Source organism: Paramisgurnus dabryanus, chromosome 22 (assembly GCF_030506205.2).
Source record: "Paramisgurnus dabryanus chromosome 22, PD_genome_1.1, whole genome shotgun sequence".
In the NCBI taxonomy this organism is placed as follows: domain Eukaryota; kingdom Metazoa; phylum Chordata; class Actinopteri; order Cypriniformes; family Cobitidae; genus Paramisgurnus; species Paramisgurnus dabryanus.
The window spans coordinates 23066524-23210702 of NC_133358.1; the positions used below are offsets into that span (position 1 = coordinate 23066524).

Sequence of the window (144179 nt, forward strand, 5' to 3'; positions counted from 1 at the left end):
TTGGTTGTTCTTTAGGCGCTATGCAGCACTTAAAATTGATTCCCCTAAATGAATACGAGCCAGTGAACCACTTTTAGTGTTGTTTAGCCAAATAGTTTTAAAGTGTAGCTTTTCAGATTCTCCCAGCACTGGGTCAAAAAGAGACAAGCCCAGCCATTGGGTTAAATTAACATAGAACATGATTACATTTGACCCAACAATGGGTTAAAACAACCCAGCATAGGTTAAATTACAGTTCGCCGCTTTTTGACCCAATGCTGGGTTGAAAATAACGTGTGTGCAAGTATCTATTTGTAATGCAGTATCTGCCATTGCATAACAGGGGTATTGTCTCAACGAAAGCCTTGTACTTACTAGATAATAGCAAAATAGTTCACCATGACCACCAAGGCTAACAAAAACCCAAACAGAAAGAACAAACACTGTTATATTTAGAAAGCCTCTTAGGCCTGACAACATTCTGGATCCAATGGTCAAAATGGACAACGGACAATGGCCTGAGCCCATTAATCACCTGTACAACCATTTAAATAAATGAATAAATACACATCATAACAAAAATGGTGAAACACAGACATCATCTGGTATATTTAGATGATATAGCGGTGGGGAAAGGGCATGATCTTGTGAAAGATCTCCAAGCACGCAAGGAAGTGGAGTCTGGTTTTGTTGATGAAATATAAAAGAGAGTTGTGCACTAAAATGGATTTCTCCGAAGAGAAAATATGGAGAGGTTGAGTGCCCCAAAGGGTCAATGACTAGTTTTTAAAGCAAGAACTTAAGCTTTGTTCATACTGCCAAATTCTGCACTCATTACAATAATTTGACACAGGCAGCACACAAAAATGCCCCACGTTAATCACAATGGCTTCCTTCCAATTCATGCAACGACACTAAGTGTTAGTAAATTTACAAGTGGCTCCAGTTTCCAATTAGCTCCTAGATGCGTTGTATTGCAAATGTTGTGGAGAGTAAAGAAACCACTCGAATGGGATCATGAGCAGAGTGTGAAACTGTAACCACCCCTTGCTTCTACAGTATACTTAATACCCCTGTGCAACACAGCCTGGAGCTGCTTCGTCCCATATCTTTGCCAGCAGCTATTCAGGGAAGATGATGGTAGAATGTTCACGAGGTTGGGATGTGTCCTTTTTTATGTGGGGCAAGCTTAGACACAACACAAGCCCAGCATTTTAAATAAGCTACACTGATCCAACATAAACAAGTCTCCTGTGACCTGTTACTACTTTAGGTCACACTTGAACACTTTTGTTGGTATATAAACAAACTTTCTTTGTCTTGTTCATCTGTGCCTTTCTGACTGTTCCCTATGGTGGTCATCTTCTTTGGTTTAGTGCGTTATCAATTCTCTTGCTTTCTTCGCTTGACTCTGATCAACTGCAGTTTCTATTTTCGTAACACTAGTGATGTCGAAAGATACATGGATTTTGATGGTGACATATCTTCAGTGATGATTAACTGATGATGACTTGAGATCTACTGGTCATAATGAATCCCTGGCATGATGTCCCTACATGCTCTCTGTGTTTATAACTAAAGGCAACGGGCATCAAGCTCAAAGGGGGCAGGTTGTTTACTCTCATGACCCCAAAATGTCTGGCTGTCCTTTCTCCCCTCCCTTCGAGAGATCTGGTCGAATGCACATGCCCATTTTGTTGAAAACAGATGGGTGGGTTGTAACATGGAGCAGTTTGTGGGGTTTCTAATGGGTAGTGGAGTGATGGTCGACCATCCCCTTTGCATTTTCAGATTTCCATATTAGATCCCTGCAGATGCAATGAACTACATCCTATCAGACGGGGCTGGCGTGCTGATCTTTTCTGTCTTTCACGTCGTTTTATTCTTTATGACTTTAAAGTAGCAAGAGGACCATGCATTTTCTCTACTGACCTCTCCTTTCTTCTCCGTCTTTAATTCTTTTCCTAATCAGTTTTTTGTCTTTCATTCCTAAGTTACGTATTCCTAAACCCTGTCTACTCTTCTCTTCTTCTTTCTTAGCAATGAATTACTACCTAATGCTCAGCAACAGTCACGGAGATGGAGTTCTGTCTCGGTACCAGAACTTGCGTACGGAAGGCCGAATGTGCGATGTTGTTTTGGAGGCGGAGGGTGTGGAGTTCCCTGCTCACCGGACTTTGCTAGCCTGCTCCAGCGATTACTTCTGGTCCTTGTTCCAAGACTACACTCTGGAATCTAAAGCCTACATGATCAGTTTGCCAGCCCTGTCCTCACTAGGCCTGGAGCAGATACTTGACTTCATCTATACCTCATGTATCTCACTATCACCTTCCACCCTGGAGGTCACACTGCAAGCTGCCACTTATCTGCAGGTGAACCATGCTATGCACCTCTGCACTGACTATATCTCTGAAAGCATTGCTCTTGACAACTGCTGCTTTTTTGCTAACGTAGCAGCTCGCTATGGCCTTTCTGAAGCATTTACCGTCAGCAACTCTTTTATTGCCAGTAAAATGCACCGAATACTTGGAACTGAGCAAAACAAAGCTGAGCTATTGGTGTTAAACCATGAATCTCTGCAAGAGGTGCTGGAAGTTGAGGAGATGCCAGGTGTTAAGGAGATAGACCTTTTACAACTAACTTTGGATTGGCTGGATTGCAACCCATTGTCTGCTTTGCAAAGTAACTCATTGCTCAGTCGCATCCGATTTGGATTGGTGCCACCTGAGGAGCTGACTCAACTTAGTGCGTTCAAGCCTGCCCTACGCACACCCTTCATTCGCAGCGTAGTGCAGAAAGCACTTCATTACCATCTTCAGGGTCCTCTTCAACCTCTACTACAAAGTGTCCACTCCAGCCTAAGAGTCAAACGCAGCAAAATTGTGCTGGTGGGGGGAGGACCAGAAGCAGACAGACCCCAGAATCACATCTTGACCTATGAACCACGCAGCAAGAAGTTTGGCACACTCTCCACTTCTCTGCCAAATAAGCTCCAACATCAGGGTGTATGCGTTGTTGGTAACTTCTTGTTCGTGATAGGTGGTGAAGTGGTGCAAGTGGATGAGGAAAATGAGAAGACTGCTGTGATGACTGTCACTGACCAGGTATGGCGATTTGACCCACGGTTTGAGCGATGGGAGGAGATGGAACCACTCTTACAGAAAAGGGCACAATTTGCTTGTTGTGTAGTGGAAGGTGTTATTTTTGCTATAGGTGGGCGGGGTCAGAAAGGCGAGCCAGCTTTATCATCTGTGGAGAGATATAATATGCATGCAGGATGGTGGCGCAGTGGAGTGTCACTACTGCATCCGGTCCACGGGCAAGCCTGTGCCACTATTGGAGCGGGAATCTACATCTCTGGAGGCATCCATGGCAACACCCCACAGAGCAGTAAAGAGATGCTGTTTCTAAATTCTTTTGATGGCAATGCCTGGGAAACACGTTCTGAGATGTCCGTTGCCAGATTTGGCCACCAAATGGCAACAGTGAGGGGTAAAATATATGCCTTTTTGGGAATGTTTGAACCATTTTGTGAGATTGAATGCTACAGTCCTGAGCAAGACCTTTGGATCATTCTACAGCCCCTACATAATGACCGCTTCTGCTATGGCTTGGCAGCCACAGGAGGAAGACGAGTGCTCATGTTTGGAGGAAGAAAATGGCAGGATGGACAGGAGGTGTGCACCACAAATGTGCTGGAATATGACACTGACTATGACAGCTGGAGAGAATTGTGTAAACTACCAAGGCCCTTGTGTGGGACTCAATGTGCCCGAATGGCTATACAAGACCCTCCAGAAACATAAAAGACCTTTTGCAAACATCATCCCACATACACGCAGATAAAAAGAAGGCTGTCAGTCCTTGCTGGACCAGAGCAGTTCAAGGGCAAGGGATATATTTGCATCACAGCACTCTGAATTGTAAAGCGAAGAAGCATGAACGACCATGAATATTCATTTACCCAAATACAGAAGACTTTGGTGAGGGTAAAGTATGTTTTACTGCAAGTATTTAATTCTGAAAATGGGTCACCATGAAAAGAAAAAGAAAGCTATTATATTGACAGATGACCTTGTCAAAAAACGTAGGTGTGTAGCAATGAACACTAAAGCTGAAGACTTTTTTACTGTGTTAAAAGAGGAAACAAAATGGAAAGAGATGACATAATTGCAATATTTGGCACCATGTGAAGATCAAAGGTGACAGTCAAAATGTTATATGACAAGGGACTGTTGCCATGAATGTTGAAGACAGACTGTGGATAGAAGAAATAAAGATGTGAAAAGGAAGGAGGGTACTATCTCAGATTCTGAGAGAAGCCAAATTCCCTAAGGGTAGAAGGGAACGTATTAAATGTATTATAGGGATAGTCTACCCCAAAGCTAAAAAAGCTTTGGGCACCCATATGTAGTTGACTTTCTGTCTTCTGGAACACAAAAGGAGATACTAATCAGAAGCAGTTCAATGCTGGCATACAATGAAAGTAGATGGGGATCAGGGTCTGTCATGGAGCTTTGAAAAGGCCAAAAAACAACTATGAAAGCACGTACATTGATTCATTTTATAGACGCTTCTTATAACCTTACAAATAAGGAATATTTCAATACATTTATTGTAAATTGCCTCATAAAATTATAAAATGCATAATAAAAGAAGTTGTCCATAAGACTTGTGTAAGCAACATACTGCAATTTAAGTCAACACCAAGTCAAAAATATATCCCTTTTTGTGTTCCACTAAAGAAAAGAAAGTCATAAAGATTTTGAAAGACACACACTCTTAAAACAAATGTGTTAAAATAACACATCTCTGTGTTATTTTTTTAGACAACTTTGTGTTGTTTTAACACATCTCTGTGTTGTCCCTTTAATTTATTTGAACACTGAATCAACACGAAATGATACATAATTTGTTAAATAGGATAACACAAAACAATGTGTTAAAATTAACACATCCTTTCATAGTGAGTAAATAATGACATTTTGTGCTAAAGTAATTCTTAAAAAACTACAAAGTGTGTTTGGGATGGAGGGCAAGGGGTTGTTTTTGTGAACAATACTCACAAATGAATTAGAAAGCTCAGAAATAGGCCATGCATAGAAAAATAAGACAAATATTATTAAAGATATATTTTGGTTGCAAAACTATTTATTTAACCATTTATTTAAGGCAAAAATAAATTGTGCAAATGTACCTAAGCAGAAAGCAACAAGCGGTATCATTCACATTCAAAGAATATTATGATCTAAATCCTAAAATCAATCAATCAAGTGCAATTTACCAGCAAAATACATGAGTACAAATATGACTGTGATCGTATATGCATGCAAGACTTTTTTAAAAAGCTAATTCAGACTATTTTCTGTTGAAATTAAATGATGCATTAAAAATATGTTGTTTAGCAATACGTAAAAAAATAAGAAATGGTAAAAAATACTCTTACCAACTCCAAGAGTGATCACATGGGTGTGAAAAAAGGCAAATGAGAAAGATTTGAGTATGAGTTGTTAAAGTAGAGCTCAGCAGCTTCAGTAAACCAGCCTCAGGTGTTGGTGTATATAAGTACACAGTAAAAAAAATGCTGCAGTGCTGCATGCAAGTTTAATCAAATTGGTTATGCAAGTCAAATGAACCTACCATTTTAAGTTTTTGACTAGTATATATGACATACCTTAAAAACAGGTTAAAATGATATAGAGTAAAACAAAAACTTTTACTGTATAGTTGGTCTTACAGCCTGACCAAATAGTATTTAGCTGGTTGGGCAGCAGGTTCTTCAGGGCTAAAGCAAACCAGTAGACCAGTCTGGAAACCATTTAAAACTGGCAAACAAGCTTAGGTTGGTTTAAACCATTTTTCAGCAGTGTGCGTTAATAGAAGGAAAGAGGGAGAGAAAATGACTGAGAATGTGAGAGAGAAAGAGATGTGAAGACACTAAATGAGAATGGACAGAGATAGAGCCCCATTAGAACTCTTGTGCTGAGGGAAAACATCTTGACATGCTCTTTACCCAAAAAAGCAAACATTTATTCTCCATTAATTCTGTAAGATAGGTTCATTACCTTTGCTAAGGAGCCTGAAAGCCTATAAGCTTAAAGGAGTAGTCCACTTTAAAGATGGGGTCCATTGACTTTTTATAGTAGGAAAAAAAATACTATGGTAAGTCAATGGGCCCCATCTATAAAGTGTACTACTCCTTTAAGGAAGAAAAATTTGCTTTCTGGAAAATTAAAAGAAAGTTTCCTTCTGAACTGTTTGTTGGAGAAAGGCCCCCTAAATATTGTCTTACACAAAGTTTTAACTGGTTAACCAGTTAGCATTAGCAGCTAACTCTATATGGAAGTTAACATTACACTAGACCAGGGGTAGTCCTGCAGAGTTTTGCTCCAGCTCTAATCAAGCACACCTGAACATCTAATCAAGGTCTAAAGAAACACTTAAAACTACAGGTGGGTGAGGTTTTATCAGGGTTGGAGCAAAAATCTTGCAGGACATCAGCACTTCAGGACCGACATTGCCTACCCCTGCACTAGACTGAACCCCGAAAGCTTATGATATATTAAGGAAGTATATGACAATACAAAATTCTTTGTAAGCAATTTTAGATGTTTCTACAGATATATTTTCGAAAAACTCTTAAAGGGACATTCCACTTTTTTTTTTAAATATGTTCATTTTCCAGCTCCCCTAGAGTTAAACATTTGATTCTTACCGTTTTGGAATACATTGAGCAGATCTCCGGGTCTGGCGCTACCACTTTTAGCATAGCTTAGCACATTCCATTGAATCTGATTAGACCATTAGCATCGCGCTAAAAAATAACCAAAGAGTTTCAATATTTTTCCTATTTAAAACTTGACTCTTCTGTAGTTACATCAGGTAGTAAGATCGACAGAAAATTAAAAGTTGTGATTTTCTAGGCAGATATGGCTATGAACTATACTCTCATTCTGGCATAATAATTTGTAACTTTGCTAATGTAATATGGCTGCAGTAGGTATAGTGATATTACGCACTGCCCGAAAATAGTCCCCTGCTATTGAGTAGCTGTGTCCGAAACCGCTCCCTATCCACCATATAGTGCACTATATCGGGTGTCAGCCATTTTGTAGTTGTGTCCGAAACCTGAGTGAACAACTTCATTCCCTACATTCGTTCACTACTTTTTACCCACAAAGCACTCTAATTTTGAGGGTACATTCGATGTACACTCGCTCACTCATATTTCCCATGATGCAACAGGAGACGAACGCATAAGTGGAATCAGCTAAAGGTACTGAGAGTAAACACCAAATATTAACGTTTATAAAAAAAATTACTTTTTGTTGTCAAAAATTTAATAAACAAATTTAAAATAATTGCGATATCTTTTTTATATAAAATAAATATTTTTATAAATTCACACATAAGCAACAGTAAATAAATATGACAAGCATTTGTTTTGTTTTCTTTATTCATAACTAATATAATAAACATGACCAATGATGTGACAAACAAAGTAAACTTAATCGTTTCACAGTACAAATCAATAAAGCCACACAGGTGTAAGGGTTTATCTCCGCGACAGCTCTCCGACGCATGGTATTTACATCAGTGTCCGAAAATGCTCATTCATTTTAGTTCCCTTCCTCCCCATATAGTAGACTCAATTGTCATTTGCTATATAGGGAATAGTGAATGAGTGAACAAGGGAGCGGTTTCGGACGCAGCTCAAGTAACCAAGGGAACTATTTTCAGGCAGTGTGCAATATCACTACGCCTGCTGCAGCCATGTTACATCAGCAAAGTCACTAGTTATTACACCAGTTTGAGAGTATAGTTCCTAGCGATATCAACATAGAAAATAACAACTTTTAATTTTCCGTCTGTCTTAGTACACGATGTAACTACAGAAGAGTCAAGTTTTAAATAGAAAAATTATCGAAACTATTTGGTTATTTTTTAGCGCAATGCTAATGGTCTAATCAGATTCAATGGATTGTGCTAAGCTATGCTAAAAGTGGTAGCGCCAGACCCGGAGATCAGCTTGAATGGATTCCAAAACAGTAAAAATCCAACGTTTTACTCTAGGGAAGCTGGAAAATGAGCATATTTTCAAAAAAAGTGGAATGTCCCTTTAAAAGCATAAAATTATCTGCAGGTTAAAAAACAGAGTAAATATGATGCATACAGTATTATGCACATCAATACAAGGCAATATGTGCTAGCCAAGATACTGCCATTAAGATGAATAGGAATGCTAAAAGATACCACTCTCCAAGTATATTAAAGGTAGGGTAACACATTTTGAAAAATGCTAACGGCAGCCGCCTAGCAATGAAATCCCGATCCCACCCTCAAGTCAAATCGCCATCCAAAGTCACGCCTCTTTCCAAACACATGAACACGCACAGATCAGACGGTCACGTCTCATGTCTCATTCACCAGTGAGAAAACTTTGCAGTACAAAGTGAATAACATTTCCAAAATAACCAACATAAACAACTGGTTAACATCAGAATTAGTTTAAGCACACGTTCGATTGTGTAGACGTAGTAACTATATCGTTATGCTAATCCGGAAAACGAACACAAATTTCATAAGCAACACAACGTTTCATCAACGTAGAATATCTGAATCCATCTCAATACAAACATATCGCGTACCTACCTTACCAAAATAAACAGTGCAACGACCCTTTCAGACCCTTTGCCTCCTGTAGCTGTTTGCATCTCGTGGTAAAGCAGTAAAGTTACAGATGTTAATTTGGGTTTTTGCTCTTGCTGATCCAGGCAGTTTTTGCTGTTGTTCTTATAAAAGATGCATTTAGTTTTGTTGCTCCTGTGTAGGTTGTCAATTCAGCAGAAAAGTTTGCTGTTCTCGCTGTTTACAGACAGAGCGCACGTGAACGCGCCGATGACGTATGGTATCTGCGTGGACTCGCTGCGCGGTGGGAATTCAAATTACGCTTACGTATGAGGGACATAAAAGGAAACGTCCGTTCGGACCGAAATCTATGATTTGTTGAACATTTTTTGGTCCTACGCCTTTCACAGATGACATAAATTTCTACAAATACATTTAAACAACACAGTGAATGCTATCAGAATGTGAGGAGACTTTTAACCAGCATAACTAAAAATGTTTCAGGATCAAATCTGTTACCCTACCTTTAAACCTTACTATGAACCCTACCCAGAAAGCAGACGACTCCGGGCCGGATCTGCACCGGACTGGGTACCACATAAAGCTTGCGTACAATCTTAAAAATGAAGTTGCTTAAAAGGTTTCACAGCAATGTCATCGAAGAACCATCTTTGGTTCCTCAAAGAAAAAAAACCATTCAGTCAAAGATGAATAAAAAAGTTGAAAAAGGTCCAACATTTTTCTTCAATGGCATCATAAAGCACTTTTATTTTGAAGAGTGTACCCTGTCTGACAATGTAAAGAGGACCTTTCTCCAATGTGAATTCCTATTCATCTCAATTAAGTACAAATATTTGGCACATTTAATATAGAGACATGCAATAAATATAGTGCGATTTCAAAGTTACATCCATAAAAGTTTTATTGACTCTAGATATAACCACATTTAAATCTGGAGAAAGCAATAACTTTTTGTTTGAACAATGTAATAAATAAAGTCAATTTTATCAAGTTGTATGCTAAACACAACACATAGGAACTGCACTGCCCAAATGACATGCCTTATTCATAATAAAGACAGGCAGCAGCACAGATATAGATCAACTAGATTGTCTACGACAATGTTAAAAATGGGTTACTAAAGGACAACATGATTCAAACAAAATTAGGAATAACTTTGATATTTTAGTTAAGTAAAATACTAATACACATTCAATCTAGTAGCTCTATATCTACCGGAAATCATTTCCATGCGCTCGCTCTCTCTTCTGAAAGCTAATGGAAATGATACATTAGCACCAGAATCACTCAGTCATTATCAAGCAAATATTGTCTTAGATTACATACAGAATAAAATGTGCTCTAATACAGTATGTCACCAGAGTCATACCTGAAATATCAATATACATTATATAATACACATCATACAATTTAACATTCAGTGTGTTCTGAATCTCACATAAAAAGCCTGAGAGCTCGGTCTACACAGCCTTTCTGATTCAATTGAACAATTTAAACTTCGGTTTAAAAACAAAACCAAAAACACAGCAGATATACGACCGTGTTATATCTACAAGCCATGCAGCAAGAGAAGTTTGTGCTCTGCTAGTTTGAAGAAATGAACATTGACGTACATTTCATAACAGGAGTTGCTGCTTCAAACATTTTTAGGGGTGATATCAGGGCAATAGCTTTGCTCGGATGAGCCGTGTGTCGAGTCCCTTGGCCGTTGATGCTTCTTTATGACCTCGGTTGTCATTAAAACTCACTGTTAACTTGACACTGATGTTCACAGATGTGTTGAGCAGAGCGATGCTGCATGGCAGCTTGTAGGAACAACTATGCTGTGCAAAGTTGTGCAATATACTAAAACAAACTGTCCATTTTATTCTCCTACAACTGTGGAAATAAACATGATACGATCCAATAAAAGAGGTCTCTCAGATTGACGGTGCAAAATGTCTATGCAACAAACACGAGCACGATTTGTCAGAGCTGGCCCAACTGGATGCAATTTTTGCTGGGAGTACCACGTTTACTTCTTGTTTATGATCTCTCATGTGCGATAATTTCAATATCAGGAGCCGTGGTGGAGAAAAAAAACTTTCCAATCTGCCTCAAGTAAGATACTGTAATGCTTTACCAGATAATCAGGGCTGTGCAATTTCTTTCTTATCAAAACCCACACACTTTACCGAATGCTCATCTGTTATCAGAGAGGATAGGCGCTATGTATAGCATTGCTTGAACTGATTTTGCCAAGTGGTTGATGTCCTCAGGGCAACATATTGTGTTGACCCAAGAACAACATTTTTCTAAATAAAACCTAAACCCACCCCAAACCCCAACCCTAACCATAACCAAACCCTAAAATCAGAGGGACATGATAAGTGAAAAACAATGGTCTAGAAACAGCTAATCCTAGTTGTAAGCTTAAACTTAAAACAAACTGTAAACTTATTTCTGAAATCTAATTGGTTGATTGAAATGTTGTGTCAGGGTCAACATAATGTTGCCCTGAGGACATCATCCACTTGGCAAAATCAGGAGAGCCGTATAGCATTTGTGGCATGTTGTCAATTATCACATAAAATGATTTTGGCTCGTTACTAATTTTGTAAAAACAAGCAAAAATTGTGTTTACGGTAATGCACCTAAAATAAAAGTCATTGCGTAAACTTAAAATATACAGAGAACTGACACAAAATGTTATATGTACTGTAAATATGTAATAAATAACAGATAGGACTGAGGAATTAAAGCTCAAATCCGTAAATATTTCCGTTAAAAATATACATTCGTTTCAAAGTAAGCTCACCGACTTCCAGTGACACGAGCGAAAGTGACCCTTTGGTGACAGGAAGGGGGCGTGTTCAGCAATGCAACAAAGTTAAAAAAGTTTAACTTTATGCAAATCATGAGCGACTTTCAGTAGCGACTACCAATGAAAGTGAACCAGTGGAGCTCACATTGTCCATCTCTTGTCAGTTAGTTAGGTGGACGATACTTGTTTGTTTATGACAACCAAAATTAGCAACGGCAAGTAACAACCTTAGTGAAAGAGACATACGACACGCACTGAGAAAGTCGCTAGTAGTCTGAATGGGGCATAAGAAATCAGTAGCTGCATTTCAATTAAAGATTTGCGCAAAACTTTAGCGTTATTATTTAAATGTTTCAAAATGAAAATGTTCCTATTAATCGATGTTATGAGACTTAAACTTAATTTTGTTTTCTCTCAATCAGTCATTCCAAAAACCATAGCGTCGGATGACTTCATACGGCTCCACGCAGACCGACATGCAAAATACATCAAAATATGCGACTCAAAAGCATACAAAGCAGTCGACTCCCGAATAGCGCATGAAGTCAACCAAACTTCGTCTGTCTTGTCATCCAATCAAACATACCGTGCCATATTTAAAGAATGATCATGTGACTTTTACGGCACGTCAGGTGGCCTGTAAAACGCGAATAATTTTTTTCCATTGCGGTTTTGCAATATATTCCTTTTTCAAAGAAACTGAGAAACCACATAACCGGAGCATAAAAACTTTTTTTTGCAATACCGTAAAACTTCAAATAATAGCCAAGTCCCAAATAGACGCCTGTCTCTTTTAGACGCCTGGTGTGACGACAGGTTTGGGTAAATAAACGCCTGTCTCAAATAAAGGCCTGGTCTGTTTTTAATAGGGATGCACCGAATCCAGATTTTTTAGGTTCGGCGGAATCCCGAATCCACCGTTTAAGATTCGGCCGAATTCGAAACCGAATACCGAATCCTACTCGCATCCTTATTCCATTAACACAGTAAAACACATTAATGAAGTAAACAACGTCCACAGCAGTGTATTTTTCATTTTATTTAATTTTAACTGTACATTATGCCAGGATGACAAGTTGGAAAAACTATTTTGACAATTACCATAAGCCTATGCATAATGAAAGCGATGCGTTGCGACACGCTCGTTTTTACAATAAGCAAGCAGCTCCGCGCTGAAAACTATATTTAACTTTGAGTGAGAAGCTCCGCTCGTCAATGTCAGGTTTCACACGGCCGTCCAATTACAGTGGAGGAGGGGCGGGAGATTACCACAGCAACCAACTGGCTCACAGCTGAAGCATCACAGCTACCAAGCGCTCGGCTGAAAAACAGCTGGAATTTGGTGTCCTCAAGGCGTTTTCAGCTTTGTTTAAAAGTTTTGGTGTGTCCAGCCCCTAAGGCTCACCGAAAGAAAAAGCTAATCTCCACGTCAGCACCCGATGTGTGTAATCAACGGCCGCGTAGCGCAAGCCTAGGGTTCGGTTCGGTGGAAAAAAAATCTAGGATTCGGCCGAATCCGAACCCCGTCAAAAAGCCCAGTATTCGGCCGAATCCGAATACTGGATTCGGTGCATCCCTAGTTTTTAAGTTTTGGGTTGTATTTAATCTTCTAAAACCCGTCAGATAGTCTGTTTAAGACAGTTCTATGGTGCAGATTGAACACGCTAAAGTTTTTTTTGCTTACCGTAGATGTCATCACTATGACAACTACACTGTAAAAAATTTGCTGTAATTATGAAGCTGGTTGCCAGTAACTTACTGTAGAAGATAAAGACAGTAAATAACATACATGTAAAATCTACAGTAAGTTACTGGCAGCTAGTTGCCAGTAATACCCGTAATACTGTAATTTCTACAGATTTTTTTTACAGTGTACTCATCACTATGACAACACAACAAGCTACGTCGCCAGGATTGAGGTGATGATGACAGTAGCGAAGTGGCAATCGGGAGAGTCGGGACTTATCCCGGTGGGCAGGTAGTGTTTTGAGGCCGCTGATAATAGCCGGGCTTTCAGTCTTTTGTCATGCATGCACTCCCGCCACACATTGTATTTCTCGCGCGGAAACACTATTTATCATATTTAATATGCTGCAGCGCCCAAAATGTATCTGGCTTTACTTCCTGCTCACTACTGCGCAGGACTGGTCCCGAAATCGATACTGCGCAGACTTAAGACCCAAGATGTCAGAGCCGTATCGGGATCGGATGTGCCTCATATGTCTTGAAAAGTAAAACCTCTGGCTCTTTATTCGTCCCCTGGTGGCTGGCTGCAGTACAAGTCATAAACTCCACCCTCTCCATTCAAATGAATGGGACTCTGCTATAGTAAAAAGGTAGTCCTTTAAGGTACTTGTTATCACGCTGATCTGTTCAAAGTTTCATTTTAGCTAGTAATTTGATGCTATAGGAAAGGGGGGTGTCTTTATGATTGGCATGGTTGAATTGGGCGCGCAAGCGTTTGGGCGGGAGTTTGTTACCACGACTCCGCCTCTGGCTCCACGGGTGATTCCTTCTGCTCATGCCTTGGCTCCAAATTGACGCTTTTATGTAGCATACACATGGCGGCGACCATGGTCGGACATTTTAGGCTTCAATTAATTACAATGGACGGTGCGTCGTCCATCTGAAACGACTGAAAATGTCATTTTAATGCCATCTGACTTTAACACACGTAAAGATAAGTAAGTTACGTTACCTGCAGTTTTAACTATAAATACAAAAATTACAAATTGCAGCTTTAAAACAAAAAAGAGCTTTGCATTTCTGTTACGTGATTCTCTGTAATATTTTGGCCATATGGATTTCCATTGCATTATTATACTGTAAGGGCATTACTTTTCTGAGGGATGAGGCAAAATGATCTTCTGTGGTGCCCGACAACATTACACAGATGCTTTTGATAAAGCTAACAGAACATCATTTAAATTGCTTGTATGACAAAACACTCTGCAAAGATTCTGGTGAGATGAGGTAAACACATTTGTGTTTCATGATCATGCACACTCGCACACCTTCCACACAAATGTACAAGTGCTATAAGTCGGGGCCAGCCGATGTGTAACCGCAATTCATAAATATATAGTATTATAATACAATAGAGTATAACGTACGCTAAAGAGGCATATAAACATGATTATTTACGTCTGAGTGTATGTGCGTTTGTTATGATATATGCTTTTTAAAGTCAGGCAAACAAAACCACAAGTACAGCAGAACAACAAAGTGAGAGTACTATAAGTGTTTATGGGGTTCAGACGCGTTTGCTCTCCGTGCATCTTTGTGTTTCGTCGAAAGGTTTTTTTCCAAGTGCTCAGTTTGCTGGTTCTACATTGGTTTCCTGTTTAGAGGTGGGCCAGGTTTATTCTTGCTGTAAGCGCATTTTCTCTTCTCGTCTGAGCCGTCGGAGGGCTGGTAACCATGGTAACCCCGTGTGCAGGTATGGTGTACTCCGAAGCTTGCGGGTAGGGATTCGGGGCACCTAGAGGGCTTTGTTTGTACAGCTATTTGTACCCATGTAAACAATGTGTTAAACAAAGTGTTTAAAGCATATGTAGATGACGACCCGGTGTTTCCAGTCAGGATGGGTGAGTTCAAGCAAAAGTTAAAATTATACAAAAACGGATGAATAATTTTAATGCGCATATTGTAATACACTGCAATAGACCACTTATGTCCTGCGTGTCACATACGATCTAGTCGCTTGAGTATATTATAATTTTAACGCATCCAAAGCTCGTATCGGATTCGAAAAGATGATGACAATCCCATGCAGCTCTTTATAGGATGAATGTCTGTTTTTTCTCATGTGCAGTAGAAAGGCAGCGTAAGACATGGACTTAATGCCAAAACAAGACGTGTTACTGTATCTATTTAAATATGAACTTTCACCCTGACTAAGGTCAATGGGAACAAAATTAACTGAAACGTTCTTCAAACTATGTGGCGATGTTGTGAACTGATCAACAAGTAAAGTCTAATTATGCCTTTGTGTTTGTCAAACGTGAGTCTCAATGTAAGAGTGTGTATGTGAAAGGGAGGGCGTGCGAGGGGCGAGCTCAGGTGTGGCCGCAGGGCTGGGCTCGGAGGCAGGGCTCGGCTGACGGTCCCGCTGCGGCTCTTCTGCAAACAGCTCCATGTAAACTTTCTTCCATTCCTGGAACTCTGAGGATGTGAGCTTTGGATTGGCCAGCAGCTTGTCAATCATTGCTACCTCGCCCTCCCTGTCCTATGGGAGTGAAGAAAGAGAGCAGGGGAGGGTGGGGATTACAGATAGTCTCTTTCACACAGATGTTAGGATGTCATAGTCAAAGCACGCCACAGGCTGTTAGCTCAGACGTGAAGCGATGCGGACTCGACTGGATGAGAAGAGCGGCACGCACACACAGACACAGCATGCTCAGATTTGACTGGAGTCCTCTGGCAATGTGGGCCTTCATGCCCCCAATTAACCTTCTTTCGTCCAAGTCTGTGTGCTAAGGGATATTTACAATACCCACAATGCAACAGGAGTCTATGCCCCGACAGAACAAGCACAGAGTAGCAACATGAAAAGCGACCCGAGGTCACAGCATTGGCGAGGACCAACGACCCCAAACAACTGATTCAATGGCACCAGGCAAAGCCTAAACAATTCTAACCCAGCAGGGTTTTAGCGACAGAGACAGACAGCTTAGCCACACCCTCTGCCCACACCAGGCAGAGAACTCCGTCTAACATGAATGGGATTCTGGGATAGCAGCGAGGGTTGTAAACTTTGAAAAATTGTTATTTTTACGAAAAGTGTTTACGAAAACAAACAATTCTGCTTTCTCCAGAATCCCACAGACATCAGACAGATGGAGTTTGGAGGGGGTAGACAGACGAACAGACGAGACAAATGGGAGAAACAGGCACACATGGTGCAGTGGGACCCATGCGCAGCAGAGGTCAGATACCTTTAGCGTGCTCTGCAGGATGCGAAGATGATGCACTTTTTCATTTAGCTGCGGATCGTTGCAACGCCGGATGAAAAGGTGTTTGTACTCCAGACGGGTAGAAAGGCGATGCTCACCAATGGGCGACAGACTGGCACGCTCCAGCGCCCGATACAAATCACCAAGCGAATCCGGCTGCCCGTGGCACTCCTGCTCCCCGCCTGTTGGGGGCGCCACAGAAAGCCAGAGTTAAAGAGGGATTGCTCCATAAACAGACCACGTTATTCATAAACATAATATATGTAGACGCCTCATGACGTGCTGAAACGTAATCCAGCATCGCCGCCATATTGGTTGGGTCTCTTTACGCTAGCAACAGAGTCAGTCAGAGTCAACAGACAGCGAGCAACTATGCTCGTATTTTGTGCAGCTTACAGTCGCAATAACCGGCACATTATTGATACCAGCTCGCATGGGATTAGCTTTCACAAGTAAGATTAAACAATAATCTTGGTTATATAATATTATGTCATCGCGATCGTAACTAACGTTACTTACGTGTAACCAAACGCTTGAACTGATTTTGCCAAATGAGAGATGTCCTCAGGGCAACATATTGTGTTGACCCAAGGACAAAATTTTTGTAAATAAAACCTAGACCCACCCCAAACCCCAACCCTAACCATAACCAAACCCTAAAAACAGAGGGACATGATAAGTGAATAACAAAAGTCTAGAAACAGCAAATCCTGGTTGTAAGCTTAAACTTTAAAACAAACTGTAAACTTATTCCTGAAATCTGATTGGTTGATTGAAATGTTGTCCAATGTTAACCTGAGGACATCAACGACTTGGCAAAATCAGGAGAGCCAATACGCAACCATGTAAGTTATGATTATTGGAGTTGGGGATACATCTTCCTACGTAGAAATAAATGCAGGGGGCGCATTGGAGACCCATCCAAGATGGCGGCCGTTCTGATACATCAGCTCCAATAGGCAGCGTCAGTCTATAAGGCGTCTACGTATATAATGCTTGTATATAACGTTATTGGGTTTACACAAACAATCAGACATGTCGAAATATTTAACGTGTCTATTACCCGAATTATTAATTCTGTTATATAGTCTGGCATTATGAAGAGGAATGAGGATAGAAATTACGAGACCTGAATAAAAAGTGTCTTTTCTTAGCCTGGCACAGATTCATGTATAATTACGGCTCAAATTTATGTAAATATGGGAAAATTGTCTCTCTGCGTCTGTGACACTGTCTACAGCAAGTGCTATTTTCCTTTTTCTCTATCTGCAATGAGTATACACATAGGCTATTCCCCACAAGCAAAAATTCAGCATTTTGTCATTACGTTCCAAACCTTTACGACTTTGTCACGAAATACAAGGGAGGATAAAACTTAATGTGGTCATCGACAGCACAGTCCCATTTAACTTTCATTGCATGGAAATAAAATAAATTCTGGTATAGGTAATGGGTTTTTAAAACGTGGTGGTTGGTCAGTCAGCTAATGTGTTTTTTAATGCAAAGACTATCATTGTGGCATATGCATGGCCACTGTTATTAACAACCACGAGAGGGCAGCAGTCCCACACAGCGCTCCGCAGTATAAGTTGCAGATGCAGGGTAGTGTAGACCGTATGTTGCATTTACTGTAGCAAGGGAATGAAGTCTTCATAAATATTGAATAATGAGGTCAAAACAGAGTCTTGATGGAAATCATTTTAGTACAAAAAGTCATTAAATCATTATCCATTTTCAGACACTATCCATTTATTCACTAAAGGCTCCAAGGACAGGCAATCTGGAACAGGTGATTTATTATGCATATGTCTTTATATTCTTTTTTTGGGCTGTTTTGACAGTTTTTATTGATAGGGATATTCTGATATGTGACAGGAAATTTCTGGAAGAGGAATGGGCCGGGGGAAATAATCCAATCTAAACGCTGGTGTAAAAAAACTGTTTACTTCACCAGGCTTAAGACCACCAAGACAAGACTGTATGGTCACCATAGGCAAGACATTCAGATCATCTATAAACGATGCATGCAAGCAATACATCTATTCTTTCCTATTCTCCATTTTTTGCTTTTACTTGTTTGTACCTAAGTGTGGGTGTCTCATCCTTGGAAACCATTGCTGCCAGCTGAGTTTTTGTTGCATGTGTGCAATATTTCAAAACACATTAGCTATAGAAAGAATTACTATACAATACAACTGCACAACTGGAGTAAATGAGAAAAGTTCAAAAGCTTTTGTAACTCATTAAATGTCACGGTGTTTCCTAGAATGCTGCAAAACTCAGTAACCATCTTTTCTACGGTTGCTGGGAAACATGCGATCAAGAGTCACGATCAATAGGCCAACCTCCATTTCTCTTCAGTATGTGTTACAGCTCGCATGACTAACAGATGCCCCCGACTCCTCCAGAGAGAGATAGAGACAGCGCCATAAAGAAGACATGGATAAGAGAGATACTCATTAAAAGCCACCGGATTATATATAGACCGCTCGGTCTGAGATGACGAAAGGACATAAAGGGGAATATCAGAAAAGAAGGGGCTGATGGAAAACAAGACAGGCAGATCGGTGGTCTGCTAGTGGACAGGGGCAGTGCGAAGGGGAATATAGACATGAGATAAGGGAAGAGATGGTGGTGAGCCGTGAGGTGATAACATTGGGCCGTGATGAGCTGTAATATGATAAACAGGCTAGTAAGCCAGCAGCAAATGGACGACTTCCTGTGGGGTTATAGTGTCTAACTGGACACCAGGCCAAACAGCAAAAGTGTTGGAATGAATAGCCTATTTAGATAAGTGACTGTACAGCATTACGGCGCATTCACACGGGGCGTCAGCGTAAACGCTTCCCATTCACTTTTAATGGGTGATGTCATGCGTTGCCGAACTGAATTGTGGATCCGTCGGCGCCGCGTCAGTGCCATGCGCACGGCAGAAGATGAACATTTCTCAACTTTTCAAGCGGCAACGCGTGCGTCAGCCAATCAGATCGCCTTATGCAAATAACCTAGGCAGAGCCAGCCAAATACGTTTATGGAAGAACGGAGCATGTGATTGGCTGTCGGCCACGCTTCAGACAAGCCTTCCGTTAAACGTTAAAGCTGACGCCCCGTGTGAATGCGCTGTTACTGGTTATTAGCCAAAAGAGGTTGTGCAGTCCAATAGTTTCACCATGGGAAGAGGTAAAGCAACAAAAACAGTATATTAAAGTCGCCCTGTAGGCAATAATATTAACTTATCTTTGATCGTCAAAATGACATGCATAACATTAAAAGTTTTTTCCTGTAAAAATTATTAAACAGGCTTTTACAGGGCATGTACACCAAAGCTTTTAAAGAGCACCAATTATCCGATTCACGATTTTAAATTTTCTTTGGTGTGTAAGTGTGTATTAGTACATGTTAACAATATATGCAAAAAGTACCAACGCCAAAGTAAACGATGACGAGTGTTATTGTCTCCAACGTAAATCTCTTTTCTTGGACTACAACAAACACACGGATTGTAGGCAACAGTTTACTTCTGTGATTGGTGACGTAGACAAGACCGACTTTATCATAATTCCTCTCGCTTCGGACTCACAACCTGTAAGTTAACTCCTGTTAGCATTGCATTGCGACCGAATCCTTTAAACATGGTAGGGAGGGTCACATTTCCTGCTGACGTCAGAGGTATTCAGGCCAATCACAACATACAGATTAGCTGGCCAATCAGGGACACAGCGCTTTTCAAATGGATGAGTTTTGTACAAAATTTGTGTTTCGATGCGCCAGTTAGATTGTTGTGATATAGGTCCCACCCCTCCTCTACTGTGATTGGACAGCCGTGCAAGAAGTGACATTAATGTGCCAGCTGCTAGATTTTTTTTAAAACATGGCGTGTCCATTGGAAACCATTAAAAACATACACAAGTCACCTCTTAACTCAACACAGTGATGATTGGTTATAATCTGCTTGTGACTTAGAAAACCGAGGAAGTTTAAACTGCGTTTTTAAGACTGACTTTGGTACACGGGAAGTTCAATGAGAAAATTTATAGCAATGGTGATGATTCATTTGAACATGTTTTTGCTTAACGCATATTAAAAACATCACAAAGGCATATAAACAACATTTAAAACTTGATTTTCAACACAAGTCACGTGCCTGAAACCTCTTTGCCCATGACTTTTTTAAGATACAGTGCTATCCTTGACTACCTTGTTGCTTTAAAATGGTTTAAAGTGGTGTATAAAGACCTTACATAATGAACGGTATAGTTTTTATTAATTTAAAATGAGACGTTTTTAATCTTCATACTAGGGTTGTCAATTTATGCAATTTCCCATATTCGTTGATTTTTTAAATTAACGAACAATCAATCGAATAATCGTTAACAGTAATAGTGCAATAAGCCTTTACTGCAGTGGCATATAGCCAATGACATTAAAGTGGCCGTAAAAACGCCAGCTTTCTCACGCAAATCAAATTATCATAACATGATAGTGGGATTGTAAAATGAGTCAATGTAGTTGGTGATTTGATAAAATCATCAATTTATCTCATAATGAAAGATAATGACTAACAGTGTATAACTCCACCTCACATGGGCACTCTGCACAGTCGCATGAAAGTGTGCATCCATGACATGTCAAAATAAAAGTTTCATCATCAATAAGTGTTATTTTTTTAGTTGTTCACCTCGTTTTCTGAGTCATTGATACACCATTTGTTGTAATTATTTCCAAGCAGCACACATAGGGCACTTTCCCTTCGTCACCTCAGCTTAGACCTGCGGCGTACTTTCAGCGAAGATGCTTATATTATGGACATGGCAACCTTCCATTAGAAAACACGCAACAATCAATTTGGCTAGCGTGCAGCATCTCAGCGAGTCAATAATGATCAGTGATATACGTTCAGAGTGTAAAGACAGTCAGTTACAGTTTCTTGCGAGAAAATTACATTTTAATCTGTTCATTAAAAACGACTTCTGCTCTCCTTCCTGGTGTATAGCATTAGCAGCGTTGCTATGCTAATCTTGCAGGCTTCCCTGAAGAGGGTCTTTGCTTTCAGTATCCTAACCGTATTTGTATTTTCTGTATCGGACCCTATCAGATCCACTGCGGATGCCATTTTGTTGCGTTGGCAGCCAGCCTCTCACGACATTAAAAATCCCAAATGTGTGTGTGGCGTCAAGCATTGTTGTCATCATGGCTAGTTTAACTTGCTCCCTTCATTTTTTTTCTCAGACTGTATGTGTTTTGCGCAGGTGCCACACACACATGCATGATCTTGCATATTAATCAAAGATTGATTAATTGTTAACATCCCTACCCCATACACCGCGTGCCCACTTACATGAAAGTCGCCGGCATGTTTCTACAGTAGCCCTAAATGGACAAACTGCTCTACAAGATGAGTTTCATCTCTACATTGTCTCAGACAGCGATGTTTCTGTGGGGTGGCAACCATATGCGTTTTGAAATTGATGGGTGAGCTGTTGGTTGCAAATTCGCAATCTCACCACTAGGGATGCTTAACGATTAATTCACGATTAATCGTTAGCAGAATAAAAGTTTTTGTTTACATCATATATGTGTGTGAACTGTGTATAATGACTTTGTATAAATAAATGTACAAACATGCATGTATATGTTTTAGAAATGTTTACATGTGTATATACATTTATATATTTATGTATAATTTATATTATATATAAATATAAATACTTAATATATAAAAAAATCTTAAAATTATACATGAATGTGTTCATATTTATGTATATACATATTTATTTTACACAGTTCACACACATATGTGATGTAAACAAAAACTTTTATTCTGCTAACGATTAATCGCGATTAATTGTTTAGCATCCCTACTCACCACTAGATGGCACTAAAAAACTCATACTGAAACTTTAGTGTCAAAAGGGACAAGCCTAGCCCAATGGGTTGTAATTTAATCTATGTTGGGATGTTTCAAACCAAAATGCTGGGTTGTTTTAACCCATTGTTGTGTCAAAAATAAAAATAATGGGATTAATTTAACATCGCTGCATAGAACCCTTTAACAGCTTTGTTTTTAAGAGTGTATGCTTTATGATTTCATAATATCAGGTTGTAACAAACATAATTTGTCTTGCGTGCCATAAAAATTTTACTTTAATAGTATCGCCTTTCATAGAAACCTAAACTAAAAATTACCTATATACTCGTTTAAAAATAGCCATTGTCCTTGTACATCAAAACCAAGGTAAAGTGGGTCATAAGCTTGTGACAAAACCCGACCACTGCTGCAGGTTTACAGCATGCAGCTATTTCTGGAAAAAGATGCCTGCATGTGTCCGTGTGTGTTTGTGTGTGTGTTTGTGTGTGAATGTAAAAAAGACGAGTGGACAGCCCTCAGCAGGGAACTTCACAGCATAGCTAAAAAATACTGCAACAGTCTCTGTTTATGCTTTCTGCTGCATGACCACACATTCAAGCTGGGAATAACATAAGAAAAAGACTCATATGGTAGGAAAACACAGGAAGAGATACGGACAGAGAAAAAGACTAGCGTTTCTGCACAGCTCAAATCCCTGCACACGGCCTTCTGTAAGCGCATCGCTCTTAACAATGTAATATTGAGACATTCAAATTCACACAGGCATTAAAATAACTCTGCTGTGCCTACACTTTTATAATGAGGTATGTTATTAAAATCTAATGGAACGCAGCAGACTGATCTAAGATCATCTAGTCCAAAGAACTGTTTATAGTCAGGTAAGGCTGCACACATTGAAAATTAATGGTTAGATTCAGCATTTTCCCAAAAGCCTGGTCATATTTCATCTCCTGTTTGTACTTTCATTATTCAATACAGTTTTATACCAAAATATATGGGCCAAAACACAATACTGATCTAGGCCTGTTAGTAACATGGACTATGAATCAGTATCACAGACTGCAAGCTAAATCTATGTGATTTTGCATCAGTATTGAGCTTTGACCCATGAAAAAAAGTTTTTGATGTGGACCCACCATTGTTGATGCAGTGACTACGACTGAGCTCCCTTCGATTGGGGTCCCGCTGGTCCGCCATGCTGACGGATGGTGTGAGGAGGGCATGCAGGCCGCTATCTCGCGGCAGGGTGAAGCTCCGGGGTTTCCCAACCACTGCGTGGGGGTCTCTGAGCCTCTCCCCCTCAACCATGGGGAAGGGGCCATAATGATCCTGCATCAACGTGCGCTGTGCAGGCAGGGTGGACTGCCGACGATATTCTGGAGACAGACCCGCCCCCGGTTCACAAAAGACAGCGTCCTCTAGAGGAAGGGTCTGTAGGTAGTGAAGGCCAGAACTGGTCAAAGGGGTCTCAATCAGGTCCTGCCACGAACGCCGCTGGCTTGTGGACTTTCGAGCGGGCGAACCCCCTCCGCTGCTGCTGCCCCCTTGTGGTTCAGAGCGGTATTCTTCGTGAGAAGATCGGGATTGGGAGGTTTCAGTGGATGAGAGGCGACCGTGCTTCGGTTCCAGGTAAGGACTGGCACAGCTGACCTGATTCTTGGTGAGACGGAAACAAGGGAGACAGCAACATTAGGATCTGTCTAAGTGTATCTAAAATTCTGCTTTTACACAGATTAAAAATTCACCTTCAGGCAAAGGCAAAAAAGTGTGTTAATGAACTCGTAGAGTAGACCGTGTGCCTGAATACGCTTTATCTTCTAAGACAAGCAGATGAATAATGAACAAGAGAGAGATCTGGTTACAGCGAAAAGTGCCGAATATAGAAAAATAAAAGGATGGGGACAGAAGAGTGGAGGGAGAACCTGGAGCTGTGTGGGATAGTTAGCGTGAAACTAGACTTTGAATATGGGCCACCTGCTGTTTCTACTTTTATCAAACTGCAATGTTTCGCTTTTAATATTGCATTGTGTATTGTAGTTTTATTGTAATGGTGGTGCACAGCCAAAAGGCAGATAGAGAGCGAGAGATTTAGAGAGAGACAAAGAGAGAGAAAGTCTTTTTTTTGGGATTCTTATAAGTAATCTTGTGGAAAACAAGCATACAACTCTGGAGGTCTTACGGTTAACAATGCCAAAGTCACCTAATTCGTTTTTCTCTACACAATGTGTTTATGTGTGCATGTGTGGAGGAGGAGGGACCAACAGAAGGGAAAAAAACGAAGAGTTTAATTAATGCGTCTGTGTTTGCTCTTAAATAAAAGCTTTGCTGCTGTGTGTGGCCTCTGGCTGACCGGCCACTAAAGAACACAACATGGTCACACTCTTATACAAACATTTAGGAACACACATCTTCTAGATCCCACAGTTAGATATGAATTAGCTCACAGGCTTAAAAATTGCTCAGAATCCACGCCTGCTGTTTGCATTTTCCTCACTATTAAACTTTAAAAGTGAGAAATTTTTACTAAAAAGTGCATCAGAATGCAATTTGATATCCGACTCCCACCTCAGGGTTTGTGAAGAAAACTATAAATTCCATGACTACAGTTGAAGTTGAACTTACGTAATACATGAAAATCAGCATGAAGGGAGTGTAAAAGTTTTTCAGCATTTATTAATCTTTGTTAAAGGAACACGTCCACATTTTAGGAATTAAGCTTATTCACCGTATCCCCCAGAGTTACATACCTTTCTCATCTCCGTGCGTGGTGTCTGACGCAGCCCCCGCTAGCTTAGCTTAGCACAAAGACTGGAAGTGAATGGCTTCAGCTAGCATACTGCTTCCAATAAGTGACAAAATAACGCAAACATTTTCCTATTTATTTGTTGTGATTTGTATAGTAACACCGTGTACAAATAACAAGGTCATATGAGACATAGCCATCTTTTAATAGTATACATACTGGGAACATTATTCTCAAGAGGCGAAGCACTGCTACTTGGGCGGAGTGATTTGCTCGCAGCACCCGAGAAGCCCCTTTGTGAGGAGCAGAGAGTTCGCTCAGAGTTGTGCAAATCACTCCGTCCAAGTAGCAGTGATTCCTCTTCTGAGAATATAGTTCCCAGTATGTATAGTGTTAAAAGATCGCTGTGTCTCATATCACCTTGTTATTTGTACACGGTGCTACTATACAAATCACGCATTATTGTTATAAATGCGTTATTTTGTCACTTATGCGCAGCAGTATGCTAGCTGGAGCCATTCACTTCCAGCCTTTGTGCTAAGCTAAGCTAGCGGGGGCTGCGTCAGACAGAGTTACAGCACGCACGGAGATGAGAAAGGTATGTATGGACTTATCTTACTCTGGGGATGCGGTGAATAAGCTAAATTCCTAAAATGTGGGCGTGTTCCTTTAATGTTGGTAAAAGGGACATTCCACTTTTTTTAAAAATATGCTAATTTTCCTTGAGCTAAACATTTGAGTTTTACTGTTTGGAATCCATTCAGCTGATCTCCGGGTTTGGCGGTACCACTTTTAGCACATCTTAGCATAATCCATTGAATCTGATTAGACCGTTAGCATCGCGCAAAAAAATAACCAAAGAGTTTCTAAATTTTTCCTTTTCAAAACTTGACTTTTCTGTAGTTAGATTTTGTGCTAAGACCGAGGGAAAATTAAAAGTTGTGATTTTCTAAGGCAGATATGGCTAGGAACTATACTCTCATTCTGGCGTAAAAATCAAGGACGCAATAATATAACGCAGCCCCGAATATAGTCACCTTGATAACTTTCAATACCAGGGGACTATTTTCGGATGCTGCGTAATATCATTGCGCCTGCTGCAGCTATGTTACAGCAACAAAGTCCTTGATTATTACGCCAGTATGAGAGCATAGGTCCTAGCCATTTCGCAACTTTTAATTTTCTGTCGGTCTTAGTACACGATGTAACTACAGAAGAGTCAAGTTATAAATAAGAAAAATATCGAAACTCTTTGGTCATTTTTGAGTGTGATGCTAATGCTCTAATCAGATTCAATGGATTGTGCTAAGCTATGCTAAATGTGCTAGGGCCAGACCCGGAAATCAGCTGAATGGATTTCAAACCGGTAAAACTCAAATGTTTAACTCTAGTGGAGTTAGAAAATAAGCATTTAAAAAAAAGTGTTTAGTAACTTTTGATTTTTAAACTGTGTTAGTAAATGCTGAAACTAACATGAACTAAGATTAATAATTGCTTTAGAAGTATTGTTCATTGATAGTTCACGTAAACTAATGCATTAAGTAAGAGATAATGTATAGGCAGCCGGTTGTTATCGCAAAAATAAGTCCAGATTCAAAGCGGAGGGTCACACTTTATTTCGCGATAACAACTGGCTGTCTATACATTATAACACTTAATACCAGGCTATTTACCTCTTAAGAAAGGTACGGAACATTAAATATTGATTTAAATATTTTATTTGCTAATTTTTTGACAAATGCAAACCCGTTTACGTTCAGTTTTAAGAAAAGGCAAGTTATTTAAATGTCATGAGCACGTTATTTGGTTTAATCATTTGTAAATATAATGTCACACTTTTACGGTTTGTACACAATGATGACGTAGCAGCATACGCGCGCGTATTTTGGCAATGGAAGTATGGCGAGAATCGGCAGCATGTCAAGCTACGCGAGCGGATAAAGCAACACAGACAAATAAAGTTATTTTAAAAAGTTGACTTTATTAAATGGTATCCGGTTCTTCTCCGATAAACTTTCTGAGTTGCTAACACGTTAGAACCACTGGGGAACAACACCACTGCTGTTGCCAAAATGCACGCGCAATTGATCACGTGGGTCTATATGTTATTAAAAGACATTTATATTACATTTTTGTGTAATATTAAACTGTATGATTTGCAGCATCCAGGTTACCCTGTGATATATAAGTTTTAAGTGGTTGTTATCTAGGAATAACAAACCTGCAAATGTCGCAACTGGCCAATCAGAATGAAGCATTCCAACGAACCGTGTACTGTAATAACTAATGTTACAAATAACACCTTGCCACAATATTATTATTATTCATGCATAATTACTTTCCAGTTAAAATATTATTTCATGTTACAGTTGCATTGTTTTGCATTACTATAGTAGAACCGTCATGAAAATACTGTCACAATAAGGGCTGTCACTAGATTAGGATTAAAATTCAATTAATCACATATCAACATTTGCTAAAAAGATCCAAGATTTTTTACATTATGCATTAGTATTTGTGGGTGAACAAACAAATATTTCAAAAGGAAAGAGAGATGAGGTGGCGGATTCAACCTCACACACATCTACAGTGGGCTTCACTCAACACGAAAAAGTGGTCTGACTCATTTGGGCACGTACACACTTGTGACGTGTTAAGGGCAGGTCTAAAGGACGGCACTGTAAAACAGCTCTTTTACCAATGCTAAATGTCAAGTATTATAAAGTCGTGCTATTGTGTGGGATTACACAATGAGAGGGAGCTGTGTGTGTTTGTGTGTGCTGGAGAAGTAGTTAGCATGATGATGACTCACTGAGGGTGGTCGTGGGTATGTGTCATAAGGGGGCGGCGGGCTGTCTTGCTTGGGCGTTGAGGGCGTTTCATTGTCTTCGTGTTCACTTTCACTCCAGTAGTCTGCTGGAAGAGAGAGAGAGATATAGAAGAGAGTAAGATGAAGAGAGAGAGAGAGAGAGAGAGAGAGAGAGATGCATTCAGGGAGTCATTAGCTTGTTGTGAAACATGTCTATGAGGTAAACAATAATTACATTAAAGCCTCAGAGATCACATGGGGCAGAAAGAAACAGGTTTTCCCATGAGGGGATGGTTGGATCCCGGCCAATGAACACACACACACACACAAACTCTGGTATCAAGTATTTGAAGGAACCGTGTAACAACTGGAATTAGTGAAATAAAATGAAATTAAGATGGGCCTGGAGCACTTTGCAGTCACAAAGCACATCGTAAGATAAATGCACTGGTGCTCTGGACGAAATGAGACACTTGGAAATATGCACACGCAAGCCAAAACTCTTGAGAGGAGCACTGAATCTATTTAAGTGTCGCCCAGAGGCTGACCCGAACTATAATGCATGACTGTCTATTGCATCATTCATAAAGCAACCATCTTGAATTTTTGTAAGCTACCGCATCTCACCTCCATCATCTCAGTTGCATGATGCTGCAATTGTCATTTATCTTGAGCATGGTGAAACGCAATACTACACAAGACAAATCAGGACACACACTTAACTCTATAAAATTGGATCTTAAATAGACAAAAAAGGTGAAAAAAGCTATGAAATAAACTGAGACCTAAAATGCTCTCTATTGGCACAGCATTGGACTTGCCAGAGATGGCAAAGACACAACATAGTGAGTCATTTATTTAAAACAAACAATGACTAGTCATCTGCTTTTCTGCGCAACCAATACAAACAGGTAGACGAGCGAGTATGAACACAAGCAGGCAGACAGTGTAAATGGAAGTGACAGAAGGGGTCCAGACAGCGAAAGATAAAGCGATTATCTCAGCGTGGTTGGGGAGGAGCAAGCAAGCATGTGCCGCCAAGGTTCACACTCATCATCTGAGTGAATCTGCAGCTACTGAATCAGACACAATCTCTGTTCCCATCTCTCCCCAGGGCTTTTAATTTGTCTCTGTGGGTATTATGAGCGGTAATGATGCCTGTCTATGAAAGTCAGTGTTTGCTGATGTTTCTGTATTATCATTCTTTGGTCGGTAGAGTCACTACAGACCGCCTGATAATTTGTGAAGGTCAAAGAAATAAAGATGAGGTCGAGTCAAAGGAAATCAGGGAAACGAGAGAAAGAGGGCTTCGGAAAGGTGGGCCGGAGATCTAGGACTAATCTAGGATTGCGAGCAGAAACTCATCTGTCAAAATAACTGTCTCTCAAAATATCACTTTGTTCGCTCTGCTTTTGTCCCTCTGTATTTGTCCTACATTCATGTGCTGATGTAGGACATATACCTCCCCAAAAAGATTTGGGAAAATATTTTGAACTTTGAGAGAATCTCTTAATCCTTATGGGTTTTTGGGAATGTTTTCATCCACTATGGGTTGTATTAATTTGGCCATAACTTTCTCTGCGTTTCAGAAAATGGGATGGTTTTGGTGACAAAACTTATATTGATATATATTTTGGCAAAATGCTTTGAAATTTTTCAAATTTACAACCCTTTGGAGTTGTTCGTGGATGAAAACATCCACCAAATTACACTGCTGTAAAAATGTATCAGAAATTTCAGGTTTATAACTCTTTAATTGCCAAGTTCATAAGTGATGTCACTGAGTTTGGAAAAAACACACAAAATTACAAATTTTTAATATAAAAAGTGATTTTTTAAATCTGATGCTGCACAAAAACAATAACAATGCATCAAAGCCAATGTTTTAACTAATCTCTGACATGCCCAAGACTATTAAAAGGAAAAAAACAGACAGTCCTCAATCAATTTTTATATTGAAAATTGGTCATTTTGTGTGTGTTTTTCCCAAATCAGTGACATAATTTATGAACTTGGCAATTAAAGAGTCAGTGATGCACAGGTCAATGTATAAACAACCAGCACCCGACTGATGTTTTCAACTAACCCCCCTGTAACTCGGACCGCAAAAAAATAAAAAAAAATTGTACCTGACCCGCTCCCTGGCTCACTTTTTTTTTTTTAAAGTAGTAATTGTTTAAAATAGTTAATTGACATTTTTATTTCAAACGACCCGATCAACCGTGACTGGAATTATCATAAAAAATTTTTTTGATGACTTGATGACTTTGATGACTCGTAAGCAGCCACGACCCGCAGGCACCCGCTCATTTCGGATCAACCCGCGCATAACTGTAAAGAGTTAAAATCCTGTAATTTTTGTAAACATTTGGTTGTTTTGGTCAGTACTGAGGTTGATTAACAGATTTATGAAAAAAAAAGGAAAAAAATATTCATATGATAGATTTTTACAGCCATTAAATTTTTCATCCACAAACAACTCAAAAGGGTAGGGAATTTTAACAATTCAAAAGGGTTAAAAACGAAAGGAATAAAAAAATCACAATAAAAATCTCTAATATTTTTGTTTCTTTTAAAGGGATAGTTCACCAAAAAATTATCATTTACTTACCCTCATGTTGTTACAAAACTGTATACATTTCTTTGTTCTGATGAACACAAAGGAAAATATTTTGAGAAATGTTTGTAACCAAACCGATCAGAAGCCCCATTGACATCCACAGTAAAAATACTATTGACAGGGTTTCCTACCCTAATTAAAATGTCAAATTCCCTGACTTTTCCCCCACTAAAAATCTGAATTTCCATGACTTATGTCCGGGATGCAGTGAGCTTGGATAATGTAGTGTACACTGTGAGTTTATAAAAATGTAGCTTAAATTTGTAAAATGAATAAACAGTGCCAATAAGTGGCTGTTTAAATTGTAGTCAGCGAAAACTTTGACCTAGCAATGGTATTCCTTACAACACAAGTAAACAAGCGGATTACATTTTGAAAAATAAAAAATAAAATTTAAAGCAACAAACAAAAATCCCTGATATTCCATGACTTGGACAAAAAATATAAAATTCCCTGATTTTCAATGTCTGAAAAAGATCTTTCAAAATTCCATAATATTTCAAAAATTCCATGACCCGTGGGAACCCTGTATTGAAGTCAATGGGGCTTCTGATTAGTTTGGTAACAAATATTCCTCAAAATATCTTCATTGTGTTCATCAGAACAACGAAATTTATACAGGGTTGAAACAACATAAGAGTGAGTAAATGATGACAGAATTATCATTTTTGGGTGAACTATCCCTTTAAAAACCAACGCAATTTAATTATCTTAAATTTTAAGAAAAGGACCTCAAAAGATCTCAATAATATCATGACATGTCAGAACTTTTGTTTGCCATTTCCACAATATGTTGCAACGCCCTTCTTACCTTGTTCCTGACGGATCCTCTCTCTCTCCGCATAGCCGGCAGCTGCCATATTGAGACGACTCAACCATCTGTTCATATCGTCCACGCCGTCGGCGGCAAAGTAGAAGCTCTTGATTTTAGGATGGCAAGCTTTAAATGCGCTAGGGAGGAAGCACAGATACTGTAAGAAATCCTCGGGCATCGCAAACTGAACACATCCACAAACAATGTTTTCGTAAAGATACTCACTATTTCTTGCGACATTCGCTAGCTCTGTCGATCTTAAACTCTGGCAGGCTAACAAACCCTTCGGCCTTCTCATCCTTAAAGGACCGAGAGAAAAAATGAGAATGTCAGAACGAGTTACCGCACTATAGACACAACTATAATGTCATTATGCCCTCATTAGGAGCTACACCTCCTTATTCCCTTCTTCTTTTATTCCCTTTCTCCATTTTCATTATTCTTCATGGTATTAAATTGAAGCGGGACAGCTAAAGCCCATTGAAGAAAAGTTCGCATAATTAAATGAAAAGCATAAATTGGTGTGGCTCTCTGTAAGCCTGCCTGTGTTTACAAAACCCACACAGTAGAAGATCATCAATTACACTACAGCCAGACTTTGTTGCAGGAGTCTCACTGGACCAAAACCGGGCCAAGAGGAACCCCTCCCTCTCCTTCCTATGATCCCCCAGAACAGCAGTCGTTTCCAGGGCCCGGGCCATGATAAAAAGGAGAGGACACGGAGGGTAATTAATCAAAAGCGAGGGAGAGCGAGAATAAACGAGAGCAGGGGAAGAGAGGAACGTTTGTTCGGCAAACTTTCTTATCTTCATTACAGGCACACTGTGTTTTTTTTTTGGGGGGGGGGTAGATGGGCATTAATCTTGTTCCACACAAGAGGGTAAAGCCTGCACCAATTAAAGTCTCATTCCCGGATCAATACAATTTCTGCTGTGCTGTTAGATACAAGAAACAAAGAGATAACTGTATTGGCCAATCACACACACACATACTCACCTCCTCATTCATGTACCAGTATAAGCAGGTGTCCTTCAAAACAAACCAGTATTTCTTCCATTTTTGAGAGAAATAGCTCTTTGCATCCTTCTTCTTCCACAGCCAGCCCTCACAATCTCCGCGGCCCAGGTCTTTACAGGAGATTCGTCTTTTACTGATGGAAGACAGTGGACCCGCTGGGACAAAATAAGAGGACATAATGTATTACTAACTGAGGAGATCAAATGTAAAAACCTCTAAGGGGCCAATCACACCAAACACGTGCGGCGCAGCTTTTTATATTGCTAGGCAACCACCAAGGCAGCTGATTTGTCAATCAAATATTAAAGCATGAACGCCCTTTTGCTGTTAGCTGTCATATTATCAGAAATTTTAAAAAGAGGACGCTTGCTATCGAGGGGGAAAGGTGCACAAACTCGCAGGAGAGAGTGAGTGACTGCAGTCCGTTTATTCCAAGCAACTGTAAACTTCTGTCACCACAACGGAAGGCCCGCCTCTCCCCTCATTCGATTGGATAATGGAAAGATGCTAATGACATCGGGAGCTTTTCCTCTCTAAGCGCTCCTCCAAAAAAGCATGCTGCGGCAGGCGGCAAAAAAAAAACCCACATGCATTCGGGGCGCATAAACAGCGCGTAACGCTCACTGCCTATAGAAAATCATTCAATAAAGGTGCGTTCAACTGCCATAAACGTGTTCGGTGTGATCTAAGTATGTCTGACATGTTTTCTTGTCAATTCGAATTTTTAATGGGCTCTTATGTTTAGGTTATTTCATGACAATGATAAGGTTAAATGAAATGCCTTATTTTCACCAATTTTACTTTAGTTATTTCATTGGTATTTAACACAATTGACTCTCTTTTGCTGCAAAACCCTCTAAGTATATACAAAAATCCCCACTTCTAAAAAAGCCTCTTCACTGTGCTTTCTGAATAAAAGTAAAAGGCTCAAAATTCTGTCAATATCCTAATATCAGCACTTTGCAGTTCGGGCAGCCCGCCTAAGCTGGGAAACCCCACCGCCTTAACTAGGTCTTCAAAAAAAAAGATTGCTGCACAAAAGGCCGTCAAGTGCATCTCTGAGAATAGAGCGGACGCGCTTCACACCGCAAGCGGGCACGTGCGCTACATGGCCGAAAAAGAGAAAGACGTGGTCCATCACTGTCTGGAGGATACTAGCCAGGTAATAGCGTGGTAAACCTTCTTTTAAGGTCACATTCTTTCTGATCCCATTTTTTAAACCCTAGTTACTGTGTAATGTGTCTGTAATAGCATAAATAATACCTGCAAAACGATAAAGCTCAAAGTTCACTGCCAGGCGATATATTTTCTTTAAAAGAATCTCCTTTCAAAGCCTACAGCGAACGGCCGGTTTGGACTACAGCCCTCTACTTCCCGGTTGAATGACGTCAAAGCAAGAGTGTTTGACTCCACCCACATGAATATGTCAGTCGCCAGCTAAGCTAACAGCAAGCTAAGCTGCTGTCAAATCACACCACACTAAACAAACTACACAATCAGAACTCGATACATATTTCTGAAGGAGGGACTTCATAGAACAAGGAAGACATTAGCCTGTTTTAAGGACAGTGAAAACAGCGCTATAAGTAAAATGTATGAAAAATAATGTGTTTTTTACAAGTAAAACATGAACATATGTTATATTGCGCACTGTAAACACAATCAAAGCTTTAAAAACACAGTAACAACAGGACCTTTAACGTGCCGTTCTTCCATGCACTTGGGGACTTTTGCTGTTAAGCAGCTTTTGCAACTGAACTTTTCAATTATTTTTGAGATCTGCACAAATTACATATATCTGTAAGCACAACCCAAAAAGAAAAAGCATTTTAGCACTTTAGGGTCTCAAGTCCCAATGGGTTTTTGAATGAAGTTCTTTATATTATTTTCATATTTTCACAGTCATGTTCTTTGGTAAAACAGGTCAATATCAATCAATGTGTGATTCTTTCAGAAAATAATATTAGCGTAATATACAGTGTTTGGAAAGGATATGCAATAATATAATAAAGAATATATTAGTTGCCTGCCAAAAAGTGCCAAAAAGAATTAAAAGCATGACAGAAATATATTTTTCTGTTGTTGTTTTAACTTCTTTTAGTCTTGAAGGAGGTTTTACTTTTATATTTTCTGTGTTTTGCTCCTTATACAGCCATGCAGCCAGCGAACAGAATGATGGCAATACTATAAAACATAAGACTAAGACAGAAGTAATCACCTTTATTCTTTTTCTTGGTCTTTGATAACAGAGAGGATCCCTGGAATGTCTACAAAGAAAACAAAACACATCATCAGAGTTGACATGAATAACAAAATAGATATTTGCTTTCACAGCTTCTACTGAGATATAATAGAACGTATGCCCCAATGTTAGCTTGTCCGGAACCGAGCACACTTTCATCCATTATACTGTATGACACTTGCATTATATGTGAGCGGCCCCTACGCTAATAGGATTTTGTTTTTCTCTTCCTGTCTTGTCCTCAAACCTGAGGACCCTGAGACACACAGAACCAGTTTCTGCTGTCGTGAAGCTTTTCAAACCATCCCATCATTGTGATACCCAACCTATGTCTGACCAGCGACTATGATCGCTTGCCTTTATTGTGATGCCCAGCCGATGTATGACCAGCGACTACGATCGCTTGCCTTTATTGTGATGCCCAACCGATGTATGACCAGCGGCCAACGATCGCTTGCCTTTATTGTGATGCCCAACTGATGTCTAACCAGTGACTACCGATCCCTCGCCTTTATTGTGATGCCCAACCAATGTCTTACCAGCGACCACCGATCACTTGCCTTTATTGTGATGCCCAACCGATGTCTAACCAGCGACCACTGATCGCTTGCCTTTACTGTGATGCCCAACCGATGTATGACCAGCGACCACCAATCACTTGTCTTTATTGTGATGCCCAACTGATGCCTGACCAGCGACCACCGATTGCTTGCCTTTATTGTGATGCCCCACTGATGCCTGACCAGCGACCACCAATCGCTTGCCTTTATTGTGATGCCCAACCGATGTCTGACCAGCGACCACTGACCGATTCCTTTAAATTTTTATTTAAATTATTAAAACTTTTTATTTACATACATTTTTGTATAACAAAGTACTCAATATAAGCCTATAGTATATCTTCTATAGGATCAGCTAGGTCTGGCTTTTTTCAAGAGCTTTTTTTTCTCCCAAGGACTTTTTTCTGCACAGGGTTTTTCTCCTAGGAGTTTTTTTCAACCACTTGGGAGTCAGCTGACATTAGCTTAACTTATAACTACATTACATTATGTTACGTTACATATTACATTGCTTCTTTGTTGTCCTGTGATTTTTCTGTTTTCTTTTGCTTTTATTAATGTAAAGCTGCTTTGGAAAATTAAACAATTGTGAAAAGCGCTATATAAATAAAATAAATAAAAAATGCATTAAATGCAACAATCCTTCTCTTCCCAAAGCAATCTAGGTTAAGTGTTTCGCTCAAGGACACATTGGTAAATGGTTCATGACTTGCTCTTTGTAAAGATTGAACAAGCAATCTTTTTATCATCAGCTTAGGGCTAAACCACTACCCCATCACACTGTAACATCCCTTGCAATGTCATACCTGTTGAAATCAGCCAAAGGGATTTCTCCAGTAACAAGATGCTTAAACTAATGCTTACTGACTGGAATATTAGAGCTTGGTTTGATTAACCAATCAAAGTAACCAAATTTTAAGCTAATAGCCTGCTGTTGGGCAAGCCACAGAGCCGGTGTAGTCCCTGTGAAAGCTTGTGTGGAGTTGTTGATACAGTCTCAAATAAGTCTAGATGTCTGAACAAACTGAAGACCTCACCTTGGTTACAGATGCATAGAGATGACAATAAAGACCACCAATGCCCATTCCTACACTGTCCTGGTGAACAATATGGTCCCTAGTAGTACCCTTTCAAAAAGTACACCTTGTTCAAATCCCAGGGAACACACATACTGATAAAAATTACAGCGTGCATTGTAGGTCACACTGGAAAGACTGTCTGTCAAACAGAATGCGTGAAATCGAGGGCAGTTAATCCGAGAATGTCATCCGTCAACCCTTCTGACCCTCAGAGAGGAATCACATGGAGAAAATGTGTAAGCATAACAATCTCTAAGCATCAATCCATCACACAGCAAATTAAAATCGGAGGTGACATCTGAGCAGATGCAGGAGTGAAAGTACAAAAACAGCCCCGAGAGCAGGAAGGGACACAGTGAGCAAATAAATTTGATTTTGTAGCATCCTCTGCCCGTGTGTTTGTTGAGCAGTATTTCCTGGATCAGCATGCCCAGACCAAGCACATATTTATGATCCGAGCCCTGTGGCAATTCACTTCAGTGCACAAACTTCCAGCGAGTTTGGGCGTTAAATTAGAGGTAAATCTAAGTGTTATGCATGCATTAGCAACGAGTATCACTGACATGAACTACTGTAACACCACCTTAACTGATTTATTGACCTGCTCATGAGGATGCAAACTACTCCACAGCCCAAGGGGATGACTCATATTGATTAATGAAAGATGTCCAAAAAGATTCCCTGTAATTCAGTTTGTGGAGCATTATTTAGTTATTCAGAAGAATCTGGGAATAATTTTCTCACTTACAGATGCCTTGCTATTTGTTCAAGTGGCTTCATTGATTGGAAGAATAGCATTTCACCTAACCCTTGAATGTCAATAAGACTTAGTCCCAAAGCATTGTGGGAATTGCCTTCCTCAGGGTGTGAATCGCAATTGCCGTGTGAATTGAAGTGTAAAACAATTAGATGCAGTGACACTTAGAAAATTCCCAAAAGATTCGACATCTCCAAATAAATAAGGCACCATGAATAGAATTATAGAACATAGGTCAGATTGATTTCACGGTTTTACTCCTGTAAATATTTCTCAGGGTGGGTTTATTTTTGACTATGTTTACATTAGTGCATTTTGGTTTTCTAGCACATTACTTTTGCTACATTTTCCCCTGACACTACTCGTGTATTCATCAAGTCCCTATCATTTTTTCAAACACAAGTATAGAGGAGGATCATTTTCATTTTAAAATGCAGTTTTAAAGGGCATTTATTATGCAAAATCTACTTTGGACATAAAAGTGTGTTGGCAGTGGTTGAAAACAACAATGAAATAATTTCACCCACTCCTTAATAACCATTAAACCAAAGCAGTCTCATTAGACATACTATTATGATTCTCTTGTTAATGTGATGTCACATAAACAAAGCACCATTCATGGCCACTGACTAACTGGTTAATTTTACCCAAAAGCTTTTATAAAAAGTGTCTGCCGGTGACTTCTCTTCCGAGGATCACAAATTTAAAGGGGTGGTTCAATGGTATTTCAAGCATTCTGACTTATTAACACAGTTATAGAGTTGTTTCCTCATGCTAAACGTAGGCAAAGTGTCAAAAAAGCAGTTGGGCCTGTTACAGAGTATTTCTGTGCCGAATGCCCTTCGCCAGGGTTCTTACAAGTTTTGGAAAGTTTTTTTCGATTACAGGTCAGGCTGACGTTTCAGGGGTTTCTATATGTATCACTTCTTTTTATACTTCCCCTGGAAAACCCCGCCCACCCGTCCATCAGTGGGAGACGCTAGAACTTTCAAACATCTTATCACGCTTATTCAAAACTCAACAATGGCACGAATGAAGAAGTGTGTTTTTGGATGTAAGGAGAAGAAAGTCAGCCTTATGGAAACAATGGATATAGTTTATTATCCGGAGTAGCAGCGGAGTTTTGCGTGTGTTTGATGCGCTGGATTTTCCCAACCGGGTCATGACGAGTTGCACGCGGTAAGTACGACTTCTGTCTTATGTTGGAAATAGGCGCCTGCATATTATATAAATGACACGAACATGTAGTGAATCATAAGTTAAAACAGTGATGTTGCATGACTCGTACTCGCTCCTCCCGCGGTAGTAACTCCTCCTTCTTAATTTTTTCGTACGTTATAGGAAAGATTCGGTAAAGCTAATCTTACTTTTATAAATCTGATTAAACTAAAGACTCTTCGGAGATAAAAAGGATGTAATACTACTCTATAGGTACTATAGGTAGAAATGCAGAAACAGCGTGTGTTACGTGAGCTTTTAAATATGTGTTTCGGAGCGAGGAGCAACCTTCCGAAATTGCCACTTTGTGGATGGGAGCAAAAATGTGCCATTTTGGGAGTGTCCTTTTAAATGCAAATAAGTTGATATCTGCACTAAATGGTAGTACTGTGGTTGGATAGTGCAGATTAAGGGACGGTATCATCCCCTACTGACATCACAAGGGGAGCCTAATTTCAATGATGTTAGGCAAAATCGCATAGATTATCGGAGTCGATTTTCCTCGACTATGAACGTGATTTTGACTAGCTTCACTGTGAAATACAGCTCTTTGTAGTAAATGCCGCTCCATCTGAAAGCAGCTGATGGCAATTTACTACTAATCAAGGAACCGGCTAACACGCGTGAGAATCGCAGGTGATTTTTTGCACAGGCCTACTTTAAAATTAAGCAGCCTGGTATGGACATCAGCATCCTGTGTATTTAAAATGTTTACATTTATGCATTTGGCAGATGCTTTTTTCCACTGCATTCAAGATATGCATTATAATTATGCATGTTCCCAGAAAACCGGAGCCATAATCTTGCTAGCATTATGCCCTACCAGCTGAGCTTCATGAACACATGCGAACACATTTTCTGATGGTTTTCTACGAAAATGTCTACAGCCTACCTCCTTTTAAATTCTCTCTCTCATTTTTCTCTCCCTGTCTACGATGTGGAATATGGGAACGATGTGGGTCTCACTCAAGGTCAAGAGTCATAAAAATGAATTGCTTTTCTCCATTATTGTTCGCAAATTAATGCCTCATGAAGGGAAACGCGCTGGGACTTGCCACCAGGCTACAGCTTAATGCCAGTTTACATGACATATGGTGCAAACATTTTCTGCCATGACATCGGCACCAATAATGACTGACATATGCCGGCATATGTTCTGTGCAGTGACCACAAAGCTCATGCATTCATCATCCACACGCTCCAAACCAGACACTGCAAATCAGGGCCGTGCACAGACCTTTTGAGGGGCATGTGCTGAAACTGAAAAAGGGCACCCCCCCCAAATAAATAGCACATAATAATCGTCTTAAAAACGTTATATTTATTTACTATTAATGATTGAAAAATTCCCTATTAATGAATGAAAAATGACATTTTATGGCATTATAAGGATATCTGGCCTTCTAAGTTGGCTTTAACAATTTGCCTCCTGGGTGTTTGTCTGTATTAGGCCTATTTGTAGTCATGTGTTTGTGAACTGCTCTTGTGTACTCCCTCTTATTTAATTGTGTAATATATTAATTTTCATTTTTTTCCTCTGCTTTGCATACATAAAGTTAAATAAAAATATGTTTGAGGAAAAAAGCTATTATTTTTGGTTTTATGATCTAATTTTTATTATTTGGTTAACATGTTTATGTATGTCATTGATAAGAGGGGAAATATGAGATTTAAGATCAAAAAAATATAGTAAAATACTATTCTATTAGCCATACCATTAGCATATCCAACATGTATCTGCCTACCTGGCAAAAACTGTGCTGAGGACCAGGAACGTTGGTCTCTTGAAGGTGCACTTAGGTTGGTTGTTCTCTCTCGTGAACTACACTTTCCTTAAAATAAGCCAGCAATGAAAATGTATAAAAAATTTAGTCTAGTCATTCAGGGCTAACTTTTTGGTGATTTGGAGCACTGTAGCCCCTGACAGAAAATGTTTAAAGCGCAAGCAGAAAATTTTGAGCACACCTTAAATCAGCCTGCAATTATTCACATTTTCCCAAAAGAACTGCATTACTGAAAAATACTAAACAGACTAAACTTTGTGCAGTTGATTTCAGAATAAAAAGTTATGAACTAAAGAATCATACAGCCCACTTGGCTATATCTAGGCATAAGATACATAAATATCCAGATAGCATTTTGTAATGAGATGAGTGGCAGGGCAATACACATACTTGTATCCTTTACAAGTTTCTCATCTTCTATGATATCCACAGTTTTCCTTAACTGTGTGTTTCTATCTGTAATGTTTTTGGTGTTAATGTAGGCTAGAAGTTTTCTCTATCTCTCATCTCTGCAATGTTTAATTTTAAACCCGCGCGGGCGCATCTTCTCGCGGTTCACCCGGGCTGCGTAGACCCATCGGTAAACGATTGAGACGCGTCATTCAAATAAGCGGTAAAACCCGATCCTGCATTCCGTATTGTTGTCACGGGTGCCCTGCACATGCGTGAACAGCAGTGAAAACTGCTCGCGTGGTGTCAAAAACTCATTTTGGTCACAGTTTGGAGCCCTTGGTGCCTCCCTGATTGCCCTCTCGCCCAATCTCGTCTAAACCGGCCCTGCTCAAATTTATAAAACATGCGCCGTTATAGACATACTAGTGTTTCTTTCGTAATGAGACGGCATTGTACTCAAACAACAAGATATTTATTTACCGTTGCAAGACGTTCAGCTGCTCTGCTGTGGAACTTCAGCTCGTCGCAATCAGGGGGCGGAGTTAAGAGGTTTGACTGACAGTTTGAGCGGATACAAAAAGATTTTGTTTTTTAATAACTTTTATTTGATAAATATATTTGTAAAACAGACAGACATACGTAAAGGGTTACCAATAGCATTGATTTATTAAAGAAAATAAAAAATCTAATCAAATTCTTTAGAAAAAAAGGGCACTTCGGAGTGTAAGGACAAAAAGGGCATGTGTTCTGCACAGGTTGAGCCCTATCTGTGCACGTGCCTGCTGCAAATACTGTAGGCAGCACCTTTGACATTTTTCAATCTGTGGGGCATTGCTTTCCAAAGGTGCGATCTGATGTCAGGGGGTTACAAAAGTAACGGCATTGTCTAAAGTGTGGTGAAATTCACACTGCGTGTATCCAGTGGACAGAGTGTGAGGTCAAGGTCCTGGCACTGATCAAACTGCAGCTATCATTACAGACTGCAACGTAGGCAATAATGGTCCACTGTAAACAATAGCAACTAATGCAGCCCCTGAACACATACTAACAGAAGCAGACTGCTAATAAACCTCTCATTTAGTACTTTATCTTTATCATCTTATTGTCCTGCATTTTTGGTTCAGTACTTTTTCTTTTCTCATCTCATCTTAGCCCTTTTCACACACAGATTCCAGAAAAAACATGGATAATGTGCCTTGAATGTGTCTTTTAATTTTTAGTCCATATACACTGTGACATTTAATGTAATTGCAATCATGCACTTTTTTCCGCAGCGTCTTAAGTTTGCTTAAAGAGACACTCCACTTTTTTTGAAAAAATGCTCCCCTAGAGTTGAACATTTGATTTTTACAGTTTTGGAATCCATTCAGCTGATCTCTGGGTATGGCTCTAGCACTTTTAGCATAGCTTAGCATAATCCATTGAATCTGATTAGACCATTAACATTGCAGTAAAACAAAACAAAGAGTTTCGATATTTTTCCAATTTAAAACTTGACTCTTCTGTAGTAACATCCTGTAGTAACATCCTGTACTAAGACCGACGGAAAATTAAAAGTTGGAATTTTCTAGGCAGATATGGCTATGAACTATACTCTCATTCTGGCATAATTATCAAGGACTTTGCTGCTGTAACATGGCTGCAGGAGGTGCAATGATATTACACACGGCCTGAAAATAGTCCCCTGCTATTGAAAGCAACCAATGAGACCATGTTACAGCAGCAAAGTCCTTGATTATTAAGCCAGAATGAGAGTATAGTTCCTAGACATACCGGCCTAGAAAATCGCAACTTTTAAATTTTCCGTAACTACAGAAGAGTCAAGTTTTAAATAGGAAAAATATTGAAACACTTTGGTAATTTTTGAGCGCAATGCTAACGGTCTAATCAGATTCAATGGATTATGCTAAGCTATGCTAAAAATAGTACCGCCAGACCCGGAGATCAGCTGAATGGATTCCAAAACTGTAAAAATCAAATGTTTAACTCTAGGGGAGCTGGAAAATGAGCATATTTTCAAAAAAAAGTGGCGTGTCCCTTTAATAAATGTGATTTCTCTTTTGCGCATTTTTACTTATGCTAGTGCATAACATATTGCTCCATTAAGCTGGCGAATGTTCTCAGCTTTAGCGTGGATAGTGAGGAGCGCCCTGATCTCTGCTTTATTTCCGTATTCAGACATTTTTTTATCTGCATTTAAAACCCAAGGTTAAATGCGTGAACAATAACTGCATTGCTGAAATGACACACATGTCCTCATTACAAAACACCCTTTTCAGCATTGCTCCTGCCTTTTGTTCACATAGAGTGAGTTTCAAGAATTGTTACAGCAATGTTACCAGGTCCCCATCCCAGGAGCAATCCTGGGATCAATTCTGGGAGGCATTTGAGTTCACACAGAAGACACAATTTTCTACAACCCCAAAACAGAAAAAGTTGGGACACAGTAGAAATTGTGAGTAAAAAAGGAATGGAATAATTTACAAATCTCATAAACTTATATTTTATTCACAGTAGTATAGAGATAACATATCAAATGTTGAAAGTGAGATATTTTGAAATGTCATGCCAAATATTGGCTCATTTATGATTTGATGAGAGCTACACATTCCAAAAAAAGTTGGGACAGGTAGCAATAAGAAGCCATAAAAGTTAAATGTACATACAAGGAACAGCTGGAGGAGGACCAATGTTTAGGAATAGGAACATTGTCCCATTCTTGTCTAAAACAGGCTTCTAGTTGCTCAACTGTCTAAGGTCTTCTTTGTCGCATCTTCCTCTTTGTGATGCACCAAATGTTTTCTGTGGGTGACAGATCTGGACTGCAGGCTGGCCATTTCAGTACTCAGATCCTTCTTCTACGCAGTCTTGATGTTGTAATTGATGCAGTATGTGGTCTGGCATTTGTCATGTTGGAAAATGCAAGGTCTTCCCTGAAAGAGACGACGTCTGAATGGGATCATATGTATCTAGAACTTGGATAAACCTTTCAGCATTGATGGTGCCTTTCCAGATGTGTAAGCTGACCATGCCACACGCACTCATGCAACCCCAAACCATCAGAGATGCAGGTTTCTGAAATGAGCGCTAATAACAACTTGGGATGTCCTTGTCCTCTTTAGTCCGGATGAAATGGCATCCCAGTTTTTCAAAAAGAACTTCAAATTTTGATTCGTTGGACCACAGAACAGTTTTCCACTTTGCCAAAGTCCATTTTAAATGAGCCTCGCCCAGGGAAAACGCCTGCGCTTCTGGATCATGTTTAGATATGGCTTCTTTTTTGACCTACAGAGTTTTAGCTGGCAACAGCGAATGACACGGTGGATTGTGTTCACTGACAATGTTTTCTGGAAGTATTCCTGAGCCCATGTTATGATTTCCATTACAGTAGCATTCCTGTATGTGATGCAGTGCCGTCTAAGAGCCCGAAGATCACAGGCATCCAGTATGGTTTTCCGGTCTTGACCCTTACGCACAGAGATTGTTCCAGATTCTCTGAATCTTTGAATGATATTATGCACTGTAGATGATGATAACTTCAATCTCATTGCAATTTTTCTCTGAGAAACTCAGAAAACTATTTTTCGCTGCAGCATTTGGGGAATTGGTGATTCTCTGCCCATCTTGACCTCTGAGAGACACTGCCACTCTGAGAGGCTCTTTTTATACCCAATCATGTTGCCAATTGACCTGATAAGTTGCAAATTGGTCTTTCAACTGTTCCTTATATGTACATTTAAATTTTCTGGCCTCTTATTGCTACCTGTCCCAACTTTTTTTGGAATGTGTAGCTCTCATGAAATCCAAAACGAGCCAATATTTGGCATGACTTTTCAAAATTTCTTACTTTCAACATTTGATATGTTATCTATATTCTACTGTGAATAAAATATAAGTTTATGAGATTTGTAAATTAGTCCATTCCTTTTTTACTCACAATTTCTACTGTGTCCCAACTTTTTCTGTTTTGGGGTTGTAGGATCAATGTGCTGTGTTAAAGTGGTTCTTTCTCATTTGCATCTCTTCTCATTTGCTACCCATCTAAACTTCTCATCTGCTACTTTCTTTTTTCTCCAGTAATACAAGTTGTTGTACTGTTTCTATTTTTCTTTTAGCATCATTAGGTCTCTTTATAGTCTTTTCTTTTTTTCATCTGTGACATCTACACAGAGGACATTAGCAGGAGTGCTGAGAACAGCACTGCGGTTCTGGTTCAGGTCCAGTTCCCAGGTACACCCATACATGCCCTTTCACCCGCATTAGACTACAGTCATCACAAACATGTAACACCAAGGTAAAGGTGTCTATAAACAGAAGCAGCAGGTAAAAGTGACTCTTATGCAAGACTGTCACGTCGCATCTGAAAAATCACACATCTTTATAAATGACCTATGTATACTTTGGAAAGAAGACAAGGAGAGAACCAACCCAAATTAATTCATTCTCCCAGACTGGATTGTATACAAAATGTAGACATATTTTCACATACTAGTACTGTATGAAGACAGTGCATTTCAGATGGAGCTTGACCAAACTGACAGATGACACACAGCCCCAACCACCCCTACAGAAACACCATCTGCCTACTCAGCATCCATATGCACACCACAGCAAGTCACTTTTTCCAGAACTATTAACTTTGCACAAACACACTTTTTTCAGTATTTCTTGTTTCTGTTTGTGGTTATGACTGTGCTCATGAAGTGAGAACATCAGCTGCAGTGTTCCCTCCTGAAATGTCAGCTTGGTCTCACCTCTACTCCTAATGACTTTACACATAGGAAGCCTGGTCTCACTGAGAAAGCTCACACTACAACTCACAGTACACACACTCACTAAATGTAGAGGAGAAACAAACTCATACCCACTAGGAATGTCAAAAAAATGCCTGTACACAACCATTCAACATTTTAGGGTGACTTGAATGAAATCTCATGAAATGTTCTGATATGAGGGGTTGTATGGTTAAATGTTTTACATTAGACAAAAAATTGTAATGAATTTCTTTTAATACATGGCATAACATGGTGCTGCGCAACCCTGTATAAAGAATTTATGTACCTATAGTCACGTAAATTTGTGAGTCTTTTCCATGACACTGACACGCTTTTCCGAATTTTTTCCTTTTCACGTATTTGTTACTCAACTGTTTTGTCCCATTTTCAAACCATTGATGCTTCGGTTTAGGGTTAGATTTGGTGTTTGCGTTAGAAAGTCACTTAAAGTATTGGTTTATACTTTGTTTCATGATTTTTTTATATTTTATGATTTTTAAACCATTGTCGCCTAGCATTAGGGTTAGAGTTGGGTTTGGGTAAGGATGTCATTTTATGTATATCTAATCCTGCACCGAAGCGACAATGGTAAGAAAATAGGTCAAAACTGTTGAGTAACCAATACGTGACAGTGACACGTAAACAGAAATGTGTAACATGTTCACGGAAAAAAGCGTGTCAGTGTCACGGAAAAGACTCACAAATGTATGTGACTATAGGTACGTTAATTCGTAATACTGGGTTGTGCTGCGCAGATCGATCGTGTTTCAGGGCTCAAAATTAACTTTTTTATTTGGTAGCACTGGTGCTCCCAACTTTAAAGAGTTAGGAGCACCAGCAAAAATTTAAGATAAAAAAAAACTTAAAAAGCACCACAACTACAAGTTAATAGATGTATTTTATTAAAAATTAAACACCACCACTGGGCTTTACACATCCTATGGCCAGCATTTAAAATTTGGTCTTCTATCTTATTTTTTATTTTTTTTTGCTGCATAGATTCCTAAATTAATACCCAAATGCTTCACGTACCAATGTAGCACGGCAACAAGGAATGACTGACGCTCAATTTAGCCAATCTGCGGTCTTCATTAAACGCAAGAACTTGGTGAAATTTGATTGGTTATGTAACGTTGGAGAGAACACTGAACCTGGGACAGCAGCACGCAGCATCATCACAATCTAAAAGTCGCACCACAACAAAATGGGCAGTCGCAAAAATGCTCCCAAATATATTTTAAGGTCACAAAGATTAAATTTCGGTCGCATATATGCGACCAAAAAAGTCGCAATTTTGAGCCCTTTGTTTGACATCTCACAAGAGCAATTTTATATTACCACTTTTGGATCTCTCTCGCGAGACTATGATGTCATACAGCAATCAGTCTGCGCAGAGCTACATGAAGTAAAAAATTATAAATATCTTACCATATTCTATGGTGATAAAATATGATATATATATCTATATAACATTACAAAAATTTATTTAAACATATATTTATTACTCTATAGTTTTGCTGATTTAACTAATATTTTATAAATAAAACAATGTAAAATTATAATTAGTTTATGAAAAATATGAATAAAAATAAGTAAACAACCCCAAAATTTTGAATGGTATTCCCATATATCAGCACATACGCTACATGAGCTGTGAAAATGTTGATGGTATAATGGCTACTCACATGGTAAAGAGAGGTGGAGTCTGGATTAGGCGTGTTCATGGATTCCTGGCGGAGTACTTCCATCTGAAGGGTGGGAAGGAGAGCGTAGTGGGCCGGGCTATTGCTCTTTTCGCTCTTTTTCTTGGTGCGCTTTCCAGTGTCTCTCTTCATGCTCCTTACTGCCAGATCAGCAGCCTTTTCCTCACTTACATATCGCAGCAAAGAGTTTTCTGGGAGGGACAATAAAGATTTTAACCATTATTTAATTAGATGGTTATTACTATATAGCCATTTAGTAAAGGGTTCCTATGGAGTAAGTAAGAAAGAGGAATGAAAGAGAAATTAAATGATTTGCAACTGGGACAATTCATTATTCTCCCTATGCTGGATTCAAATCCAAAGGGAAAACGTGTTGGATCAGATCAAAGGATATGGGTTGTCAGTTTATTGGTCACTGTTAGGGCCATACCCCAACAATTTGACCAAATTAATCAAGCTGGATTTTATCAGACGTGAGGCAAATCATACAGCATTGAATCCAGTTAACACTTAAAGTTAAAACATACATCACAAATTATATTTATACAATTCAACCATTACGTGGTAATTAATAATTAACAACACATGGTCTTTAGCTTTCTCACTCCTCTCAAATAAACCACCAGCCACAGTAGGTCAAATAATCCCCATTAGTTGTGGCATGGGCAGAAAATCTAATTTATATTCATGCAAACTGTATTGAAATTTTCCACCCGAGCATCTATGGACTCTGCTGTGTGAAATCATTAAATAATCTGGCATCAGTATTCCATCAATCAACCAAACAGAACCTCCCCTCTTGTAATACCCAAAACCTCATTTGGCCAATCACGCTGATCCATCCTCTCTTAATAGGTCTACCATTAGCGCTATTTAAGCCTGTGTCCTCTTCCCAAACCAATCAAACTCTATAGACTTATTCTGCCTAATAGGCATAGCAAGCCAATTGGTCACAGCCATATTAGTGAGCCGAATGAACCGGCTCCCAGTAGCCCTGATTTGAGCTCGTCCTTTGATTTAGGAACCACCACAACCATTGTTGGGTTTCCCTGCTTTTACACTCAAGTCCAGCGTTGCTCGGCAGCAGCCAATAAGACGTAAAACATTCAGGAGAGCTCCTGTCAGAGTCTCCATGGCAACAGTTTTCCGAAGATCCCTCTTTACCCCTTGGATTCCCTCTTTTTGATAGAAAAAAGTTGAAGCAGTGAAAGGTTTACAGTTTTATACGTCTAGCAAAAGAGTTATAATAATACATTTATGATTTCATACAATTTTTACAACAACTGCTGCAAGAAACACGTTAACATTGACAAGTAGAAGATGGAGTTATTATAAAGCACCTTTAATGTTCCCAATTTTTTTTCCAAATTAGGGAATGCTTATGGTAAAACATTTGATAGCTTAAAACGATAAATCACAATGAATGACAAATCACATCGAGTACCAATAATGACAAGCTCATTATTTGTGCAGGTGACCTTAATACATCATTATTCCTCCTGTTGTTCCCTCCAAAATCGATTTGATCCAACATCTCTCTGTCTCTCCTCTTGCGATCTCCTCCGAGAGCCTCTTTCTTCTTTAACCATCTTTCTTTTCATCTAAACACCATCTGGCAGAATACCACCTGCAATTTCTCCCCAAGTTCTTATAAAAGAGTCTGGGGAAGCTAGCGAATAAGAGAGCCATCACGATACTAAATGCAGATAGACAGCGCTGCTATACAAGATAAAATGAGAGCCAGAAGACACAGCTAGGTGATCAAGAGCATTCAGTGCCTCACTGAGAATGGAGAGGTTTGGATAGCATTGTCATTAAAGTGAAATTACTGAACCTAAACATAAAAGCCTGATAAAAAATGCTTATTTACCAGTAAACATGACAGATGCATTTAAACTTCTCATACGGTCTCTGTATCATTGCAAAAACAACAAATCTAATAGTGGCATGGTGGCTTAAGATTTTTGGTGATGATGATGAAGTGGTATGACATGGTCCTGTAAACATCTTCAACAACTTACTATACTGTAGTTAAAGTAAAAAAAAAAAGGTTTATTTGTATGTTATTGCAATTTCTGATAGAGGTTCTAGACTGTACAAAAGCCTTTCACATAATCTCTGTCCTGTTGCACACTGGTTGTGTGTTAGAGCTCAGGGACACCACTGTTATCCTGGCACTGCATGCAGCGCAGCCAGAGGAAGTAATCAGCAATGCACAACACGGACCAGAACTGTTGTGCAGTGAAGAGAATTGGATCCATTTGAACATAACTGCTAAATACGAGCCAAGAGAATATTATAACAAAGAAAAAAAATTGAATAGAAATCCAGACAAAAAAAGTTCACTCTTCATTTGAGTGTGAAGACTGAGATGTATCAAAGATCTTGCAGGTGAGGATCAAATCAAAATTAACCCCAATTACTTGTGTAAATATATGTCTCTGGTTTAATTGTGAATGATTCATAGCGCAAAAGGTTGAAATATTTATATAATCTTGTATAATACAATCACCTCTTAAACAGCTTTTCTTCTCTGATGCTGTAACCAAGGTTGTGTGGGTAGAGGAAAATAATTTAACCCATAATATCACAGTACACTGTTCAATCAAATTACTGTGGTTAAAAAATCCTATCCTACATCATTGGCGACTAAATATTTCCCTTTTAAAATATGTCACATTTAGATGCCTTTTCATGTTATTTATAAAATATTAGTTTGCAGGTCAAATCAAAGTTTTTTTAAGCAAGTCCCGTCACTGCCGCGCCGTATTTGCAACACCTCAAGGAACAAGATCAACAAGATCTGTCGATTTTGGGCATGCGCACCCTCCTTTTCTCAGAGGATCCCATTCTTTAACGGTTGGCAATTGGCTTTTTATTGGGAGGCGGGACTAGCGGCCATTCTGACGTTGCGATTTTCAGTGACGCATCTTGTTAAATGTTTGGTCAAATATACACATAGAATACTATACTGATTGTGAAGGTTACAAAGTTTATTCGTAAATTTGCCCTCAAGATGGAATGATGTAACCCTACAATTTGCCTAAGCTGGCCTTTGCTTGTTATTGATGGTCATCATTTGACAATTTGTTGATCCAGTAGCACAAAATTTGGTAAATCCAACTGAATTTTATCCGATCCCAGGTTACAACAGTACATTTTACATGCACCTTAAATATTGCAATCTGATTAAAATGTTCATTTGTACATTATAAATAATCCGAACAGAACGTCTGCGCAAGAGCACAACCAGGGTTGCCAGATTCGCATATTAAAACCATTCCAATGGACATTCAAAACTAGCCCAAAAGCATCCCAGTGACTATTCACAACCCAAATATCAACCACTAATGAATAAAATCATTTTATCTTTAACTCACAGACAAAAAATCTACTTGTGGAAACAGTTCAAACAGTAGCCCAAATCTGAACTCGAAAAAAAGCAGATGACTTGGCAACACTGAGTACAGCATCTCTTGTCGATGCAAAGAAAACAAAAATTTTCGAAAGGCATAACAGAATTTTATTACTGTGACGAGAATGTGATATGTAAATATAAGGGAAATTTAAGACACAAACTTAAAGGTATAGCGGAAGATTTTCTTTTTCCGGGTGGATCATCAAGACTATTGGTCATCCCAGTTGTCAATCATTCTGGTGATATGTTGACGTATGTGCTCGTCCCTAGGTTTGCTTTCTGCACATGTGCACTTTCAGGTGTATACTGTATGTGTGGTGGGCTACGGTTTCAGCCATTCATTGAAGTTTGCGTGTTTTTTCAAAATGTCTGAGGGTTGCAAGAGAAAAAATGTCTACGAATTGTATGACAAGAAGAGAAAGGCCTATAAAGAAAGAAACAAGACCAGCGTGTTTTTGGGAGACTATTTCACACGGCGAGGTGCGCTAAAAGCACAGGTTTTCTGCAAATGTGCACAAGGGATTTTTTGCATGAAAATGTACCTTGATATCTTTAAAATTGATTGAGTAAGGTCATGAAAAGCCATGGCTATGTATGACTACTTTGATGTTCCAAATCATATAATTACATCATGACACTTAAGCTTGGATTTCACATACAGGGTCGCATTTCTCTAATATTTTACAGAGTGAAAAGGAAAAGAAGCTCCAACACAAACTCACCTCTCCGACCTTCTCTCTTCAGTCTCGCTGGGTCCTCATAGTCAGGAACCCAGTTGTACTCTACAGGCATCGAGATGGGCCTCAATCGACCTAAAACACAAACATCAATCTGTACATACAGTACGTGTGTATAGAGAGACACAAGTAAAATGACCAGTGTTGGGAACGTTACTTAAAAAAAGTAATTAGTTATAGTTACTCACTACTTGTTCCAAAAAGTAACTGAGTTAGTAACTGAATTACTCTATAATAAAAGTAACTCGTTACCAGGGAAAGTAACTATTTGCGTTACAGTTAAAAAAAAGTTGCTATATGTCAAAGAATTTGTATTTTTTTAGCAGTTTTCACATGTCAGTTGAAATGAGTAGAACAGACAGGTGTTCATACATAACTTTCCATATTTATTGCACGTCAACAGACAGCAAGAGTTTTATCCTACACTTCAAGTATTATCTTTGTAAGAAAAGTAAACAGTTACACCATATAAAGTGCATTTAACTTCAGCAAACTAAATTAAATAAAACTCTCTCAACCTGAGACAACTGGTCAAGTAAACAACCTGTATTTCCAAGTGTTTTGTTCACAAAAAGTTAACTTTTAAACAACAAAAAGTGTGTTTGCTCTGTAGTCGTATTCTTAATTAAATAAATCAAACTCCCAATGTCAGACAACTGGTCTGGTAGACATTCTGTACTTCAGGTATTTTCTTCAAAAGTAAACAGTTAAATAATATAAAGTGTGTTTGCAATAACTGTAGCAAATTAAATAAATCAAACTGAGATAAATAGTCTGGAAGACATAGGCTGCTGTATTTCGTTTTCTTCATTAAAAAAGTAAACAGTTTAACAATATGATTCATTAAATTAGAGTTGCTTACAACGGATGTCGACAAAGTCTTCGCTCCCGGACATAATGTACACATTACATGCACGTTCTTGCTTTGACCACAATGAATTTGAAGTAGTGCTTATATCTCCACCTTGAAAATGCCAACTTTTCATCGGATTGCTCCTCCTGACTCGCCATCTCTTCTGCTGCCGCGAATCTCTGTTTAGCTGTACGGTGTGTGTGGGTAAATTCCAAATGCCGTTTGTGCGCCCTTGAAGGGCACTTCGCGAAGGGGATGTAAAATCCAAATAAACAGAAAAAGACGCTGTATTTTATCACCAAGTGTATTTTAATTAGCCACACTATCAGACAACATTGCGCAACTTTATCTAGAGTTTATACATCAAGAGATTTGATCTTCGAAGGGAATAGGGCATAGTGATCATCACTTTCGATTGGAATTCGCCCTGTGTGTGTGTCGCCGCAGGCGCGTGCGCTGGCATGTGTATAACAACACTGGCTCTGATTGGCTACCATGAAACACATTACTCTGCCTTAGCCAATCATAATCGCTTATCTCGTTATTAACCTACCTCCTCACTAGCTGTGTGAGCCAGGGTTGCGTTTGGATCACACAGGTTAAGTCAGTGCATAGTAACGCACCGCATTTAACGTCCGGTAACGTTAACGGCGTTGTAACGGCGGGAAAAGTAATTAATTAGATTAGCCCGTTACTGAAAAATGAACGTCGTTACGTAACGCCGTTCTTTTAAACGGCGTTATTCCAAACACTGAAAATGACAGTGCACAATCTATTTTCTCTACAGAAGCTGAGGTGGATCTGTGTGAGTGTTTGAGAAGGACAACACTGTCACAGTTAAAGTGTCCTTTCTTTTCCGTGCGAAGCAGCGGACATGGAGCGTGTCAACAGATCTGTGCCACTGCAGAATCCCATGATGGCATTAACTCACTATAATAATAATAATAATTCCTTACATTTATATAGCGCTTTTCTCAGTACTCAAAGCGCTTTACATATGAACGGGGGAATCTCCTCAACCACCACCAATGTGCAGCATCCACTTGGATGATGCGACGGCAGCCATATTGCGCCAGAACGCCCACCACACACCAGCTTATTATTTACCACATACTATACTGTAGCTGAATTCTCTTGCTCTGGATATACAGTACTGCTACACACGCACACACATAAACTCAATACAACAAAGTGCAGCCCAACTCCCAAGAGTTTAATTACAGAAAATCTGAAGCCAACTCCCCTACCCAGGCAACTAGTTATAGATAGACTCTCTTTATAAACCAAAAACACAGTCACATACAGCCTCATAAATCTATGAAGTAAACAACGATACTTCATACCACTTATGTGTACATTGCAACCAATTGATGTAATGAATCGAATAAAGGAAATTGTGAGGGTGAGTCAACAGTGTTTTAATTTTTTGGGGTGAATGGTTCCCCTAACCTTACTGGAACGGGGTACAGGATGTTCTCTTACAGATAAAACATTTAGTTCATCGTGTGCCGTACAGAACATATTCGAAGCAGCATGGTGTGCCTCATGGCGATTCAAATTATTCAGAAGTCTCTGGGTCAATATTTAGTCCCTATGGCAAATGTTATAAAAAATAACTTTATGGTGTGCACAAAGGCACAAATTTCCAATATCAAGCGAGAGAGAGAGATAATGTGTTTGTAGCCCTGATAAGTGCTTCTAAACTCCTGCTGCGATGAGCTCATAAACAAAACTTCTTGTGCCGATTAGTGTGTCTATGCGTACCGTAAGTGGGTGTGCTATCTCGACGGGACGTTGTTGGTCCGTGGTTTGGGTCGTACTCGTAGCAGTAAAGGACAGCATCCTCTTCCATCAGGGGAAATCGACGTCTGTACTCTTGATCCAGGAATGAGTTTGGAGATTCTGAGCCTTTTGCAACAAGCTGCCCGCCTTCACCAGAGAGACCAACTTTCTCATCTCTAAACACATATAACATAATGCCACTAATTTAAACATGTGCCAAAATACTTACTAGCCCAATTTTTACCCTGCAAGGTGCGGAGGAATTCATAGCGTGCATCAAAAGTTTATGTAATAAACTTAAAAACCTGCAGCTCTGATTAGTGCACTAAAATGTGGAAAGAACAAAGTGAACCTAAACTTTGAAATAGTAGTGTATGTGCTATAAAACTATAAATTGCAATGAAACTTTAAAAAACTAACAGGGTTCCTACAGCTTAGTTAACTTCAAATTCAAGGACCTTTCAAGGACTTTCCAGGTCCAATACCCTCAAATTCAAGGACTAAATGTGGGAACACATTTCAAGTGAGAGCAAGGTTACATCGTGTTTCCTTTTAAGATACATTGTTACAGTTCCCTTTCGAGGGAACTCGCGCTGCGTCACTGTGGTGACACTTTGGGGACGCCTCCAGGGGTAAGTGCGTCTGAATGTGTATATCAAATTCAACCAATGGTGAGGCTTAACGACAAAGACAGGGTGACGCGGGAGCCAGGAAGTATATCGCTATCTGAAATCGCAGGAAGTATGGAAAGGGAGACGCAGTGTCTCGTTCCCTTCTCAGGGAATAACAGTTACATACGTAACCAGAGACGTTTTCATGTGTCAAACACAACTATGCAAAAAAGCATTTTGGTATAAATCAACATTCAGAAGATTAGCATGTAAAGCGAACAGTTTAGCACGTGTGCTTAAAAAGTCTAGAATTTTATGATATTATCCTACACTACACCGGAAATAATATGTAGTTTTTCCCCACAAAACTTGCACAAAATAGATTCAAGCACTTTCAATGACCTGTATCTATGTATGTTTCTTTTCAAAAACTTCCCAGGGCCTTGAATTTTTTTCCCAGATTCTCAAAGTTTCAAGGATTTAAAGGACCCGTGGGAACCCTGAACTAAAGACGCTCGAATGCAAACAAATATGTACTGGGCGTGCTTACCTGGGTGTATACGGTTCAGGGGGAGGAGGCGGGATATAGAGGTCTTGGAGGGCGGAGCTATCCCGCTTTGAGGGTGTGCTGATTGTACTTGTGGGCGTGGCTGAGCTGCTGGTGGGACTCCTGGGAACAACCGGCTGCTGGGCAGACAAGAAGTTTTAATGAAAAATCAAAGTTCAGATCTTCTACAAAGCTTACAACACTGTTAAAAACATCGGAATTCACAGCTAACTGTAATAACGGAGCACTTTTTACAGGACACCACCCAGACACTGACATCCCCAGACAGTCACAAGGACAGAGATAGAGATTAATGTGTCGCTCTGCAATGCTGTCTGCAGTAAACTGTGAACTAGTATCTCTGGGTCAGGATTCCTCAAAATGATGAAACATTTGTACCATTTCCTATTCTTGTGGCTCATTGTGTTAGTAATGCAAGGGTCATGGGCTCAATCCTAGGAAACACTACTGATAAAAGAATATATAAATGCACCCTACGTTTCTTTGGATAAAGCCAAATGCATACATGTATCTGTAAATGTAGAAAAAAATGACCTCAAAGCCAAAAAGACAATGAAGTAGAACAGGGGTTGTAACATGGTGTGTAAATGTGACATATCATATACAAAGAGGCTAATGCAAATATTTAATAGTGATGGAGTGGATTCCTTGTTCGGGTCTACTATATTTGACTTTTGAAATTTTCAACTTCGATTTCTTAAATTCGACTTTTCTTAGTGTCAGTCGACTCTGCAACATGACTCACAAAGTTCCGTGGAATATTTTGCTCATTCATCCGTGTCATTGTCACGGATCTCCGCATTTTTCCGTGGCCTTACCACAGACTTTCTTTTCCATGTCATTATCACGGATCGTTTCCTTAACTGTTTTGTCCTATTTTCTAACCATTTTTCTTACCATTCGTGACTATACCACGGAAATTCATGAGATCAGGTTGGACTCTAATATAAAAATGTATTTGTTTTAAAGACAGTATCTTTATAACAGGATTCAAACAAGTGACCTACCTTTCAATGAACCATTCACGTCCCTTACAACCCATGTGCAAGACTACATATTTTTAAAAATTGACTACTCTGTAGGTAGGCTGAGCGACTCGCTGAATATTCAGCCTAAAGGGAGCCCCTTTATAATTAGGCTGGATTCGGGTTGGCCTGATCCCGATTGGACGCGTTTCTTATTGGACGTTTACATAATACACATTCTTGGCTTGAAAATGAACGCAGCAGTCTCAAGACACGCTTTCAAAAGCTAAATTACTTTTTAACTAGACACACTGTTTTAAAAACGCAATTCCTGCGGCAAAGCAATCTAAAACGCAACAGCCAAATACTTATTTTTCAATTAGGCTTTTAAAAAAATCTCTTTAGAGAATAAAAACATATTTAGTTCCTAAACCCAAATCCTAACACCATTCTGATGAAAAATATATTAAGACATTGATTTCAAAGACTCCCTAAAAGATAGAGTTGACCCCCAAAACCTTAAAATAACACACCGTCAGTACGCAAGAAGACAATCGCCAAGATACACAGAGAAATTTGTTTTGGGAGTGTCTGGGGAAAACAGATAAAAGTTTAGTCTAGAGTCACAAGTCTAGAACCGAACTTGAATCGAACACAAAAAAACCCGATTAAAACAACTAATCTGTTGTCACAAGCACAGACAGATACAAATGCATTCACCTCCCCACACGATTCACATTCTCATAACACATTCACTATCAGTTTGTGATGTTAGTGCAAATGACTTTAAAAAGTACCATAAATGCTACAAAGGCAACTCCTAAACACAGCAGCTATTTTGTAAAGTATTTAAAGTTAGGGTTATTTCCAGCCATAAAGGATTTCCATTATACGATGCTTGGAAAATTATTTATAAAGAAATGCAATGGCAGCAATGCGATTCTTTTATGTCTCCAGAATTAAAATTTCAGAGAATAAACAGGGGCTATGCAATGCTCACATTTGCTCTGCAGGTGTTTAACTCTTTCACCGCCATTGACGAGATATCTCGTCAATTAAGAGAAAACGCTTCCCCGCCAATGACAAGATTTTCTGTCTTTCCGCAATACCGCTATTATCCACCAGGTGGTGCACTTCCGCAATTTATACAACCCGGAGGTAGCGCCTTACGTGAAAGAGAAAGAACTCTGTGTATGTTTTAAAGATCGCTCTGCATCTGATCTATATCTAAAGTCCTTTGCAAAAATGGAAATATCTCAGCCTTTTGCTCAAAATTGGGTGTTTTTGAAGAAACCTACCCATGTTTGAGGGGTGATTACAAGAGAACTAATGAATGTAGGATGAAACAGTTTTTTTTTTTTTGTTAGAAAGCAGAGGGTCTGTTCTTTCATCTGATATATTGTTTGTTTATATATTTAAAGAAGAACATTTTCTGGAAGGCATTAAACTTTTGTGAAAATCATGAAAAATGCTGGCGCTGGCTGGCAACTTTTTTTTAAACGCTGGCGGGTAAAAAGTTAATGTTTTTAAAAACACAGTGTGCAAATGTTTTTAAACAGGTTTTAACAAATAGGGGTGGTTTCCCCTATAAGCACTAGGCCTTATTTATATTAGGACATTAAAGTAGTTTTTACAAAAATACCTTACGAAAAACATTACTTGTGTGTATCTATGTTGGGACAAAACAATGCCACTGAGATATTTGAAGATATGTAAGTGCAAGCTGTTTTTAGTTAAAACATCCATTTTAATCTGGGACTAGATTAAAGCCCTGTCTGGGAAATTGCCCCGTAAAGAATGTTTGATTTGTGTTATCTTAATGTTTATTACTAACTGTGTGCATCTTTTTGGTATGTTTTGTCCTAGCAGAAAGTTACAAAATCCTACTTTCAGGATAAATAAAACATTACATATAAGCAGACAGGTGCCTCAAGGGAAATGGAGTTAAAATGCAAGTTTATTCCCAGTGAGAAGCTGATGGGGTAAAGTGCCAGAGAACAGTCCAAAGCGATGAAAGTTTTTGTGGACAAGTTGTTTCGAATCGTACCTGTAGGGCCAGGGGCTTCCATCTCATGTTCTTTAGTAGGGCTGGGGCGGAGGTGAGCGTGCTCTGAGGGCGTTTTTTCAGGGTCAGTGTCACACCGGCAGGGTCCCCGCGAAGAGAGCTTACCAAGTTTTTCAACTGCCAGCCCACCTACAGCAACAGACATAGGTTTAACATACACAGACTTAACAAAAACGCCACTCAGAGACAACATGTTTCACCCGATGAGAAAATATACTAACATTTGTCTCTTTATAGTCAATGACAGTGTCATTCGTAACACAAGCACCACCACATGCAGTCCGTTCAATATGCTAACCGTGTAGAATAAGGATTACCTAATGAAGGAAAATTACAATGGAAATTGATTTCACATTTAAATTTACATAAGCATGAGGGTTATTATCGTTAACTAAAACTTAAATGATTAAAAACATGTCAGTTATTTGAAATTAAATAAAAATTCATCATAAAAATAAGTCGAAAAACTTGCAGTAAATGATTTTTAGAAATTGTGCAGAAAAGTTGAGGCACAAAAAAGTTGAGTGTTGAAAAGTTTTAAAAAGTTGAGACACAAAATGATTTACAAAAAAACAAAAACTAAAACTAAGTGAAACTTAAATAGCAATTTTGGAGTGAAAAAATATTAAAAACTAATTAAATGAGAAAAGCTCAAAGCAAAGTTACTACAAAAGAAATAAAACTAAAATAACTCTGATGAGCACTTGAGATTCCCTGTAAATGTCCATAAGTGAGCCTTCAATGTAAACATGGCAGGTTTTACCGGCGCGGCAATGCATAAATAATGTTTCTTCAGCCCACAGTATACTTAATATTTAAATACACTTCTGAAATAATTTGACATACAATATACAAACTCAATTCATTTAAATGATGTTTACATTCCAGATTATTTATTAAACTAAATTATTAATGACATTGTTTAATAAAGCAATAAGATATTAAAATCTTGCTGTTTCCCATGGTTAAGATCACCATAAATGATGCAAAGCATTTAACTGTGATAAAATCACAAAATTATAATAATCCTGCTGTTTTTACCCAGCGGTTTGTTTTGTCCAATATATTCATATCAACCCAGACATTTTAGAGTGTATACACCATCGTAGCCTAAAGTAATCTACTGTATTTATTAAACAGAGGCAGTGTCAATTTGCTAAAACTACTGATGCTCAATTAATAATTAATTTATATTACAATAAAAAATTATCCCACTTAGTACTTTAAACTGCTTTACAGTAGGTCCTTATGCATGCAGCATAAGAGGTACAAGTGCTTGTATATCAGTTATACAAATATAATATATATAATTATAATACAATTATTTATCACTATTTTCCTAATATTTATTGTTGCTAATCCGAACAGATTTTGATGCCAGAACTACCAATTTTATTATATAACTTTATGAACACACTAATCATTACTACAATTCAGTCCATGATAAGATCAATGTTTTAAAGTAATAAAATATCCTTCTTTATCAGGTATATCTAAGGTAAAGTTAGACAGTACACACACACACACACACACACACATACACATAAAACTAAAAGATAAGCTGGGTCTGGATGTTCAGGGCCTCAAAAACTGATCCTATTGATGATCATGTGACCTTTTACAGTACGTCATTCCTGATGCAACCTTCAAGCCGCTGTCCGCTGCTACTGAACTACCACTATTTTTACAACACTAAGAAGGTGCGAGACAACATAAAACTTTGCTCGAAGTACCACCTGGATCTCTACACATAAACGCAAGCATTGAGAACATTGTTTGCGTACACAGAGTTTACTAAAAAGAAAGGTTTTGAACAACTGACTTTGGCTGTTTTGGGTCTCACTCGCCATCTTTGCCAGACATAAAGAATCGACTGAATTTCATATGAGGCTTCTTTCTCAACTAGAAGGCCAATATTGTTTTTCACTTACGGCAAAACAGTGAATTATCTGTGCATATATATGGAACTATGCTTTAGGAGCTATCCATCTTTACTTTTCTCCCTCCCACGTTGCATTCGGAAATCGATACATCTTGACTGGCATGATGGCGGCGAGCGGACCCGCGATTAATCGTTATGCAGCCCTATTTCTATTAGTATGTTAATTCATTAAATCATTGCAAAAGACAGCAAAAAAAAACAAATCTGCTCCTTACATAAAGTTCACGTGACTTTGGAAGACCTGGAATATATGAACTACTTTACTGATACTTTGTTGATACTTTTATGGTGAGCTTGACAGTAACGTTCATGACTAACAAAAAGTATTGGATTTGGATCGGTCACATCTGACCGATGCACAATCCAATTAAAAGGTCAGCATCCGTGCTAAAAACCAATTCAGGTGCTGCCTCTGAGCATATACCCTTGAATACAAATACCTCAAATTCAGTCCCACTAAATTCTACACACACACAAAGAGAGGAGGGGGACACCTGCCACCAAATGTCAAGTGAATCTTAAACATGGGGGAAAATGGATGGATGAATGGATGGATAAGTGCGAGATGAGTAAAATGGACTGAGAGGATGACACTTACTACGGTCTGATGGTTCACCTGGATGACCTCATCCCCTGCATGGATCTTTTTACAGCGGTCGGCTGGAGACTGAGAAGGAAAGGGGCAGACAGAGATGGGAAATGGAAGAGAATAATAAAGGATGAAACAGCAGGTTTTATAAATACCAAGTAATGGTATTATATTATATACAAAACAGGTATCCTGGGTTAATGTGCCTTTTTTTGTACTACTAGATTTTTACCATGACATACAACATTTGTATCTGTTTTTGTCTAATAGTCTCTCTCTCTTTTTTGAGGGCAATCCTTTGCTGAGTATTAATACATCTGTAACATGTGGACATTATGAAGTATTATGCCTACACAAAAACAATGGCTTGTTCTTACCCCCTCTGTGGTTCCTGTTATAACATGAAGTCCATCATATGTGGATTTGATATACATTCCCTTAAAAAAACAGACACACAAGAATAACTTAGTAGCCTGATAAATAGCCTCCAAATTAAAAACATGTTCACCGAAATTAAAAATATTTCATTGGGTATCTGACCCTAATGCCATTTATAAATGTAGTTTCTTTAATATTACGCATGAAGAATGTTTACACTTTGCTGTTTTTCATATAATGAAAGTGAAATGATAACTGTTCCAAAGAAGAAAAAGTCAGGTTTGGATCAACAATAGGGTTCAACTATTCCTTTAATATCTCCTTTTCCTTTCCATCAAAACATATCAAATGAAAAAAGAACCATGTCTACTCATTCTTGTCTAGTCTTGTCTGAAATAGTAACACAAGACACTACTGATTAGATCAACACATGCATTCATGCATGTATTCACACACAGACAAGAAATCTCCATTTCAGCTGAATCATTCATGCTTAGTTTTCCTGTTCAAACAGACACAGACTCACATCTACAGTATATGCATACACACAGTTTAACCTATCTTGTACAGTATCATTGTGAAATGATTGCGTTTGTAAGATCTTACCAGACCCTCGGTGGGTTTGATGTTAGCCAGCTGAACCACCTCCAGATGCGCTGACTGGGATACCAGCGGGTCTGATGAGAGTGAGATGATGTGATCACACACTCCAGATAAAGTCTTACACTGAGGACAGAAAGACACAAAGCATGTCATTTACATATCTATACATTCCGCTAGTTTGATTAGTAAAGCATGGTGTTAACAGCGCTGGATAAAAAGACTTGCAAAATGCTTTGGTGGACCACTGTTTAAATAAACGGGTAGAAAAGTGGCATGCTTTTACTTGTGAAAAATTGTAGCATGCTTCAGATTAAAGCCATGTGTTAATTTAACACATCATGTTGGTCAGGAATCATAACGATTTGGTTTGTAGAGGGTTTTGTATTGAAATTGATCTGACTGTTTAAAGGGACACTCCACTTTTTTTAAAAAATATGCTCATTTTCCAGTTCTCCTAGAGTTAAACATTTGATTTTTACCGTTTTGGAATCCATTCAGCTGATCTCCGGGTCTGGCGGTACCACTTTTAGCATAGCTTAGCATAATCCATTGAATCTGATTAGACCTTTAGCATCATGCTAAAAAGTAACCGAAGAGTTTTGATATTTTTCCCATTTAAAACTTGACTCTTCTGTAGTTACATCGTGTACTAAGACCACGCAAAATAAAAGTTGCGATTTTCTAGGCCGATATGGCTAGGAACTATACTCTCATTCTGGCGTAATAATCAAAGACTTTGCTGCCGTAACATGGCTGCAGCAAGCGCAATGATATTACGCAGTCACCCTGGTAACTTTTAATAGCAGAGGCCTATTTAAGGACACTGCGTTAATGTCATTGCGCCTCTTGCAGCCATGGGACGGCAGCAAAGTCCTTAATTTTCCGTCGGTCTTAGTACTGGGTCTCATTCAATAAGCAATGGGTCCATGTTTTTAAACAAATAAAGATAAAAAAAAACTTTTATACTAACAAAATCGTCTAGATGCAAAAACAACATGTAGGCAATAATCACATACGCTATAACTAAAAAGTATTATTTTGATTTATATATTTACATTATTTTCAATATTATTTTTATATTATTTTAAAGGTGACATAGAATGATTGAACGGGGTATTTATCCTTGTTCTGTGATGTGAAATGTAGACAATTTTTTTTGTTTGGGTCTATAATGCCTTAGAAGCTTCCTAAAAACATCTCTCAGATAGCTCTATTAGGGTGGGGGATTTTAAACAATTGGTTTTGCACCTATTTGGCTCCCCCTACTGGCATACTTGCAATCTCATTACTGATTGGCTGACTTTGCTGCCACTCAAAAAATGTAGCCAATTATTTTAAAATGAAGGGGCAGTGAGATGCCTGTGATGTCATAAGCATCAGTTTTTCAGATTGGGTCGTTTTCTGGCTGACATTTCTAAAAGAGGAATTTCTATGAGACTGAGATGTTTAGCATGTCTAGCACTTTTTGAATGTTCATGAATGCGGGTAGACTACCATTATTCAACAAAGACAAGGTAAAAATGGTTTTTCATTCTCTGTCCCCTTTAATGCGCATAAAGAAGATACATTTAAAACCCTACATTTGAAATATCTGTTTTTTTCTGTCTCCTTTACTTTGATGACATACTTCTCTTTGAACATTTTAATTTAAGTAAATAAACAACAAAACATAGTAAAACATACATAATTATGGATATAAAATACAACATTAAGTATGATATAGAAAGTTTCCTTCTACTGTATCTACTTTATTCATTTATCAATTTTAAAAGTCACTAATGTTTAATTATTGTCTTTCCCTCTGACTTTCTTTCAGTTTATCCTTGTCAAAATGTAAATAAGATTTTGTATTAGGTAAAATTTTGAATATTTTACTTTGAAAAAGCTGCATCTGGATTAACCTGGATTTTCTCTGCCCCGCATACAAATTCACTTTATAGGCTTCTGCAGCATTTTAATTCACTTTGCACTTTGGTTTCAACACTCTCTGGCTCTTTCATCTGATGTCACTGGCGAGTTTGTTTCTCCTCCTACATTCAGTATTTGAGGTGGGGCGGTGCAGGGGAATGAAATCGGCTGCTTGCAGGCGCAATGTGAAGGTATTTATAGCTGTGGGACTCGGCGAGAATGACAGCTGTGCCCAACCCAGCAGTCTGTGGCAACAACAGGACCGCCACATACACACAAACAGAACAGCGAGAATCGCACACAGAGACGAGCTGTGGGTCTCATGTGACTCCAAGGGGATCTTCACCTCAGGGCCTAAACTACTGCAGTACATTCTTGCATTAACATTTATGCATTTGGCAGATGCGTTTTCCAAAGTGACTTACAGTGTATTCAACATTCAAATGAATGTCAATAAATCAATGCATTTATAGGAAAAAATCCAGCAACCTCAAGGAACGCTACAATATCATTGGTTTGATTTTTAGGGAATGCATTGATTGATCAATTAAAGGAACTGTTAACTCGCTCTGCAATGCAATGCAATGAGACAAGCACGTATACAAATTCACATCACATCGTAGTCATAACACAGTCAGGACTCAAGATTGGTTTATTCTAGCATGCAGTAATACTCTAGTCTGTGATGAAATACACCGAACATCCTCACGGCTTACAGGTAATGAGGGCAGAGCTCACAGGAGGAACATTACAGGTCATTATGACTCTGACATCGCAGCGTAAATCAGAGTAAAAACACTTACCACATGGAGGATCTTATTTTCAGTTTCATAGACGGTGCAGTCCTGCGAGGAGAGAGTAAGATATTACCATCATTTGAAACAGTTTAGGCCCCGACACACACTCTCACATACACCAAGCAGTTGGGAAAACATTTACTGTGCAAAGTGGATGAGATCATTTTCTAAACAGCTGGGTCACACACTTTCTTTTTCTTTCAAATACTAATCTAATATGGGAAGGCTGAACGGAGGAGAGCCCCGGGTCTGATTTAACATTCAGGCTCTGATGGAGATATTTAAAGGAGCTCCACAGGTCCCCGACGGCGGCCAGAGCTCCTGTGAGTTGCAGTGTGTATGTTGAGGTGATTCTGTGGCGCTTACTCTCATCAAAGTCCCTTCAGGGAGACTCTGCAGTTGGCGGCCATGTTTGCAACACCTCCACGCTGCTCTTTCAGTCATTCAAGTGTACTTAAATGGGGAATAGCGGTATCTCTAAAATTGCATATCACATCACACACTCCAGGTTATTTTTGACCCGTAATGGGTAAATATTGGACAGAAGTTCACAGAACACATCCTGGGTTAAAAATGACCCAATTTTGAGTTGTTGTTATGCAACCATATGGTATACTAACCCAGCAGTTTGGTTAAAACAACCCAGCATTGGGTCAATTTTAACTCAGCGGTGTGTTCTGTCCAATATTTACCCAACAATGGCTTTAAAACAACCGAGCCATTTTTAGAGTAAACAACATATTTCTATTAACAATTAACATCAGTTGTAACATACATTTTGTTTCTTAAGCGAGGGTCCGTCAGAAAAGTGACGGATTTTGCATGAGCGTACAGAAGAATGTAGTACAGTGTGAAGCCAAGGAGATGAATTGTTTTTTTTTCACAATGCGCATGTGTCGAACATCTGTATAAACTTTGCAAGGCTGTGTGTTCAACCTAGCGTGTGCGTTCGACCGAGCGTGTGCGTTTGACCAAGTGCATACGTTTAAAACAGACTATACTCCAGGCTTTAAGCTACTACACATATGCAAACGCTGACAAGTACTTCACAACCTCACAACATTTGATTGTTGCATTTTTCGCTATTCATACCCATACGGCAAAAAAATACATTTCTCTGGCCAAAAATATATTTTAAATATATAATAAATATATTTTGTAGAATGTTATGCTCAATTGAATATATTTTTGAATTTGGAAATATATTTACTTTTAAGCTTCATATATCAACATACATTTCAAAATGTATTTCAAGGGCAAGCAAATACATTTACAGTACATCCCATATGGCAATTTTATGCTTAAATCTATTTTAAATATATGCCAAATAAGTAAATTTTATAAAGAATATTTTTTAAGTTGAAACTATATTTTATTTTAACCTTTTTAAAAGTTTTGAGTTTTTCTTCCAATGCGACGTGAATATATTTCCTTGAATTAAAATATATAAAGGGCTAAATATATTTTTTAAATATATTTAAAATGTATTTACTTTCAGTGCCGACCGGTGACTTTTTTTTCGAGTGCGCTCGATGCAAAGTTTGTCACAACATGTACGTAGCCTGTCATGTGATGACAGGTGTGTGTGGTTCCTTTTTTCAAAATATGTGTCTTGTCAAAATAAGTGTCTGCTGCAGACACGTCTAAAGGGTTAATGATAAAAGAGACGCTCGCGTTTTACAGATACTGGCATAATCTCATGCGTAAGAGAGTGTCTTTCGTGTATTTTGTGAACGTGAGAGTCTCTTTTAATATAAACGGTTTTGACGCGTGTGCAGCAGGCACTTAATTTGACAAAACACGTGATGCACATGGTTCACATGACGCAACAAGCACATATTTTGAAAACGCAAGCAACACATGACACTCCGAACGCTTATTTTGAATTAGCAGCCCTCGGATCACGAGCCGCCACTGTTTACTTTTAAAAAATGCCCCAAAAAATATATTGGTGAAAATATATTTTTGTAAACATATTCCAAAATAAATTTCACCAAATATATATTTTGGTCATTTTTTGTATAGTTGTAAAAAATACATTTTTTGGCCGTATGGGTAGTAACATATTGTGGCATCTATCATCTTTTGTAGAAGCAATACATACTTTGAGTGAATAGCAATTTTGTCTGACGCAGATCATCGCTTGTGTAGTCCGTGTGACATATTTAAATTTAATACCACATGCAGTGCCTTTATAAGCAATTTTCTTTGTGTATGTCACTCAGGTTTCACTGTGAGGCTATTGGATAGACAAACAAGACTATATGACGCATTCACCACCTATGTACCATAAAGTATTGCATCTAGAAACTGAACTCAAACCTAACCATCATCAGCAATCACCATGGAAACCCTCACTCTTGCTTCCTGTGTCATTCACTGACCCCAAACCCAACAATGTCTGCTGGCTGGATACGATTTTTTTTCTAGTGTGCACAAAACTATTTTCCTCAGCTTTAAGCTTATTTTGCCATCTTTTATTTGACCATTTTCATTTCCTCGTCTCAAAATCTGCTGTATTGATTGGAGCAGATCTCTGCTTTTACCTGCACCTCCTCCTCTTCATCACAAAATAGTAATAACCTGCCCTTCCACCTGCGACTCTAACACACTGACAAAGACCTGTGAGCCATCGAATTAGAAATAGAGAGCAAAAGGGACTAGTGTTACCGGAAAATGAAACCGCATTGATTTACTTCTCTTTCCATCCGAACACCCCTGAGCATCTCTGCACCTACAGTATTCAATGGAGCTGTCACTCAACCCGTGGATCACCACAAAGCATGCCAATATGCATGCATTTTTTTTTTATTAAGGGTGCATAAGGGTAATTTAGTAACTTCCCTTAATTTCTGTAATGATACTGCGTGCACTGCAATAAATATCGGTACAACTTCTACAACACTGTTAAATCATTCAGCATAGCATAAAAGTGCCTATGCACCTTTAAACTCAATTTCCATGCTACAGTAAATCTCATTTGTCTGTCCTTCCCCCAAGCTAGACTAGAGCCATATGTGACCTATGCTATATAAATGTATAAATTACATATTTTCCCACCTGCATTGGACTCTTGAAAATGTTGTGTAGGTATTAGGGCCATGATGAAATGCCAATAGCCAATGTGGATCGGTGATAGCTGTGTCAATACCTGCTGTACTATAGTAGTGAGTTCCAGGCACAACTGGATCACATTGTTCCGGGTCACAGAATAGTCTGTTACGGCAGCGAATGGTGACCTGCAAAAAAAGTAACACCTGGAATTAACCATTAGATCATTCTTAACAGCAGACACACGAGATAGACAATATAAATGTGCGTGCTGTGTAAATGTATAGCATTTTTAACCAATGTCACCCTTAGTTTTTCCTGCAATGTTGATAAAACCTTTTTTAAGTCAGTTAGGTAACATTACTGTAGTGACATTACTGAAAGTTAAATGTCCATGCTTGCAAGGCACAAGTGACAGTCCCCTCAACCGGGCCCCGAGGCCATCCAGTCATCCTTACCGTTGAGCCTTCTGTACACATGTCAAATTAAACTCCATTGTCCTGAATGTGCTGTATGTGTGTTTCTCAAATCTGCATTTGGCTATGTTTTTGAATATGTTATCCCTGTTGGCCAAGAGTATACTCTAGACCCAGTTTCTCTTTCTTCCTGTGACTGACAAAGTAAATGTGGGTCGTGTGTATTGAGGCTGTGTGCTATATATACAGGACTGCGGGAACATTGGTCCGTCATTTCCATCCTTCTCTAAATGTTCTCTAAGACTGCTGGGAACAAAAGCTGACGCACACTCCTTACAATTTAAGAAAATCTAACAATACATCACCAATGGGCTTAAAATCATTCATTCAGTTCATTCAAAGCACTTCCAAACACTATTCCAGAGTCAAAGTCTCTTCCCTAAACCGGATTAAGAATGCAGCTTTCCCTGCATACATAAATCCCCCTCAGATATTTCAACGCAGCTTTTAAATGTCACTGGCTTCATTCGATTTCCAAATATCACTTTGTGGTAGATACGCACGCTGGCAGCATCTGACCGCGATTCAAGGACATCTGTCAGCATGCATGGACGCAGACAGGGGCTTTACAAGAAGTGTCTGAACAAACTGAAGGGCACAAAAGGGAGTAGGAAGGGACAGGAACAAGAAAATGAGATTTTTCCAATTTTTCAAGAAGATATGAGAGGTGCCTGTCTCTTTAGCGACCAATGGCTTTTTTCGAGGGCGCTCGATGCGAAGTTCGTCATAACATGTATGTAGCCCGTCATGTGTGTGGTTCATAATTTCAAAATATGTGTGCGTCGAGTGATCCTATGTGCATCAAGTGTCTTGTCAAAATAAGTGCCTGCTGCAGATGCGTCTAAAGGGTTTATGATAAAAGAGACGCTCGCGTTTGCCAGATACTCGCATAATCTCATGCGTAGTCAGAGTTTACTGTTAAGGTAGTGTCTTGAATGTATATTGTGAATGTGAGCGTCTCTTTTATCATAAACGGTTTTGACGCATCTGCAGCAGGCACTTATTTTGACAAAACACGTGATGCACATGGTTCACATGACGCAACAAAGACATATTTTGAAAACGCAAGCAACACACGACACTCCGAACACATATTTTCAATTAGCGCCCCTCGTATGAACAGTCACGAGTTGCCACCAGAGGCGATTCTAGGGTCTATGGGGGCCCCAAGCAGAAAATTCCCTGTGTGCAAGAAGTGTGCAAAACTTCTATACAATGTCCTTTGCTTAACCCACTATTCTACAGTGCAACAGTTATTGCGAAAGATACATATATACAAGTGTAATCTTCATCATACCTAACATTATTAACATGTTTAGATGCATAAATGGCATAACATGTTTGGAAATAATGACAGCAGAGAAATATTTTCTACATTATACAATGATAGCAATGATTAATAACTTATTTTTACAAGAATGTTTTCAGAAACCAGTCATTTTATGACTGCTATACTAAATAATCTCAGTAAAGTTACTGCTAACTGTTATGTAAGTTAGTGTCCTAGAGTTAAATATTAGTAAACTAAATATTAATTTCATATCTGAAAATACAGAACAGTATAACACATACATCTGTTGATTTTCTCAGCAACAATGCAATTTTATAGACTTGACAAGAGGTTTTCCAGAGATTTGTTTGATAATGTTTGAGACATGACAGGATGAGGATGTAGTTTGTCTTACCTCCTTTAATGAACTCATCATCTCTCTTTCTTCTTCCCTTTCCCTGCTTTGCACAAAACATTTCTGATGTCCATCTACAGAAGCCAATAATGATCGAGTCAAAATAGGATTTGCATTGTTATTTAGAAACTTCCTTTAGTCTCGTCATGTTTTCATAAGCTAACTCACTCGCGTGGCGTCTTTTGAATGCGGTTGTGCGCGAATGAACGCAAAGACGCGCGCGGACATGAATATGTGCGTGTACGCGTCATTGCGACTGATTTGTAACTACATTGCATATAGATCCGTTTTTGCCGCGATTGTCTTTGTAAAGGATTGCACTAGTTAACTGCTGAAATTTAAACTTGAGATTTACACCGGGGCACACAAGATTTACACTTGGGCACGTGCCTGACTGGAGCTGGACCGGAAACATTAAACCACATGTGGGTACGAGGCTGCTCACTTTAGCGCCTTTTTGCGGTTAAATTGTTTTAAATCATTTGAGTGTTAGCATTTGCAAGCCTTTCAAACACGTGCAAATGATAAACTTTTCCTATTTAAATTTGCGTATTAATCTGGCAATCGCAAGCCAAACCGTGGGTCGTGATCCGTACGGATCAACTGCGACAGCACGACTGAATGATACAACGTCACCCATTCGCTACGTTCATTTTCGAAACTGGCAAGTTATCCACCTGGGTTGGATTTTGACTGGGCTAAGTCAATGTCAATCAACATTCCATCCAATCGGAATTTTGATATGCAGTCATGTTGAGTATCTATGTTCATCTACCGGGTGTAGCTGGCCATCCGAGAAACAAACTCGGGGGCCCTCTAGTGGCTCGGGGCTCCAAGCAGTTGCCTGCCTTGCCTGTTGACAAGGTGCGCCTCTGGTTGCCACTGTTAGCAACATGTTGCTAAGATATTTTGTATGGTTGCTGGAGTGTTCAACCACATGACCTATCCAGCTTAAGTCATTGGCTCAAAGTCTAGAGATGGTAGATGTAATTGCATACTTACAAGGTCTCTGCCACCGTGATGAAGAGGAATGCTAACACATTGCAGTCTCCAAACATTAAAGAACTTCTTGGGTTTATTATTCCAGACAGAACCTCCTTGGCATTACCAGGCCCATAAGTCACTCCCACATATAATAATAAATGATTGAGAGTGAGGGAAAGCCCAGTGCAAACCCAAGAGAAAGAGCCAGAACCTCACCCTTAAACGATGATCACCAAGCTTGGCAAGTTTCGGAGCAAAGCCATTGTCTGCCTGGATGAATTTCAACTAATAACACTTAAGGGACCAAGACTCTCAAGTCAGTCATAATGTCTTTTGGCTTCGAATTCATTCACCTGGGTATGCGTGTCTCACTTTTCTCTCTCGCTTTTCTCTCTATTCTTCCACTACGTCTGTAGGGGAGACGACAGTTCTATCAGGGGCTGTTTTGGCAAAACGAGAGGCTGGGGAGCGTAATTAGGCCAGTATTAATGAACGAGGGGAACAAGGATCCTCCCCCTCCTACTAGTGTCCTTGTTTCTGTACTATGTGTTTGAGAAAATCGAGACTGGCGCTTAAAAACTCTACTAACCCAAACAGCGACAACATACAACATTACCTTGGTCAGCAAGCCATGACCCTTTGGGAGACCTGGTGTGGGAGAGCTCAGCTTGGCTGAAGCCAAGCCAGGAGGTGGATACAGACCAAGGTCCAGGATTAAGTGGTGGAAACCTTGGCAATATGATAGAAAGATGGCATTCTCGGGGGGAGGGGCTAAGAGATAGCCAAACAGAATCGTATGGGAAGGGTCCCGCTGTGCATTGCTGTTCCAGTCCACAGCTTTAAGCTGGGCTCAGTCAGCAGTACCAGAGAGAGTTGGAATGAGCCAAGCAGCTGGGTGCCAAATGGATCATTCAGCACAAGCCACCCGCTTGATTTACCTTCATCTCATATTCAGAAAGGAGAAACAGCGTAGGATCTAACAAGTGTCTAAGCCGGGTGCACTCTGTGTAATCTTTCTATCCTTTATGACTGTTGTTGTCAGATTGTAAGATCCCGGTGAGATCTGAAGGATGAGGCAGACTCTGTGCCACATACATCCTAGCTAAACACTTTGGGCATGATTGACAGAAGTGACTGGAAAATCAATAATATCACGTTGTGACATCCTCATGACAATGAAACAGTACCACACAAACCCAATGTCTTTCTGGAAAAAAGCCTTCAGTATGTGGCTAGTCAGAAAAAGGACTTTAAAAGGGCATGCAGGATAGCTAACACTGTTATACAGGATAGCTAAAACCTCTCGCAAGGTAGAGTTATATTAATTACTAATCTAACCCTAACCTAACACACCCTATTAATAATCCATTATTGGTTGACGTGTCATACTAATGCTGCGCACACCCCAAATGCGAAGCGTCACGTTCCTCGCTCTAGATTACTCGCGGGATTTACCTTTCCATCATGCTCATTTTTTGCTTGAGTTGAATATTTTTAACTTGCGCAGAAGACGCGTTTGAGGGGAATAACGTGTTCTTGGCAATCGCACTTCCCAAATCCCGTCATTCGCATCTTTGCATTGACTTTGTATGTAATCAATTCGCTATTAATCAGTAATTAAATTCGCTTCTGGTGTGTACGCAGCAGTGGTGGCCCGTGACTGCTTGTGACTGCTCATGCGAGGGGCGCAAATTCAAAATATGTGTTCGCAGTGTCATGTGTGTTGCTTGTATTTTCAAAATATGTGTTTGTTGCATCATGTTAACCATGTGCATCACGTGTTTTGTCAAAATAAGTGCCTGCTGCACACTTGTCAAAACCGTTTATGATAAAAGAGACGCGCTTCACGTTCACAAAATACACGCAAGACACTCCCTTAACAGTAAACTCTGATTACGCATGAGATTATGCGAGTATGTTGCAAATGCAAACGTCTCTTTTATCACAAACCCTATAGACACGTCTGCAGCAGGCACTTATTTTGACAAGACACGTGATGCATAGAGGATCACTCGACGCGCAGAACACATATTTCGAAATTACGAACCACACGCATGGCGGCTACATACATGTTGTGACGAACTTCACATCGAGTGCCCTCAAAAAAAGAAGTCACCGGCCGCCACTCATACGCAGAATTGCCTATATATAGCAAGTTGGAGAAGAAAAAAAAGGCAAACATGTTTTGTCTGTCCCAGAAACACTGACCATCAATACAACAGAAAAAAAATATAGAGGATTAAATACAATTATTATAGAGGCAGTGAAAGTACAATCTCAGAAAGACAGGATGAAGAAATTAGTAAGAGAGAAAGAATAAGAGCTCTTCATTCATCCTTGTACCTGATTGCTACAGGCTGGAACACAAATCAACATGATTGAATCTAAGCAGACAAAGACCAACGCCAACCTAATGCACATTAGACAAGAGACCCCAAGCCATTCAATTCTGCACACACTGCCTGCACAGAAACACAATGTGCCATCCTAAATTTGTGTACTACCATTTTTAATATCGTGGTGACCATGAACAACGTGAATTATTCAAACACAATGTGTTTGTCAACATCCATTGTTGTTTCTGGAATGAAAAATTTGTAACCAATCACAGCCCTTTCTGTGAACACATGCATTACATCAATTAACAGAGCGCAACAGATAAAAAGTAGTTCATCTTTGGGAAATTTGGGTTTTAAATTGACCAAAATTATTTAAAACCTACACATTATCCCATTTATTTTATATTGACAGCAACTTCAAATGGTTTACTATTTATGTTTTTTGTGAAAATGGTAACCTTATTCACTGCTGGTCTTGGGAATCAAAACAGCAACCTTTGGGTAACAAGCCTAACTCTCTAACCACGTATTTAACTTAATTACAGAAAAGGTTATCAATTAATACTAAAGTATTCAATTGGATCAAGTTCTATTGAATTGGAATATACAATTTATTGATAAAATGAATCGATAGATTGCTCCGTTATCTAAGCAGTTGTTAGCTGCATTCCTAAACCTAACAAATCACCCATAATAAGATATATAGAAGCTAAATCCTTTGGATTCATCTGACTATCAACAGGGAAGCAGTGAGACACTACAGCTCAGAAGACAGTTTCCTATTCCTACTGTATTCACCTTTACAGACTGAATCTTTATTTGATCAGATATCATTTTGTGTAATGTAGGATGCCACCTCTAGGCACAATTTAGCAACCCTCCAATGAGTGACGGCAATGAAAACATTATGTGGTTCCTGGAACACTTAAATTGAATCTGGGTGTATGCATATGAAGTGTCCCTCCTGAAAAGACCAGCGAAAACCAGCCTAAGCTGATCTCAAAGCCTGTTTAAGCTGGTGTAGCAGGCTGGTTATTCAAGCTCTTGAAAAGTCAGACTGGGAGACTAGCTGACCCACCAGCTAAAACTAGCTGATTCACCAGACTGGAAGACCAGCATGACCAGCTTTGCCAGGCTGGGAGGACCAGCTTAAACCAGCTACTTCCATCTTAATCCAGCTAAGACCAGCCAACCAGGTCAAGCTGGTTTATAAAGGTGGGTCTGCTAGTATTCCATCCTGACCAGCTAAAATATGTCCAAAATCTTCAAAAACAGCCTCCTTAGCCAGCTAAAACCACGCTGGGAGACCGGCTAAAAAGAGCCAACTATGTTTCAGTAGGGATGTAATAATTCTTGTATTGTTCTGATGTGTATGTAGCTCTTTGCAGGGCTAACCTATCCAGCCAGGCTAGGAGACTTTTAGCCGCCGCGATGAGATCCACCACAGAGGTTAAGAAATCGTTGGGCAGCTTGCGGGTCGTCCGGCCATCGTAATGGCCGCTTCGTCTGCGGCCCGTGATGAAGTTCTGCAGGTTCTTGGCAGAGGCATTGAGCTTGTGCGAGAGTGTTTTCAGGTTTTCTGTCTCTAGACCATAGTTCTGTCAAATTAAAACAGAGACAAAGGGTTAAGTGATGCATGTGGTGTTAAGACAAACACTGACTGGCAAACAATCACAGAGCCGACTCCAGCAGAACATTGTTTCTTCCCTCCTGTTCTTTTAAGTCCACATTTTATAAATTTTTTGCTTTTTTGAGTCATGATTTTTTCTTAGTTGCGTGTTAACAGGATTAAAACTGCACACTAGGGGTGGGCGATATGACCAAACACACACACACACACACACACACACACACACACACACACACAAAATCTAATCAAGATATATCATGATAACGATATGAATCATGGTAGAGGTTTTTTTTTACTTTTAATAAGGTTTTTATGTTATTAAAATATTTAATGCCATAGAATTTTCATAATTCTCACAATAAACGTATAGGAGAGGGTTTTCACCGACGTCACGTTCTGGGCGGTAACCCCGATGCGCGGCCATGGTGGAGGCACTCGGTGTAAAGAACTGAACGGAGTACAATGGAATATTATGCGCTTTGGATACTTTAAGTGAATGTAGACATGTCTAAACAACAGAAAACGCATCCAAGATGCAAAGGCATATAGGGAAGGACTTGGACCACAAGAAAAGGCACGATATTTCGAGAAATTAAAATTTATAGGCGGTGCAGATCCCTACGAGCTCCCTCTTCTAGGATCCGTGACGACCCGGCGATTCTTCCTTCAGTTGCATATCCCGATATAAGTTAGTGAACTACCTAGTTTTCATGCAGAGCCCATATGTCAATGTAAGCTTTATTTATATAGCAAATTTAAAATAGCCAGTGTCCTACCAAAGTGCTTTACTGTAAAATAAGCACAGTAAAAAATAAAAGCAATAATTGTTTTTACCATTTACTATTAAAAATATAATTATCATTACAATAGAAAATTTGCTATGAGCAATTAAGCACACTGGCATTAAGGCATTGCAGCGCAAATTTTATTTGTGTTTAAGTACATTTTGTGCATACACTAAAGTACATATTAAATACTCTTTAAATAAAGCACAACAAGTAGAAGCATAATTGTTTTATATTTTATGTACTTCAATCATATTTTTAATACAATACTACTCTTTTTCCTGAGCTTTACCAACCACAAGCGTCGCTCCTCTGATAATTTCTTGCATTCCTTTCCCTGGTTTTTAATAACTTTTGGAAGTCGATAATAATCCAAATGTTTTTCTCAATATGTACTGTTGGTACCATCTCAAACACGGCAATAATTAACTATTTTCCTTGACGACGTTCGGCATATACATCAGTGTCTGCTCTGTTGTAATGCGGAGTGCCTCCAATATGGCGTCTTCCGCTCTGATGACGCGCCGTGAAAACCCTCTATAGGCTACAAGCATACAAAAGAAGATAAAAATAAACAAAACTCAAGCTTACTGAAGATAAACAGTCTAAACAATGATGAAAGAATGATAATAAATAATAATGTACATTATATATCTTATTAAAGGTAGAAAAGTGATTTAGTCAAGAGCAGTGAGAGATTTTTTACAAAAACATGAGTGAATGACAGGAACAAAATAAGGTAACTTCCCCTTTAAGACTGAAGTCCGGTCCGGAATCCAAAATGCTGTTACACATGCGTTTTCTCTTTAAGCTGTTTACTTTCTCTTAAGACCTAAATGGTCGTGTTTATAAGAAAACTTGCAAAAACCGGAATAATTGACGCATATATGTATTTAAGGTCAATAAAGCGGCAAAAATGCTCACGAGCTTAATGAGCAGCGGATGCGCGACTTGCGTTGCGTGCTAGAAACAGCGCGCGCATATACTGTAGATCTGCTGTTTCAATGGCTAAAATTCACATGTTTAAAACTGCGGTGCTTAAATACGTGTACAACCGTTAAGTTTTCGTGACAACGCGCAAAACAACGTGATGTGGACGCGTACAGTAACCTTGATAGAGACGATAGTCCAAAATCTCCACCGGTTGACACATTTCTACTGGTTTATCGCCTACTCCACACTGTTGTGTGCAATGAAACTGTGAGTGTGCAAATAAAGTTAAATCTAAAGCCAAAGTATATAAATAAAGTTGTCAAGATTTTGAATGTTGGCTGTAATGTTGGCTATAAAGTACAAAGCCATTTATAAATGTATCTTGCTTTTAGTAAAGGTACCAAAACTTTCTTAAAACAAGATAAATTCACTCTAGTGCACGTTTGCAAATATATATATATATATATATATATATATATATATATATATATATATATATATATATATATATATATATATATATATATATATATATATTAAATTATAATTATCCCTACTGGCAAATTTGCTTTCTTTTGGCAAACATCTAACTTCTTTTTAAGCTTATAACAGGGAAAAGACAAAATTATGTAATTTTCATCCTCAAGTGAATGTATCTTGTTTTAGGGATGGGTAGATATTTAATATTGGGTAGATTATATTACAAAATTATTTTATGCAGAGCTAAAAATACGCCATTTTAAGTATTTGAAGTTTGTTATGCAGTTTAAATAAAGAAAGAGAGTCAGAGAGATGCCAAATGAATATTTAGCACCTGTCATAGGAGAAAAAGAGCTCTTCATATGCAAGGTGCATTAAGTGGGTAGACAAAGCACCTTATGTCAGACGAGCATAAAGTTGAGGATAAATAACAGACAGATGGACTTTCCTGCTTGTTGAGCATATACAATCCACTGAAAGATGTTTTAATCAACAAAGAAAAATCTGCACCTCTAAATCTGACAAAATAACATGTCAGAACAAACCCATAGTGCATACTTTTGTCTGCACATATGCAGTACACTTACATGCATCAGCGATTCAGCGTCTATGGCTTATCTAACAAAACTTATTTTTTTAGTAAAACGCTGACGTCCACGTGTACACGTGTGTGCTAGAGAGTTCGCACAAGGTCTCAGGACGCCTCTGGCAGGGTAACAATTTATCTTGTCTCTGCATAAAGAGGACTGAACTACGAGTTAAAAATGATCAAATGCAGCATTATGCACTTATTAAGGAGCACAGATGGTGGACACACACAAGTGTTAACACATCTTAAAGGGGACATATCATGAAAATCTGACTTTTTCCATGTTTAAGTACCATAATTGGGTCCACAGTGCTTCTATCAATCTAGAAAATGTGAAAAAGATCAACCCAGTAACTTAGTTTTGGTAAACCATTCTATGCAAGCATATAAAAAGGAGGTAGTTGTAATTTGGCTCCCCTTGTGATGTCAGAAGGGGATAATACCGCCCCTTACTCTGCACTATCCAGAGATCAGCTCATTTGTATTCAAAGGACACACCTAAAACAGCACATTTTTGCTCACACCTACAAAGTGGCAATTTTAACATGTTATAATAAATTATCTATATGGTATTTTGAGCTAAAACTTCACATACGTACACTAGGGACACCAAAGATTTATTTGACATCTTAAAAATGTCTTGTAAAATATCCCCCACAAATCATTGTGTCTATGAAAGGTCCTATTTTTGGTCTATAGTTTTTAGACCAAAATATTCAATTTAAGTGATTTTGTGCATAAAACAAGCAAAAATCTGCCAATGGGGTAAGCAAATTTTTCTTGAATTTTGTGTTTAATGAAAATGTTCAAGATTTTTTGCTTACCCCATTGGCAGATTTTTTTGCTTGTTTTATGCACAAAATCAATTAAATTTGATATTTTTGGTCTAAAAACTAGACTTATTTTCTTGGGTCGCTTTGCTCATCAAGAAAAAAACATTTTAATTTAAGTATTTTTAGATATTTTTACTGAAAACAAGACAAAAATACTAAGAAAATCTTTTCTTGAAAATCTTTTTTTTTGCAGTGTACTGTACTTATTATTTTTATATTGCTTTAAGTACAAATATCAAAAAAATCTTAAATCAAGATGTTTTTAATGAGCAAAATGACCTAAGAAAATAATTCTAGTTTTTGAGACAGAAAATATAAAATTTAAGTAAATTTGTGAATAAAATAAGCAAAAATCTGCCAATGGAGTAAGATTTTTTTTCTTGATTTTTTCCTGAATTAAGTTTTTAAGAAAAAGTCACTTAATATCTTTTTGTCTAAAAACTAGGTTATTTTGCTCATCAAGAAAATGCATCATGATTTAAGGATTTTCAGATATTTGTACTCAAATTAAAGAAATACTAAATAAGAAAGTCATTTTTTGCCGTGTGGGGACATTACAGGTGGTCCACACTATTAAAACAGCTCATAAATTGTCATAGGTTTAATCCCGCGAGAAACATACTGATAAAACTGAATGCACTGTAAGTAGCTTTGGATAAAAGCATCTGCCTAACCCATTTAAATGTAAGTAAGCCAAATCATGGTTTACTTTAAATACAATAATGCCAAAAGGTTTATGTGATGTTAGATTCGGGGGTAGGATCAGAAGATAGAAAACAATGGAGGTCAATGAGATGTCCTCACTGATATAGTGAAACAAACCTCTACGTGTCTGTATAGGTTTCTGTGTGTGAGCATCAATTTCAGTATCTGTTCTCACATTAGCAGGATATCGATCAGAGTAATGCATTCTGTCTGGTCTGAAGAAAATATCCCCGCCATACTCGGCTCCTTCACACGCACACACAACTTACAAATACAGGTGAGCAACACACACCTGCAGACACGCAGGCTTCACAAAAGATGCATTAATCCACTTGCGCCTGGAAGTGCAGGCGATGTGGAGGGCAATGTGCTATGAATCCTCTGTGCTAATCGGTTTTAAAGCTCTCCGCACGACTGCAGTAGAAGTTAACACACAGACGCAGGACAATGGGAAAAAGATAAAGAAACACAGAGGGGGAATACGAGAAAAACACAAATAATTGTGAGAAAGAGAGCATCAAAGAGGTTAGAGAGGACGGGAGAGAAAGTGAGTGCCTTTGAGGTCAATAAGCTCTCATATTATAAAGCCCTTAGCAAGAGCACAATCTGCTTGCTGACATCTTTGTTCGAGGGCTTTAAATTTTCGACATGGGGTTTTGAGTCAATCCTTTGGATCCGCAGGTGAATGATACCATGACAACGCTAAAAGACTGATGGCACAGTCCATCATTAGCAGGAAAGCTATAGCATTTTAAGTGAGAAACATACTTTATACAAAACTATATATTTAGAGCTTTAAAGGGATTTAACTCTTTCGCCGCCATTGACGAGATATCTCGTCAATTAAGAGAAAACGCTTCCCCGCCAATGACGAGATTTTCCGGCTTTACGAAATACCACTATTATCCACCAGGTGGCGCACTTCCGCAACTTATACAACCTGGAAGTAGCGCCTCACATGAAAGAGAAAGAACTCTGTTTATGTTTTAAAGATCGCTCTGCATCTGATCTCTATCAAAAGTCCTAAATGGAATTATCTCAGCTTTTTGCTCAAAACTGGGTGTTTTTGAAGAAACCTACCCATGTTTGAGAGGTGATTAAAAGAGAACTAATGTAGGTAGGATGAAACTGTTTTTCTTTTTTTTGAAAGCAGAGGGTCTGTTCTTTCATCTGATATATTGTTTATTTATATATTTAAAGAAGAACTGGAAGGCATTAAACTTTTGTGAAAATCATGAAAAATGCTGGCGCTGGCTGGCAACTTTTTTTAAAAAACGCTGGCGGGGAAAGAGTTAAACAATCCCAACCGAGGAATAAGGGTCTTATCAAACAAAAACGATCATTATTTTCGGCAAGAAAAATAACAAATATGTTGTTTCAAACAACAACTTCTCCACATGCACTAGCCAGGTGATTCTCACGAAACCATTGAAACACCACGGCACTAATGATTTTAGCTATAAAATGTGTAATATAGTAATATTAAAAAGCATCAGAATTAACACAATACTGTGTTCTACCTTGCACAATGTGTGATTTCAACATAAGTATTTATAATTTGTCAATTTTATCTCATTTTCTGCTGAAATTCTCATTACCGCAATGTGTCCGGCTGTGTTTGAACATGCGTTATGTTGTAATTTAATCAAATTAACACAAAAATATTTAGAAAAAAAATAAATGGATGTTTTGCTAGACTACTTTAGATGACAGAAAAAATATTTACTGAATATTCATGTATAATAATAATGAAGAAAATGTAGGAAAATGATGTGTCCATGCCTGATGTTCTCATCCTCCGCAACACTTTTTGAGAACAGTTACAGAATTTTAATAAAGTTTGATTTTGAGTGACCAAGCACATAGACCAGTTACTTCAAGATGGCTACCAGGTAAGATCATTTTTTTACAGTTAATTTGAAATATTGTCTTGTCAGAATGCTTACACGACATTTTGATTATCATTACCTTAACAGATGCTTATTAAATGTTAATTTAATTAATAGAAGCATAATACTTTGATTTTAAATGCATGTGCAGAATCTCCAAATTATGTTCTTTCAGGTTTGTCATGTCATTTTGAAAATATGTCAGTGTTGATGTTTTCTGACTGTTGCGGTAATGAGATTTTTTAGGACTAATTTTTTAAATTACGTTACAAAAAGTGTTAAATGATAAGTAAAAGTGTTTAAATTAATGTTCCCATTTACTCCAGACTTTGTTTTTCAATGTCTGGTGGGAAAAAAGTACATTTAAGCAGTATTTACATTTTCATGCTTGACATTTTTAAAACCAAGTTTTCGTGAGAATCACCCAGCCGTGTGATGCACCAGCATGACCTTACGTATTACAGAATCATGTCGAAGCGTCACGCATAACGTATGCAAAACTACCACTCCAGTGTTTACAAGTGTGAAGGAAGAGGAACGAAAATCTGAAAAAAGCAGAAAAACGTAAAGTAATGACTTTGGACAAATGTACCTGCAATTATACGATCACCCATATGCAGATTACCATTCACACACACACCATGTTCCATTATATGAACGTCAGCAGCTATGATCAAGAATCGGTGTGTGGAGATCAGTCGTCCTTTTGTGATTAACGCTCTACTAAATGTCAACGGCACAGGCCAGCGGTTCACAATCACTCTCACAAACCACAGGCTCATTATAGCTCACCTTGTATTAGAAATCTTACACCTCATACACTAAACCCAACCAACTCAGGAAAGGGCACCAAAAACACATCTACTAGAAAGAAAGGAGTAAAGATGGTGAAAAAAGCAAAACAAAAGAACTAAAGGAAAAAGGGATTAAGAAGAGACTCGAGATGGGCAGCATGCGAGACAGCTCACACAGACGTGATAAACACACTCATCCTGTCGTCTGTTCCCTCATGTCATGTTGCTGACATTCTGATAGCGTGGGCTGGTAAGTCATTGTTTTAATACCACAACCGAGAGAAATGAGAGAGAGAGACCAAATTAAAGGGAAAACTATTTGCTAGATAATGGAAAAAGAACAGCACATTTCGATGTATATCCGCTTTAATCTCCATCAATGTCTCCTTTGACCTTTTAAAAAATTATTCTTAAGGATGCAACATGCATTAATGTTCTCGTTAAGACCATAAAGACAAATTCACCAAGCAATAGCCACATTTCAACACTGATTATCCGTCTATTAACATTGACATCATTTTTTCTGCTACAACAGAAATGCCCCAAGACCACAAAGTTGTGTCTTGGTATGTGACTTTAAAAACAACAGGACATTTTGGCAAAACATTACTTTTGTAATGTAACACATTTCTAAAAAAAAGTAAGCAGTGTGTGACTTGATATCATCCACTGGGTTTGGATCATAAAAAGACGGACATAGATTTCTATTGTAGATAATAAAGCCAAAATTTCCCAGAAATGGGCGCTGACATCTTGCTCTGGTGGCATCATTTGGAGTCTGTGCAGTAGTGATCGTGAAGTGGAGCCGTTCAAGGTCCCGGCCATATTCAAAGACACACAAATCATGTTGTCAGACCCCTTTTCAATAGCATCTAAATGCTGAAAAAGCTACCAAAAACTTTAAAAAAATGTGGGAAATTTTTATTATATTTTAAAATGTGGTTCACGTCTTATTCATTTACATGGATAGGGTGAGGACAATGGCCTATACCAGCCATAACGAGGCGATCAAAAAATGTTTTGGCTTCATTTAACATGTGTGTGTGTGGCATACCTTAAATGGATTGCGAAAAGTTGACTGCGATGCTAGTTTACATTACTTTTCCCCACCCACACTGTAAAAACATCTCTTGTTCCACTTAAATTTTTAAGTTTAATCAACTTGATTTAACAATTCAACAAATTCAACTTTCTTGACCAGTGAGGATTTGCTATAAATTATAAAAATAAAGTTGAATTAGCTTAACCCATTCCCCGCCAGCAATTTTTTTGAAAAGTTGCCCGCCAGCATTATTTGTGATTTTCACAAAATGCCTTCCAGGAAAATTTTCTTCAAAAAAAAAAATATATATATATATATATATATATATAAAAATACAAATATATCAAATAAAAGAACAGGTCCTCTGCTTTCAAACAAAACTAAACAAACAAAGAAAATGGGAAATTTTTTTTATCCTATATCTTTTCTCTGCTTATAAACTCTTAAATATGGGTATTTTTCTTTTAAAATAATTTTTTTTAGCAAAAAGATGAAATAATTGATTTTTTTGTGAAGGAATTTTACAGAGACCAGATTTAGAATGATTATCAAAGCATAAACAGAGTTTAAAATTTGTAAATAACGTTTTGGCTTCAGTTTATTCATAAATTGGGTAATTATCTAGTGGATAATCGCGGTATTACAGATTAACATAAAAATTCACCAGTAACACTTTTTTATACAAATGTTTTCCTTTAATTAATGAAATAACTCATCAATGGTGGGGAGTTAAGTTAGTTCAACTTTATTTTTATAATTTATAGTAACCTCACTAGTCAAGAAAGTTAAAATTATTTACAATTTCAAATTGATTAAACTTAAAGATTTAAGTGCAAAATAGAAAATTTAAAGTCTTGGTTACATTGGCAGAGAAGTAATTTGAAATGCAGTGAAAGTTAATACTGCTGATACAAGCAAATGCTTCAATCTGTGAAATAAACATTAAAGCAACACTATGTAGTTTTTTTACCTTTTAATAATGTCTCTAAAATTATTTCAGTGATAGAACAACTTTTAACTGGACAAATTGTACTTTTGCCGCAACCTGAGCAGCCTCCTAGCTGCTACAAGCACACTCTGAAAGTGGAGGTGGAGGGTAGGAAACACAGCCCCGCCCCTCCCCCTGCCTGCAGAAGAGTGTCTGATACCAGGCACTGTTGCGCTTTTCAGCCACATGGGGGAGCTGTAAGTCATTTTTACATGGAAACTACATAGTGTTGCTTTAATGTACTGATAAATGTTTTATTAAGAGAGTAAAGGGAAACAGCTCTTTTTTAATGTTGCCTTTCAATATGCTTGGGAATACTCAAACAAACAATGTTTTTAGGTCTTCTAAGAATGTGGCGTTTTTCTCGATTGGTCTCTGTATGCAACATCTTTGTCAACATGACATGGTGTCGAACAGCAGATGTAAGATCGCTTGTATTAAGAAGTGTGAAGGCTCACCAGTGCGCACAGCAGGTCCACAGCTTCCAGGATCAGCTCTTGATGTCCTATACGGGAAACTCCAAGATCCTCCAGCTCCTGATGGGTGATCCTCAGCAGCTGATCGCCTCCCACCTTCTCCCGTTCAAAGTTCTTTATATATTGCTGCAAGCAGTCATCTAGACCTGTAAACAGATAGAAAGCAAATGAAGACAGCAATAAACTATCAGCAATTTGGCTAAATCCCAATAACATCCATCCAATATGCTGTACAATGCCAGAGAAAGATTAGTACCTTTATAAGTCATAGTTTGTTGAAAACAGTATGTCAAGAGAGCCCAGATGGTATACTAATTCTGGTGTATTTTCAAACTTCGTTGCAGGCCAGTACATTTTGAGCTAATATTAATCAGATCTCTTGTGCTACAGAAGAGTATGGAGATGTGTCATGTGTTATTAAGATGTGTTTATCATCTGACAGTATATTCAAAAGCTTAGACAGGTTGAAAGAAAGTAAACCTCCATCACTTTAAAGTAATAAAAAAGGCTTAAAGACCACACAGCAAAATACTCATAACATCTTTTCTTCTGCAGAATCATTGCTGTTTATTCACCCCAAGATCTGTGGCGCATTGAGTTGTACTTGTACATGGTGACTGACAACCTGTATTTATTACTGTCACATCCATCAAAGCGACAGTGAAAGACAGTAGAGCACATCATCATCTCTTAACGCTTCACATAGTTGAGAGAGAGGTGATTTTACTTTGCACTCTTAGAAATAAAGGTAAAGAGCTTTCACTGGGGTTTGACCTTTTCGAAACATACACCATTGCACCTAAAGTGTGCATATTAGGTACATTTTGGTACCAAATGTATACATATCTGTACCTAAATGGACGTTTTTTAAAGGGTACTGCCCTAGTGACAAAGTTTGTAGCTTTTTCTGAGGATGCATGACTGCAAAGAGAAAAAATGTATTGGTCAGACCCACATAAAAGTTTTAGTATTTAGTAATTTATGTAGAAAATAAAAATTCTTAAGTACTATACAACTCTGCTTGTCCCAGACTAAAATGCATGTTTCAGCTTCCTTAATTTAAAAACATCTTGCACCGACATTTATGAACATATATGAGTGATGGTAGAAGATGCACACCAGTAATATTTTGTAAACTGTTTGTAAAAACTGCTTAAAATGCACCTATCTCATTGCTAAAAAACAACATTACTTTGTGTATTTGGTATAATACAATGTGTTTGCGTGGTTTATGGTAAAAAAACACATTATTTTCCACATACTGTACATTTTTGTAGCTCCAGATTTCCTAAAATGCAGGGATTTGAAAAGCTCTGTGTCCCTGATTGGCCAGCTAATCTGTATGTTGTGATTGGCCTGAATACCGCTGACATCAGCCAGAAATATGACGCTCTTTACCATGTTTGAAAGATTCGGTTGCTAACAGTTAATTTACAGACTGTGAGTCCGAAGCGGGAGGAATTATGATAATGTCGGTCTTGTCTACATCACCAATCCCAGGAAGGAAAATGTTGCCTACAATCCGAGTGTTTGTTGTAGTCCAAGATAGAGATTTATGTTGGAGACAATAACTCGCGTCATCGTTTACTTTGGGTTTTGAACCTTTTGCATATCGTTAACATGTACTAATACACACTTACACACCGAAGGAAATGTAAAATCGTGAATCGGACAATAGGTGCTCTTTAAATGCCCTAATATAACTAAAGCCTAGTCCTGGATTAATCTAAACCCTGTCTGGGAAACCACCCCTTAAAGGGACACTCCACTTTTTTTAAAAACCAGCTGCCTTAGAGTTAAACATTTGATTTGTACCGTTTTGGAATCCATTCAGCTGACTCTACGAGTCTGGCGGTACCACTCTTAGCATAGCTTAGCATAATCCATTGAATCTGATTAGACCATAAGCATTGTGCTAAAAAAATGACCAAAGTGTTTCAATATGTTTTCTATTTAAAACTTGACTCTTCTGTAGTTACATTGTGTACTTGTCACGGTAGGAAATCCACTGTTTCCTCCGTGTCATGTTTGTGTGTGTGTGTTTGTTACTCACAGCTCTGCCATGTGCTCGTTAGGCTGATGCCGCTCACCTGTGTGTTGATTGCCTCGCTCCAGCTGCTCATCATTACATCTCCTCCATAAATACTCACATGACTCTCTGTTCCCTGCCAGATGATCACTTTCTGTTTGGTCCTCGTGTTGTGTGGTTCTACGTCTCAGTCTTGGATTACGAGTTGCATTGTGGATTGTTTATTGTCGTCGTCGTCTCCGTGTGGATGTTCCGTGTACAGTCTGGATTCACCACTGCTCACCACTCCACCAACGCCGCACTCAATAACCATCTACCACCGTAGTCCTCGTCACCATTGCCAACAACACCGGACATTTCCTGCTTGTGTTATTTCTCTCTCTGTGTTTATAAATAAACATTGTGTTTTCACCTGCAATTGCTTCCGCTCAGTTCGTGTCATTACAGAATCATCTGGCCATACATGGAAGCAGCAGGAGACCAACCCACGGCCACGCTGGAGGAATTTCTCCAGCGAACTCTGGCTCGTATGGATCTTCAGGACCAGTCGATCAACGAAATGCGAAAGGCCGTCCATGCAATGGTGACGAAGGTGTCCGAGCTCTCTCAGCGTTCATCTCATCCTTCGCCTCCCACTGCGCCACCCACACCGCCCGCACCATCTTCTCCTCCAGGGGGTGGTTTTCATCCGGAGCCCCGATTACCGATCCCTGAGAAATACTCCGGTGAGCCAAATTATTGCCGTACATTTCTGTCTCACTGTTCTCTGCACTTCGCTCAACAGCCCCGATCGTTTTTCCTTGAGGAAACCAAGGTGGCGTTTACTCTCTCCCTACTGAAGGGCAAGGCTGCCCTCTGGGGGACGGCGGTGTGGGAGAACAACGACGCCTGCTGTTCTTCGTTCACCCTCTTATCTGAGGAAATGAAGAGGGTGTTCGATCGCTCCGTCGCCGGGAGAGAAGCTGCTCGCCTCCTTACCGAGCTCAGACAGGAGAACCGAACGGTATCCGACTACGCTATCGAGTTCCGGACCCTGGCGGCGGAGTGTAAGTGGAACGAGGAGGCGCAGTGGGATCATTTCCTGCATGGGCTTGCGGATCGCATCCAGCGGGAGATCGTCACTTCTGAACTACCCACATCTCTCAACGGGCTGGTGGATCTGGCTATCCGGGTCGACGCTAGACTGACCGTAGCGGACCGTGGTAAGAGATCTACCAGCATACAGCGCCGACCTGAGCCGTCCAGCCCTCCCAGCGAGACACCCAGCAACGTTCTCCCCGATCCTGAGCCCATGCAGGTGGGTAGAGCTCGGCTTTCTCGGGAGGAGAGGAACCGGCGGAGATCCCTTGGTCTTTGCATGTACTGTGGCGAGACGGGTCATAACTGCCAGAGATGTTTGGTAAAAGACCAAGCCCGATAGTAAGACGGAGGCTACTATCGGGCGGGATCTCTGCTCGCAAGACCTCCATGACATCTACTCTCCTTCCGGTGAAACTACGGTGGTCCACCAAGTCACACATTGACCACGCACTACTGGACTCCGGGGCAGAAGGGAATTTCATTGACTCTTCACTTGCACGTAAACTACAAATCCCCGTCATCCCACTCACTCACCAGATTGCACCCTTCGCTCTCAATGGACATGAATTACCCACCATCAGTCACACCACTGCCCCATCACTCTTATCACCTCAGGCAACCATACCGAGAAGATCTCCTTTTTTGTTACAGACATCTCACTCTCTCCCATCGTCCTTGGTCATCCCTGGCTCCATACCCATAACCCTAAGGTCGACTGGAGACTGGGCTCAGTCACCAGCTGGAGCGAGGAGTGTCATCAGTCTTGTCTTGTCTCTGCGTGTCTTACTGTTTCTGAGTCTGTGTTTCAGGGGGAAGCAGTGGATTTGGCTAACGTGCCCGCGGAGTACCACGACCTGAAGGAGGTGTTCAGTAAGTCTCGGGCTGATTCTCTCCCTCCTCATCGTCCCTATGACTGTGCCATAGATTTATTGCCAGGTACGTTTCCGCCTAAAGGCAAGTTATACTCTCTATCCGTTCCTGAGATGGAGGCCATGGAGAAATACATTTCTGATTCTCTGGCAACGGGGTTCATTCGTCCTTCCTCTTCTCCAGCGGGGGCGGGGTTCTTTTTTGTGGGGAAGAAGGACGGATCCTTGCGACCTTGTATTGATTACCGAGGGCTGAATAACATAACGGTAAAGAATACTTATCCTTTGCCGTTGATGTCTTCAGCCTTCGAGAGGTTGCAGGGAGCGTCTCTCTTCACTAAATTGGACTTACGTAACGCATATCATTTGGTTCGCATCAGGAAGGGGGATGAATGGAAGACTGCTTTTAACACCCCTCGTGGCCATTTTGAGTACTGCGTGATGCCTTTCGGTCTCACGAACTCGCCAGCAGTCTTCCAAGCACTCGTTAATGACGTGTTGCGAGACATGGTAGATCAGTTTATTTATGTTTACCTGGATGACATACTGATTTTTTCTTCGTCTCTCCAGGAACATTTGCAACACGTACGACGAGTGCTTCTGCGGTTGCTAGAGAATGGGCTTTTTGTCAAGGCGGAGAAATGCGTTTTTCATGCACAGTCTGTTTCTTTTCTAGGACACATCATTTCGACTGAGGGTGTTCGCATGGATCCTGAGAAGGTTAAGGCTGTGGTTGATTGGCCATCCCCAGAGTCTCGCAAGGCCCTGCAGAGATTTCTGGGGTTCGCCAATTTTTACCGGCGTTTCATTCGCAATTTCAGCCAACTAGCCGCACCTCTGACCGCCTTGACCTCCCCTAGTTTGACGTTCAGGTGGTCAGACGCAGCCGAGGCTGCGTTTGCCAAACTGAAAAGCTGCTTTGTTTCAGCTCCCATTCTCGTCTCACCTGATCGCACACGTCAATTCATAGTGGAGGTCGATGCGTCAGAGGTGGGGGTAGGAGCAGTGCTTTCCCAGCGCACAGCGTCAGACGGAAAGGTTCATCCTTGCGCGTATTTTTCTCATCGCCTATCTCCTGCGGAAGTTAATTATGACATTGGCAATCGAGAGTTGTTGGCAGTCAAGTTAGCACTGGAAGAATGGCGTCACTGGCTTGAAGGGTCAGGGGTACCCTTTATTGTATGGACGGACCATAAGAATCTCGAATACATTAGAACCGCCAAAAGACTTAACTCCAGGCAGGCTCGGTGGGCTTTGTTTTTCGGTCGTTTCGATTTTACTCTTTCTTACCGACCGGGTTCCAAGAACATCAAACCCGATGCTTTATCCCGACTTTTTGAGCGTTCCGATCGTACTGCCACTCCCGAGCGAATTTTACCAGAGACCATTATTATCTCCGCGCTCAGATGGGAGGTCGAATCGAAGGTGTTGACAGCCTTAGAAGGGGTAACGCCCCCGGCCCGTTGCCCACCGAACCGCTTATTTGTGCCGGAGGAGTTACGGTCAGACGTCCTTCAGTGGGGTCATGGTTCCAGTGTTGCCTGTCATCCAGGGGTTAGTAGGACTAGATTCCTAGTTAAGCAACGATTCTGGTGGCCAGGTATGGCTCGTGACACTCACGATTTCGTCTTGGCTTGCTCGGTTTGTGCCACTGGTAAGACTTCCAATCGTCCTCCAGATGGGTTACTTTTACCGCTGTCAGTCCCTTCGAGACCCTGGTCCCACATCTCACTAGACTTTATTACCGCCCTCCCGCCCTCCCAGGGTAATACGGTGATTTTAACCGTAGTGGACCGGTTCTCGAAGGCGACTCACTTTATTCCCTTGCCCAAATTACCTTCAGCCAAGGAAACAGCGGTAACTGTCATTGACCACGTCTTCCGTATACATGGCCTCCCGACAGACGTGGTCTCTGACAGAGGTCCCCAATTCGTATCCAAATTTTGGCGTGAGTTTTGCAAATTGCTAGGAGCGACTGTTAGTCTTTCTTCAGGGTTCCATCCCCAGAGCAATGGCCAAACCGAGCGAGCCAATCAGGATGTCGAGAGGGTGTTACGATGTTTGGTTTCCAAGAATCCTTCGTCCTGGAGTCAACAACTCTCAGTTGTGGAGTACGCACACAACTCTCTGCCAGTGTCATCCACGGGCATGTCTCCTTTTAAGTGTAGTCTAGGTTACCAACCACCTAATTTTTCTAGTCTGGAATCCGAGGTTTCGGTCCCCTCCGCACACGCATTAGTCCAGAGGTGTCACCGCACCTGGACCAGAGCTCGTAGAGCTCTGCTCCAGGTGAGGTCGCGCACCAAGGCTAAGGCCGATCGCCACCGGTCGAAGCCTCCCCGTTACGTCGTCGGTCAAAGAGTGTGGCTTTCTACCCAGAACATTCCGATGCGTTCCGTCTCGAATAAACTTGCTCCCAAATTTATTGGCCCGTTTTCTGTTACCAAAATCATTAATCCGGTAACAGTGCGTCTGAGCCTTCCTCCGGCGTACAGGAGGGTTCACCCAGTGTTCCACGTCTCCAAAATTAAACCGGTGATTTTTTCCCGTCTTAATCCGCCTGCCCCGGTTCCCCCCCCGCCTCGTCTCGTTAATGGGGAACCGACTTATTCGGTTAATCGTATTCTGGACTCCAGACGGAGGGGACGCGGATTTCAGTACTTGGTGGATTGGGAAGGTTACGGTCCGGAGGAGAGAAGGTGGGTTCCTGCTCGGGACATACTGGATCACCGCCTTATCGATGTTTACAATCAACAGGTAAAGCAGGCTGGGAACGTCAAGGGGCGTTCCTAGGGGAGGGGGTACTGTCACGGTAGGAAATCCACTGTTTCCTCCGTGTCATGTTTGTGTGTGTGTGTTTGTTACTCACAGCTCTGCCATGTGCTCGTTAGGCTGATGCCGCTCACCTGTGTGTTGATTGCCTCGCTCCAGCTGCTCATCATTACATCTCCTCCATAAATACTCACATGACTCTCTGTTCCCTGCCAGATGATCACTTTCTGTTTGGTCCTCGTGTTGTGTGGTTCTACGTCTCAGTCTTGGATTACGAGTTGCATTGTGGATTGTTTATTGTCGTCGTCGTCTCCGTGTGGATGTTCCGTGTACAGTCTGGATTCACCACTGCTCACCACTCCACCAACGCCGCACTCAATAACCATCTACCACCGTAGTCCTCGTCACCATTGCCAACAACACCGGACATTTCCTGCTTGTGTTATTTCTCTCTCTGTGTTTATAAATAAACATTGTGTTTTCACCTGCAATTGCTTCCGCTCAGTTCGTGTCATTACAGTACTAAGACTAAAAAAAGTAAAAGTTGATTTACTTTTACTGTAAGATTTTCTAGGCAGATATGGCTAGGAACTATACTCTCATTCTGGCGTAATAATCAAGGACTTTGCTGCCGTAACATGGCTGCAGCAGGCGCAATGATATTACCCAGCGCCCGAAAATAGTCCCCTTGTTAACTTTTAATAGCAGGGGCCTATTTTCAAGTTTTAAATAGGAAAAATATCGAAACTCTTTGGTTATTTTTAATAACGATGCTAATGGTCTAATCAGATTCAAAAATCAAAAATCAAATGTTTAATTCTAGGGGAGCTAGAAAATGAGCCTATTTATAAAAGTGGAGTGTCCTTTTAATGTTATCAATTCTTACTAAAATCTCTTTTTGACTTTTGAATGGGGTGTCCTTTTTTCTCTTTATTTATTTTAATTGCTTCCAAGAAAAAATAATGCTATTCCTCCGAGTGATCTGATGTCAAGTTTGCAGTTTCTCTAAAGCTCTAGTATAAGATCCTGGATACAAGCAGGCTGTTACTGTAACATTTTGCTGTAGCCCTGTGGCTCCCCACCGGCACAAATCAAACATCACTTTCCAAAAATGTGCACATAATATAATTTGTGATTAAGAATTATTCATACTGAAACTGTGAGCCACCATTTCTTTATCAAATGTGATCATGACTTCACTTAAGCACAGTCCCTTTGAGATCTAAATGAGTCTGGCATGATCTTTCCAAAATCAAAAAGTCCTAAATTCAATAAGAGATTGTCTGAAAAATAGTAAAGCTCAGCTGTACAGAACAGATGCGACTATGAAAAGTAGAAACACAGAGATAAAAAGTACAAGATTTTGCCTTAAAGTGCACAACTGTGCAGTTCAAACAGGTGACAAACAAACTCCCTATAGTGAAGCGCACTTGTTGAACAGCATTTGTCAGTCTTGGGCATACTGTTGCCCAGTGGCACATCTCATACCAGCCATTCTGCCAGAACAGCTGTTCAACATAACATTCAGCATAACTCCAGGACTTACAGTATGTGGATTTACTTACACTGTGAATGATTTTTGTATTTTGAAATACTGTCAGCTGCATTTTGTTACAGAAACTGTTTACGATGTTGCGCAGTCAATGTGTGTTCTTTTACTTTACAAAAATTATTACAGCAATAGACAACTTACTGGCAATTTGTTGCCTGTGCTGTAGAAATACTGTTGATTAATTACACAAAACTTTTGTGTGCAGTTAAAGTCTGGGATAAATCATCTCTAATAGAAAACTACATTTAGGGACACCCTTAAAGGTGCATTGTGTAACTTTAAGAAGGATCTCTTGACCAAAAAATGTGCATCCCACAAATCTCCATCAACTGCAAGATGCTTTTCTATCAATATGGGCCAACATTTCTAAAGAATGCTTTCAGCACCTTGTTGAATCAATGCCACGTAGAATTAAGGCAGTTCTGAAGGCGAAAGGGGGTCAAACACAGTATTAGTATGGTGTTCCTAATAATCCTTTAGGTGAGTGTATATCAGTGCATCCCTACTCTATAATAATTATAATTATCATAAAATTGTATATTTAAATGTGAGATAAACATGTGTTAGAGAGAGACTAAGAAAGTATGGGGGCACTTCTCTGTAATCTCACCAGCTACCCTCTATTAATTAAATGTAACACCGATGAAAGGAGGTGAGGAAATGAATACCATCAGCATAACCATCATCATTCAGCTCATTAACAGAATGGTCCAACTCATTGGCCAGGACAGCAAAAATAACTGTCATTACTGCTCATAAACAATATCTCATTCATTAAAATGTGTCTGTGTTACTTGTTAGATAATGAGTTTGTTGATCCAAAATCTGAATGAATCTGCTGATGCCGTACCACAGTTTCACAGACTGGACATGTGCAGTGAACAGGTAATTGTTAGTTAATGGGTTGTTAATAATAATGTGTTGGCAACAGCATGAAGTGATTTGGGAAATTAAATAAAGAGAGAGATTGTAAAAGCTTTGTGAAGGAGCTGCATCAATATATAATATTTTTTTACACTTAGTTCTGCACCAGGAAAATAAAAAACCTGGAGCGGAGTGATTATACATTGCTTTGACTGGAGAGGGTAAAATAACTGTTTGGTCCAATCAGTTTGGGTGTTGCTGAGCAACATTAAAAGCTTGATGCTTTGGCTTCTTTTAAAATATATTTAAGCCTGCTTCACATCAATCTGACGAATCCTAACAGCGGGCAACTAAGCTGGATAAGTATGAGTTCAACAAATTTCAACTGAAACACTTTATAATAAAGTTGTATTTATAAAGGGATAATGTATAGCAGAAATAAGCCCCGATAGCGTGATCAGGTATCTTGTATCACACTGAAGAGGCTTATTTCATGATAACAACAACTGGCTGCCTATAAATTATGTTGCTTATTACACAGCTATTTATGTAGGGTAAGTAACATTAAATATTTATTTTAAATATTTTATTAGCTCATTTTTAATATATAAAGACCTTAGGCAAGGAAAACCTGTTTACTTTCAAATGTTCAAATGACACGCATCACACTCACTGAAAAAAAAGATTCATTCAATTTACTCCATTTTTTTTTTTGCAATCAATTTATTTAAGCTACATTTAAACAAAAGTTTTTAATTTCATTTTATTTTAAATTTTTTTGCTTAAATGTAGCTTAAATAAATTTATTGCAACCACTTACCTTAAAAAATTTAGTAAATTGAATGAATAATTTTTTCAGTGTATTTGGTTTAATCATTTGTAAATATAATATCATATATGTTATTAAAATACATATTTATATTTAATTTTGTGTAATATTAACTCATTCCCTGACAGCCTTTTTTTTTTTAAAGTTGCCCCCCGAATATTTTTTGTGATTTTCACAAGTTTCACAAAATGCCTTCCAGGAAATTTTTCTTCTAAAAATATATAAACATACAAATTTATCAAATGAAAGAACAGACCCTCTGCTTTTAAACAAACAATAGACAAACAAACAAAATGGAAAAATAAACGTTTCATATTTTTTCTTTGCCTAAAAACTCTTAAATATGGGTATTTTTCTTAAAAAAAATTTTTAACAAAAGCTGAAACAATTGCATTTTTGTGAAGGAATTTTGTTTAGAGATCATATTCAGAATGATTATCAAAACATAGACAGAGTTTAAAATTAGTAAATAATTTTTTTTGCTTCCATTTTTTTATAAATTGGGTAAGTGTGCCATCTAGTGGAAAATCACGGTATTACAGATTACCATATAAATTCATCAGAAACACGTTTTTTCATGCAATTTTTTCTCTCTTAATTGACAAGAAAACTTGTCAATGGCACGGAAAGTACGGAGCCCCTGAGGGGACATTGAGAAAAAATTAAATAAAGTTTAGTTTCATGTGCTCACATAAAACTTTCTTGTGCTCACGTGAAACTTTCATGTGCTCACGCGAAACCTTTATGTGCAGAATTTTTTTTTAAGTTTAGTTTCGCGTGCTCGCGTGCAAAAGCGAAAATTTTCACGTGCCCGTGCGATAGTTTCACGTGAGCGCGCGATAGTTTCATGTAAGCACGCGAAACCAAACTTTAGATTTTTTACTCCAATGTCACCTTAGGGGCTCTGTAGGAAAGAGCTAAACTGTACCCGTCAAAATGATTTGGAGCATCCGGGTTATCGTGTGTTTTTCGTTTTGAGCGGCTGTGTAAAACAAACCTGCAAATGTCAAGACTGGCCAATCAGAATCAAGCATTTCAACGAGCTGTATAATAATATAAGTTATACCATGGGCCAATTGAATTCTTTATTCTGATTGGTTGAAACAATTTCCACGGGTGTTGATTATTTTTCTGTAAAACGCACACCTGACCTGTCAAATGTCTTAAGATAACGATCAGAACAATGTTTGCGGAAACCGTGGTAAAAGTGCAATAATTCCCGCCCATTGATTTAAATGAAAATATGCTTCGCGTCATTCAACATTACCACCTTGGGTGTGCATTATTTTGCAATGATGTAATGGCCCGCCATCAATTATTCCTTACTTATTGCATTAGCTAACATGAACTAACAACAATGAACAGCATTTTCATTCTTATACAGCATTAATTAATCTTAGTTTATGTTCATTTTAGCATGTACTTATACACCAAAAGTTTAAACTAGGGCTGGGTTTCGATTCAAATTTCAAGAATCGATTCGATTCCGATTCTCAAGATCTTGAATCGATTATCATTGTTCGATTCGATTCGATCCGATCTGATCCCATCTTCGAGATTTAGATAAGTGTTTTAAAAAAAAGCCCGAAATGGTGCAAGATAGGGGGGGATGACCAAAAATCTATTCCACAGAATGAGTCATTTTATTTCATGGTAACTGTATATTTCATAATATACATGTTTTTCAGTTTATATTGTTTTTGGATTATAAAAATGTGCAGTTATTTGCCACTCACTCTAGCTTTTAACTGCTCACCACAGTTTTAAAATATGGACAATTTAAAGTAAATAATGTTAAAGTGAAAATGCCCAGAGGATAACAACAAGTCTTGATAGACAGAATCTTGTTTTTAATTGAGTTATTAATTTTGTAGACTATTGAAGCTATAGTATGCATTGTATTTTGTATTTATGCATACATTACATAAAAAATAGGCAGTATGTAAAATGAACAGGTATAAATATATGCACAAACCTACAGACAGGATAAATACCTGTATATGAGAGTCGGAGCTCAGATATATATATTATGACGGGTGCTATAATGTGATGAAGTCTGTTTTAAGGTCTTGATGCTCTTTACTTTCTATTAGACCTTAACATTTGCGTCTCTTTCTCGTCTTTCTGATCAAAGATGTTTGTACTATAAGCGAATTAGGCGTCAAACTAGACCGCTCCAGCAGCGCACGTGTCACTGATATAAACGCGAGTTTTGTCTTAGCTTGCTTAAAGTTCAGAAAACTTTACAACTATAAGCATTATGTGTAAGAAGAACTCTTTATTTGGTGTCCCGTTGCGCGCGCCTCAAGAAACCTCTGCCCGTCAGAGACCGGCTGCATGAGCACAGAGGGAGGGACAGAGAGAGTTTCGCTGGAGACCTGCGGTGGATTTACTGGCGCTTATTATAAAAATAACACAAATAACTCGTATATTTGTTATGAGTGGATTATTTTACATATAGATCGCAGCTTTGAGCATTTCTAGAGTTTTCAAAACAACCGCTTGCTTAACGTTACTGACTGCTATGTTCGTTGTTTTAATGTCCTTCCACCTCGCGCGCATGCGTGAATTCAATGACGCGGCAAGTTTAAGTTATTAATTATTAAATCGATTCTCTGAGTTAAGGATCGATCTTTAGAAATAAACATGAAAATCGATTCAGAATCGATGAATCGATTTTTTCAACACAGCCCTAGTTTAAACGGTTAACGCACAATGAACTAACATAAACAATTGAGAAGCTCAGATACAAAAGCAGCTAAGCACTACCATAGCTGTGTTTTATTGTAAATAAAACGCAGCTATTGACCAATCAGAATGAAGGACTATAACTGTACCGTTACATAACTGTTTTAAAAAAGCTATATTGCACACACATTCCTGTTATACTGAATCGTATGCATAAGTATACCAAGCAAATAGCATGCATGATATAAATCTGCACTATACACTTTTTCAATATGAGGTCTTTAAAAAAAAATAACTCTTGATATTACCCACTTCCATTATCAAAATTAGGCCAATGTGGATATAAAAAAAAAAAAAAAACGCACAACACCAGTCATGGGCTATAACACGCACAGTTATACCATTAAACACCAAAAAGATTAAGAAAAAGCAGTGCATATACACAGGAATGATCAAACAAACTGAACAGAAGTGAACACAGTGCCCCCAGCTAACAACCACGCAGCAGGCGATGGATTCATCGCTTTGGTAAATTTCTTATTCTTACTGAACCCCAAAGATTATTTACAGATCATACAGTCTGTACCGAACAGACCACCTATCTCGCTCCCCCTAACCACAAGGATACACAGTGAATTAAAACAGGCTCGCTGTGTTATAGTGCATTATTCATTGCTACCTGTCAGAGGAACAGAGCATTTGCATAGCAAAAAACACACAGGGAACATCCATAAAAGAGAGGACAAAGAATTCAAAGTATTAAACTAAGAGCACTTAAAATATGACACATAATAAACACCTCCCCGGCTTCCCATCATTGCGTGATAGGCCTATATAAAATGATCTGCCGGTAAAAAGCTCTAGAGTTATGGATATATGTTCCAGACGGAGACTAAGTAATGTCATTTAATCACACTCTTCTTTCTGTATTCTATCCGTCTTCATCTTTCACCTCATTTCTGGCAGCCGTGCTGTGCTTTATGTAAACCTGGTGACCAAAGGGTTGTCGTGACAACCGTTCAAGGGCACAAAGCGCTCGGGGCTTTATGGGAAACTCATGACATATTGCCGATCTATTTGAAACGAATAGTTTGCATCATAAATGAAAATTCACTTTTCTGTTTAACGCCCTCATGAAGTCTCGAACTCATACGACAAATAAAAAATATATTTTGTCTGCTTTAACAGTGTCTTAAAATAATAAAACTGCATGTAAAGAATTATAAAACTCATATTGTACAAACCAACCTGATCTCACGAATTTCCGTGTTATAGTCGCGGAATATTTTGCTCATTTATCCGTGTCATTGTCGCTAATCTCCGCATTTTTCCGTGTCAGTAACACAGACTTTCTTTTCCGTGTCAGTTTCACGTATTGGTTACTCAATTGATTTCCTATTTTTCTACAATTTCCGTGTGGGTTTGATGCTAGAAGGACTTTCTGTAACATAACATGATATCGTTACCCAAACCTAACTCTAACCCTAACGTCAGGCGACAATTGTTAAAAAATCTGAAAAAAATAGTATAAATGGTTAAAGTGACATAACGCAAACCCCAAATCTAACCCCAACCCCACGCGAAAATAGTTTAAAAATAGGAAAAAATATTGAGTAACCAATACGTGAAACTGACCCGGAAAAGAAAGTCTGTGGTACGGACATGGAAAAATGCAGAGATCCGTGACAATGACATGGATAAATGAGCAAAATATTCCGTGACTATAACACGGAACTTTGTGGGGATATATTGCACAAACCAAATGTGCGCACTTTTGCACAACCTGAGAAACATATGTGTAAATGTGCGTTCACGACTTGATAATAATGTGTTTTGTGGTACTTATGATAGGTTTTTTGTTATTTTGGAGATGCACAGCCCCTATTCACTTTCATTTAATAGAATGACCCGGATATTTTTTCCCCAAAAATATCTTGGGATAGTTCACCAAAAAATTAAATCATTTACTCACCATTATGATTCTACAAACTTGTTTTAAAATCTTTATTTATGCTGAACACAAAGGAAGATATTTGGAAACAGAAGCACCATTGACTTCCATAGTAAGAAAAATACTACTATGGAAGTCAATGGTGATCAAAAACTTTTTTGGTACAAACTTTGCTCAAAATATCTTCCTTTGTGTTCAGCAGAACAAATAAATGAATACAGGTTTGTAACAACATGAGGGTGAACAAATGATGACAGAATTTTCATTTTGGGGTGAACTATCCCTTTAAATATTCACCTTAAGTGTTCAACGAAAGAAAATATGCACACTGAAAAAAATTATTTTCAAGAAAAAAAATTCTTAGCATTTTTATCTTGTTCTCAGTAAAAATATCAAAAAATTCTTAAATTAAGATGCTTTTTCTTGATGAGCAAAACGACCCAAGAAAATAAGTCTAGTTTTTAGACCAAAAATATCAAATTTAAGTGATTTTGTGCATAAAACAAGCAAAAAATCTTACACCATTGGCAGATTTTTATTATTTTTTATGCGCAAAATCACTTAAATTTGATATTTTTGGTCTAAAAACTAGACTTATTTTCTTGGGTCATTTTGCTCATTAAGAAAAAGCATCTTGATTTAAAAAAAAATCGATATTTTTACTGAAAATCATTTTTTGCAGTGCAGTATCTTCAATTTATAGTGCCTCACAAATATAACAAGCATACAAAAAGCGTAACACACAGAGAGGGAAGAGATTAAAATACCAATGAATCAAGTGTGAACTCCTACACATACAGTACTGTACAGGCCTTTTGCCATTAATTCTGTCATGTCACCAACTGCAACGAGGCTCTACAAATGTGGATCTATGTTTGTGTGTCCATCACTGAATAGTCCTTCCTCTGCCACTGCTTAATCTCAAACCCATGGGGGGACTTGTGGAAATGAGAAATTCATCAGCTAGTTAAACCCTGTCTCAAAATGATCCACCCGGCTGTGAAGAGCCAGACCTCCAAGTCTCTGCTGAAATACAGAACTGTACAAGCAGAACCATGGCTGCATTTGACTTAAGAAGACAGATAACAGAAAGTAAGCAGACATTAGATAGATCAATATCCTGTTGTTAAGCCATATGTTCATAAAACTTTCATAATTCATCGCTAAATATAAACATGATTACAGATTGCTTTCATCTTAGTTTCTGTATACAGTAAATAAACTCCTCTCTAGTGATGTAGTACTCGAATCCGTTCCTCGGAGACGGGTCTCGAGTCGAGACCGATTTCTACTTTCTCGGACTCATCTTGGACTTGTTCCTTCAAAGATTTGGTTGAGAAGGACTCGTAATTTCAGACTGAGTCCAACCCATTTTTTTATGTTCATATAAAAAAACACACAACACATAACAATAATAATAAAATGCGATGTTGGCGGGCATTATTTGAAAAGGACATCCCATGGTGCAATGCAAAGATACTGCCATCAGAGTCGTTTATTTATCTCTAGATCAGAGCCGGCCCAGCCACTAAACGACACTTGCAATTGCAAAGGGCCCCCGTGGCCAGCACAGGGCCCCCTAGAGTCACTGCCAGCTAGTGGTTGAAAAAAATTATACATCAAAAGTAACATAAAATAAATAAAAAGAACTTGATCAACAGCGCTCTTTATCGGTCATCATGATAAGCACAGTTGTTATTTATTTAGTTCTTCATTATGGCGAGTTCCCCGCTAATCTTGACCCTGACTGACCCTATGATGTCACTCATCACCTGATCATTGTCTGTCAGACTATGCTTGTTTTATTTACGTAAGGGATGATATATAGTGAGGCGGTTGTTATAGCGAATGTTAGCTACATTTAATCTTGTTTGTGGTGTTTTAGATATTATTGTTAATGTTGTTTATTTGAAAAATGTAAACATTTAAGTGTTCTATTTATTATTTTATATAATTATTTATTTAAATGTTATAGGTTGTTGTTTGTGCCTCTTAAACTCTGGTGTCAATTAAAAATGTTTCTTTGATGGTCAGTGAAAATAACTTTATCAGTCTTTTTATTCAGCAAGTCCATCAGTGCACTGCACTGCCATTCAGTTCAGTGGTATCATATTTTTCCTGTTATACATCAAACATGAAAATCAAATCTAGAACTCAAGGGGGCAGTTTTCCTGACAGGAATTAAACTAGTCCTAGACTAAAATAAAAGTAGGCTAAGAGCTGTCCAAATTGAAAAAAGCTTGCACTGACATATCTTAAAATACACCAGTGCCCTTTGTTTTGCCTCAAAATAAACACAAGTAATGTTTTTAGTAAGGCATGTTTGTTAAAATTAGTTATGTTTTCTAATTAAACTAAGGCCAAGTACTGGTCTCAATAAATATAAATATAGCACCCTCAGATTCTCAGATTTTCAAATAGTTTAGTTATAGTAAATATTAGTTTCAAACATTGTCCTATCCCAACAAACCATACATAAATAGAAAACTTATTTATTTATTTTAGTTGATGTTTATATCTCAGTTTAAAATAAATTACCCTTATGAATGGTTTTGTGTTCCAGGTTCACATTTACTGTATGTGAGCCATGTGAAAACCTAGCTAAAGTAATTGATTGTGATTGCTATCTAAAATCATACATAATCTAAAAAAAACATTCTGTAAAAATATAACCTTGATATCTTTAATATTGATAAGGTCATGTCAAAATAAAAAAATCAATGTAAAATCAATGAATGAAGTCAAACTTTAATGCTCCTATTCTTATAATTAGATTACAGTACGAGACTTAAACTGACAGGATTTCACATATTTCTTATATTACATTTGTTTTATTATTATTTTTCTTATTTACAATTTTGTAATCCTCTTTAAATTGAATAGCAATTGTGCAGAGTGGTTTACTGTCAAAGCAAACTGTTTACGTGTGCCATTTAGATCTCTGGTCCCCTTCCAAAGGGGACGAGTGGGGGTGCTAGTAGGATCCCCCTAGAGCGCTGACACGATTCAAAAACTTTACTTTGTATTAGTGGGCAAGAGCACGATGTGTTTAGTCTCTTACTGTGTACTGTACAGACCTGGTACCTTTCTGGAGTGCATATTTTTCTATATACTGCAGTTCTTCAGTTCTATAAAGTGATTCAGAGATGACTCACACCCTTTACACCCACTAACAGCGCACAACACACTTTTACACTTTTTCACAGGAGGGAAGAGTCGCCCTGAGCCAAGCCACACACCCACACGCCCGCCCCTCAAAGCTGTAGACCAGGACACCACGCTCGAGCTCTGTATACGTGTGTGTGTGTGCATTTTACTTCACTCTCTCTCTCTCATTTCTGTATTTCTGTCACACACACAACACAGTAAATCCTCACCAGCCTTGCCACATGTCATATGATATACAATATTCATGTGTCCCACCCGGCAGCCAGTTCTGGAATCCCCAAAATGCCTTGCTTGGAGACAAGGGAGCCTCGTGTGTGTGAGTACATATGTTCAGTCGACCATGCATAAACAAGTGCTTTACATTCTCCTCTCAAATAAACCAATGCTGACCATTGGAGAAAGAAGCAAACCTAATCATTCTGAGCTGAGACAGGCAGCGTCTAATTTCAGGAAAAGACCTCAAAAAGCAGCTAATGCACCTTCTTACATGACAATCAATTATGATGGTGCACAGCGGAGAGAGAGAGCAGCATTGTAACAAGACTCTTTCATCTTTCTGACAGGATCCTTGTGGTTCTCCTGCCGATCGTTCGGTAAAAGAAAGGAAAATTAGTTCAGGTTTTTGTTCAAAGGGAATGATTTGAAAGATCTTATAGTTTATGTGCATGCATCGACCGAATCTCATTTTCAATCATTTCTACGAACAGGCATGAGATTAAATGAAACACTTTTGCATAAATAACACATGGGTCTGCAACAGGGGTTGCCGGGACCCTAATGGTACGTTCACATGGGGCGTAAAGGGCTCGTTATAGTTGTGCATACGGCGTAGCTGCGATGGCGTAGGTTCCGCGTCGGTTTTCATTTATAATTTTTGCGTCACAGTCCACGTCGACGTGCAAACACATGCGCAGACCGCTGGTAGGCAGTATCCACGCGTGTAACCACAGTAGCAGCGCGACCGTCAAAGAAGAAGAAGCTTGGCAAGTTAACTCACAAACGAAGAAGAAACAGCAACTTGTGGCGTATGATTTGAGAAGACCAGCAATGATGGAAGTAAATAAACAGCGACTTTTGTTGCAGTTTGAGTTAAATCAATCTTCAACTTGGCTCATCTTTGTTTTCACCATCGCAAACGAAAATACCTATGACGCAGTTTTTTTTACCTGACGGGAGGGGTTCTGGTGGACCAGTCACAGGGCTTGCGGTCCAGTTGGTGGCGATAATCCGCCTTTTGCCAATTGCAAGAATAGAAACAAAGTTCCCGGCGCGGAGTAATACCGTACCTCACAGCACATCTAATACATGTCAATGGAGTTGGACAAAACTACGATAAAACCTGTTGAAATGCGTCTTTTGCAGCGATTTTTGTGTGAGTATATCAGTAAACACCCCTGACCACTCGGTGAGTTTCACGTCTTTGTAAATGAAAGTTTACTGCATTTTAGGAAGGATTGTTCCAGTGCACCTATAAAGCCATTATAGAGGTGGGAGGTGATACAAGAAACACCCAAAAATTCTCGGGCCAGTATCATATGTCGAAATTTCAGTCAAAACCGTTCTATTTCATCATAAACAATCTGAAAACAGGGCTTTAAGTGGTAAATACCGAACTTGTCCTTTAATCTACGTCATTGTTATTGATTTGATCTGGCACCCTCTAGTGGCGCTGATTATACAAATTGCATCTTTAAATGAAACGTTATGTGTTATGCCAAAAACTATTATTTTATTATCTTCAATCTAAAAAAGTATGTAAATCCAGTCTAAATTTGATGCATGTATTGCCGCCCCTGCTACTCTTCTCTATCTATTAAAGGGATAGCTCACCCAAAATCGAAAAATCTTGTTACAAACCAAATTACTTTTTTCTGATGAACACAAAGTTTGATTTTTAATTAATGTTTGCAACCAAACCGGATAAAAGAATACTATGGAAGTCAATGGGGCTTCTGATCGGTTTGGTTACAAACATTCCTTAAAATATCTTCCTTTGTGTTCATCAGAACAAAGAAATTTATACAGATTCGTAACAACATGAGAGTGAGTAAATGATGACAAAATTTTGGGTGAATCCCTTTAAGGGGTTCTTGACCTGAGAAAGGTTAAAGACGTCTAGTTTCACATGTTTACCCAGAGGTATACAGTATGTCACAAACATTCTTTGTGGCAGGTTTACAAATGTCTGAGAATTCAAAACTTAACAATTCTTATCAAATTCTCCCAACAACAAATTATTACAAATTACTATTATTACTTTACATATCCCACATTTTTGTTCTGTTATATACATTAATGATACATCAGATTGTGCCATTTGTAGGAGAGAGGTGTGTTATTACTTTCACAGCAGAATTCTGACGGACAATAAAACATTTTTTTTTTTAAATCAATAGACTAATATTGCAGAAGGGACTTAGTTATCTAGGGACAAATATAACAGATATAGGGGTTGGCTCTTTTGATTTGGCCCAGTAAGGAACAACCTACAGTAGCAACCACACAGAGCTTCTCCAGAGCAATACTTAAAAAAATTGGGAAAGTTTGCAAAGCATTACATGACTTTCATGTGCAAACATTTATTTGTTGTGGTCAATTATTAATTTTGTTGCGGACTGACAGATAAATTAATGTATGGGAAACACTGCATTCCAACGATGCTCCCACGTTGTTGCTGACTCCCACTTTTTGTATGATGTCACAGCAGTAGGCAGTACAAATATAATGACATGCCCATAATACCTCCCATTCTGAAGTGGTACTAAAGCTGAACAAGCTAAACGAGCCAAAGTGAACTGTCACGACCCGACCCATGGGGTACTATGCAATAGAAAAGCACCATTATAGACCTGCACGGTGCCTAGACCATATATAATGGCTCTATTCGGCTTACATTTACAATAATGCATCAGCAGATGCTTTCAGTCAAAACTTAAGGCTGATTAATAATTCTGCGTCGGACCTATGCTGTAGCCTCTTCGGTGTAGGCTACAAGTCAGTTTTTATTTAAACACCTGAGTCGTTGTTCATATCGACATGCAATTACACATGCAGATTGCTAGTAGGCAGTTACAATTTTACATGTTAAGTTTTTGGAGAGGTCCGCATCAGGCTACGCAGTGCTATAGTGTAGCCATGGCGACAATTCTGACGCAGAAGTATAATTCAGGCTTTACAGTGCATTCAATTTATATACAGTATAATCATTTTTTTGAGGCATTTTTGTAGTCGAACCCATGACCTTGGCATACCTAACACCACGCACTACGAGTTCAGCTACAAGAACATATGTGGTTGTGTTGAAAAGTCGCTTTGAGGCAATGTCGCCATAAAAAGCAGTGTTGCCTTTCAGTTAAACCGCAAACCACAAAGCACGGCAAGATGAGTACCATAGTCTAACTGGGAAAGTATAACTTCAGCCAAAAAGCTCCACCCTAATCTTTACAGAGATGGAGGCATTACCATCAAAGTCAGGCCTCCAATCAGATGTTTACTTCTCTGTTCCCTGGAATGCATTTTGGCAAGCGATCTTGATAAACCATAGCAACCAAAAGAGTTTATATGCAACATTTATGTAAAAAGCACAAAAAGTAAGAGAGATACATGGGCTTTTTTCACAGGAAAAAATGTGGATGAGAAAATGATTGGCAGAATTAAAATTACTCAAAAAATTGCAACATGAGATCAAGTATAAACATGAGATAAAGTATAATTTTTTATTTTTTTAAAAATTGAAAATAAATATATTTTAAAGTGCACTGTAAAAGTTAGTTCAACTTAAAAATATTAGTTGCAGTGGCATAGCGTCTGGGCATGCAGGATATGCACTTGCAAATGGGCCTGGGACAATAGGGGGCCTGGCCCTGGGCCCGCCCCAGCTTTTAAAGGGATAGTTCGGCAAAAAATGATATTAAACCCATGATTTACTCACCCCCAAGCTGTCCGAGTTGCATATGTCCATCGTTTTTCAAACGAACACATTTTCGGATATTTTAGAAATTTCGGTAACACTTTACAATAACAGTACATGAATAATCATGTACTAATACATAAATTAATAATCAGTTTAATATGAACTAATGATGAGTTAAGCTATTTACTAATCAATAACTAACCGTAACTATGTTATGAGTCATATGAATTCATGCATGAATCACACCCACTTTAACTACACATTAATACATGTTTGTTAGTTAATGCATTAACTAACACTTTGCGTACTCCATATCAAATAAGCTCTCTAGAAGAACGAAAATAACTTTTGTTAATGCAAAATGTTTAGGTTTGTAATGCAAAACTGTTTATATATTTGCTCCTGCAGCTGAGATAAAAACATTGAATGGCACTGGATTTCTTGCAACATTTACAGTTAACCTTAATCATTAAATGTGCAATTATGGATTAATAATTAAAATTAGTTCCACTGCTGCCATTAAGAGTGACAGACGCTATTCTTTCTAAATTTAAATCAGTGTTAGCCTACAGACGATGGTTATTGTGTGAACTGGCTCGTCTTAATATCAAAATGCACATACAGTATTTGTTTTGTTCTTCTTTTAAGCCATTATTACCCCTTCCAAATGTCTGACCAATTTTCACATTTTCTCCTCTCCTTTAAAACCACCAAAAATTTGGATTTTGATGAGCTGAATTTGTAAAGAATGTGTAATTGATAACTTTTTTACAGTGTACCCCTCCAAGAAAAGTCATTGTGTAGGGCCTACACAATAATACATTAACAAGTCATTAATTTATGTTAGTTTATGAGTAGTTAACGATGAGTTAATAATGATGTGCCCCTTCAAGTAAAGTCATGACCTAATCAGACATTAACAAATCATGAATTTATGTTAGTTTATGAGTAGTTAACGATGAGTTAGTAATGATGTGCCCCCTCAAGTAAAGTCATGACCTAATCATACCATAACAAATCATGAATTTATGTTAGTTTATGAGTAGTTAACGATGAGTTAGTAATGATGTGCCCCCTCAAGTAAAGTCATGACCTAATCATACATTAACAAAACATGAATTTATGTTAGTTTATGAGTAGTTAACGATGAGTTAGTAATGATGTGCCCCCTCAAGTAAAGTCATGACCTAATCATACATTAACAAAACATGAATTTATGTTAGTTTATGAGTAGTTAACGATGAGTTAATAATGATGTGCCCCTTCAAGTAAAGTCATGACCTAATCAGACATTAATAAATCATGCATTTATGTTAGTTTATGAGTAGTTAACGATGAGTTAGTAATGATGTGCCCCCTCAAGTAAAGTCATGACCTAATCAGACATTAATAAATCATGCATTTATGTTAGTTTATGAGTAGTTAACGATGAGTTAGTAATGATGTGCCCCCTCAAGTAAAGTCATGACCTAATCATACATTAACAAATCATGAATTTATGTTAGTTTATGAGTAGTTAACGATGAGTTAGTAATGATGTGCCCCCTCAAGTAAAGTCATGACCTAATCATACATTAACAAATCATGAATTTATGTTAGTTTATGAGTAGTTAACGATGAGTTAGTAATGATGTGCCCCCTTAGTAAAGTCATGACCTTATCATACATTAACAAATAAAAATATAAGTTACCCAGTGGCGGAGGCAGAAAGTGTTTTTGATAGGTGGGCATCTATACATCTGCGGGCCAGAAAAATTCACATACTTTTTTTAACTTGCGTTAATTGGGAAGATAAAATGACTGTGTTTTTTCCGTCAGTTTTGTACATTTTAGATGGAATTACGTTATTCAATCTAACTGTATACCGTCTCTCAAACAGAAGGCTGCATCCTCCGGAGGTCGGATATGCAGGCTGCATACGTCATTAAGCTTGGTTTATTTCAATTAAATAAGCATAACATTCGCAAGTCATAAGCATATTACAACGATTTACGATGAACTATTTAAGCATTGAGCATTTATTTGGCTAAACGCCCGTGGCTTACCTAAGCACTGGTTCTGAAACATAGAAGACCCAGAAGCAAAAAATATCAACACTGCTTTATTGAAAATCAACTTAAACAGTCCAGTCGGGCCGTCGAGTCCCGAGCCACCAAGAGCGAGTTAACTTTAGTGTTGCTGGTGTACACCGTTTTTATTTAGAAGTCTTTTCTTTACCGCAGTGATCCACACGTTCACACGAATCTGCTACTCAGTGCAATCTATCCTACCACGCTCTCTTCAAACCCGCCTCTTCCGCTCTAGATGACAGCAGCGATTGGTGGACGGAAAGCAAGACATTACCGTAATAAACCATATATTGCCAAAAAGCGCAATTTGTTTTCTTTAGGAGCAATTCTAATTTTTTGATAGTTCAAATGGTTGGAGAATTACGGTTTGAATGAAAAAACATAATGTTTTCCATGAATCTGATTGGGTGGGCAAGCTGTCAATCCACCCGTAGATCCGCACCTGGTTGAACGCTGATCCTGATACAATGCGAAAAATTAATTAAACAATAATTAAAATAACATCAAGATAACATTTTAATAGCTTTCACAAATAAATTGGTATGATTGACGGTTTGATGGTCTTTATATGAACACTATACATTTGGCATTGTGACTTTGGTTAATATGTTTGTCATTTCTGAGGAATAGTCAGAATGATTTTAACTGAAATATTTTGACAGCGCCAAAAGCAGCAGACCACAAGTGTAACGAGCGGACAGCCTGTTGTAGGCCGTAACGTTTACATCCACCTTCCTTTTGATTTTGCAATCTACATTGACAAGCACACAAAAATAGAGAACAATTATCTTACATAATAAAATACTTTAACTACCTGCTATCTTGGTATTGTGAGCACATGAATTTGAAAAATATCTTTTGTTTCTAAAATTATAAGTGGAACATTTTATGCATCTTTATTTGACCTCAAACAAAGCATCAGATCCTGCAAACCGTTGGGAACCACTGTTCTAGAGCATGTTTGATTTCGGTTACCCAAAGTGTTAATTAATGCATTAACTAACAAACATGTATTAATGTGTAGTTAAGGTGGCTGTAATTCATGCATGAATTCATATGACTCATGACATAGTTATGGTTAGTTATTGATTAGTACCTGGCTTAACTTATCATTACTTCATATTAAAGTAATTATTAATTTATGTATTAGTACATGATTATTCATGTACTGTATTGTAAAGTGTTACCGATATTTCTTTAGATCTTTCAGTTGATTAAATGTAATGTTACGGGGTCCACCCATAGTCCACAACCTTCAAGTCCAAAAAAGTGCGTCCATCGTTCACAAATTAAATCCAAACGGCTCCAGGATGATAAACAAAGGTCTTCTGAGGGTAATCCGCGGAGTGTTGTTGTAGAAATATCCATATTTAAAACTTTATTAACGTAAATAAATACCTTCCGGTAGCGCCGCCATCTTAGTCGCGTCCGCATTCAGGATGAGAGCTTACGCAGCCTACGGAGGCTACTCTGCTGCTGCTCTGTGCCCCCGCCCTCCGAATTTGTCATACGCCACTAAGAAAAGTGCGTACACTACGCTAATACTCTCTCCTGAATACAGAGGAGTCTAAGATGGCGGCGCTACCGGAAGGTATTTATTTTCATTAATAAAGTTTTAAATATGGATATTTCTACAACAACACCGCGCGGATTACCCTCAGAAGACCTTTGTTTATCATCCTGGAGCCGTTTGGATTTAATTTGTGAAGGATGGATGCACTTTTTTTGGACTTGAAGGTCGTGGACTATGGGTGGACCCCGTAACATTAAATTTAATCAACTGAAAGATCTAAAACATTTTCTAAAATATCCAAAAATGTGTTTGTCTGAAAAACGATGGACATATGCAACTCGGACAGCTTGGGGGTGAGTAAATCATGGGTTTAATATCATTTTTGGCCGAACTATCCCTTTAATAATTTTTTTTTGTAATTTTTATTTTTATTTGTGGACGCAATAAATATATTTTGTATGCATATCATGTGTAGTGATTTCTTATTTCTCCATAATGTCAAATTTCTCTGTCATTTCTTGTTTGCGTTTATTTTTTTTTTGCACTCCGTGGCTCCCGTAAACTACTAAGCCATAATTTTTTTACATGACGCATCGCCGCGCCAAAACAAAAAAAAAGAAAACACAGTGTGAGCGGTTACTACAGCGGCTATCTACATGAACATTAAGGATGGACAAATATAAACATAAAAGTGGGGCCTTAAAGAGAAAAGAGAAGGTGGAGAAGTTAGTCACGAGTCAAAAACTACCCAAAACATTTCGTTTTTCTTGATATAAATCTCCTCTTTGAAGTAAAAAAGTAAAGTAAAAATATTTGACTACCTTATTAAAAGTATATGTTGTTAACAGACCTGCGCGCCACAGTTAACAGTGCCAACGGGCAAGGTTGGGGGGGGCTTTGGCTTAAGGGGGCCCGTAAATTTTTTTTGCATATGGGCCCAGGACTGACTTGCTACGCCACTGATTAGTTGACACAACAATTTTAAATGTGAGTCAACTTACATTTTTAAGTTGAATAAACTAAACATTTTAAGGCATTTAGGTAACTTACTTTTTTAAGTTCACAGTGTACTCTGTCCTATTGATAAAACAGTTTAAAGTTTAAATGTTTCAAATCCAGCTTTTCTTTTAGTTCTCTTCAGCTCATCATGTTCTCACCGAGGTCTTTTAGTGTGGTGTGAATGTGAGGGGTAACCAAGAAATACAATGGAAAAGTTACACAAGAGAAGCTAGTGTCTTTATTATGCAGTGATGGGCTCTCATTACCTTCGTCAATCGATATTGCCTACCTACAGTATTCACAAGCAGCCCCCCAAAAAACCCTGAATTGTTCAGGATGTAGAAAATCAAACGAATAATTGCAAAGTCATCTACTCAAAAATCACATCTGAATATAAATGAAGGTAAAATCACTTTAAATGATCTGTGCATGAGCACCCAGCTGAAATGAAAGGTGCGCCAACCATCAAAAGACTTTCTGTGTTTACAGAGCACACGATGACTAATGATCCAAATAAAAAACCTATTAAGAATTAAAGCCAAACAACGGTTCGTAGTAACATATTAAACACAATATTACATTCATATATTTGCCAGAATTTAACCCCCAACCTTAGTGTTGCTTTCACAAAGGTTTACTCAAATATTACGCTTCAGAAAATATACCCGTTTGTACTACAGTGGTTACAGTTTAAGGTTTATTTTGGACTTTTGAGAAGTCATTCGCAGGCCACCGATACAGAGATCTAGAAAGCAGGGATCCACGAGGATGCAGTGATGTGATAGAGCACGATTACATCTAAAGCCCTGCAGTCACAAAGCTAATCAAGAGGAAGGAGCAGTCAGACACACGACCACAGAAACCCTGCGGCCATGTTTCCCGCTGTTGCTTTCTGAGTTCTTTTTGATCAATGCACATTGAACCTATATATCTTATTATACATATACCATCCTACATTGTGTTATGAATGGCCTTGGTAAATGATCATATGCAAAAATACGTAGCAAATGACTACGGACGTGCTAATCGTTCCATTATATCTTGTAGGTCTCTAGGGTAAAAGCTGATTGGCCACTAAATGTCCAGCTGTATCTTTTCTAACCGCTGTGTATTGAACGTCAGGGCTCTGAGGCTCAACAAAAGAAATGTATTTATTTATGAGCATTAAAGGCCTCCATTTAACACTAATCAATTGTCTCTCATTAGATGCATAGTAATCACAGTCTGACCCTGGACAGGTTTAAAGGGATAGTTCACCCAAAAATGAAAATGACACCGTGATTTACTCACCCTCAAGCCATCTGAGATGTATATGACACATCATCATTTTGTAAACGAACACATTTGAAGATATATTAGAAAATGGCCTTTTATAGTGGTAGTAAATGGTGCTACTGAATTTAAAGCCCAAAAAGTGCATCCATCCTTCACAGAAATAATCCACACAGCTCCAATAGGGTAATAAAAGCCTTCTGAGTGCAATCGATGCGATTTTGTAAGAAAAATACCCATTTGTATTGGGGATTACAAAAATCAGTAGCACCATTTACTACCATTTTAAAGCGTGAAAGAGCCAGAAGATTTTCTAATATAACTCAGATTGTGTTTGTCTGAAAGATGAACCATCACTTTAAAGAGCACGTATTATCCGATTCACGATTTTACATTTCCTTTGGTGTGTAAGTGTGTGTTAGTACATGTTAACGATATGCACACAAAAAAGGGGGAGGCAGGGCATAAAGGAGCAATAATAATGTACAGTATGTGGAAAATAATGTGTTTTTTAACAACAAACCAAGCGAGCACATGTTAGGTTAACGTGGGGTTAGTTGTAACACAGACTATTAACATTGCTGCACAAGGTTGAATGTTTTGTTTTTCCGGTATTTTTTTCACGCTGCCAAAAGACAATCTCCCCCATATTATTGGAAATATATAATGTTTTTCCAGAGAATTATTGATAAACGAGTGTTTTGGTGGCATGTAAGTAAATTTTTTCATCATATGTTTTTTTTTTTCGGTTTCTTAGTTGGGTGTGTAATATACCAAATCCAATGCTATGTCATATTAATCAGTGTCTTGTTGACTAAAACATAGCATCATTTTGAAATATGTCTGCAGCTCTTAGCAACTTTTTTGGTGGGCTTAAGGGCGATTTATAGTCGTGCGTAGGTCCTACGCCGTAGCTATGCCGTAGGCTATCCGTAGCCTGTGCGTAGCTCTGCGTAGCCTGACGCGCACCTCACAAAATTTTTAACAGCGCGTCAGATCTACGCAGACCACAAGCGCTGTGATTGGTCCACCAGAACCCCTCCCGTCAGGTAAAAAAACGGCGTCATAGGTATTTCCGTTTGTGACGGTGAAAACAAAGATGAGCCAAGTTGAGGAGTGATTTAACTCAAACTGCATCAAAAGTCGCTGTTTATTTACTTCCGTCATTGCTGGTCTTCTCAAATTATACACAACAAGTTGCTGTTTCTTCTTCGTTTGTGGGTTAACTTGCTTAGCTTCTTCTTCTGTGACTTCTTCTGCTGCTACTGTGGTTACACGCGTGGTTACTGCCTACCAGCGGTCTGCGGGTGTGTTTGCACGTCGACGCGGACGACGCCGCAGAAGTATAAATGAAAACCGACGCGGAACCTACGCCGTCGCTGCTACGCCGTAGGACCTACGCACGACTATAAATCGCCCTTTTGTGTTGTAGTTCTCAAGACCACTTTTTAAAGGTCTTGGTCTCGTCTTGGACAAAGAGGACTCTGAATTTTATTTCAAGACCGGTCAAGACCACAACTGATGGCACACTGCAAAAAAATTATTTTCAAGAAGAAAAAAAATTCTTAGTATTTTTGTCTTGTTTTCAGTAAAAATATCTAAAAGTTCTTAAATTAAGATGCTTTGTCTTGATGAACAAAACGACCCAAGAAAATAAGTCTAGTTTTTAGAGCAAAAGTGATTTTGTGCATAAAACAAGTAAAAAAATCTGCCAATGGTATAAGCTATTTTTTCTTGAATTTTTCTTGAATTTAGAGTTTAAGAAAAAGGTTCAAGATTTTTTGCTTAACCCATTGGCAGATTTTTTGCTTGTTTTATGCACAAAATCACTTAAATTTGATATTTTTGGTCTAAAAACTAGACTTATTTTTTTGGGTATTTGCTCATCAAGAAAAGCATCTTAATTTAAGAATTTGTAGGTATTTTTACTGAAAACAAGACAAATATACTAAGAAAATGTTTTCTTGAAAATCATTTTTTTGCAGTGCACATCACAAATTTATTTTTTATCATTAATTTTATGCAGTTTATTTAGGTTTGGCATATGATGTTGGCATTGTTTAAGCATTGTTTAAGTTTCTCCCAATGACAGTTTTTCTAATTTTATTACTAAAAACACCTGCATTGTGTTAAGTGGATGGCAAGCCATGGAAAAACAGTTCAGAATAAATGGTTGATTTCAGCTCTTTAGTGTTTGTTCACTTTTATTTGCTTGACAAAATTCCCACATATCTGCAATGCCTTTGATTATTTTATCAACTTCTCTGATGGCACACACACACACACACACACACACACACACACACACACACACACACACACACACACACACCAGACAAGAAGTGCCTAATCATATGCATATTCCACATTTTATCATAAGTGTTTTAATGCAGTGACTGGCAATGGTCTTGGTCTTGACTTGGTCTCGGCCTGTCTTGGTCTTGGTCTTGACTCGGTCTCGACCCTTTAAAGTCTTGGTCTTGTCTCGGTCTCGGCCTGTCTTGGTCTTGGTCATGACTTGGTCTCGGTTTAGGTGGTCTTGACTACAACACTAGGTGGGCTTGAAAAAATCTGACTTTGATGCTCATTATCTCAGAATTTGATTTTTGAAACTGTAGTATGGTTATCACAGACTGGCACATGTTTTGTCATAATTGTGCTGCTTTTTCTCACATATTTAGACATTTGTATCCATTTATAATTGAACTATTGTTAGAAAAGGGCTGGATGAATGAATACAGTGTGGATACCTGTCTATTACAGACAGATATATAAACAATATCCACTTTAAGTATATAGACAAACTAGTATTGAAATATTTGCCTGCATACTTCATTTTTAGCAAGTGTTACAACTAACCCCCTGCCTGTTACAATTAACCCCACCTATGGGGTAAGTTGTAACGTTTGCACTTTTGTCACGTTTGGTGTAATTGTACAAGATCGGTAAGTAATAGAAACAAACTTCAAATGTTCATTTGTAGCAGAGATGTGTGTGTGGCTTGTGTAAAAATATAATTAATCAAACTCAAATATTTTTTAATTTCAAGCTATGTTTCACATTGAGAGTTTCCTGTAAATCATTTCAATAAAACTGTAACATGTTAACATTACAATTTGAGTTTTATAAAAGAGTATTCTTTCTTTAAAACTACCTTTTTCAAAAGGTGACCTGTTGCACTGTCAGAAAATGAAAAGGATAAAAAATGGTACCAAGTTGTCACTGGAGCAGTATCCTTTAAAAGGTCCTAATACAGTATATGTTCCATTTAGGTACAGAATATACATACATTTGATACCAATATGCACCTCTGAGGTACTAATATGACCGCTTTAGGTGCAACAATGCACTTTTTAAAAAGACTTTAATCTGTGTCTCACAGAAAGGCTCACATATAAACATATTTACCCTTCAAATATAACATACAATTCATTTCAGGTGCTAGTTGCATTGAATTTTTGTTAGTAGTACTGAGTTCTACCGTGACGAATGACTCTATAAGAGTGGCACATTTTGATCACTCAAAAGCATCCAATGAGAAAAATTCAATGGACCTCTCCGAATGCCTTGCTGATTTCCAAAGTAAATGAGTTTATGCTACTCCAGGCAGCCTTCGGAGCACCAATATACCATTCCGGCATTAGCGAGACGTTAATAATGGCATTTAAAGAGGGCCAAAGAGGGGGTGCGCTGAGCGTAATGTGTAGGCCCGGGGGCGTATGCAGCACATACAGGCATCGATCAAAACACTCACTAATTCTCTGAGTCAGAAACTGAAAACAGATTTGCTTTAAGTCACAGATACAGCTTGACCCAAAGCTTGTGTAACCATGAACCCCTTGAACACACTAACTCATCTCAAACCAAACCATAAGCTGCATAGCTGTGCTATTCATTTAATCTGCTCTTCACAAACAGGTGAAAAACCACAGCTCTGTCTTTTGTAGGTTATAGTCTGATAATCGTGATAAATAGGACAGTGTGTGAGTGTGTGTGTATGGGGGGGGGGTATTGAGGAGCAGTATTAAGCTACTAATGCATCATCTAGGTACAATTTATGGCATAAGCTCAGGCTGAACAGGGAATTAAAGCTTAGAATAAGAGCACATCAATAAATGTAATCACAATAACTAGAGCCACCAAGGGCCACAAAGGGCAAATGCGCCTTCGTGGTTAAACTATCAGCCGATTCTAACCAGTGCACATACAAGAAGATGCAAGTGTTTCTGTAGCTCAACTGGTTTGTGTTAGCATCGCAAAGGTCATGGGTTCCATTCCTAGATAGCCTAACACAAATACTGATAAAAAAATTTTTTTACCTTTAGTTCCAGGTAAACTTGTATTTGCTTTCATGAGAAGTAGAGACTTAATGTAAATAAATAATTTAAGAAATAAATTGCAGGAGATCTTTATAATCATTGTAAAAAAGTTAGCCAAGTCTTTATCAAACTGTTTTGTATATAATACATTGTAAAATCATTATATGGTGCTTTCATAAGCTTCATCATTTGCAAATGAGAAAAATCTGATGTCAGAGATCCTCCTCTCATAAGCAGACATATTTCCATAACTTCATCATTACATGTTAGCCGTAAGACTGGATATGGAAATGAAACAATTTTCCATCAACTCTTATATCACAGATCTGTGAATCATTATCCCACTGAGACACGCTCAAATTCTGAGATACAACCTTGATAACTCACTGCTCGATTTGTTATTGTGATGACGAATCTGGACACGCCGCCCACGCCCACGAGAGCGGAGAAGGTGCGTAATTGCCCCTCTGCCTCCGCGCGAGGTGCGTTATCAAAGATGCTCCCTCACTTCTTTAGCTACCTACTGTATATGCGGATGCTTCCTTAATATGAATTTTTATTATAGACGGATATATTTGATGCTCAGCATTGTTGGTGAGTGTACAGCTATGTGCAGCATTTTGAGTTAGTCCTGCACTCACTGTACTAGGTGCTATCGTGGTGATGTCATTATTGGTTCCATAAAAAACCTTTTAGTCAAAAGTTCTAAGAACTATTTCTTTCTTACGTTTTTGTAGTTTATAAAACCTTTATCCCTACAAAAGGAAGAACATTTTGTGCAACAGAAAGGTTCTGTGGACCTTAAAGGTTGTTTTGTGGAACACAGCATGACAATTTTTTTAGGAACCTTTATTTTTAGAGGTGTATATTTTCTATATGAATAAAGTGCAGTTTAATTATTATGATTTTTGAAAGTAGCTGTAAATCGTTTATTTGTTGGCCCGTTTCGTTATCTAACACCTGTTCGTGTCTGCGCTTGGAATAATAACAAAATTACACTTATTAAAAATACCTAAAGATATGGTTTCAGTTATTACAGCTACATTGTAAACACACGACATAGCATTTAAATAAAGCGAGAGGTGTTCTGCTCTGCGCCATTGGATTTGTAAATGATGGTTTTGCGGTTTAGGTTAATAAAAAAGCACGTACCTTTCATCCAGTCCACAACTTGACTGGGGCTCCATTTACTAACAGGTTCCATGACGAGAGCCATTGCGCAACTTTCCGCGGATTCCCCTTTTACGTGCGAGGGGCAGACGATTTGGTTTAGGGAGCTCAGATCTGTAGTATCACGTTAAGCGCCCAGATTTGGCCCGGGATTTCATCTCATCCAGCATCGCGCATCCGAAAGCGTCGCGCCAAAGGAGATCCACCACCACATTCCCTAACGCAGACCAGGAATGCGCGTCCCGACGCTTTACTCCTGCAAACTCAACCGCTTGCCATTCTTAACACCCATTTCTATAAGAGCCCTGATCGGATGCCCCTTTCGGTTCAGATCCAGGCGTAATGTGCCATGCGCAGCGAGTCCCCCCAAAACGCGTCTTCATGCAAGCACCAACTGCAGTCTCTTCTGAGGTCTCTACCTTTCAGACTAGTGGGTATGTGGAGTAAAGACACAGAGAAATTGTACCCACGGGGACTATGTGTGAACGTCGCTTCTGAGCGCGTTGATTCAATTGGGTGCGCGCTCCTCCTGTGGGTGGTGCGCTAAAGTGAATTTGACTCGCGCTCGGTTTATTTCCCACGAGGATAAAAGGCTTTCGGCTGTATTCATTTTAATGAGGGCACGCTGGTTCGCCATGCTTTACAACTGCATTGATGCTTACAGGGGTAATATTTACACTAGATGTAGGACTTGAGGACGGGGTTATTACACAGGAACAAAGTTGCATATCGTGTATATGGGTTGTTTCAACACATGGATGGGTAAAATATGGACACGTCCAGCCATTGGTTTAAATTAACCAACCCACAATTTTTAGAGCAATGTACAGAATGAGCAATTGAACAGTGAGTAGTTGAAACTTGGCCTTCCTGAGAAGATCCAGCATGTTTACTGTCACACTTGTGAACAGAACTGCTTTGTGAAGAAAATATTGTGTATTTAAAATCTGAAGTGGTGTAACCATCCAACAAGGACAGAGTTCACCATCATCTCTGGCCTTCATCCTGGCTGCCTATTGATTCTGCTCCAACTCATCTTTACTTCAGAAGCCGAGCAGATGGAGGCTGGAGTCAGGCCCGGGTCAGGCCATAGTATGTCGGCATGAATCATACAAAAACTTCACCATAGATTCACTGATCAGTGGGCTCTGGCCCACATACGCATCCTTAATCACATAGGGGGATGACAGTTAAAGCATGAAAACTGAAGCTTTCCGATTCATTTGCAGAACAAAGCATTGTCCCGAGTGGACATTTATCCCTTATGTGCTCTTGTATGAGAAGTGTGTGGGACCATAACTGCTTTGAATCAGAAATCATGTATTCAGTACATTTGAGGGAGTCTGCACCCTGGTGGTCATGCAGAGACACGAGTAAAAGTTATACTGTGTACTGTATATCATATAATTATGGGCTATAAAACACATACTACAAATCCTGGGTTGTTTTCAATTTCAACCATGATTGGTAAAATATGGACAAAAACCAACTGTTTGGTTTAAATTAACCTATGGTTGGTCAATGAGACAAATATAATTTTATCCAACTGTTGGGTTTGTCCAACCATGTTTCTTTAAAGTGCTTACAGAAAAATGCTGGGTTATTTTTACCTAGTGTTGCGTCAAAAAGCGGTTTAAAGTGAACCTATGCTGCTGGGTTGTTTAGGGTCAAATATTTTCTGGGTTAATTTAATCCAATGGCTGAGTTTATCCCCTTTTGAACCAACATGGGTTTAAATAAATAAAATAAAATAAAATAATAATAAAAATATATATATAAAACAAAATAAAAAAAATAAAATATAAAAATAAAATATAAAAATAAAATATAAAAATAAAATATAAAAATAAAATAAAAAATAAAAAATAAAATAAAATAAATATTTATATTATAACTGGAGAAAGTCTTTATGGATGCTTCAGTCTAAAAAATGCTGGGTTATTTTAAAGCTCGTCCCTTTTTGACGCAACGCTGGGTTGAAATTAACCCAGAAAGTGTTTACATTTGACCCAACAATGGGCTAAAACAACCCAGCATGGGTTAAATTACAACCCAGCGGGCTGGGCTTGTCCATTTTTGACCCAATGCTGGACTAAAAATACTCTGAGTGTACCTTACATGTTATTAGCAGATTAAGTATTTTAAAATGCTATAGTCACATGTTCCAGAAGATAAAGCATCATAGTTTTAGATATAAAACAAAAGCTAACCCTTTGTTCTGGGACGAGAGCTGCAAAAAAAAAAAAAAAACGCGGGAAGCATTGTGGTTTCCAAGGGGAAGAGAAGGAAAGACAGAAAGATTTACTTAGCTCTGTTTCCTTATGCTGTTTTTGCTGTGCAAACAGGGTGGTAAACAAACACCTCCAGATGGAAGGGGTTCAGCTTTGTACAAAGCGGCTTTCGAGTGGGAGGAACTAAGGTTTTTTTATTGCCGGCCTAGATGATGTAGAGACATTAAATTTATTCCCTATCCATGCTGCTTCTTCTAGTCTTCTGGAAGGGAAAGATGGAGCGTATGTTGTTTTGGAAAATGAAGTGGGTTAGCAGTGCTGTCTGACAGCTGAGACAGGGCTCCTTATCCACGATAAACAGAGCTGCATGGAATATTTGTGTGTGGCACCAAGATACCCGTGTGCGATTCCTTCGGATGAGTTGAGAGGGTTGGCGCCCTACAGGAGTTTGCTTTATAAGCAAGGATCAGACAGAGTTTGATCGGCTGTCGTACAAAAATATTAGGTGGAACAAAAACAGAAAAGTTTAAAGATTCATTATTCAGTTCTTACTACTGTATGCTATATGGCTATATGCTATATGATATAATGGCAGCCCAATAGTGATCCTATGCCATCAGAATAATTGGGAATAGACACAAATGTTTCTTTATATAATTCTTGTTTTATTCAACATTAAAATCAAGCTTGAGATATGCTTGAGATATACAGCACCAAAGGGACAGGAGAAGGTGAGAGTTCACATGAATAAACTGCATTTATTTATACATGGTTGGGTTAAATAAGTGCTGGGCACAGATTAATCTAGATTAATCTCATACAAAATAAAAGTTTTTTTTGCATAATATATGAGTTTGTGCTGTGTGTATTTATTATGTATATATAAATATACACACATTCAGAAACATTTTCATGTGTATATATATTTATTTATATTTTTATATATTATATATTATATAAATAAAAAAAATATAAATAAAACATTTCTTAAATGTATATATATATGTATGTTTGTGTGTTTTAATAATATTTACACACAGCACAAACCCATATATTATGCCAAAAATTCATTTTATTTTGTATGAGATTAATCTAGATTAATCTATGCCCAGCACTCGGTATAAATAACAGTTTTATTGGCTCATTTAAACAAATTTTAAACCACTTGTTGGGTTTTACCATATTTTACCCAACCATGGCTTTAAAACCCATGTAGTGCTTTTTATTTATCTTATTTTATCTAAAAAGTTTTATGCCTTCCAGAAAATTTTCTTCTTTAACCCTTGTGTGGTGTTCGGGTCTGTGGGACCCGTTTTTAATGTTTACTAAAAGAAAAATTATGCAATTAATTGTTGTTTCAACCTCAGATTCATTGGCCTTGGCTCATTTTCTATAAAGAACATAAAAATAAACAACTTTATAATGACTGTACACTGTACACCCCCCTACACATTTATATTACATATGTGGTGTTCGGGTCCACTGGACCCGGAGGTAATAAGAGAGTGAAATTTTAATATGCTATGTAACTTTACTCTGTTTTTCACTTATCTGTGACTCCTGTGAGTGCATGAGTGTGTTTGTAAATATGTTTGTACATATGTGATGGATGCATGTCAGAGTTTTGTCCTTCGGCACTTGCTGTAACATCGCAAGGATACAACATGTTATATATCAAGCATGAACACTTGTCTGCCCCCACTGTCCCAAACACTTTACCTTTTGTCTAACAGGAACCATTCTACATTTTACCATTATATTCCTTACAAAAAATAACCATGGTTGTATTATAGTAAAAGTGTGGTAATCATGGTAAACTGGTGTATTGATTACTATTTGGAAAACCACAAGTTACCACAAAACCTATGGTGTGTGTGTTTGTGTGTGTATGAGTGTGTGAGAGAGAGTGAGAAATAGGGAAAGTAAAATTTCATATCCAACCATTTTCATCATTTTAGGTTGTAGCCAAAAGCAACACATTGTACTGCAGTGTGTGTGGACATAAGATGGACAGGAAGACACAGTATACGTCTATAAAATGCAAGAAATGCATATGCAACACAGCTACACAGTAAAAATCTGCTTCTTATGTGTTGTGTAGGCTGGCATGAACAGGTTATGTGTTCAGTGTGGATAATGTGTTATGATACCGCATCTTTTCAGATGAGGCTTGTGCTGTGTAGACGGACACAAATGTGTACAATTTCAAACTAAGTTCAAAGGATTAAACATCAAAGTGATGAAAAACTTATTTGAGATAAAAAAGTGATGAAAATACTTATTTTAGATAAACATCTGGGGGAGAATAGAATTTTCTTCTCTTATTTAATATTATCACAAAACGAATAGCACTTTAATCTATAAATAGTCCTATATCAGTGGTAAATGACAAATATTAACCATAAATTCTGTCTATATTACTTGCAATGAGGCTAAAGTAATCATCTGTAAACAGTAATACATAAATTTGTATGACTGCATTGGTTTAAGATACTAATAATGCTCTGGGTCCACTAGACCCACAAACATTGTCTAAGTAACAGAAATATGAACACCACACAAGGGTTAAATATATAAACATATAAAATATCAAATAAAAAGAAGAGACGATCTGCTTTCAAGCAGACAAAAAAAGTTTCATCCTATTTCAATTCTTTTTTATCACCTCTCAGCAGAGTCGATCCTGACCTCCGTGGGGCCCTAAGCAGAATTCTGCTAAGGGGCCCTCCCTCCTGACCCGTGACCCATGGTACCTGAACCGGGCCGTGAGCCATTACCCGTGAGCTTTGCCACACATTTACACTTGACACCCCACTGCTCTCACTACATACAAAATATGGTTACTACTATAAATCACACTCTTAATATTTATATTTTAAGTAGTGAAAACTGAATTCTTGATATTAAAGGAATAGTCTACTAATTTTCAATATTAAAATATGTTATTACCTTAACTAAGAAGAGTTGATACATCCCTCTATCATCTTAGTGCGTGCACGTAAGCGCTGGGGCGCGCTGCGACACTTCGATAGCATTTAGCTTAGCCCCATTCATTCAATGGTACCACTCAGAGATAAAGTTAGAAGTGACCAAACACATCAACGTTTTTCCTATTTAAGACGAGTAGTTATACGAGCAAGTTTGGTGGTACAAAATAAAACGTAGCGCTTTTCTAAGCGGATTTAAAAGAGGAACTATATTGTACTTTTGGGAGTACTTCGACTCTGCGCAGTAACACTCTCTCTCTCCCATTATGAGAGGGAGAAGGGGAGCGGATTTTTCAGGCGAGTTGAAGTACTCCCAAAAGTGCTGTTCCGCCATACAATATAGTTCCTCGTTTAAATCCGCTTAGAAAAGCGCTACGTTTTATTTTGTACTACCAAACTTGCTCGTATAACTACTCATCTTAAATAGGAAAAACGTTGTTGTGTTTGGTCACTTCTAACTTTATCTCTGAGTGGTACCATTGAATGAATGGGGCTAAGCTAAATGCTATCGAAGTGTCGCAGCGTGCCCCAGTGCTTACGTGCACGCACTAAGATGATAGAGGGATGTATCAACTCTTCTTAGTTAAGGTAATAACATATTTTAATATTGAAAATGAGTAGACTATTCCTTTAAAAATCCATATCATGTGAATGTATAAAAGCTAAAATGGCCTGCCATACCATATTATTGTTTATAGTATGCATAAGAGCAATACTTGATCCCTGATCGTTATTATTTACTGAGGGATGTGCATTCATTTTGACCTTATCATTGGCATTTTACCCATTAATGTAAATCCATTGGTTTCCATATTGCATTAACGTTGTCATTTAGGAGTGTTATCACGCTATTTTTGTTATGGTCCCCACACAGATGTTGCTGCTGGAAAGCGCGCGCGTCATTTCGTGCACGATTGCACGCGCATATGAATGCAAATTCATGAGCGGCGCGGTTATCGAGCTGCCATTTATAAACACCGTTGCCCTTGGGCGTTTATTCACGCGAATATTCACGCAATAAATTGTTGTGTAACAAATGATGTTTTATTAACAAAGTTCGGGAGGAACATGCCAAATAAAATACCTAAGTGACTTCAGCTGTTTTCAATCATTAGTCAATGGCACCAGCCGCTTTCAATCGGTAATCAACAATACACCCAATCAGCTCGAAAGCAAGCCATATATAAATGACAGTTGAACTCACTGAAAATCCTTCGCATCTTTCAGAATCCCTCCTCCACCCTGTCTCCTCTCACTTACCAAGTTATTTCCTTAAGGGGGGGGGGGGGGTACTCTGTGTTTCAGGCTCATTCCCTGCTCAGAGCCCTCTCCCCGGACAGCACGCCAAATACGTTTACTAATTTAATTCTTTTAACTTATTTGTAAGTGTGAACTCGTGAAACAGGCTAAGAGATGCACTGGCATCAAACTTGAAGAGAACACACGTTTGTTTACCTGATTGCTGTTCTCGCTTTTAACTCTCATTTTGTTTCCTTTTTCTTTTTTCATGGCCAGATGGATAGCTCCGCTTCATATTGTCATCTCAGTAAACAGTAACACGCGCTGTAAAACGAGGCAGGAGGAGGCGGGGCCTTACGTAATTTGCGGGGCCCTATGCAGGCTGCGTAGTACGCGTATAGGGGCGATTGGCTCTGCCTCTCAGATATGGGTAGGTTTCTAAAAAATACAAAATTTTAAGCAAAAAGCTGTGATAATTGCATTTTTGCAAAGGACTTTTGTTAGCGATCAGATTCAGAAAGATGATCAAAGCATATACAGAGTTTTCACTATTTTTGAATCAGTAGATGCTTAAGTGTTTCATATGTTGAGCTAGGCTTGCTGCAATAGTCTGTGAAACGGTGATAACCGGTGCTTCAGCCTCTTACCGGTTAGATCACTTGCCCACCCCGACACCGTCTTTCACCGTCGTTTTGATATTTTCTTGTAATTAAATCATTTAGTTTCGTTAGAGAGAGCAAACACTTACTACTGAATGTGTCTGCTGTCTGAATTCAGCGGAGCTGAACGCGCGTCACGTCACAGAGCAGCAGGTGTCAGATTTCATTTATTTCTGTCAGAGTTTTCGAGGCGAGCTGACTGACCAGATGATGCTTACTTGTTTTTGTTATAATATACATAAATAATGATTAATATAAGCGAGATCGTTTTGTTGTTGTGTTTTTCATCAAGAAAAATAATAAACCCATCATTCAAGCAGCGCTTTATGGAGAAGTAGCCGGTTGCTCTGCTTGGGACTGGCGGTTTCTGTGAGAATTACCTGCGCACATTGACTCAAGCACTTAAACCAGCTGTTGCACTCGAATTGCACGCAAATTCATACGCGATTTAACACAGCGTAAGCAAGCGCTGCATTTAAACAGTTGCGTAATTCAAAAGTGAAAGTAAAATGTGCACATGTGATACCGTTATCACCGGGTTTGTGACGCGCTGATTAACCGGTGGGAAAATTACGTCACCGCGGCAACCCTAGTAAGAGCACCACCTAGTGGATATTAGTGGAAATATAGATTGGTGTAAAAACGCATCAGGGATGCATCATTGCCAGGAAAGCGTTTTTTATTAATTGGCGAGATAACTCGTCAATAGAAGGGGAAGAGTTAATAATTACAGATAGGTAATAATTACAGATGTTTTTTCAGTAGGTAATTTCTTCAAAAGTGGCAAGAAATGTATGCATTTGGCAGGTACTTTTATCCAAAGCGACTTACAGTGCAGTACAAGGTATATTTTTTATCAGTAAGTGTGTTCCCTTTGATTAACCCAACCTTAAACAAAGCTTCTACAAACAGGACAATTCGTGTAAACCTTGTTAAGTTACAGCACATGCTAACAAATTAGCCATAACACTCAAGTACAGATCCATGGCATTGCTTCGGTACCATTACAATGTCTACACAATGAGTTTTGTTGGTCCCGCTGGTCTAAACCCTCTTTCGAGTTCTCTTTCTCCCACTCACTATAATGGCATAACCACTCTGCTGATGGATGGTCGTTTCCACCAAGCAAAACAAACACTCTCAAACAGAGCGATTGCAGGCCATTAGGCTGTTCTATCAAGACCAATGGAGAATTGTCTAGAGGAGGTATAGGGTCCCAGTTGTAGAGACACAAATCCATTCCTCAGCCCACTGTCAACAACTCCGGATTAATCTCCGGTTTAGACTTCAGATTCAATCTCGCGGCCAATTTGTGTTGACCACAGTAACAGGATTTTAAAGAGACGATCGATCAAAGTTACTACCAATTCCAGATTATTTGCCCAGTACGACACAGCACTAAGTATTTTCACTTAATAACTCAGGACTATTAAAGATTTATTTAAACTGTGCTCGAGCTGGAGGGAAGGATCTTGTACTCAGATGGTAGGAAAATAAAAGATACACTAAAAAAGACAATGTGAAATCTTGACAAATTTTCTTTCCCCAAATCTGAAACATCATGCTTCAAGATTTGAAAGGCATTATTAATATAATAGTGCCAGGAAGGAGCGCTTCAGGTGACCTCATAGGTAGTGATGTGGTACTTGAGACCGGTCTCGAGACCGATTTCAAGTCCCGGACTTGTTCCTTCAAAGACTCGGTCTTGACTCGGTCTCGGATCACAGTGGGAGGAGAAGGACTCGTAATTTCAGACCAAGTCTTCAAGACCAACGCATTTTAACAACAATAATAATAAAATGCAATGTTGACGGGCATTATTTGAAAATGACAACCCATGGTGCAATGCAAAGATACTGCCATCAGAGCCATTTATTTATCTCTAGAAAAATAGGCAGAAGATGATGCATGTGGTAAAGATTTTTTTAATGATAGTAAAAGCATAGTCCATATTAAGACGTTAAGACTGCTCCTAACTGTTGATTATTAACTGGGGTGATATTAAAGCCTGAATATGAAAACTGACATGTTTTTATGGTCTTGGCCTCGACTCCTAAAGGACTCGGTCTCGACTCAGACTTGCTTCCTCAAAGACTCGGTCTTGACTCAGACTCGACTGTATTTGAAAACCAAGGGACTCATCTCGACTCGGTCTTGACTCGGACTCGGCATAGGCGGTCTCGTCCCCATCCCTACTCATAGGTGAGCGAATGTAAACAAATGGAGATTTTGACACATTACCATGTGTCCCAATTTCGAAAGCTGTGCTGCATTCCAAGACCGTCTGTGTCACAGCAGCGCGAATGAAGGTTAGTAAAGCCGTGGGAACAATAGACTTGAGAATGCGAGTATTTGACGGACGTTGCCGGGGAGAGCAGCTCATCAATATGATATTGGCTTTGTCCATTTGTGCCTTTCAGTATAGGGAGAAAGGTCACGCAGTGACATACCGGTTGTGTACTGGTCACAATGCTCCACGTGATATGAATTCGCAGGTCAGAGTTCAAAAGACTAAAGGGCCGGTCATACTAGACCTTTAATTTCATTGACTTCCACTTATAATACGCATGAGAGTGAGTCAGACCGGAAATGCAAGCTCGTGCGACGATGGCTGCATCTAAAAGCTCTAAAATTCTGCCTTTGAGGCAGCATTCCAAGGCAAAAGGTGTCAAGGCACATCCGAACCCAATGTTAGGTTCACTTCCTGTCTCCTGAGATACTTCCATTGTCCTGTCCTACAATTCTATGCGTGGGCGTGCAAGGGAAATGTGATTGGTCAAGCCTGGTCGAGTTAAAAAAATTATATGGTGAACAAGAAGCAGCTGGAGCACCAATTTAGTGTAAATAAAGCAATATTTTCACTTTTCACACCTTTAAATTGCATTCCTAGTGAGAAATTTGTATTTTAGTTTTCAAAAGGCGCTCTCTGTTTACATTTCAAACAGAATTCCATTACGCTGCCTTTGAAGAGTGTCCGAAAATGTTTCTCGGAGCTGCCTTCGGCTTCATGCCTCTGAAATCATTACCTCATGAAGCAGCGAGGCAACAATTCATTTAGATCTTTTCATGAGGCGTTTCTATATCTGCTTGTCATCAACAAATAAATACCGTCCACCCAATAACTAACGAGAGTAGGATGACATAAACTTCACTCCTTTGCTCCCATTGGTAGTCGCTCCCGAAAATCGCTCATCATTGGCATAAACTTTTCTTAACTTTCTCGTGTCGCTTTCGCTTGTGTCGGCGGAATTCAGCAAGCTTCCATTGAAATAAATGATATTGCGTCGCTCTGCTACTGCTAGTCGCTGGCGATCTGAATGAGGCGTAAGCTTTCGGACGCAGACGACATTTTGCATGCGAAATATCCAAATTCATATCACGTGGAGGGTTGTGATTAGTTGTGAACACCTTGGAAACAATATAGGAACATGATCTCACAGAAAGTGGTGTTATATTCACAAAAAGTTTGATTAATTTATTTGTGTCCATGCAACGAAATTCAGTTTTTTTGTGCCTTGAGCATGAATGTCTTTTTCGTGTCACTCAGCACGAATTTCTATCAATAGTTTTTCGTGTCCGTGGCACAATTTTCTTTTTTGTGTCATTTCAACTGTTGTTGTCTAATTTTCCCCCCATTTTTATTTCGTTGTCGTTTGGGGTTGATGTTAGATTAGGGGAACTGAACACCTTGTAGGCTGGCTCAGGCACAGGTACACTTTAAAACATTATGTTTAGGATAAAAGAAGGAAAAAGAAATACAACCAGATATAAAATCAAACCATACTCATAATAAAAAGTCTCCATAACACTCAGTTCTAAAAACAACAAACACGATACAGGAAGAGTAAAAGAATAAGAACAAAAACAAATTAAGGGGGCGTTCTTTTGTTTAACTGTCGTACATTGGGTTTTGAAAAAAGAGGGGTGTCGGGATAAAAGAAGAAAATAAAAATTTTAAATAAAGAAAGTTTATAATTAATTTTATTTGGGTTTTAGTAACAGTGTTGGGGAAAGTTACTTTTAAAAGTAATGCATTACAATATTAAGTTACTCCCAAAAAAGTAACTAATTGCATTACTTGGTTACTTTTCATGGAAAGTAATGCTTACGTTACTTTTTAGTTACTTTTGTATTACTTTTTCTTGGCTGAGGCTTGATCTCTTTCAGGCCTTGCAGGTGTTTTTATGACTGATAAGTTTTGCATTCAGAAATTGCAAATATCTACACAAAAATGTCGAGCTCTGGCCTGCTATCTCAGTTTTTGACTCAAACGGTTCCCACACAGGTTTGTACGCATAGAGTGCATAATGTGACTACGTTTAGTTTAATTCAGTACATACTTTTTTAGAATTATGTTAAACGAATTAAATTATAATTAGTGGTAGAATTAATGAAACTAAAAAAGTAACTTGCATTACTTTTTAAAAAAAGTAACTCAAATATTAATGTGTACATTTAAAAAATAATGCGTTACTTTACTCGTTACTTCAGAAAAGTAATATTATTACGTAATGCACGTTACTTGTAATGCGTTACCCACAAAAACTGTTCAGTAACATAAGATTTTGGGGTTGGGTTTAGGGAATAAATGGGCTATCTTAGGGTTCCAGGAGTTGGGTTTAGAAAAGGGTTAGGGTGAGGGTTAAAAAAGTTTAATAAACACATTGTGATCACGAGATTTTGTATTTAGGCACAGGGTGGGTAAAAATTTCAATAACTCTTGTTTTGTGTTCTCCACCCCTTTGATCTCAACGTAATATTTATTTGTTCTTTATTTTCCTTCCCCTCCCAGCAATACTCCAATGTTTATTTATGTTTGTAAATAAAATGAACCCTACATGTTTTTCTTCCGCTTTTAAAACTATTCTCGCCTGGAGTTGGGGTTTGGATGTCTAAAAATGTAACAGAAAGTGATTCTAACTCCAACCCCAAGCGCCAATAGTAAGAAAATAGAAAAAACTATGAGAAAACAATACATAAAATGCCACGAAAAAGAAAATCGTGCCACAGACACGAAAAACGGTTTATAGAAATTTGTGTGATTTTCACAAAAAAAGACAAAAAAGCTGATTTTAGTGCCATGGATGCAAATAAATGTATCAATTTTTTTGTGACTACAACATGACTTTTCATGAGATCAGTCTGAATAAGGTGACAACCTGGCGAGCATTGCGGCATCCAATGTTGCATGAGACATTACACTTAAACTACTAATACAACATTTTTTCTATATTTTCAACATATTTTTATACAAGTTTTATGTACTTCATAATAGGATGTGATTTAGATCCAGAAGTTGAGTGAATCGTCTACAGCCCATTAAACCCTTGAAAATCAAACCTATTTGTTTTCTTTCATGTTGAATCTCATATTCATTCTCTATGGCTGTTATGTCTCTGGAAGGAAGGTTGACAAATATGGAGCGCAATACTACACTCTAGCTGTGAAACAATGCAGCACATTGCTTATAATTTATTCATATTAAATGTGAACTAGACAAGCATTTTCAAGTTGGTGAGCTGTCCCATTTATAACTCCATTTATTATTTAAAATAGCCAGTTCTACCCTCCTCTATGTAAAAGGTCTCTTGGATGAATTGAATTCTCTCTGGTGCTATCTCGCCCCTGTGTCACGGCAGCAAAATGCTTTTAGATTATTTATCTGATAATAGATACACCCAGTAGAAAAATGCAAGCAATATTATTTTATTCCCTTTCTCAGGGGAGAAAACAATTATTTAGCACACTTATTAAACAACATTCACAATGTTAGTAGTCAAACCTGCATAAATTGCCTAAAAGCAGGTACATTTATGCAAAAAAAAAAAAAAAATGCTATACGCTCTTCCTTATATTTATATCAATGCTGAGGATATTATTCTATACATTAGAGAAGTCATATGTAACGCTTGTTTCCTTCTGTGTAGGTGAATGTATCTCCCATGAAGGGCAGAGATGGTGGCTGGTTGTAGATTCCCATCAGGAAGATGCAGATGGTTCCTATGGTCATGACTGGAGTGATCACATAGAAGCACAGTCGATCCACAGTTCTGGCGATCCCGCTCCAATTGTCCTTTTCCTGAGATACAGATGTATGGTTGAGTTTTGTGCCAGGGAAATACAAACCAAAAACGTATTTTGCTTATACAGCATGGCATTTTTCTTGTGATGGCATTCTTTGTTGTGTTAAACTGAAGGATTTAGAAAAAAAAATATCTGTGATGACATGAGGGTGAGAAAAAAAGTTATTTAAAAGTGACCAAAAATTTTCCTCACCCCCAACATTTTCCTTTTTATTTTTATCTTACCTCATTATAGTCATTTTTGTCGTGCATATGTTTAACAATGTAATTGGCTCCATCCACAGCTGGCTTCATCTCATTGTACAGCTGATCCGATACCTCAGACTCATTATCGGATGTGTACGCTGGAAAAAATTTACACACATAATGTCATTTAATTGAGAAAACGCTTAACATAAATTCAGATGTTTCGTGCTTGTCATTTGGGACTAACTGGCTTTTGGGGTGGGCCGAGCAGTGAGGCCGTGTCTCTCCGACTGCTTCTCAAACATCAGCTCGCTGCGGGATTTCACACTGTAGTACTCTTCGGCTTGGGCGATGTAACCCAGAGAGCTGGATCGCCGTGGCAACGCTCCCTCCGGACCGGGCTTGTCATCGGCAGGACGGGCCATGTAAAGAAGTCGTGGCAGGCGCTCCAAAAAGAACTGAGAGAGAGCAGTCGCAACATCATTCAGTATTGTGTTTGAATAACTTTTTTTGGAGGGGCTCAGTTTTATCTTACATTTGGCATTTGGCTCAATATTTTTTTTTTTCTCCTATCTTTGAGGACTAGGCCATGCACATGTGAAAATATGGGACTGACCTCTTTGGTCCATTCGGTCATGACATGTGTGCTTGGTGTCCGGAAGTGAAGGTTTAACACAATGACACAGTTCAGGACAACAATGGTGACCAGTACCATAATAAACATCAGATACCTGCAAAACATCCCATTTCAGAAACATCCATTTAATTTAATTACTACAATTTTACTGTGCATTATCATTGTACAATTTGTGTATGCAAAAACTATGTTTTGAAACAACACTAACCTAAAATGTACCTTTTATCAACTTATTTTAACACTTTAACTGCCACACCAAGAAAAAGGCATTTAAAAAAAGATTTTTATTTGCATTACTTATATCCTTGTTGCTAGTTAGCACATTCAATGGATTTTTTTCAACACATCCCATCATTTTATAAATATCGGCCTCTACCAAATGGTTAATATGTCACTTAAAGGAATTCATATACGTATACTATGGAAATCTGAAAATATGAACTATAATACTATTTTTTTAAGTTTTGTATATTAAATCTTCTTTATTTATTGAAGTTAAAATATTTAAGGTTTTCGTTTTAACATAGGAAATTAAACGTTTTCTTGTTTTTTAACAATAAAAAACTAAAAGTAACAAAAAAAGATATTACATTATTTCTGCATTTAAAACCTAAAATAAAAAAGGCAAAAGATAGTAGTATAAGATGGCATTTTAGGTTAATTTATGATTCAAGAAACACACTGTCAAGTGTGGTAGTGCAACAGGATTTTTTTTTTTTGATAAATAAACATTTCTTTGCTGTGTAGAGTAAGCCAACATTAGAAACAATCCTTCAAACAATATAAACATACAATATAAAATATAATTTAAGAAGTCATTTCTAATTAATTAATCAATCAATCAGTAATTATGATTTCCATACATTAATTATATGAATTCATTATAGTTATTTAAAAAAAATATCCAGAAGTGGCAAAAAACTATTGCGTGCGCACGTGAAACTTTCACATGTCGCGTGCGCGCGCGATAGATTCGCGTGCGCGCGCGGTAGTTTCGCGTGAGCGCGCGGTAGTTTCGCGTGAGCGCGCGGTAGTTTCGCGTGAGCGCGCGGTAGTTTCGCGTGAGCACGCAAAACTAAACTCAAGTTTCACGTGTGCACGTGATAGTTTCACGTGAGCACGCGATAGTTTTCATGTGAGCATGTGATAGTTTCACTATCGAATTTAGTTTCGCATGCGTACGCGAAACTAAACTCGATAGTTTCACATGCGCACGCAAAACTAAACTTTATTACATTTTTGCTCCATGTCCCCTTAGGGGCTCCGTACATAGCTGTGAATGATCAGAAACTTATATTTCTCTGCAAATAGTACATTCTGACTGCAGAAATGGATGATCTGAAAACATTACCTTAGCTTTTCTACATTTACCATAAAGTGACAAATCAACCATTTGTTTGAGCATGCTTTTGAAAAATTATTGAAAACATACTAAAGTTTTTTTCATGGTACCAAGTAACATAATTTTGTAAAGTTAGGGCTCTTACAGTGTAATATGTCAAAAAATAAATGCTTTCCTTGCAAAATGTCAACAAGAACAGTTCACATGGCAGGAGTGATTTCATTCTCTCTGACATGCGTCTAAGAAGAAGTGTTGTGACAAGTGCCGTTGACTGACAAAATGACATCTAGTGGATTTTTTTGGCATAACAAAGCTCAACCAAATAGTAAAGATGGCTCAATCAGCTTAAGTTAAGTTAGGTTTGCCTCTCAATAAAATATAGGGACTCAAAATGTGCTCAACAATTTGGTCGAGCAGGCAGTTAAAGGGTTAAAGTTCAAAGCTTTGGTTTCATTATTGGTGGCAATAGGGAGATTTTTGACTTCAAGTGCATTACTCGTGATATCTGGGTGATAATAACATACTTGACTATTAAGGGAACAGCCATTGAGGTCTCAGGCAGACGCTGTGAAATCAGCAGTAGAAACACAGACTGAGCCAACAGCACAGAGATAGAGAGCGTCATCTTTTCACCACCTGGAAACATTTAGAGCTTTGATTCAGTTTAAGGCGATAAAGATGTTACGTGTTACTGTTTATGTTGGCTGATTAACAAATGAATACAGCGACACCACATCATGACAGTAACGTTTCGGTTGCCAGCTACTCACTGTCTGCAGGAAGGTAGTAGACAAGTGAGGCCAAGAAAGAGATGAGAATGCAGGGGATGATTATGTTGACGATGTAGAAAAGTGGTTTGCGTCTGATAACGAGGTAAAAGGTGATATCCTGGTGCTTGTTGCTTTCCATTGGAATGTTTTTATATGTGTTTCTCTTGGCAGGCTTGTGAACGATCTCCCATTCACCATTTTCTGTGACACAGAGCGAGAGACGGAGAGATGGAGAGGCTTTAGCCAACTGCAGCAGCAGAATAAATCAAACAATGCTTTTGTGTCCGATCTTACCCGTGAATCCCTCCGGATCAATGATGATCCATTCTACCTTGTACATTTTTCCACTGTCATTTTCCTCTTTTAGATGTAAGCTAATCTCTTTGGCATTGTACGTTAATGAGCTAAATGAAACAGAATGAGTGTTGAGGGTGCCATAAAGCTTTGTAATAACTCTACATTTAATTAAAATGTATAGACATATGAAACACCTCACCTGAACTTAAGGGAGCAGTTCTGCCAATCAAAAGGGAAGTAGTTGACGTTTATTGAACAGGAGCTCCGGAATATAGCTGGAGGCAACCAAAACACAAATCCACTGGGGTATATCAAGACATTGCAGTAATAGGCAACCTGGAACTGGGCGTCATTGCTGTTATAAAGAACCGTAAAATTATAAGAGAAATAATTGTTTTGAAAAAATAATATGGTTCTTTTGAAGCAGCTAGCTTACTTGTTTTCAAGGACAATCTCTGGCAACCACACCATGCTGGGAGGGAGTCGCAGGACTGCAATGTTATCAAATTCTGATTCATTCCATGCTAGTCTATAATCGACCCAGCCCTTTAACAAAACAAGAAAGATACACATACAGACACATACTATCATATATACTTTTTCATATATTTTTAAGGTGCATTGAAAAATTGAAATTAACACTTACGTGGTCCATCCACACATTTGTGAGTAATGTTTCATCAACTTCTTTCTATCGTGGAAAAAGAACAACTTTAGTTTTTCCGGCTTGTAATTTTCTATATACAACGGTTAGGTTCAGTCCTTGATCCTGATTGGTCAATAATTGTATTTTATATAAAACACAGCTGTGACCGCTGCAACCAATGATTCTGTGTATCACTGCGCAGCACCCTTAGCAATGTAACGAGAATCAAGTTATTTGTCATTTTGATTAAAACTTCATATTATTATTTTTAATAAATATTTACAGTTATGATTATAATAAAAAGCAAAAATGCATTTAAAATGCCATTTTCATGTAATATGACAAACTTTCGGTTTAAGACCCGCCTTCTTCCGGTTCCATCCGAATACAAATACAGATAAAAAATAATTTTGAGACTGTTACAAATACAAATACAGATATAGATACTGACTCCGCTGCACACCCCTAACGTAAACATTATGTGAAGTCTTGTTGATGTTGTTCACAGTCAGTCAGGGCAGACTGATCTCACGGAAAGTCGTGTTATAGTCACGTAAAATTTGATTAATTTATTCGTGTCCATGGCACAAAATTCAACTTTTTTCGTGCCTTGAGCATTAATATCTTTTTTGTGTCATTTTATGTATTGTTTTCTCTCATAGTTTTCTCCTATTTTCTCAACATTGTCGCTTGGGGTTAGAATCACTTTCTGTTACATTTTTAGACATCCTAACCCAAACCCCAACTCCAGGCGAGAATAGTTTTAAAAGCGTAAGAAACACATGTAAAAACCAATACATAAAAGTACATCCTAACCCAAACCCAAAATTTAACCCCAAGCGACAATGATTTCAAAATAGAAAAACAGAGAAAACAATACATAAAATGACACGAAAATGACATTCGTGCTCAAGGCATGAAAAAAAGTTGAATTTCATACCATGGACACAAATAAATTAATCAAATTTTTGTGACTATAACACGACTTGATTTTACTTCATGAAAGTTGCATTGATAGACATTTTTGCTTTGCTTTGTATTGTGTGGTAACCATTTTATAAAAGCAACTTAAGTACTCGAGGTTAGTGCTATATTGTGTATAAGTCACAGCGACTTATGCTGTGTTCCAGGCAGGTTTTTGAGCTTGTGAATCATGACTTCAAAACCACGACTCAAAACTGGGAGTATGCGTTCCAGGCAGCCTGTAACCCGTGTTTTTCCAACCTTCTACCAGTGAAAGTGCACTGGAACGGCAGTCAAACCCGTGACTTCCCACCCATGAACTCGTACTAGATCGATGTACTCCCAGTTCATAGTCATGAGTCGTGGTTTTGAAGGTGTGATTTACGGGTTACAGGTTGCCTGGAACGCGACATTACTCTGATACAGCACAGTCGATTGTACATTATTGTTTACTTCTGCTCTGTGTACATAGTTCATGACGTTTAAATGTGTTATAACTGTTTATATTCACAATGTTTTGCTCTCACCAAGGAAATGAGATTGGAAAGTGTCAAAGCCAGGTAAATATCTACAACTTCATCTTTATGTTGTACTGGCCGAAGCTCTTTGTTGTAGCGACGCTCCTTGAAAAGGTGATTGATGAGACGTTCTTCTTCATTCCTGCCCCAACATTCTGCAAAAAAAAAAAAAAACGAATACACAGAATTTAAGTTTTTATAACATCAAATATATATTGCAATGATACTTTGATGTCATACGTCAGGGCTAGTAAAATTTCATTTTGACTTCCATTAGGGGGCGAACTCTGACAGTCGTGTCCGAATGTAGTGTACAATAGAAAGGCAGTTTAGCATATATCTTTAAAATATTAAAAAAGAAATCATGAAGTGCAATTTTAGTCATCAGGAGAAGACTGGCTATGTGTTGTAAAGACTTGAAATGAAAGTTAAACAGTTTTTGAGCTCTGCATTACAGTAAGTGCTATACAAAAATACATGTGTTGATTATTTACACTTGCATTAACAACATTAAATTATTAAAAAATAATGCACACCCGAGGTGGTAATGCGTTACACCGCGGGTGTGCATTATTTTTGAATAATTCAACGAACCAGAGTACATTATTCCTCCTATGTTTTCTACACCCGTAAGACATTGTTAAGATCTTAAGATATTTGACAGGTTATTGTCTTTCGTTCAACTAAACAGTTAAAATGCGTCTTCTAGTGGCGGGAACGGGATATACAAAATGGCAAAAGTGAATGTGAGTGAATCTGTCTGACTGATTGGCATGGGGTGAGGAACCAGTACGTACGTGTAACTATTTGTATATGTAAGTAGATGTATTAAACCAACAAATAAACATTTAATGTGAATACATTTTTTCCCAAACACAAAGTAACTAACAAAATTTATATCATTTAAGCATTTAACCAATCAAACAAACCAACCCTACTGAAAAATCCAGGTATTAATGTCCTTTTTTTGTGTAATGTTCTCGTTGTATGTCTCATTTTCTTACTATAATAAAAAACATTCATATCATAATGATAAAAAAAATCCAGGTAAGACCAGCATAAGCTGGTGATCTGGTTTTAGCTGGTCTCCCAGCTTGGTTTTAGCTGGTATAGCACGTTTGCTGATTTTGGTGATTTTTTTAAGATGGTCTAGCTGGGCTTAAAGGCGGGGTGCATGATCTCTGAAAGCCAATGTTGACATTTGAAATCACCTAAACAAACGCGCAACTAACCCAATAGAATCTGGACCTTCATATGATAGACCCGCCCAACAAATACGCAACGATGTTGGTTAGTGGGCATGCCCCTTACTGCTGATTGGCAACAAGTGTGTTTTGGTCTGCTCGACTCCATTTTCCAAAGTGCTTTTCAAAAAATCTGCAAAGCTTCAGGGGTGGTCAGGCTGAAGACCAGCTGACCCACCAGCTTGACAAGCTTTGCCAGGTTGGGAGGACCAGCTTAAACCAGCTACTGGCACCTTAAACCAGCTAAAACCAACTTCCAGCTTATGCTGGTCTTAGCTGGATTTTTCAGTAGGGAAGTCAGGAAAATGGACAATTCAACATCAAAAAACACCTATAAAGTGGAACAACAAAAATGTCTGCGTTAGGTGATGGATACCATTCCTATTTTGTGAAAAACAGAGATGTATGTAACTTAAGAAGTATGTTCTGATGTAAGTGAAAGTTTGATTCAAAATACAAGTCCTTTTAATGCTAAAAGTGTGTCGTCACAGGTTGTTATAGAAACGTATGGCATGTTACATTGTGGTGATGTGTTTACGTTATGGTAATGTATGGATATGGCAACATATGGAATGTTACGTTAGGCAACGTTTGGTCTGATATATGTTAAGGTAACTTTTGGTATGTTCATTTATGGTAACATTTAATATGATAAGTTAAGGTAACGTTTGGTGTGAAATGTATGGTATGTTTAAAGTGATTTGAATTTTAAAACATTACCTACAGTAGTTGTTTAATATTTAAGCACAATAAAACAAAAATAAAAGATTACAAAACCACATATGCCTACTTATCTTGGAATAAACAGTTAAATAGTCATTTACATCGTCCTACCTTGAGGAATGAAGAAAAACGACACCATAAAGATATAAGGAATGCTCTTCATCTTATGCTGTTGTATGACTCCCGATTACCGTTACTGTCGTGCTCGTCTGTATGACTTTTCTCCTAACTGACACAGACAGGTGCTGAATCAATCCAGACAACCAGAAAAGAAGATACATAAAATGTAAAGCCGATACAGTAATAAGTTTTAGGAGTGCTGAGGAATACAAGCGCTCATGCTATAGGGTCTGCTCAAGAAGCATATGTCCCTTTTCACAACACTTCTTTGCTGTTTTGCCAGGCTAAAAATAAATCAACAGCATTCCAGTGATCTCACAGCCTGCCACCTGTTACTAAAGAGGAATGCGTCTCCCATTAACATAGGCTTCAAAGCAAAAGTCATATTTGCTGGAAGTCACCAGATTGTGATGGGTGACACGTGATTGTAAACGAGATTTTGAGTGCAAAGTTTCAACACTGCTGTTTGTCTCTAGCATTTGCAAATGGTTTTATATGTCCTGTAAGAGGGCCAGCAGAGGGAGCCAGATGCTTTTCAGATTTTAAAGCTTGTGCGTGATGGGGTGCTGAATCTGGTTTTTAAATTTTGTATATTTTCCCATGTAATGCCTTTTTTACTGCTTTGGTACTGAGTCAAACTCTTCATACTTAGGTTTTGTATATATAATATTGCTCTAATTATTGTTATTATCGTTCAAAAACATCAAAGAACTAGAAAAAAATAGTTTGACTAAAGCACTGTTATAGCTGGTACAATTGTGCTTTTTAGGTTATTGGTAACTATTAGTAGTTTTCTCATGTCAATCCAGAAAGGTGGCAGGCTGTTGTTTTTATTGCACTCGCAAATTATTATTTATTTATTCATGCACCCTCCCCTTCAAGCCCGGATGAATGACTTCACCTTTCCGTCTGGGTTTCCTTTATGGTCCTCGGGATCTCCTTGTATTTCTCACAAGAGCTCATTGGGCGCGCATGCAGGCGGACGCAACACTGCGCACTCAGTTCCATACCAGATATCAGCGCAGCTCGAGCGATATTCAAGAGTCATAGCTGGACCTCATCGATATATTTTTATTAACCAATAACAATCCCCAAAGGTTATCCGTAAACTTGTGAGTTGGTGAAGCCATGTCCGAAGTGCTGCCATACAACGAGGGAAACATGAACGGGTACGGAGCGGACAGTGAAGTCGGTCAGATATCCTTCAGCTGTCGACTACAAGACACCAATTCGTTTTTCGGAACATCGCAGTCCAAAAGGCCACCGAAACTCGGGCAAATTGGCAGGGCAAAACACGGTACGTACCCATAGATTAGAAGAACCTTTATTTTAAAGAGTGCCATTACGCGGCAAAACCATGCATATTTTCTTCTATAAATGTCAGATTTCTTGCATTCTATCAATGCTTTGCTGATAATTAAACACATTTGTATTTTTTTCTTAATAGTGGTCGTTGAAGATGACCGAATAGACGATGTACTCAAAGGCATGACGGACAAGTCATCTCCCGGCGTGTAAACTTGATTTATTCCTCGTCGACCTTTTCTTTTAATCACCGGTTTGAAGCACTTGTCGCCTGTGCATGTGAACGAGAAGTGAAGATGATGGTACGGGTACAGTTCAGGATGAAGATGAAGGAGATTCTGGACAATGGGTTGAAATAGCGAGATGTGAAGATGCTGGCCATTCTCCAACTGAAAACCCATCCCAAATCGGCGTTGTGCAGAAAGTTACCCACGATTTCTGCTCATTAGCCCTCTTGTCTTGTAGAAGTCACGGGTTCGAGTCTCAGATTTCATCACGCTGTTATGATGTGCGCGTGCAGGGAGCTGTCCACTTCAGCACCCGATGCGCAACCTGAGTGCTTCTCATCTTTTGCCGTCTTTCCAGAGAAATAAGCTACATTTATATAGCGCATGGAAACTGGCAGATGTATGTAATCGAGAGATGGTTGATTAAACGTTGTATTATTCAATTACAGACTGATTCACTGCCCCATGTAGATTTTACAGCCAACAAAACCGCCAGCAGGCATGATGTGAAGAAGAAACACATGGAGTGATAACATCAATCGCGAGGGAAATGAGGAGTATAACTTCTTACTTGATTCATTGCGTCTTTTCTATGACTGTTTTTTGTTCGTGTATAGATTCAAACATACGGTTCTCTTTGCATGAACTTTTTTCTTGTGCCATTGCGGGTGTTTCCATCTCTGTTAAAACCCCAGGCACGATCATTTATACCGAAATCAATATTTGTATTTTTCTATTTGAATATTTGTAACACGGAACGTCTGATATTTAATAGTCCATGAACAAAAACAGGGTGTGCAGATATACAGGAAAAAACAATATTAGAAAGGACAGACTGAATGTTATTTTTAGGACATCAGTATTTAACATTGCTTCTCATTGCAATAAGCGATCACACCTTATTTGTTAATAATAATGACGTGGATAGAAAATACAATCTCAGTCATGTTCAACAGCACTCTTACTGCAGTTATATCGATGTTTTATTGAACATCTTGGTTGTTTGTTTATTTATTGGTTTGTTTGTATTCTTTTAAAATGTTCGGTGTATGGTTTATTGTGCATGAATATTAATATTTTCAACATTATAAACAAGCAAAAAACTGTACACACAAATGTCGCAACCTTATACAACTGACCTGAATGAATAAATGGATTTAGAGGATTTATCTATTATGAAGCCTGTTCCTTATTTCCTTTATAGATGTGCACATCACCTAAAACATTGCTGAAAAGTAGTAAAGGAAAACATAGAGTTACATTTATACAGCAGACCTATAAATAACTGAGAAAAAATGCAAAGAATATGGTGATTTGCATTAGATCATGGTATTTTAATTTTCATAATAATACGATGCATTAACTGAAAAGGATGATATGTTTTTAACTGTTGTCAGGAATTACGTTGAATTTTCCCTCCTCATGCATGCTAAGAAGCATGCAAACCTTAAAGGGGACATTTCACAAGACTTTTTTAAGATGTAAAATAAATCTTTAGTGTCCCAAGAGTACATATGTAAAGTTTAAGCTCAAAATACCATATAGATAATTTATTATAACACATAAACATTGCCACTTTGTGGGTGTGAGCAAAAATGTGCCGTTTTGGGGTGTGTCCTTTAAAATGCAAATGAGCTGATGAAATGCAAACACTGATCACAATGATGGTGGTTTGTTTAAATTGAAACTCAATTGTGCTGTCAATTATTTCTCTCTCTCTCTCTCTTTCTGCACTTAATGGCAGTGCTGTGGTTGGATAGTGCAGATTAAGGGGTGGTATTATCCCCTTCTGACATCACAGGGGAGCCAAATTTTAATGATCTATTTTTTTCACATGCTTGCAGAGAACACTTTAAAAACAAACAGTGCTATATAGCACCAAAAGTGGTTCTTTGCTCGTAATCATAGAAGAACCGTTTTTAGTGCCATATAGCACCGGTGAAGCACCTGTGTAGAACCATATAGTGCTATGTAAAACCAAATGTGGTGCTATATGGCCCCTATTTGGTTCTACACAGGTGCTTTACAGGTGCTTCACCGGTGCTATATGGCACTAAAAACGGTTCTTCTATGATTACGAGCAAAGAACCACTTTTGGTGCTATATAGCACCGAGTGAATGGTTTACCAAAACTAAGTTACTTGGTTGATCTTTTTCACATTTTCTAGGTTGCTAGAAGCACTGGGAACCCAATTATAGCACTTAAACATGGAAAAAGATTTTCATGGTATGTCCCCTTTAAAAATTTAATCATTTTTGTTTGTGCATGTAAAGATGCTAAAATAAAGAATTATAACAATAATAGTTCTGACATTAATACCTAATAAGTGGATTTGTGTCTGCCACTCATGTACTGTAATTTCCTTTTTGAGGGTGGGAAAGTTTGAAAGAATCAAGCCCATGACAGCACCATACCAGTTTAACTACAGGATCACTTTTTAATTTCAAACCATACCGAACATGCAGGGTCCGAAATTTACTTTTTGGCACACCTGCCATGGGACTGTTAGATGAAAAAATCCACCAGCCAAGTATATTTTTACATAAACAGCCTTTTTTGTCACATTAATTTCAGTACATTTAATTGAGATAATATGGTATTATGTTGAATACAAACATTAAAAAAAAATGTCCAGAGCAAAATTTGAAATGTATAATAAAAAATCTTAATATTGATCATAATCTAATCAACTTTATTTGTAAAGCATTTATAGAAACTGTAGATGACCAAAAGTTCAAAATGTGTGAAAGAGTGCAAAAATGTCCAACAAGCAGGCACACAATGAAGACAAATGAAACATGTCAGATACAATGAATAAGAGTACATAGAAGTAAAAACAGAGCAACAATGGTAAGACATAAATGTGAACATGAAACTAGTGCTCATAACAGTACATTTGAAGGTTTTGCTTAATCGTCTCTGAGTTTTCGTTTTAAAGGTTGGCTCACTACCGGAAAATGTCGCCACATATCAGCTAAAATGAAGCAGATAGTTAGCTGCAGTACTAGCTAGCAACAGACTGTCTCTAGTGCTTCAATTCTCTCTGCCCTATTTACCTTCCGGCCCTCAAGACAGTGTCGTGAGACTTGGAGCTAGAGAAGTTCTGTGGCTAGCTCACCTCGTCCCCAGATTAGTTACTAGCAAACACATTATATTGCATTACTATTTTGGTATGAAAATCACCCGCCAGTGTGGCGGATAGCTTTTTGAATTTAGTTGCCAAACGGAAAATCTACCTGCATTTGGCGGGTGTTAATTTCGGACCCTGCGAACATGACATTGCTCATTTTGGTCTAAAAAAAGTTTTTTTCCTGTCTAATCTCATCTTGCTCAGATGAGTGACAGATCAGTCAGTACAGATTGGCAGGTTATTAAACGGACATATCATCTCCTGGGACACATGAACACTTCATAGCATAGCAGCATGTACACAGCCAGAATTCAGTCTTTCCTGTCTTCCTTGAATTTCATTCAACCGAAACACCAGAGAGACAGTATGACACATTCACACACCCTTTAGACAAAAACACGCCTCTAAACAGCTACAGCGGATGAGCCATTTTAGGCGTTACTTCTACCAACCTTCAACAAACCACACAAGCAAAAATGAAGTGACATTCAAACTGAAGTGATTGTTCAAACTGACAGGAGAGGAGGTGTTACTTTAGTCATTTCAGGGTTAACAATATTTCTGAAAATAAATTGACACACAACGGTCAAGATTTTTAATAAACTTAACTGCTTGCATCTGCATATAGCATCGTGCTTCCAATACCAAAGTCATGGTTTTGGTTCCCAATAACACACAAATGTAAAAACATTTTAACATCAGCTTGTACACAAAATATTAAAGGACCCATGGCATGAAAATGTTAGGATTGCCACTTTGTAGGTATGAGCAAAAATGTGCCGTTTTGGGTGTATCCTTTAAAATGCAAATGAGCGGATGAAGTGCAAACACTGATCACAATGATGGTGGTTTGATGCAATTCAAACTCAATTGTGCTGTCAAAAAAAATTTTCTCTCTCTCTCTCTCTGCACTAAATGGCAGTGCTGTGGTTGGATAGTGCAGATTAAGGGGGCGGTATTATTATAATAAGAGCTCCTTATGACATCATAAGGAGGGCCAAATTTCAATGACCTAATTTTTGCTCACACCTACAAAGTGGCAATGCTAACATGTTCATGCCTTAGCCCCTTTAAAAGGACTTTCAAAAAACTGTATAAGTTCTATGTGACCCCAATACCACCACACCATTAAAGTCGTCATTACTGTCATGTGCATCAAATGAGAAATATGTCATAATTTAGCATTATGATTAATATTATCAAAAAACTAATTTTTATAATAATTTACTTTTAACATAAGCATACCAACACAATATCCTGGCAATTTCTACTTATTTGACTAGTTGGCTAATTAGCTCATTCTTACAACCACATTTGTATGTTTTTCTACGATTCACTTTGTAGGAATTCATACGAATTTGTCAACAAGTAAAAAACGTTAGCCTGGGTTTCCCCATGCTGCCTTGCGCGCAAATTTATTCACGCTGCAAGTCTAGCATGGAAACTCTGGCCCTTTTTTGCCCCTGAAATAGGGAACCAATCACTGAACGTGGAGGCGGCAGCAAGACGATGACGACGTCTATGCGGCACACGGAGGCAGTTTTGTTATTTGTTATAATACGGCAACAGACGCGAAGTTACGTTTCAATGCCTTTGATAGTGTTCTAAGTAGTTTTAAACGCAAGTTCGTTTAAAAAATATCAACTTTTGGCGTAAAACTGTCTATTAAATATCCAAGAAGGATGTTTGTTTATGGCAAGACATGATAAACACAGAGTTTTATAGGACCAACCTGCTAGGCATCGTCGTCGAAGTACATTTAACTTATAAATGGTAAGTGGTATCTATTAATATCATTGTCATTATGCGTGTACTGTGGTTGTCGTAGTGCCACTAAAATGTGTTGCTTTTCAATACAATATACACCGGGTTAGTTGCATAGCTTTCAGCTGCACTCGTACCCGATAAAAGTTGTTTACTTTTGAATTGATGTCGCTCTGCATATGTCATCTGGTAAAATTAAAACGATTGGCTACGAGCTACGTACAGACACATTTGATAGACATTCGTAGCGCTCAACAAACGGCTCTGGGCATTCGTAAACCACGCCTCAAATATAAGAAAATGAGCATATGGTTCCCAGACCACATCTCATTCTCTATGAAACTGGTCTGGTGTTAGCCAGGCTAAAAAAAACGTACAAATATTGC

At 38.5% G+C, this 144179-nt stretch overlaps 4 protein-coding genes across 11 annotated transcripts; 2 read left to right on the plus strand and 2 right to left on the minus strand.

The window, feature by feature from the left end:
- The first annotated feature begins 1615 nt into the window (after positions 1–1615).
- Positions 1616–5359, plus strand: klhl34 (kelch-like family member 34). Its single transcript, XM_065258393.1, has one exon. The coding sequence runs from the start codon at positions 2022–2024 to the stop codon at positions 3783–3785; it is 1764 nt and encodes a 587-aa protein (XP_065114465.1). The 5' UTR covers positions 1616–2021; the 3' UTR covers positions 3786–5359.
- A 5991-nt stretch (positions 5360–11350) lies between these two features.
- Positions 11351–117211, minus strand: cnksr2a (connector enhancer of kinase suppressor of Ras 2a). Of its 7 annotated transcripts, none has more exons than XM_065258380.2 (21): positions 116704–117211; positions 83647–83810; positions 73916–74118; positions 67137–67242; positions 63992–64033; positions 61284–61403; positions 60677–60736; positions 60309–60377; positions 57751–57897; positions 54721–54857; positions 53542–53735; positions 50910–50999; positions 46752–46960; positions 34477–34525; positions 32238–32413; positions 31467–31540; positions 31239–31378; positions 27811–27911; positions 23392–23911; positions 16369–16568; positions 11351–15659 (listed from the first exon to the last, which is right to left on the minus strand). In XM_065258380.2, exons 1-21 carry the CDS (start codon positions 116765–116767, stop codon positions 15429–15431), a joined length of 3096 nt encoding a protein of 1031 aa, XP_065114452.1. In that variant the 5' UTR covers positions 116768–117211; the 3' UTR covers positions 11351–15428. The 7 variants fall into 7 exon arrangements, with proteins under 7 accessions (XP_065114452.1, XP_065114454.1, XP_065114450.1 ...); XM_065258382.2 differs by having other exon boundaries at positions 27811–27914; positions 67137–67224; positions 116704–117210; XM_065258378.2 differs by having other exon boundaries at positions 27811–27914; positions 116704–117210.
- Positions 117212–129527: 12316 nt separating this feature from the next.
- Positions 129528–137824, minus strand: chrnd (cholinergic receptor, nicotinic, delta (muscle)). 2 transcript variants are annotated; one of them, XM_065258395.2, is made up of 12 exons: positions 137358–137824; positions 135289–135434; positions 133799–133843; positions 133589–133698; positions 133352–133507; positions 133150–133259; positions 132856–133056; positions 132610–132721; positions 130723–130837; positions 130354–130564; positions 130146–130264; positions 129528–129916 (listed from the first exon to the last, which is right to left on the minus strand). In XM_065258395.2, the coding sequence occupies exons 1-12, from the start codon at positions 137407–137409 to the stop codon at positions 129734–129736; spliced, it is 1560 nt and encodes a 519-aa protein (XP_065114467.1). In that variant the 5' UTR covers positions 137410–137824; the 3' UTR covers positions 129528–129733. The 2 variants fall into 2 exon arrangements, with proteins under 2 accessions (XP_065114467.1, XP_065114468.1); XM_065258396.2 differs by lacking the exon at positions 137358–137824 and adding an exon at positions 136591–136757.
- A 452-nt stretch (positions 137825–138276) lies between these two features.
- On the plus strand, positions 138277–140072 carry camk2n2 (calcium/calmodulin dependent protein kinase II inhibitor 2). The gene is made up of 2 exons (XM_065258408.1): positions 138277–138663; positions 138814–140072. Exons 1-2 carry the CDS (start codon positions 138495–138497, stop codon positions 138882–138884), a joined length of 240 nt encoding a protein of 79 aa, XP_065114480.1. The 5' UTR covers positions 138277–138494; the 3' UTR covers positions 138885–140072.
- Positions 140073–144179: the final 4107 nt, after the last annotated feature.

Excerpts from the sequence above, each read along its gene's own strand:
- klhl34 (XM_065258393.1), top strand. The coding sequence starts at position 2,022 with ATGAATTACTACCTAATGCTCAGCAACAGTCACGGAGATGGAGTTCTG.
- cnksr2a (XM_065258378.2), bottom strand. The coding sequence starts at position 116,767 with ATGGCTCTCGTCATGGAACCTGTTAGTAAATGGAGCCCCAGTCAAGTT. Across the intron at positions 34,526-46,751 it reads ACTCCACCTCTCTTTACCAT|ACATTCCAGGGATCCTCTCT; the intron begins GTGAGTAGCCAT and ends TTTTCTTTGTAG. Across the intron at positions 16,569-23,391 it reads TAGTCACTGCATCAACAATG|GCGGGGAGCAGGAGTGCCAC; the intron begins GTGGGTCCACAT and ends CGCCCCCAACAG.
- chrnd (XM_065258395.2), bottom strand. The coding sequence starts at position 137,409 with ATGAAGAGCATTCCTTATATCTTTATGGTGTCGTTTTTCTTCATTCCT. Across the intron at positions 133,260-133,351 it reads AACTGCTCCCTTAAGTTCAG|CTCATTAACGTACAATGCCA; the intron begins GTGAGGTGTTTC and ends TGTTTCATTTAG. Across the intron at positions 129,917-130,145 it reads ACAAAAATGACTATAATGAG|GAAAAGGACAATTGGAGCGG; the intron begins GTAAGATAAAAA and ends TCTGTATCTCAG.
- camk2n2 (XM_065258408.1), top strand. The coding sequence starts at position 138,495 with ATGTCCGAAGTGCTGCCATACAACGAGGGAAACATGAACGGGTACGGA. Across the intron at positions 138,664-138,813 it reads AATTGGCAGGGCAAAACACG|TGGTCGTTGAAGATGACCGA; the intron begins GTACGTACCCAT and ends TTTTCTTAATAG.